Source organism: Hordeum vulgare, chromosome 4H (genome assembly GCF_904849725.1).
Source record: "Hordeum vulgare subsp. vulgare chromosome 4H, MorexV3_pseudomolecules_assembly, whole genome shotgun sequence".
Taxonomy (NCBI): domain Eukaryota; kingdom Viridiplantae; phylum Streptophyta; class Magnoliopsida; order Poales; family Poaceae; genus Hordeum; species Hordeum vulgare.
Window position 1 is genome coordinate 151,374,616 of NC_058521.1, and position 144,179 is coordinate 151,518,794.

General features: G+C 44.4%; 1 protein-coding gene, 1 long non-coding RNA gene and 1 other non-coding gene across 12 annotated transcripts; 2 read left to right on the forward strand and 1 right to left on the reverse strand.

Moving 5' to 3' along the window:
* Nucleotides 1–69,562: 69,562 nt before the first annotated feature.
* On the forward strand, nucleotides 69,563–99,531 carry LOC123448218 (regulation of nuclear pre-mRNA domain-containing protein 2-like). 3 transcript variants are annotated; one of them, XM_045125044.1, is made up of 8 exons: nucleotides 69,563–69,673; nucleotides 69,803–69,981; nucleotides 71,972–72,219; nucleotides 77,996–78,169; nucleotides 78,264–78,420; nucleotides 79,993–80,132; nucleotides 80,420–80,455; nucleotides 98,223–99,531. In XM_045125044.1, the coding sequence occupies exons 2-8, from the start codon at nucleotides 69,861–69,863 to the stop codon at nucleotides 99,102–99,104; spliced, it is 1,758 nt and encodes a 585-aa protein (XP_044980979.1). In that variant the 5' UTR covers nucleotides 69,563–69,673; nucleotides 69,803–69,860; the 3' UTR covers nucleotides 99,105–99,531. The 3 variants fall into 3 exon arrangements, with proteins under 3 accessions (XP_044980979.1, XP_044980980.1, XP_044980981.1); XM_045125045.1 differs by having other exon boundaries at nucleotides 69,579–69,673; nucleotides 69,777–69,981; XM_045125046.1 differs by having other exon boundaries at nucleotides 69,597–69,704.
* A 4,599-nt stretch (nucleotides 99,532–104,130) lies between these two features.
* On the reverse strand, nucleotides 104,131–107,781 carry LOC123446267. Of its 8 annotated transcripts, none has more exons than XR_006631291.1 (6): nucleotides 107,577–107,781; nucleotides 105,047–107,430; nucleotides 104,890–104,953; nucleotides 104,697–104,807; nucleotides 104,421–104,617; nucleotides 104,131–104,332 (listed from the first exon to the last, which is right to left on the reverse strand). It is a non-coding gene; the product is annotated as an uncharacterized LOC123446267 (long non-coding RNA). The 8 variants fall into 8 exon arrangements; XR_006631289.1 differs by having other exon boundaries at nucleotides 107,531–107,781; XR_006631287.1 differs by having other exon boundaries at nucleotides 105,047–107,159; nucleotides 107,282–107,781.
* A 4,267-nt stretch (nucleotides 107,782–112,048) lies between these two features.
* TRNAA-UGC lies at nucleotides 112,049–112,121 on the forward strand. The gene has a single exon. It is a non-coding gene; the product is annotated as a tRNA-Ala (tRNA).
* Nucleotides 112,122–144,179: the final 32,058 nt, after the last annotated feature.

The following is a 144,179-nucleotide window of genomic DNA, read 5'->3' on the forward strand; positions in this document are numbered from 1 at the left end:
ATGATTATTGTGAGGATACTTATGCTTTAAAGAATAGGGATGATAAAACTTGTCATACTCTCGAGAACCCTTTTGCTAAACCTTGCTTTTTCATTGTGGACACAATTTTTAGTGCTCAAGTCTTTTACGATACTCCCACTACTATTCTTGAAAATAGATTTCCTTATGTGGAGAGTAGTAAAATTCCTATGCTTGTAGATCATGAAAAGAAAGCCTTAGGTGCTGGTTATATTGTTGAATTCATTCATGATGCTACTGAAAATTACTATGAGAGAGGATCATATGCTTCTACTTATTGCAATAGTATCAAGCTTCCTCTCCATATGTTGAAATTTTTGAAGCTATGCTTGTTTTGCCTTCCTATGCTAGTTGATTCTTGCTCCAATAAACTGTTTGATCACAAAATCCCTATGCATAGGAAGTGGGTTAGACTTAAATGTGCTAGCCATTTGCTCCATGATGCTCTCGTTGTGTTTCAATCCTTACCTTTTATGTGAGCATCATTGAAATCAATGCCTAGCTAAGGGCGTTAAACGATAGCGCTTGTTGGGAGGCAACCCAATGAATAAATTTTTCTTTGCTTTTTGCTTCCTGTTTTTTTCTCCACACCATCATAATTTCGTTATGATTGTGTCTTTTTTGTTTCTTTTTGTGTTTGTGCCAAGCAAAACCGTTATGATTAGTCTTGGTGATGATTGTTTGATCATGCTGGAAAAAGACAGAAACTTTCTGCTCACAAAAAGAATTTTCATTTTTATTCTGTAAGAGATTTTGAGTTGATTCTTTTTGCTACTAATTTCTATGCAAATTCTTAAGACTGTCGTAATTGTTTAGATTTTTTAAGTACCAGAACTATACGAAATATACAGATTGCTACAGACTGGTCTGCTGTTAACAGATTCTATTTTTGTTGTGTTGGTTGCTTATTTTGATGAAACTATGGATAGTATCGGAGGGTATTAGCCATGGAAGATTGAAAATACAGTAACCAAACATCATAATAAGTAGAATTTAAGTTTGCTACAGTACCTAAGGAAGTGGTGATTTGCTTTCTCATACTAATGTTATCACGAGTTTCTGTTTAAATTTCGTGTTGTGAAGTTTTCAAGTTTTGGGTGAAGTTCTTATGGACAAAGAGATAAAGAGTGGAAAGAGCTCAAGCTTGGGGATTCCCAAGGCACCCCAAGAGATTCAAGGATGTCGTAAAAGCCTAAGCTTGGGGATGCCCCGGGAAGGCATCCCCTCTCTCGTCTTCAATCCATCGGTAACGTTACTTGGGGCTATATTTTTATTCACCACATGTTATGTGTTTTTGCTTGGAGCGTCTTGTATCGTAGGAGTCTTTTATTTTTGTTGTGTCACAATCATCCTTGCTGCACACCTATAGAGAGACATGCACTCACCATGATTTTGTCGAGCTTCACTTATATCCTTTGGTAGACAATTCAGCTCACATGTGCTTCACTTATATCTTTTGAGCTGGATACTTTTGCTCTATGTGCTTCACTTATATCTTTTAGAGCACAGCGGTGCGTGGCTTGGTAGTTGATCTATTATTTGAAAGTAGTCTCAAAAGGGGTAGTTATCCAAAGGGATCCGAAAACTTCCACCTTCATGTGCATTGAATAGTTAGAGAAGTTTGATTCCTCTCAATTAGTTTTGAGATATGGTTGTGATAATATTGAAGTTATGCTAGTAAGGTGTTGCGGATCTAGAAATACTTGTGTTGAAGTTAGTGATTCCCGTAGCATGCACGTATGGTGAACCGCTATGTGATGAAGTCTGAGCATGATTAGTCTTTTGATTGTCATCCTTTGTGTGGCGGTCGGGATCGTGCGATGGTTTATACCTACGAACCCTTCCCCTAGGAGTATGCGTTGAATGCTTTGTTGCGATTACTAATAAAACTTTTGCAACAAGTATATGAGTTCTTCATGACTAATGTTGAGTCCATGGTTTAGATGCACTTTCACCGCACTTTCACCTTCCACCATCACTATCTTCTTAGTGCCGTGCAACTTTCGCCGGTGCAAAACCCACCATTAGCCTCCCTCAAAACAGCCACCATACCTACCTACTATGGCTTTTTCAAAGTCATTCCGAGATATATTGCCATGCAACTACCACCATGACATGTTCCATCACGTCTACATTGCCATTGCATGATCATAAGATAGCTAGCATGATGTTTCCATTAATGGCTATGCCATGCTAGATCATTGTCATGGTACACTACCGAAGGCATTCCATATAGAGTCATCGTTGCTTTGAGTTTTGAGTTGAAAGTGTGATGATCATCATTGATGGAGCATTGTCCCATGTGAGGAAATAAAAGAGGCCAAAGAAGCCCACCAAAAAAAAGAGGCCAAAGAGCCCAACAAAAAAATACATAAAAAAATATAAAAAAATGAGAAAAAAGAGAGAAGGGACAATGTTACCACTTTTCCACACTTGTGCATATTAAGCACCATGATCTTCATGATTGAGAGTCTCTCGTTTTTTCACCACCATATAGCTAGTGGGAAATTTTCATTATATAACTTGGCTTGTATATTCCAATGATAGGCTTCCTGAAAATTGCCTTAGGTCTTCGTGAGCAAGCAAGTTGGATGCACACCCACTAGTTTTCTTTAAGAGCTTTCCCATACTCCTAGCTCTAGTGCATCTCTTGCATGGCAATCCCTACTCATTCACATTGATATCTATTGATAAGAATCTCCATAGCTCATTGATATGCCTAGTCAATGTGACCATCTTCTCCTTTTTTGTCTCACAACCTCCACCACTCCATTCCACCTATAGTGTTATAACCATGGCTCGCGCTCATGTATTGTGTGAGAGTTGAAAAAGTTTGAGAAAGTAAAGGTGTGAAAACAATTACTTGGCCAATATCGAGGTTGTGCATGATTTAAATTTGTTGTGCAAGGATGATAGATCATAGCCAGACTATATGATTTTGTAGGGATAACTTTCTTTTTGGCCTTGTTATTTTGAAAGTTCATGATTACCTTGCTAGTTTGCTGGAAGTATTATTGTCTCCACATCAATAGAAAACTATTGTTTTGAATCTAACGGATCTGAACATTCATGTCACGTGAGAGGAGTTACAAATGACATCTATCCTAGGTAGCATGCAACATCAAAAATTCATTCTTTATCACTTCCCCACTCGAGGACGAGCAGGAGTTAAGCTTGGGGATGCTTGATACGTCTCCAACGTATCTATAATTTTTGATGGTTCCATGCTATTATCTTGTCAACTTTGGATGTTTTATATGCATGAATATGCTATTTTATATCTTTTTTGGGACTAACCTATTAACTCGGTGCCAAGTGCAAGTTTCTGTTTTTTCGTGTTTTTGGCCCATTTTCAGACGGAGTCCAAATGGAATGAAACTTTACGATGATTTTTTTGGACCAAAAGAGACACCCGAAGCTTTGGGAGAAGGTCAGATGGGCCACGAGGGAGTCACAAGCCCTCACGCCGCCACCACCACCACCCCCCCCCCCGGTGGTGGCACGCAGGCTTGTGACCTCCTCGTAGGCCCAACTGACGCAATTCCACCGCCATAAATTCCTATAAATTCAAAAAACCCCAAAAAGAAACCTAGATAAGGAGTTCCGCCGCCGCAAGCCTCTGTAGCCACCGAAAACCAATCTAGAGCCCGTTCTGGCACCCTGCCGGAGGGGGAATCCATCTCCGGTGGCCATCTTCATCATCCCGGCGATCTCCATGACAAGGAGGGAGTAGTTCTCCCTCGGGGTTGAGGGTATGTACCAGTAGCTATGTGTTCGATCTCTCTCTCTCTCTCATGTTCTTGAGATGTCTTGATCTCGATGTACCATGGGCTTTGCTACTATAGTTGGATCTTATGATGTTCTTCCCCCTCTCCTTCTTGTAATGAATTGAGTTTCCCCTTTGGAGTTATCTTATCGGATTGAGTCTTTGAGAACACTTGATGTATGTCTTGCACGTGTCTATCTGCTGTGATCAACTTGTGGGTTTGTGACAATTGGGAACCTATGCATATGGGTTGGCACACGTGGATTCATGTGAGTACTTGATGTATGTTTTGGTGATCAACTTGCGGGTTCGTGACATTGGGAACCTATGCACAGGGGTTGGCACACGTTTTGACTCTCTGGTAGAAACTTTGGGGCACTCTTTGAAGTTCTATGTGTTGGTTGAATAGATGATTCTGACATTGTGTGATGCATATCGTATAATCACGCCCATGGATACTTGAGGTGACTATGGAGTATCTAGGTGACATTAGGGTCTTGGTTGATATGTATCTTAAGGTGTTATTCTAGTACGAACTCTATGATGGATCGAACGGAAAGAATAGCTTCGTGTTATTTTACTACGGACTCTTGAATAGATCGATCTGAAAGAATAACTTTGTGGTGGTTTCGTACCCGACAATAATCTCTTTGTTTGTTCTCCGCTATTAGTAACTTTGGAGTGACTCTTTGTTGCATGTTGAGGGCTAGTTATATGATCCAATTATGTTATCATTGTTGAGAGAACTTCACTAGTGAAAGTATGAACCTTAGGCCTTGTTTCCACGCATTACAATACCGTTTGTGCTCACTTTTGTTACTAGTTACCTTGCTGTTTTTGTAATTTCAGATTACAAAAAGCTATATTTACCATCCATATTGCACTTGTTTCACTATCTCTTCGCCAAACTAGTGCACCTATACAACTTACCATTGTATTAGGTGTGTTGGGGACACAAGAGACTCTTTGTTATTTGGTTGCAGGGTTGCTTGAGAGAGACCATCTTCATCCTACGCCTCCTGCGGATTGATAAAACTTAGGTCACCCACTTGAGGGAAAATTGCTACTGTCCTACAACCCTCTGTAGTTGGAGGCCCAACAACGTCTACAAGGAGAAGGTTGCGTAGTAGACATCAACAAGACATGGGAGAGGAGGACAGGGTGATGCGCGGGAAGATGGGTCATAATAATAAAATGCATGCGATGTTAATACAGTCAAATGACACTTACCAACATAACGTCGGTAAATATTTCATCAATCACTAACAATTGTTTGGCAGCAACCATCTGCCCACAACACACATAGCTTGTTGCGATGACCCGTGTGTGTTATTATTGGTCTTCCCACACAATTCTGGTGAATGAACTTGTGATATCCCTGGATTATGCTACAGTAATCCTTGTAAACAAGCTATACTAACATGAGGATTAAACTAATCCATTTTGCTAATCCAAGTATGATCACTCTTGGAATCAAACCCTAATACAATTTCTTTTGCAATTCAAATTCATTTGAAAAGTGGAAATAAAAGTTTTGCAAACCTGTAAATAAAAATCATGAATGGGTTACAAATATTCCCTTGGTATTTATAAAATTGTAACTAATATTTTATAAAGTATTTTTGTGCCTTAAAACATTTATAACGCGGGCCAAAACAATTAAATAATTTCCTTTTGAATTATAAAAATTCCAAACATTTTCTTTTGTCCCAAATATTTTTATGCAACTGTCATTTATTGCTTTCGTAATAATGGGAAAGTTCCCCAAATTTTTACGTAAAACAAAGTAGACTTAACATTGCAAAGCAGTAGCTTTTAAAAAAACAGGAAGTTTTACTAAAAACAAAATAAATAAAAGGAAATGCCCCCTCCCCCCTCTACCCCGGGCCTCGGCCCCGCTGGCCGGCCACGTCGGGCTAGCCAGCCCTCACCCGGCGGCACAACCATCCCCCCTCAATCCTAGGGCTATATTGTTGGAAATATGCCCTAGAGGCAATAATAAAATAGTTATTATTATATTTCCTGTTTCAAGATAATCATTTCTTATCCATGCTATAATTGTATTAAATGGAAACATAAATGCATGTGTGGATGTATAGACAAAACAATGTCTCTAGTGAGCCTCTAGTTGACTAGCTCGTTGATCAAGGATGGTTAAGGTTTCCTAGACATAGACAAGTGTTGTCACTTGATGACGGGATCACATCATTAGGAGAATGATGTTATGGACAAGACCCAAACTATAAACGTAACATATGATCGTGTCATTTTGTTGCTATTGTTTTCTGCATGTCAAGTATACATTCCTATGACCATGAGATCATGTAACTCACTGACACCGGAGGAATGCCTTGTGTGTATCAAACTTCGCAACGTTACTGGGTGACTATAAAGGTGCTCTACAGGTATCTCCGAAGGTGTCCGTTGAGTTACCATGGATCAAGACTGGGATTTGTCACTCTGTATGACGGAGAGGTATCTCGGGGCCCACTCGGTAATACAACATCACAAACAAGCCTTGCAAGCAATGTGACTAAAGAGTTATCCACGGCATCTTGTATTACGGAACAAGTAAAGAGACTTGCCGGTAACAAGATTGAAATAGGTATGTCGATACCGACGATCGAATATCGGGCAAGTAATATACCGAAGAACAAAGGGAATGGTATACGGGATTGTGTGAATCCTTGACATAGAAGTTCAACCAATAAGATCTTCGTAGAATATGTAGGATCCAATATGGACGTCCAGGTCCCTCTATTGGATATTGACCAAAGAGTGTCTTGGTCATGTCTGCATAGTTCTCGAACCTGCAGGGTCTGCACACTTAAGGTTCGATGACGTTTCGGTATAGTTGAGTTATAGGTGTTGGTGATCGAAGGTTGTTCGGATCCCGGGATGATATCCTGGACGTCATGAGGAGCTCCGAAATGTTCCATAGGTAAAGATTGATATATAGGAAGTCCTGTTTTGGTCACGGGGAAGGTTTCGGGCTCATCGGTAGTGTACTGGGAGTGCTGGGAGGGTCCCGGGGGACCACCGGGAGTGGTGTGACGACCCAAGAGCCTTGTGGGCTGTGAGAAGAGGTGGATCATTCCTTGGTGGGCTGGCCAAAGCCTCTCTCAAAAGCCCATGCGGCCAGGAGAATAGATAAAAGGGTAAAGGACTTCTAAAAAGAAGGGAAGGAGGAGTCCTCCCAAAGTAGTCCACCTTCCCACAAGGAAGGTGGACTCTTCCTTTGGTTCGACCGACCTCTATCCTTGGAGGAGGGTCCAAGGCTGCCTCCTCTCCTCTCCTCCTATATATACTAGAGGTTTTGAGGGTTTTTGAGACACAGCAATCAACCACGTGTTGCCCTCTCTCTAGATCCGTTTCTTCTCTAGTCTAGTTTTTAGCGGTGCTTAGGCGAAGCCCTGCTGGACTAGCTCCACCACCATTGCCGTCATGCCGTCGCGCTGCCGGAAAACTCATCTACCTCTCTATCCCCTCTTGCTGGATCAAGAAGGCGTAGATCATCATCGAGTTGTATGTGTGCTGAACGCGGAGGTTTCGTCTGTTTGGCCCTAGATCGGGACGGATCGTGGGACGGCGGCAATTTGGATCGCGAAGACGTCCCACTACATCAAATGTGTTTCTTCACGCTTCCCACTTAGCGATCTGCAAGGGTATGTGGATCCGATCTCCCTCTCGTATATGATCATCACCATGATAGGTCTTCGTGTGCGTAGGAAATTTTTGTTTCCCATGCAACGTTCCCCAATAGTGGTATCAAAGCTAGGTTCACGCGTAGATGATATCTTGAGTAGAACACAAAACAGTTTGTGGGCATTGATGTTCAATTTTCTGCCCTCCTTAGTATTTTCTTGATTCGGTGTCATTGTTGGATTGAAGCGGCCCGAACCAACTTTACTCGTACGCTTACGAGAGACCGGTTTCATCGACTCACATGCAACTTGTTGCATAAAGATGATTGGCAGGTTCTTGTTTCTTCAAATTTAGTTGAATCGAATTTGACCGAGGCGGTCCTTGGAGAATGTTAAATAGCAATTTTCATATCACTGTTGTGTCTTCAGATAAGTAAGATGCGATCATACTAGATACCCATAGCAGCCACGTACAACATGCAACAACAAATTAGAGGACGTCTAACTTGTTTTTGCAGGGTATGCTTGTGATGTGATATGGCCAATGACATAATATGATATATTGGATGTATGAGATGATCATGTTGTAATAGTTAAATATCAACTTGCACGTTGATGCTACTGTTGGGGAACGTCGCATGGGAAACAAAAAAATTCCTACGCACGCGCAATACCTATCATGGTGATGTCCATCTATGAGAAGCGATTTCCGATCTACGTACCCTTGTAGATCGCACAGCAGGAAGCGTTAAGAAACGTGGTTGATGTAGTGGAACGTCCTCACGTCCTTCGATCCGCCCCGCCAACCGTCCCACGAACCGTCCCGCGATCCATCCCACGATCCGCTCCGATCTAGTGCCGAACGGACGGCACCTCCACGTTCAGCACACGTACAGCTCGACGATGATCTCAGCCTTCTTGATCCAGCAAGAGAGACGGAGAGGTAGATGAGTTCTCCGGCAGCGTGACAGCGCTCCGGAGGTTGGTGGTGATCTATCTCAGTAGGGCTCTGCCCGAGCTCCGCAGAAATACGATCTAGAGGAAAAACCGTGGAGGTATGTGGTCGGGATGCCGTGGCAAGGTTGTCTCAAATCAGCCCTAATACCTCAATTTATATAGGAGGGAGGGGGAGGGACCTGCCTTGAGGCTCAAGGGAGCCTCAAGGATCCGGCCGAAGGGGGGGAGGAGGAGTCCTCCTCCAATCCTAGTCCAACTAGGATTGGAAGGTGGAGTCCTTCCCTTCCTTCCCACTTCCCCTTTTTTTCCTTTGATTTTTTCTTCTCCTGCGCATAGGGCCTCTTGGGCTGTCCCACCAGCACACTAAGGGCTGGTGTGGCACCCCTAAGGCCTAGGGGCTTCCCCCGGGTGGGCTGCCCCCCCCCCCCCACCCCCCCGGTGAACATCCGGAACCCATTCGTCACTCCCAGTACATTCCCGGTAATGCCTGAAAACTTTCCGGTAATCAAATGAGACAAACCTATATATCAATCTTCGTTTCCGGACCATTCTGGAAACCCTCGTGACGTCCCTGATCTCATCTGGGACTCCAAAAAACATTCAGTAACCAACCATATAACTCAAATACGCATAAAACATCGTCGAACCTTAAGTGTGCAGACCCTGCGGGTTCGAGAACTATGTAGACATGACCCGAGGGACTCCTCGGTCAATATCCAATAGCGGGACCTGGATGCCCATATTGGATCCTACATATTCTACGCAGATCTTATCGATTGAACCTCAGTGCCAAGGATTCATATAATACCGTATGTCATTCCCTTTGTCCTTCGGTATGTTACTTGCCCGGGATTCGATCGTCAGTATCCGCATACCTATTTCAATCTCGTTTACCGGCAAGTCTCTTTACTCATTCCGTAATACAAGGTCCCGTGACTTACACTTAGTCACATTGGTTGCAAGGCTTGTGTGTGATGTTGTATTACCGAGTGGGCCCCGAGATACCTCTCCGTCACACGGAGTGACAAATCCCAGTCTTGATCCATACTAACTCAACGGGCACCTTTGGAGATACCTGTAGAGCATCTTTATAGTCACCCAGTTACGTTGTGACGTTTGATACACACAAGTCATTCCTCCGGTGCCAGTGAGTTATATGATCTCATGGTCATAGGAATAATTACTTGACACGCAGAAAACAGTAGCAACAAAACGACACGATCAACATGCTATGTTCATTAGTTTGCGTCTAGTCCATCACATGATTCACCCAATGATATGATCCAGTTATCAAGCAACAACACCTTGTACATAGTCAGCAGACCATGACTATCCTTGATCAACTAGCTAGCCAACTAGAGGCTTGCTAGGGACAGTGTTTTGTCTATGTATCCACACATGTATCTAAGACTTCATTCAATACAATTGTAGCATGGATAATAAACGATTATCTTGATACAGGAATTATAATAATAACTTATTTATCATTGCCTCTAGGGCACAATTCCAACAGTCTCCCACTTGCACTAGAGTCAATAATCTAGTCCTCACATCGTCATGCGAATTACATTGTAATAAATCTAACACCCATACAGTTCTCGTGTTGATCATGCTTTGCCCGTGGAAGAGGTTTAGTCAGCGGGTCTGCCACATTCAGATCCATGTGCACTTTGCAGATATTCACGTCCTCCTCCTCGACCTAGTCATGGATGAGGTTGAAGTGTCGTTTGATGTGTCTAGTCTTCTTGTGAAACCGTGGTTCCTTTGCTAAGGCAATGGCACCCGTGTTGTCACAAAACAGGGTTATTGGATTCAGTGCGCTCGGCACCACTCCAAGATCCGCCATGAACTGCTTCATCCAGACACCCTCTTTAGCTGCCTCCCAGGCAGCCATGTACTCCGCTTCACATGTAGAATCACTATGACGCTTTGCTTGGAACTGCACCAGCTTACCGCACCCCCATTAAGAATAAATACGTATCCGGTCTGCGACTTAGAGTCATCCGGATCTGTGTCAAAGCTTGCATCGACATAACCTTTTACGGCGAGCTCTTCGTCACCTCCATATACGAGAAACATCTCCTTAGTCCTTTTCAGGTACTTCAGGATATTCTTGACCGTCGTCCAGTGATCCACTCCTGGATTACTGTGGAACCTACCTGCCATACTTATGGCCAGGCTAACGTCTGGTCTAGTGCATAGCATTGCATACATGATAGAACCTACGGCTGAAGCGTAGGGGACGGAACTCATTGTCTTTCTATCTTCCTCAGTTGCTGGGCACTGAGTCTTACTCAATTTTATACCTTGTAATACTGGCAAGAACCCTTTCTTGGACTGATCCATTTTGAACTTCTTCAAAACTTTATCAATGTATGTGCTTTGTGAAAGTCCTATCAGGCATTTCGATCTATCCCTATAGATCTTAATGCCTAGAATGTAAGCAGCTTCGCCTAGGTCCTTCGTAGAGAAACTTTTATTCAAGTAACCTTTTATGCTCTCCAAAAGCTCCACGTTGTTTCCAATCAACAATATGTCATCCACATATAATATTAGAAATGCCACAGAGCTCCCACTCACTTGTAAATACAGGATTCTACAACCACTTGTATAAACCCAAATGCTTTGATTACCTCATCAAAACGTTTATTCCAACTCCGAGATGCTTGCACCAGTCCATAAATGGATCGCTGGAGCTTGCACACTTTGTTAGCATTTTTAGGATCGACAAAACCTTCGGGTTGCATCATATACAATTCTTCCTTATGGAAACCGTTAAGGAACGCTGTTTTGACATCCATCTGCCAAATTTCATAATCGAAAAATGCAGCTATTGCTAACATGCTTCGGACGGACTTAAGCATCGCTACCGGTGAGAATGTCTCATCGTAGTCAATTCCTTGAACTTGTGAAAAACCCTTTGCCACAAGTCGAGCTTTATAAACGGTCACATTACCGTCAGAGTCCGTCTTCTTCTTAAAGATCCATTTGTTCTGAATAGCCTTGCGGCCTTCAGGTAGTACTTCCAAAGTCCACACTTTGTTTTCATACATAGATCCTATCTCGGACTTCATGGCCTCCAGCCATTTGTTGGAATCCGGGCCCACCATTGCTTCTTCATAATTCGCAGGCTCATTGTTGTCAACCAACATAATTGATAAGACGGGATTACCGTACCACTCTGGAGTAGTACGCGGTCTCATCGACTTGCGAGGTTCGACAGGAACTTGATCCGGAGTTTCATGATCATCATCATTAACTTCCTCCTCAACCAGCGTCGCAACGACAGGGGTTTCCCCTTGCCCTGCGCCACCATCCAGAGGGATGAGAGGTTCGACAACATCCTCAAGTTCTATCTTCCTCCCACTCAATTCTCTCGAGAGAAACTCCTTCTTGAGAAAAGCTCCGTTCTTAGCAACAAACACTTTGCCCTCGGATTTGAGATAGAAGGTATACCCAACTGTCTCTTTTGGGTAACCTATGAAGACGCACTTTTTCGCTTTGGGTTCCAGCTTTTCAGGCTGAAGCTTTTTGACATAAGCATCACATCCCCAAGCTTTAAGAAACGACAACTTTGGTATTTTGCCATACCACAGCTGATATGGTGTCGTCTCAACGGATTTCGATGGTGCCCTATTTAAAATGAATGCAGTTGTTTCTAATGCATAACCCCAAAACGATAACGGCAAATCGGTAAGAGACATCATAGATCGCACCATCTCTAATAAAGTACGATTACAACATTCGGACACACCATTACGTTGTGGTGTTCCAGGCGGTGTCAACTGTGAAACAATTCCACATTGTCTTAAGTGAGCACCAAACTCGAAACTCAGATATTCACCCCCACGATCAAACCGTAGGAACTTGATCTTCTTGTTACGATGATTTTCAACTTCACTCTGAAATTGCTTGAACTTTTCAAATGTTTCAGACTTGTGCTTCATCAAGTAGACATAACCATATCTACTCAAATCGTCAGTAAAGGTGAGAAAATAACAATATCCGCCGCGTGCCTCCACACTCATCGGACCTCACACATCGGTATGTATGATTTCCAACAAGTCACTTGCGCGCTCCATTGTTCCGGAGAACGGAGTTTTTGTCATCTTGCCCATGAGGCATGGTTCGCACGTGTCAAGTGAATCAAAGTCAAGTGACTCCAAAAGTCCATCGGTATGAAGTTTCTTCATGCGCTTTACACCAATATGAGCTAAGCGGCAGTGCCATAAAAACATGGCGCTATCATTTTTAACTCTAACTCTTTTGGTCTCAATGTTATGTATATGTGTATTATCACTATCAAGATTCAATATGAACAATCCTCTCACATTGGGTGCATGACCATAAAAGATATTACTCATAGAAATAGAACAACCATTATTCTCTGACTTAAACGAGTAACCGTCTCGCAATAAACAAGATCCAGATATAATGTTCATGCTTAATGCAGGCACTAAATAACATTTATTTAAGTTCATAGCTAATCCTGATGGTAACTGAAGTGAAATTGTGACGACGGCGATTGCATCAACCTTGGAACCATTTCCCACGCACATCGTCACTTCAACCTTCGCCAGCCTTCGCTTATTCTGCAGTTCCTGTTTTGAGTTGCAAATATGAGCAACAGAACCGGTATCGAATACCCACGCACTACTACGAGAGCTGGTTAAGTACACATCAATAACATGTATATCGAATATACCTGATTTTTCTTCGGCCGCCTTCTTATCAGCCACATACTTGGGGTAGTTGTGCTTCCAGTGACCCATACCCTTCCAATAATAGCACTCCATTTCAGGCTTAGGTCCAGCTTTGGGTTTCTTCGTCGGATTGGCAACAACCTTGCCGCTCTTCTTTGAATTACCCTTCTTTCCTTTGTCGTTTCTATTGAAACTAGTGGTCTTATTCACCATGAACACTTGATGCTCTTTACGGAGTTCTGACTCTGCGACTTTCAGCATCGCGAATAACTCGCCGGGTGACTTGTTCATCCCTTGCATGTTATAGTTCAACACAAAGCCCTTATAGCTTGGTGGCAGTGATTGAAGAATTATGTCAGTGATAGCCTCTTGCGGGAGTTCAATCCCCAGCTCAGCTAGACGGTTTGAGTACCCAAACATTTTGAGCACATGTTCACTGATAGACGAATTCTCCTCCGTCTTGCAAGCATAGAATTTATCGAAGGTCTCATACCTCTCGATCTGGGCGTTCTTTTGAAAGATAAACTTCAACTCCTGGAACATCTCATATGCTCCATGATGCTCAAAGCGACGTTGAATTCTCGTCTCTAAGCCATACAAGACTGCACATCGAACTACTGAGTAGTCCTCCTTGCGTGCTAACCAAGCGTTCTTAGCATCTTGGTCAGCCGCGGTGAGTGGTTCATCTCCTAGCGCAGCATTAAGGACATAATCCATCTTCCCAGCTTGTAGGAGCAACTTAAGATTACGAGCCCAGTCTACAAAGTTGCTTCCATCATCTTTCAACTTAGCTTTCTCAAGGAACGTATTAAAATTCAGGGTGACTGTCGCATGAGCCATTGATCTACAACACAAATATTTTCAAAGTGGACTTAGACTATGTTCAAGACAATTAGAGTTTAACTAATCAAATTACTTGCTAAACTCCCACTCAAAAAGTACATCTCTCTAGTCATTTGAGTGGTTCATGATCCAATTCCACTAGCTCAAGTCCGATCATCACGTGAGTTGAGGATAGTTTCAGTGGTAAGCATCCCTATGCTAATCATATCAACTATATGATTCATGATCGACCTTTCGGTCTCATGTGTTCTGAGGCCATGTCTGCACATGCTAGGCTCGTCAAGCTTAACCCGAGTGTTCCGCGTGTGCAACTATTTTGCACTCATTGTATGTGAACGTTGAGTCTATCACACACGATCATCACGTGGTGTCTCGAAACGACGAACTGTAGCAACGGTGCACAGTCGGGGAGAATACAATTTCATCTTGAAATTTTAGTGAGAGATCACCTCATAATGCTACCGTCGTTCTAAGCAAAATAAGGTGCATAAAAGGATTAACATCACATGCAATTCATAAGTGACATGATATGGCCATCATCATGTGCTTCTTGATATCCATCACCAAAGCACCGGCACGATCTTCTTGTCACCGGCGCCACACCATGATCTCCATCAACGTGTCGCCATCGGGGTTGTCGTGCTACTCATGCTATTACTACTAAAGCTACGTCCTAGCAATATAGTAAACGCATCTGCAAGCACAAACATTAGTTTAAAGACAACCCTATGGCTCCTGCCGGTTGCCGTACCATCGACGTGCAAGTCGATATTAACTATTACAACATGATCATCTCATACATCCAATATATCACATCACATCGTCGGCCATATCACATCACAAGCATACCCTGCAAAAACAAGTTAGACGTCCTCTAATTGTTGTTGCATGTTTTACGTGGTTGCCATGGGTATCTATTAGGATCGCATCTTACTTACGCAAACACCACAATGGGGATGTATGAATTGCTATTTAACCTCTCTCCAAGGACCTCCTCGGTCAAATCCAATTCAACTAAAGTTGGAGAAACCGACACTCGCCAGTCATCTTTGAGCAACGGGGTTGCTCGTAGCAATGAAACCAGTCTCCCGTAAGCGTACGAGTAATGTCGGTCCGAGCCGCTTCGATCCAACAATACCGAGGAATCAAGAAAAGACTAAGGAGGGCAGCAAATCGCACATCACCGCCCACAAAAACTTTTGTGTTCTACTCGAGATGACATGTACGCATGAACCTAGCTCATGATGCCACTGTTGGGGAACATCGCATGGGAAACAAAAAAAATCCTACGCACACGCAATACCTATCATGGTGATGTCCATCTACGAGAGGGGATTTCCGATCTACGTAACCTTGTAGATCGCACAGCAGGAAGCGTTAAGAAACGCAATTGATGTAGTGGAATGTCCTCACGTCCCTCGATCCGCTCCGCGAATCGTCCCATGAACCGTCCCGCGATCCGTATCACGATCCGCTCCGATCTAGTGCCGAACGGAAGGCACCTCCGCGTTCAGCACACATACAGCTCGACGATGATCTCGACCTTCTTGATCCAGCAAGAGAGATGGAGAGGTAGATGAGTTCTCCGGCAGTGTGACAGTGCTCCAAAGGTTGGTGGTGATCTATCTCAGCAGGGCTCCGCCCGAGCTCCGTAGAAATATGATCTAGAGAAAAAACCATGGAGGTATGTGGTCGGGCTGCCGTGGCAAAGTTGTCTCAAATCAGCCCTAATACCTCAGTATATATAGGAGGGAGGGGGAGGGGCCTGCCTTGAGGCTCAAGGGATCCTCAAGGGGTAGGCCGAAGGGGGGAGGAGGAGTCCTCCTCCAATCCTAGTCCAACTAGGATTGGAAGGTGGAGTCCTTCCCTTCCTTCCCACTTCCCCTTTTTTTCCTTTGATTTTTCTTCTCCTGCGCATAGGGCCTCTTGGGTTGTCGCACCAGCCCACTAAGGGCTGGTGTGGCACCCTTAAGGCCTATGGGCTTCACTCGGGTGGGCTGCCCCCCCCCCCCCCCCCGCCGGTGAACATCCGGAACCCATTCGTCACTCCCGGTACATTCCCGGTAATGCCCGAAAACTTTCCTGTAATCAAATTAGACAAACCTATATATCAATCTTCATTTCCGAACCATTCAAGAAACCCTCGTGATGTCCGTGATCTCATCCGGGACTCCGAACAACATTCGGTAACCAACCATATAACTCAAATACGCATAAAACATCGTCGAACCTTAAGTGTGCAGACCCTGCGAGTTCGAGAACTATGTAGACATGACCCGAGGGACTACTCGGTCAATATCCAATAGCGGGACCTGGATGCCCATATTGGATCCTACATATTCTACGAAGATCTTATCGATTGAACCTCATTGCCAAGGATTCATATAATCCGTATGGAATTCCCTTTGTCCTTCGGTATGTTACTTGCCCGAGATTCGATCGTCAGTATCCGCATACCTATTTCAATCTCTTTTACCAGCAAGTCTCTTTACTCGTTCCGTAATACAAGATCCCGTGACTTACACTAAGTCACATTGCTTGCAAGGCTTGTGTGTGATGTTGTATTACCGAGTGGCCCCCAAGATACCACTCCGTCACAGGGAGTGACAAATCCCAGTCTTGATCCATACTAACTCAACGGGCACCTTCGGAGATACCTGTAGAGCATCTTTATAGTCACCCAGTTACGTTGTGACGTTTGATACACACAAGGCATTCCTCCGGTGCCAGTGAGTTATACGATCTCATGGTCATAGGAATAAATACTTGACACGCAGAAAACTGTAGCAACAAAATGACACGATCAACATGCTACGTTCATTAGTTTGGGTCTAGTCCATCACATGATTCACCCAATGATGTGATCCAGTTATCAAGCAACAACACCTTGTACATAGTCAGAAGACCTTGACTATCCTTGATCAACTGGCTAGCCAACTCGAGGCTTGCTAGGGAGAGTGTTTTGTCTATGTATCCACACATGTATCTAAGACTTCATTCAATACAATTATAGCATGGATAATAAACGATTATCTTGATACAGGAATTATTATAATAACTTATTTATCATTGCCTCTAGGGCATAATTCCAACAGCTACGTCAACCGACAGGCAGGAGCCATAGGGTTGTCTTTAAATTTATTTTGCGCTTGCAGATGCTCTTGCTATGTCGCTAGGCAGTAGATTTAGTAGTAACAGCATAGATAGTGCGACAACCTCGATGGCAGCACAATGATGGAGATCATGATGATGACGATCATGGTGTGGCGCCGGTGACGATGCAGATCATGCCAGTGCTTTGGTGATGGAGATCAAGAAGCACAAGTTCATGGCCATATCATGGCACTTTTTGATTTGCATGTGATGTTAATCATTTTATGCACCTTATTTTGCTTAGGAAGACGATAGCATTATAAGGTGATCCCTCACTAAAATTTCAAGATAAAGTTGTGTTCTCCCCGACTGTGCACCATTGCGACAGTTCGTCGTTTCGAGACACCTCATGATGATGAGGTGTGATAGACTCAACGTTCACATACAATTGGTGCAAAACTGTTGCACACGCGGAACACTCGGGTTAAACTTGACGAGCCTAGCATGTACAGACATGGCCTCGGAACAGAAGAGACCGAAAGGTCAAGCATGAATCATATAGTTGATATGATCAACATGGAGATGTTCACCATTGAAACTAATCTCAACTCACGTGATGATCAGACTTGAGTTGGTGGATTTGGATCACGCGACACTCAAATGACTAGAGCGATGTCTATTTAGTGGGAGTTTATTAGTAATATGATTAGTTAAACTCAATTGTCTTGAACATAGTCTAAGTAATCTTTGCAAAAATTTATGTTGTAGATCAATGGCTCGCACAATAGCAACCCTGAATTTTAATACGTTCCTAGAGAAAGCTAAGCTGAAAGATGATGGAATCAACTTTGTTGACTGGGCTCATAATCTTAGGCTTATCCTGACGGCTGGCCAAAAGCAATGTGTCCTTGATGCTGCGCTAGGTGATGCACCACCCGCTACGGCGACCCAAGATGTTTCGAACGCTTGGTAGTCCCGTAAGGATGACTACTCGTTGGTTCAATGTGCAATTTTGTATGGCTTAGAGCCAGGACTTCAAAGTCGTTTTGAACGTCATAGAGCATATGAGATGTTCCAAGAGTTGAAGTTTATCTTTGAGAATAATGCCTGGATCGAGAGGTATGAGACCTCCGATAAGTTCTATGCTTGCAAAACGGAGGAGAACGGGTATGTCAGTGAACACATACTCAGAATGTGTGGGTACTCTCACCGTCTAGCTGAGCTGGGGATTGAACTCCCGCAAGAGGGTATCACTGACAGAGTTCTTCAATCACTGCCACCTAGCTATAAGAGCTTTGTGTTGAACTATAGCATGCAAGGGATGAATAAGTCACTCGCCAAGCTGTTTGCGATGCTGAAAGTCGCAGAGTCAGAAATCTAGAAAGAGCATCAAGTGTTGATGGTCAATAAGACCACCAGTTTCAAGAAAAACAGCAACGGAAAGAAGGGTAACTCCAGGAAGAGTGGAAGACGTGTTGCCCCTCTCACGAACAAACCCAAGGCTGGACCTAAGCCGGAAACTAAGTGTTATTATTGCAAGGGAACTGGTCCCTCGAAGTGAAACTGCCCCAAGTATCTGTCCAATAAGAAGGCGGCCAACGCCAAACAAGGTATATTTGATATACATGTTATTGATGTGTATCTCACCAGCTCTCGTAGTAGTGCATGGGTATTTGATACCGGTTATGTTGCTCACATTTGCAATTTTAAACAGGAACTACGGAATAAACAAAGGTTGGTGAACGATGAAGTGACGATGCGCGTGGGAAATGGTTCCAAGGTTGATGCGATCGTCGTCGGCATGCTCTCACTTCAGTTACCATCGGGATTAGTGATGAACTTAAATAATTGTTATTTAGTGCCTACGTTGAGCACGAACATTATATCTGGATCTTTTTTATTGCGAGACGGTTACTCATTTAAGTCAGAGAATAATGGTTGTTCTATTTATATGAGTAATATCGTTTATGGTCATGCACCCAATATGAGGGGTTTGTTCATATTGAATCTCAATTGTGATGACACTCATGTCCATAACATTGAGACCAAAAGATGTGGATGTAGAGTTAATAATGATAGTGCCACTTTCTTGTGGCACTGCCGCTTTGGTCATATTAGTGTAAAGCGCATGAAGAAACTCCATGCTGATGAACTTTTGGAGTCACTTGATTTTGAATCACTTGACACATGTGAACCATGCCTCATGGGAAAGATGACTAAGACTGTGTTCTCCGGAACAATGGAGCATGCAAGTGACTTGTTGGAGATCATATATACTGATGTGTGCATACCGATGAGCATAGAGGCGCGCGGCGGATATCGTTATTTTCTCACCTTCACTAAAGATTTGAGTAGGTATGGTTATATCTACTTGATGAATCACAAGTGTGAAACATTTGAAAAGTTCAAGCAATTTCAGAGTGAAGTTGAAAATCATCGTAACAAGAAGATCAAGTTCCTACGATCTGATCGAGGAGGTGAATATCTGAGTTACGAGTTTGGTGCTCACTTAAGACAGTGTGGAATTGTTTCATAGTTGACACCGCCTGGAACACCACAACGCAATGGTGTGTGTGAACATCATAATCGTACTTTATTAGATATGGTGCATTATATGATGTCACTTACCGATTTGCCTTTATCATTTTGGGGTTATGCATTGGAGACAGCTTCATTCACTTTAAATAGGGCACCATCAAAATTCGCTGAGACGACACAATATGAGTTGTGGTATGGCAAGAAGCCAAAGTTGTCTTTTCTTAAAGTTTGGGGATGTGATGCTTATGTCAAAAAGCTTCAGCGAGAAAAGCTGGAACCCAAAGCGAAAAAGTGTGTCTTCATAGGTTACCAAAAGAGACAGTTGGGTATACCTTCTATCTCAAATCTGAGGGCAAAGTGTTTGTCGCTAAGAACAAAGATTTTCTTGAGAAAGAGTTTCTCACAAAAAAATTGAGTGGGAGGAAGATAGAACTTGATGAGATTGTGGAACCTCTACTTAAACAAGATGGTGGCGCAAGGCAGAAATAAATTTCTATCGAGGCAACACCAGTTGAAGAGGAAGCTAATGGTGGTGATCATGAAGCTTCAGATCAAGTTGCTATTGGACCTCGCACGTCGACAAGAGCACGTACTTCTCCTGTGTGGTACGGGAATCCTGTCTCTTGTTGGACAACAATGAGCCTGCGAATTATGGAGAAGCAATGGTGGGCCCAGATTCCAACATATGGTTAGAAGCCATGAAACTTGAGATAGGATCTATGTATGAAACAAAGTATGGACTTTGGAAGTATTACCTGAAGGTCGAAAGGCTATTTAGAACAAATGGATCTTTAAGAAGAAGATGGACGCGGACGGTAATGTGACCGTTTATAAAGCTCGACTTGTGGCAAAGGTTTTTCACAAGTACAACGAGTTGAGTACGATGAGACATTCTCACCCGTAGCGATGCTTAAGTCTGTCCGAATCATGTTAGCAATAGCTGCATTTTTCGATTATGAAATCTGGCAGATGGATGTCAAAACGGCGTTCCTTAACGGGTTTCTTAAGGAAGAGTTGTATATGATGCAAACCGAAGGTTTTGTCGATCCTGAGAATGCTGACAAAGTATGCAAGCTCGAGCGATCCATTTATGGACTGGTGCAGGCATCTCGGAGTTGGAATCAACGCTTTGATGAGGTGATCAAGGCGTTTGGGTTTATACAAGTTCTTGGAGAAGCTTGTATTTACAAGAAAGTGAGTGGGAGCTCTGTAGCATTTACAATATTATATGTGTATGGCATATTGCTGAGTGCAAACAATGTAGAGTTTTTGGAAAGCGTAAAGGATTACTTGAATAAAAAAATCAATGAAGGACCTGGGAGAAGCTACTTACATATTGGGCATAAAGATCTACAGAGATAGGTCAAGGCGCGTGATAGCACTTTCACAAAGCACATACCTTGACAAAGTTTTGAAGAAATTCAAAATGGAACAATCCAAGAAGGGGTTCTTGCCTGTGTTACAAGGTATAAAGTTGAGTAAGACTCAATGCCCAGTAACTGCAGCAGATAGAGAAAAGATGAGTGTCTTCCCCTATGCTTCAGCCATAGGGTCTATCATGTATGCAATGTTGTGCACAAAAACGGATGTCAGCCTTGCCATAAGTATGGTAGGCAGATTTCAAAGTGATCCAGGAGTGGAGCACTGGGCGGCGGTCTAGAATATTCTGAAGTACTTGGAAAGGACTAAGGAAATGTTTCTCGTTTATGGAGGCGACAAATAGCTCGTCGTAAAGGGTTACATTGATGCAAGCTTCGACACTGATCCGGATGACACTAAGTCACAAACCGGTTACATATTTATTCTTAACGGGGGTGCGGTAAGCTAGTGTAGTTCCAAGCAAAGCGCCATAGCTGATTCTACATGTGAAGTGGGGTACATAGTTGCCTCAGAGGCGTCTAAGGAGGGTGTATGGATGAAGTAGTTCATGTCAGATCTTGGAGTAGTGCCGAGTGCACTGGACCCAATCAATCTATTATGTGACAACACTGGTGCCATTGCTCTAGCCAAGGAACCAAGGTTTCACAAGAGGACCAGACACATAAAAAACGCTTCAATGCCATCCGCGATTACATCAAGGAGGAGTACATAAATATTTGCAAAGTGCAAACGGATCTGAATGTTGTAGATCCGCTGACTAAGCCTCTTCCACGAGGAAAGCATGATCAACACCAGAACTGTATGGGTGTTAGATTCATTACATTGTAAATCACATAGAGATGTGAAGCTAGATAATTGACTCTAGTGCAAGAGGGTGACTGTTGGAAATATGCCCTAGAGGCAATAATAAAATAGTTATTATTATATTCCTGTTTCAAGATAATTGTTTATTATCCATGCTATAATTGTATTGAATGGAAACATAAATGCATGTGTGGATGTATAGACAAAACAATGTCCTTAGTGAGCCTCTAGTTGACTAGCTCATTGATCAAGGATGGTTAAGGTTTCCTAGCCATAGACAAGTGTTGTCACTTGATGACGGGATCACATCATTAGGAGAATGATGTGATGGACAAGACCCAAACTATAAACGTAGCATATGATCGTGTCATTTTGTTGTTATTGTTTTCTGCATGTCAAGTATAAATTCCTATCACCATGAGATCATGTAACTCACTGACACCGGAGGAATGCCTTATGTGTATAAAACGTCGCAACGTTACTGGGTGACTATAAAGGTGCTCTACATGTATCTCTGAAGGTGTTCGTTGACTTAGCATGGATCAAGACTGGGATTTGTCACTCCGTGTGACGGAGAGGTATCTTGGGGCCCATCGGTAATACAACATCACAAACAAGCCTTGCAAGCAATGTGCCTAAAGAGTTAGCCACATGATCTTCTATTATGGAAAAAGTAAAGAGACTTGCTGGTAACGAGATTGAAATAGGTATGTCGATACCGACGATCGAATCTCGGGCAAGTAACATACCGAACGACAAAGGGAATGGTATACTGTATTGTGTGAATCCTTGACACACAGGTTCAACTGATAAAATCTTCCTAGAATATGTAGGATCCAATACGGATGTCCAGGTCCCGCTATTGGATATTGACCGGAGAGTGTCTCGGTCATGTCTGCATAGTTCTCGAACCCGCAGGGTCAACACACTTAAGGTTCGATGACGTTTCGGTATAGTTGAGTTATAGGTGTTGGTGAACGAAGGTTGTTCGGAGTCTCTGGTGTGATCCTGGACATGAGGAGGAGATCCGGAATGGTCCGGAGGTAAAGATTGATATATAGGAAGTCCTGTTTTGGTCACCGAAAAGGTTTCAGGCTCATCGGTAGTGTACCGGGAGTGCCGGCGGGTGTCGGGGGACCACCGGGAGGGGTGTGACGACCCACAAGCCTTGTGGGCTGTGAGAAGAGGTGGCTAGCTCCTGGTGGGCTGGCCAAAGCCTCTCTCAAGGGCCCATGCGGCCAGTTGAAGAGATAAAAGGGTAAAGGACTTTTAAAAGGAAGGGAAGGAGGAGTCCTCCCAAAGTAGTCCACCTTCCCACAAGGAAGGTGGACTCTTCCTTTGGTTCGGCCGACCCCTTTCCTTAGAGGAGGGGCCGAGGCTGCCTCCGCTCCTTTCCTCCTGTATATACTAGAGGTTCTGAGGGTTTTGAGACACAACAATCAGCCACTCGTTGCCCTCTCTCTAGATCCGTTTCTCCTCTAGTCTAGTTTTCAGCGGTGCTTAGGCGAAGCCCTGTTGGACTAGCTCCACCACCATCGCCGTCACGCCGTCGCACTGCCGGAGAACTCATCTACCTCTCCGCCCCCTCTTGTTGGATCAAGAAGGCGGAGATCATCGTCGAGCTGTACGTGTGCTGAACACGGAGGTGACGTCCGTTCGATGCTAGATCGGACGGATCGTGCGACGGCGGTGATTTGGATCGTGAAGACGTTCCACTACATCAACCATGTGTCTTAACACTTCCCGCTTAGCGATCTACAAGGGTATGTGGATCTGATCTCCCTCTGATAGATGATCATCACCATGATAGGTCTTCATGTGTGTAGGAAATTTTTGCTTCCCATGCAACGTTCCCCAACATATATAAGCCATGCCTCATAACCATACCCCTATTCCCCCCTCTCCCCTCCTCATCGAGACCCGGTGGTGTCCTCGACCCAAGCCCACAGCCGTGCCACCCCGACGGCCACCTCGTCGGCATCGATGGGTCGCCCCCGTCGGCCGCCTCCCGATCCTCCCTGTTCCTCTCCCCCGCTCGCCTCCACAAGCCACACCACCCAGTCCTCCTCATTCCTCTCCCCTTGTAAACCTCCCCCCGCGCTCCCCCTCCCAGCACTGCTGCGCTCACCATGGTGCCCGCACCGGCCAACGCATCACCGATGCCGCCCCGTGCGCCACCCTGCTGGTCACCGGCGGATGGCCCCCACCGCTGCCGCTCCCTCGTGTCGCGTGCTCTCCATGGCCGTGTCCGAGCCCGCCGATGCTCGTCATGCGTTAGCCCCGAACCGACCAGCCCCCTCTCCACCATCGTTCTCTCTCTCTCGTCATCCTTAGTCATAGGTGTAGTGACCGAGCTCGCGTGTTCCGTCCGCCGTCGAGCATGGTCATTGCCAACAATTTGGACGGCCCCCAACCCCCCCTCGTTAGCTCCGGTAGACGAGCCGCTCCACACTCGTCCGATTCCTGCCATCCGTCACTCGATTTGGTCACTAGAGGGCAACTACGGTGAGCCTCCGTCGCGTCTAGCTCAGCGCCGATGTGCCCCCAGCATGCGCGAGTGGTTTAAAACCAGTGGGTCACCCACTCACCACTCAGGCCTGCCCCAATTAAAACCTAATTAGTGCTAACTAATTTCCCTAAACAGCCAGTGACATAAGGGGGCCACCCACTAATTAAATGCTTTGATTAATACACAGTGAATGACACATGGGGCCCTGCTATTTGATAAATAATCAGAATTGTTTTAAAACCCTCGATAACACTGAATCAATGACAAATGGGGCCTCGTGGTCAGGTTTGACCAATCAGCCCTACTGTTGAGTGGTGACGTTGGAGTGATGTCATGCTAACGTCATAATGCACTTTTCGAATTAAATTAAATCTGTTTGATTTTGGAATAATAATAAAACTTTAAAAAATAATATAATGTAATCCGACAAACCTGGATACGCTGTCCATTCGTCTATCACGTGCCCCTAGAAGAGCGAACATGGAACATTTCCATCAATTCCATGTGTCCGGCAGTAGCCACAAACCCGAGAAATATGGTCAGATATTTTCTCGATCCGTCCATGACGTGTAGTACTATGTTAGCTCATGCCTACTGCATATTGCCATGGAATGCATTGTGATGCACTTGCTTGCTGTTATTTATTGTTTCTTCCCCCTCTTCTCTCTGGTAAATGTCGACGCTCACGCTGTTGTCGGGTATGACTACAACACTGACGACCAACCTTTTGCAGCTGAGAAACAAGGCAAACAATCCCCCTTGATCATTCCTATATCACCCATTCTTTCTCCCCCATGCTTACATTAGATTTTTCTAGTGTTGTAGATAGCTCCTATTCTAATGCATAGCCTGTTTTTGATAAACTGATGTTATACGCAACTGTACATTAAATGCATGGTATATGTGCATCAGTGATACCCATTTTGCCCCCGCTTTATCATCGAAGACTCGACTGATCAATGAGCCAAGACCCGTCACATCACTCACCCCCTTGTTGTACGACGTTGCGGAGCTATTATCGAGTACCGAGGGTGACACCATGATACATACTCGTCATGTTAGCTCTATAGTGTAGTTAACCAGTGGTGGTTTACGGAGGGTGATTCCGCCTTCACCACCTCTGATAATGGCTCTGTCGTACAACTCCTCAAGCGTGGACCATCGAGGGTGATTCCTCCCTAGTCACCTTGACGGTTACATCATTCGGAATCCATCGAGGGTGATACCTCGAATCCCTCTGATGTTACAGCCACATAGTTACTTGACCTTACTACTGGGAACATGATGAGGTGTGTTGCGGGTGGATTCCCGTGTGGATGTGACGAGACGTGATCGGGAATTCTTGGCCCTTCCTACACATGCTCGAGATGGGGCGACGGGACTACATATCGTGGATTACTAATCGTCGCCACAATGTTAATTAAAATGCTAACGAGATTTGTGTATTTCATTTGAGTTGGTCGTTCACCTTTTCGCACTAACCTTCACGTGGGAGAAGTTATGGGTACTCGGCGTCGTAGAATCAGTCGAAGCTCTTCAAACGTGAGGAATGGAGCGGCGCGCGCCCGAGTGGTCTGCGTAAGCATTGTTCTTGAATAAGAGGTGTCAGGACTGACCTCGGCCGTCCTCGCATCATGCAGGAGTGCAAAGGGTGATGGGACCATAACTCCTGCACACTTAGGATTTAGACTAGCAGGTTGGCCTCTTTGTTGACCCTAGGTAGGACTACGACATGTTGATGTTCCGAGGCCGGGCATGACCCAGGAAAGTGTGTCTGGCCAGAGTTTATCAAGTGTGTTGTGTAATTTGGTGCACCCGTGCAGGGATGAAAATTAACTATTCGAATAGTCGTGTCCACGGTTGTAGGACGGCTTGGAATTGTATCCCGATCTAATACAACTAGAACTGTTACTTAACTAGAATGTTTGGCTCCGAGATTTCTTTCTCGCACGGAGTCGAGGAAGAATCTCTGGGCATGACTTAACTAAATTTGCTGCAACAACATGACTATATAATTGTGTTATTATTCTACTCTCTCCTAATGTTGCAAGACACTGAAGATGCTAGTCTTCGATAGGACTAGTCCCTTCTCTCAATTCTCGCATTGTTGAAGTCAATCCAGATATAACTCCATTTCCTTCGATATTGGTGCATACTTAGCATAGTTCTGATGTAAATCTTGTGTGTACTTTGGATGATTACTCGCCATTGCTCTGCCCCCCCCCCTTTCCCCTTGATATGATTGTCACGACGAGATGATGGAGCCCGGGAGATGGTGTACCCCGCCGACGATGTCTACTCCCCCGACGGTGCCTACTACTACGTGGAGGTCGCCGACGACCAGGAGTAGTTCAGAAGGTTCCCAGAAAGGAGGCGCCACCTTGTTCGATCTATGTATCTTTTGTGCTAGCCTTCTATAAGGCATTACTTGTTTTATGTGTGTACTCAGATATTGTTGCTTCCGCTGACTCATGTGTTTCTGAGCTTTTGTATTCGAGGCCACTGGCTTGTAATATGAAGCTTGTTTGTCTTCTATTTTTGTGCCCGGAGTTGTGTTGTGATATCTTCCCATGAGTCCCTAATCTTGTTCATAGGCGTTGCATGTATGTTTACCATACGATCAACATCAGGGGCATCACAAGTTGGTACCAGATCCAACTCCTGTAGGTAACCCCTTTTCCAACTCATTGGCCAAAGTTGAGTCTAGTCTTTGAAAGACCTTTACTAACATTGTTGTGTGGCTTAGAGACCACATCTCAATCGGGTGGTAGTAGTATCTTTTACTCCTCATCTATACTTTGGGTTCTGGTCTCTCTTCTATTTCGGGTTAAAGATTTTGCTAACTCTAACTCTAGGTTCTCGTAAATACTTCCTCCTGAAGAGCCCCTCGTTCCAGACGATGGCTTGATTCGTCAGAAGACTCCGAAGATACTCTCTGATGTTCTCTCGAGAACTTGTGCTCATCGCTTTTGCGATTTCCCTTCCTCCGTCAACTACTATGGATGACTACATACAAATGTCGTTCATACTTTCTTTTCCAAGTGCTCTTGTTTTACAAGGTACAACGAATTATCTTACCGGGGATTCATTCGTCCTCACTTGACATGGCTTTCGCAAGTCCTTCATATTGCTATTCGATCTTTGGAAATCCTCAATAGCCTATTGCTCTTCACCTTTCTCACCTCCTTGCATTATGGTTAATTCCATATGTATAGCAACCATCATTTGAATCCCTTGTGGTTGTTCTTTGATCTTATTGATTCAACTTGTGCGTGAATGCACGCAATCATCAGTTGATCCTCATAAATTATGTGTCCCGCTCAGACGTCTTGCCAAACAGGAGTTGGTTCTCGACAAATCAACCTTGATTGATTGCCCAATCTAGGTCCATTCAACTTAATTGTATTTGATCGGAGCATCTGATTCTGATACACCAATTTATAAATCATAAATTCCTTTGGTATTTAAGTATCGTTCTTATTTAGATGTTCTATAATCCGATGCCTTGCATTCTAACTTCCTCTCACTGAGTACCGATACTCAGCTCAGGTCCTTTGTGGACTGCCAGAACCATTGTTGGTTTATTATCCTACGACATCCTTTACTTTCAAAAATTCTTGTGATCTTCTTCCCCTGATACATGATGCCATTGGTAAATTGTGTTCTCTCCCTCTAATAAGTTGTATCCTATGCTTTTGTCACACATGCTCTGTTGTCAAGCATGTGTTAATTACTCTTGAATTTTGTGGTATATGTTCCTAAGATGCCCCGATGGGTTGAACCTATGCCTTCCTAAATCCTTGTGATCCCAAGAGTCTTCATGAGTCTTAATCTTCTGCTATTTTGCCAGATAATCTTTCCAAGATACAACTTCATCAAAGGCGAGGAGTAAATGACAGGTTATGCCTACAAGAAATGGGAGTCGACCTTGAACTTTGTCTTCATGACCATGGAAACGATGTTGATATTATCATGGAAGCTTCTCGTAACAATAAAATTCCCTTGGTATAATTCGATCTGGTATCTATGATCTTGTCCTTTGCAATCGTGGTTCTGACCATGTTAATTCTGCTTTGTTTTCATACTCATACAAGTTAGAGTGCTTGTCTTCCACGGATCAACACATTAGTCTAACCTCAATTCCAATCTACCTCCGAGTATTATCCGTGTTATCTCGAGAATATCACGGAGCTATATAACTTCTTATGAGCTCCTCATCAACTATTATATTTTTTTGATTCCAGTTTCCTTGTGTTTTGAGTTGTTGGACACTCAAGGGCACCAATAACTGAAATCGAGTATGCATTGTGATTCAACAACTCTTAGTAATCTCCTTTTCTAATGAGTTTGTACTGGATCATGCCATTCCCACGTGAATGGCTACATCGTCATCGTCACGCTAAAGCTTGACCATGCTATTTATGTCCTTCATCCATGGAACACAATTCCAACAGTGCACTAAGTTTATATCGAGCTTTCAAAATCATGTTGGTTGTATTGAAAAGCAATTTCGATTCTAAGCTAGTTATCTTATCTATGGTTCCGACAACCTTTCGCTTCACCATTCCTTTGCTTGATGTCGTTGCTGGTCGATTACATCTTCATGTATCTTCTTGACAAATGTGTCATCTTTCTAAGCTCTTCCAGGATATCGATCGAATTCATGATGAGAAATGTCGTCCTTTCCCCTCAATGATTTGTGTTATCATCGACAACCTTATTGCCTTCCCTCCAACACAAACTTGACCGTGTTTTGTGTTGTCCCTTGAGTTGCTTGTTATCGTGCTTATGTTATGTTCTACCTTGGAGTATTACTATCTTTTATGTCAAGAATGTTGTGAGGATTGCATACATCTTAAGAATTCTTGATATAATGATACTTCTCACCATCACTGTTCATTTCTTGGTCCCCGTGTTGTTCCTAACCGGAATACCAACAAGTAAACTCTGGTGTGTGATTCCAATACTTCTAGGAACCCTATTGCTTTTAGTTACGAACGTATTGTTCCATTCTTAGTGTGTTGGTTGTTGACACACCATTTTAACATTGTCGTGATACTCGGTCCTTATTTCCGAGTGCATCCTTCAATCATTGTTTAATTGTCGATGTTTCCTAGAGCATACGTCATTATATCATTTGATCTGACAAATGTTCTCTTCTTGTTCTTTTCATTTTTTAAACGCATCCCTATCGAAATCTTAAGGAATTGTTGCTGAGCCCATCGGCCACACCCTCAACTTCTCCATGTTTCATGTTGAAGCTTTTAAAGCATTATCTTTGTGCCTAGCTCATGAAGGATATGTTGATAGGAGAAGTGCTTTCCCAAAGTTCACGTGCATTCTTGTCGCCGTGAATGTGAGAAAGTTTTATTTTGCTTTCTCTGGGGTCATCCCAAATAATTCACACATGTGTGAGGTGTTACATGTTTTGAAGATTTGTTATCTTCACTTCATATAACTTCTCTTAGCACCCCAAGCCGCCGATTGATTTGATCAAGGAAAATATGTTCCTTCATAAGAGCTAATCCAGGCTTACACAAGGACCTTGGTGTCCTCGATGATGGTTCCCAAATCAGAACTCCGTTGCATTTCTTTGTAAGATTTCCAGATAGGCACGGATGTATTCAACATTGTGTTCATGTGTCTTACAATCCAACTCATGATTCAGGACTTGCTTCCGTATTTCATATCCCGAGGATCTTGCAGCATCATCTCGTCAATTTTTGTTGCCCCTCTTTATTCTCAGGCCTCCTAAGTCTCGGATGTCCTTACACAAATCAGATCTGAATCTCGGGCAGGTATGATGGTTGGAACATATTCCAGTAATTATAACTTTGGTATTTCTGTAACCCGGTACGGTGATGTCTTGTCTATCACACCTGGCGGGAGGACCTATTGTTATAGTATCTTGTTCAGCAAGATCCGCCATTCTTCCATGAGGAAAGTGTATGACTTATTTTTTAAGTTGTTTCTAATGGATCCTTTGTGTACCCAAAGTCCAACCTTTATATGGTGACCATGTCGATGCTACCTCGAAGCACGAATGTGGTACTTCAAATGTCAATGGGAACATTGCAAGTGTAATGCTAAAATGTTCTTGATAAATTATGCAAACAGTATTGTATGGGTAATCATCATGATTCTCCTTCCCCCTTTATCTAAATGATTATGTACTTGGTGGCCTATCATGTATACCATGCTCTGTTTTCCTTGAGAAAGGTATACTCTGATACTTGTGTGTAAACACATTTTCCTTTCCATTGGTCTGCTTGATATGAAAATCACATTTTCTTTCCCATTGGTCTGTTTAACCTTTCTTGTATTCTAATTTATCCGGGCAGTGGTAATTCCCTGCTTAAGTAAAAAAACATCGGTCTACAACTCTCTCAGTAGACCATATTACTATTTTGGATAACATTCTGGTAGCCGCCGATGGACAAGAACTTGCCTATTGGTCTGCCTTGTTTCAGCGAGCAGGAAACTGGCTATTCATCCCCCGCCCTTGGTACCTACATTGTTGCCAACATAAGTGACACGCTATACTCTGACATGTCTGGCTACCAAAACCGTGCAAGATGCCACCGCTCTGCCTACGCTTGGCCCGCATGGTGGGCCCATAACCCAAAGTTGCACATGATTGAAACCTGACTCTCCTATGCACCTTTGACTCCAAAGTATCCTTTGCACTTGGATTCGGGTGAAATTACCAAGCCACCGTACAATGTGATGATCTATTCTTGTATCAGATGCAATAGTTATTTCCATTGCTCTAAACCCCCTTTCATCTCTATTTAGGCATCAAATGATTGCCTAACCTTTTGAAACCTTGGTCCTATCACACGTTACTCTCAATGAATTCCGTGAGTTACAACTTGAGGAATAATTCATGTTCTCTTCCATGTGTTCGTCGTCAGATGCCCAACTTTGTATACCTACGTTCTTCCAAAGTTTTCCCTATTATTGCATTCGTAGGACGATGAAGAAAGGAAGGATGACTACTCCATAAGGTTAACCTTAATTAGAGTAACTAATACCTAATCAATAAGGACCTACCTCTTTAATGAGAGCAACAAAGACAAGGAGACTCATTACAATTTCATAACCAAACGTTTCCCCTTACCCCTACCTCTTAATTCTCTGGACGAGAATTTCTTTTAGTGGTGGAGAGTTGTGACATCTCCGGATTATGCTACACTAATCCTTGTAATCAAGCTATAGTTACATGAGGATTAAGCTAATCCATTTTGCTAATCCAAGTGTGACCACTCTTGGAATCAAACCCTAATTCAATTTCTTTTGCAATTCAAATTCATTTGAAAAGTGGAATTAAAAGTTTTGCAAACCTCTAAATAAAAATCAAGAATGGGTTACAAATATTCCCCTCGTATTTATAAAATTGTAACTAACATTTTATAAAGTATTTTGGTGCCTCTAAAACATTTATAACAAAGGATAAAACAATTAAATAATTTCCTTTTGAATTATAAAAATTCCAAATAGTACCTTTTGCCCGTAAATATTTTTATGGAACTGTCTATTATTGCTTTTGTAATAATGGGCAAGTTCCCCAAATTTTTACATATAACAAAGTAGACTTAACATTGCAAAGTAGTGCTTTTAATAAAAACATAAAGTTTTATTAAAAAACAAAATAACTAAAAGGAAACGCCCCCCTCTTCCCCGGGCCTCGGCCTCGTTGGCCGGCCAGGCCGGCCCAACCACCCCCCCTTACTCCGAGGGCTATATAAGACACCCCTCCTAACCCTACCCCTCTCCCCTCCTCACCAAGACCCGGTGGACCCGAACCCGCAGTCGTGCCACCCTGACGGCCACCTCGCCGGCACCGACCGACCACCCCCGTCGGCCGTCGTCGGATCCTCCCCGTTCCTCTTCCACGTCGACCTCCACAAGCCACGCCGCCCCCTCTACTCAAAAATGGCGGTGAGGCCACCTCCTCCTCGGTCGACCTTGCTCCGACCAACCTCCCCCCACGCCCCCCTCTCGATGCTGCTCCATTCCCCCCGGCGGCCGCACTAGCCACCGCGTCGCCGGCACCGCCTCGCTCGTCGCGAGGCTGTCCACCAGTTGTTATCCCCCGCCGCTATCGCTCCCCCGTGCCGCCCGCTTGCCACGGCCATCGACAACCGCGCCTGAGCCCGCTGCTGCTCGTCTTGTGTTGGCCTCGCATCGACTAGCCTCCGCTCCGCCACCGTTCTCTCTCTCTCTCTCTCTCTCATCATCCTTGGCCATAGGTGTAATGGCCGAGCTCGCGTGCTCTAGCCGCCGTCCGGTGTGGTTGTTGCCGACAATTTGGACGACCCCTGAACCCCCCTCGTTACCTCTGGTAGACGCGACACTATGTGCTGGCCCGATTCCTGCCATTCGCCGCTCGATTTGTTCATGGGAGGGCAACTCCGGTGAGCCTCCACCGCGTCTAGCTCGGCACCGGCGTGCCCCGAGCATGTGCGAGTGGTTTAAAACCACTCGATCACCCATTCACCACTCGGGACCGCCCCAAATAAAACCTAATTAGCGCTAACGAATTTCCCAAAATAGCCACTAACATAAGGGTGCCACCCACTAATTAAATGTTCTGATTAGTACATAGTGAATGACACGTGGCCCCTGCTATTTAATAAATAATCAGAATTATTTTAAAAAACCTCGATAACCCTGAGTCAATGGCACATGGGGCCCACTGGTCAGGTTTGACCAGTCAACCCCACTCTTGAATGTCGACATCACACTAATGTCATGATGACGTCATAAATGCATTTTTTGGATTATATTAAATATGTTTCATTCCAGAATAATAATAAAACTTTAAAATTAATGTAAAATAATCAGTAACTTACACGAAAATAATTTGTAGATGAAAGTTGATCAGAAAAACGAGATGAACCCGGATACGATGTCCGTTCATCTATCACATGCCCCTAGCATGGCGAACATGGAACTTTTCCATCAATTTCATTTGTCCGGTAGTAGCCACAGACCCCACAAATATCGTTAGCTAATTTCCCGATCCGCCATGGCGTGTAGTACTACGTTAGCTCATGCCTAGCATTGCATATTGCCATGTGATACGTCCCAAACATATCTATAATTTCTGCTTGCTCCATGCAAGTTTTGGGTGATATTGCTATGTGTTTCGTACACTTTCATACCTTTTCCAACATATTTGGACTAACCTACTAACTCGGTGCACCCAGTGCTAGTTTCTGTCTACTGATGTCTGTGAATTGCAGGTTTATACCCATATTTACAGTGCCTGAAAAATTCCACAAAAAATATATAAAAAATCAGCGTTCCAGAAGACTCCAGGCGGCCGAAGGAGGGCCAGAGGGGGACACCAGGCCTCCAAGCGACCTGGTGGCGCAGCCTGCCCCCTGGACGTGCAGGGAGGCCGCCTGGGTTGGGCCCACCCCCTCCGGTGCCCTACCTTGGCTCCTATTTTTACCCCAGTGGAGGAAACCCTGATTCAGGAACCCTTTTCTCCAGAAGCAATTCCGGTCTCCGCCGCCATCGCCAACAAGTTTCGGGGGACCAGAATTCCTGTGTCGGCACCCTGCCGGGACGGGGAAGTGCCCCCGGATATTTCTCCATATGTGGTTTTGGTAATTGATGACAATTCCTGTGGACTAATGGTTGCCTTAAGTTATATTTATAGGATTTGTCCATAGGCACTTCTTGAAGTCCATCTGTTGGGTTCAAGGAGTTTATATGATGACCAAGGAGGTATTCAAGGTATTATCCAAATAATGGTCATAGAGACTCAAGGTTTATCAAGATCTCAGACAAAGAGTAAATCAAGATGATCAACACACAAAGCGTACAAGATGTACCGAGAGGGATCAAGTGATCCCATGGTATGGTAAGCATTGTCCATTATGTGTTTGTGTACTAACCCATGGTCTTTGTGAGAGTTCTATGTGGGTTTAGGTGTGTTTCCATGGGCTTGCGTCTAGAGGAAGATCTCATACAACCCATGGAGGATGATGTCAAGTGGTGGAGGATGGTGGCAATGGACTTGTGAAGATATGTTGAAGAGCAGCTCACCCATAGTGTGTATGGGGGAGCAATCAACTAGTCTTCATCAAGCCAACGCAATAAAGAAGGTGGTCCATCTTGAGCAATCCAAGATCATCGTCATCTAGCTCAAGAGGAAGAGGTGCAAGTTATAGGTTTGCCCTTGATAGGTTTTCTGTTTTAGGATAGATTGTCGTACTGTCAAGGGGGGGCTCTCAAGTGAGCAGCTCGATCGTATCGTTCATTGAGAGCTCAAACCATTTGCATCCTTGCATCATACTTCTTTGTTCTTGTTTGGTGTTTCTCTTTGTGAGTTTTAGAGCTTATGGTCATCTTCATGACTAGCTCGAGTTCATCGAAAACGGAGTCCATATGCACCTTCTATGATGTTTTCGATGCTCGGAGTTTTTACCGGTCTTATTCGAAGAAGGGTTCTCACCATTTTCTTATGAGACTTTTCTCACTTGCTTATTATTGATATTTCTATCAAGATTTTTAGCCCATGTCGTTAGCTTTTCAACAAACTTGGTTTCGTTGAATTCGGAGTCCGTATGCGAAAGTTACAACAGTTTCAATATCCAGCGGTAGTACCGCTCCTGGTGCGAGCGGTAGTACCGCTCCTGCAGCGGTAGTACCGCCCCCGGAGAGGTAGTACCGCCCCGGGAGTGGTAGTAATTATTTACTACCGCTCCCTAGCGGTATTCAATGGGGAAGAAGACCCCATTTTATAGGTGGGGAAAAATCCAACCGTTAAGCCTCACAGCCCGCACAGAGCGGTACTACCGCTCGGTAGGTTCACCAACCATGCTGAGGCCAAAAAGGATGCAAAAAACAGTCCGACGGAGCGGTTTTTTGCATCCTTTTTGGCCTCAGCATGGTTGGTGAACCTACCGAGCGGTAGTACCGCTCTGTGCGGGCTGTGAGGCTTAACGGTTGGATTTTTCCCCACCTATAAAATGGGGTCTTCTTCCCCATTGAACCTTATCTCTTTAGCTCGTGTTCTTCCCCCATTGTTGACCTTCTTCGAGCTTGCTAACTCTTAATCCCTCCAATGATTCTTGCTTGTTCTTGAGGGAAAAGAGAGAGGAGATCTAGATCCACATCTCCACTAATTACTTTCTCCTCTATGTGAGGGGAACCACTTGGATCTTGATCTTGGAGTTCTTTCTGAGCTCCTTGTTTTTCCTCTCATATTTCTCCATAGCTTTTGTTGTTATGGAGGGATTTGAGTGTGAGGGACTTGTCCACTTCGTGTGTTCTTGCCATTGCATTAGTTGCATCGGTTTGAGTTCTCCATGGTGATTCGTGGAAGTGAAGTTTGAGAAGCTTATTACCTTTGGTACTTAGTACCCTAGATATTGTTCTTCGTGGATGCTTTGGCGTCCTAGAAGCTTGGTGGTGTCTCGGAGCTCAATCATTGTGGTGTAAAGCTCCGGGCAAGCGTCGGGGTCTCCAATTAGGTTGTGGAGATTGCCCCGAGCAATTTGTACGGGTACCGGTGACCGCCCCCAAGGTTTGCCATTTGTACGGGTTCGGTGACTGCCCTCAAGGGTTCCTTAGTGGAATCACGGCATCTTGCATTGTGTGAGGGCGTGAGGAGATTACGGTGGCCTTAGTGGCATCTTGCGGAGCATTGTGCTTCCACACCGCTCCAACAGAGATTAGCATCCGCAAGGGTGTGAACTTCGGGATACATCATTGTCTCCACGTGCCTCGGTTATCTCTTACCCGAACCCTTTACTTATGCACTTTACTTTGTGATAGCCATATTGTTTATTGTCATATATCTTGCTATCACTTAGTTGTTTATCTTGCTTAGCATAAGTTGTTGGTGCACATAGGTGAGCCTAGTTGTTTTAGGTTTTGTGCTTGACAAATTAAGCGTTAGTTTTATTCCGTATTTGTTCAAGCCTAAATCGTAATTATTTTAAAGCGGCTATTCACCCCCCCCCCCTCTAGGCGACATCCACATCCTTTCAATTGGTATCAGATCTAGGTCTCTCTTTATTAGGTTTAACCACCTAGAGAGTAAGGATGTCGACTAGGGGTTTAGGATTCACTGACACTCTTAGTTTCGATGGCACAAATTTTGATGTTTGGGTAATTCGCATGCTTAATCACTTTCGGGTCTTGGACCCAAATTTAGAGCGAATTGTAGATATGGGTTTTTCTTCTCCAAAGGATTCTCAAAATATATCTTTAGAGGATGAGAAAAACTCTTATCTCAATGCTCAAGCTTCTAATGTGCTTTTTGATGCTTTGAGCAATGTAGTTATATTTCAACTCATGCCATTCCGGGATGCTCATGAGTTGTGGACAAAGCTTCAAGATAAATATGGTATGTCCAAGATTTGTGGGAATGATTGTTCTCCCTCCACCTCCGGTCGTGTGGTCTTCTCAACTTCATCTACTTCACCTACATGTGGATTGCCACAAGGTAATGATATGGTGAGTAGTGGAGATCATTGCAATGATGATAGTGGGCTTATTGTTGATGATCCTTCATCACTATATTATTGCAATGCTTCATCTTTGGGCATTAACACTTCGAGCACCCTAAATGTTTTACATGCTTGTGTTGATAGTCCTTGCATTCATGTAAAAACTGCTTGACTAAATCTCATGATGATATGCTTCCTATATCTTCTTGCCATGATAAAAATGTATATATTTCCTCGAGTTGTTGTGATAACAATGTAGAGGAAATTCATCACTCCATGGAACAAGATGTGGCCTTGAATGATGCTTCAAGGGATCCTACATCATCATCTATTGTTACTCACTTTTGCCTTATGGCTAAGGCTTCAAAGGTATCTCCTACTTTGAATCCCAATGTATCTCATGATGATGATGTTGATGATAATGAGGATGAGAATAATGATGAAGAGAGTGATATTATTGCATCCTTAAAAATTAAGGGTGAAATGATTTTTAAATCTCTTTATAAAAATAAGCTTGCTTGTTCCAACTTCTTGGAAATCATGTCTATTGCCACTGAGGGCAAGAAATACATTGAGGAGTTGGAAGCTCATCTTGAGGAGCATGAGGCCACCATTGAGACAATGGAAGGTCATGAGCATGATTACGCTAACGAGATCGCGGAGCTATCTCAAGCTCTTGAAAATGAACAAACCACCAAGGAATCTCTTGAGGAAACCTTTGCTATAGAATTATCTAGATTAAAGGAATCCCATGATAGAGCTCTCAAGGTGGCTATTGATTTTAGAACTAAAAACGATAAGCTTGAAGTTGCACGTGCTAAACTCGTTGGGGACTATGAGCACCTTGAAAATGGCTCAAGGTCTATTAAGAGTTTGCTCATAGAACTCACCGAGTCTCATGCTCAACTTGAAGCTTCATATGCTAAAGAGCTTTCCAAGTTGCCTTCTCCTCTTAGTGTTAATAATGATGCTTGTGCTACTAACTCTACTTCTTGCAAAGCATCCATTTTAAAGAAGAATGTTGAGCTAAGGGCTCAACTTGAGTTGTTATCTAGCAATTATGGGAAATTGGAAGAAAGTCATGTAATGCTCACAAGCTCTGATGATGATCTTCTAGTATCCCATAATGTGCTAAAATTAGCTCATGAGGCTATTCCTACCAAGGTAACATCGAGTGAGCCTCATGTGGACATTAGCACTACTTCTAGTCAAAAAGCTATATTGCCATGTGCTAGTCCTCATAATTCATCTACTCATAATGTTGCTACATCTTGTGATGAATTACTTTCCATGTCTTGTTGCTCTAACAATGAAGCTTATACTTCCTCTAGTACTTGCGTTGATGCTAACCATGTAGAGGAAATCAAAGAGCTCAAGGCCCAAGTCACTTCCTTGAAGAAAGACTTGGAAAAGAGTTATGAAGGAATGTCCACACTAAACAATGTCTTGTGTGGGAAAAAAACCCCAAATGACAAATATGGACTTGGATTCAACTCCAACAAGAAGAATAAGTCCAAAAGCTTCAAGAAGAAGGGCCAAGAACAAGTCAAGAATTCGGCCAAGATTATTTGCTTCAAGTGAAAAATTGAAGGGCGCCATGTTAGATCTTGCCCACTAAAGAAGAAGCCCCAAAGTCACAAGCAACAAGGGAAACGGCCACAAGTTCAATCACATACTCAACTACAAGTTAAAGAAAGGCCCCTTCCTAAGAAGACCCAAGCCAACACTCCTCATGTTGAGAAATCACTAGGGAAGAAATTAAAGGGTAGATGTTGCTACTTATGTCGTGAGAAGGGTCACTTCGCTTCTTCTTGCACGAGAGATAATTTGTCCAACCCAATCATTATTGATGATATCTATTCTCTTGGGAAGGATAAGGTTGGCAATGTGTTTGCCAAGTTTTTTGGTACTCAAAGTGGTGCCAAGAAAAGTACCATTTGGGTTGCCAAGCATATTGTGACTAACCTCTTAGGACCCAACGTGGTTGGGGACCAACAAGCTCATACTTGATCAGTAGGTGAATGTGGAGGACATTAGAGACTTGGATACATAATGAAGAATTAAGGGGTCTTCATCATTCATATTATCTCAAGCCAAGTCATTTGGATTATCGAGTTTCTATCTTATATCCAATGTGCCTCCTTATGGTAACTTGTACTTAAATTGTTTACATTGTTAGTTACTTGCCCCTTTGCATGTTGTGGTTTTGTACATTGCATGTGTTTGTATATGTTGTGCTTCCAACTTCCTTATCTTGAGTAATCGAGTATGTGTATGTTGGTTTGCACATCATGTACATGTGAGTCTTGTAGTGAGCCTTTTTGCATCTTGTTTGTATCTTTGTTGGCTCTTGTGAGATATTGATGGATTATCCCATTGTGGGGGAGTGATGTGCTTTGCACACCTCACAATCCTATAAATATGTATACATTGGTAATACCACTTAGTATTGATATTTCAAGATTATCTAGTTTCTATGTGGTATGTCTTACTCGTGAGAAATTCAAATTCTATATGGTCCATTAATTATCTCTTGTTGGTTTTAATTTTCCACTTGTTAATATTGTTCGGTTATCACATTATGGGGGAGTAATATGCTGTGTGCATATTACAAGCCTAGAAAATGTGTACATTTGAGGTATTGCCACTTAGTGTTGATATTGTAAATTATCTTGTTCCTAGGTGGCATGTTAGCTCTACAAGTGTCATTTGCTTGCGTTTTAGGGCTAAAGATGATGTTGGATATATTTGCGATCTACCAATGAGTATTATTTCCAAAATACTTCTTGTCCTTGACAATTGGTATTCCCATCATGTGGTAGAAATTGCTAATCGTCTTTACATTGGATTTTGTGTTTCATTTGTCTTCCTTGCCTCTTGTGGATCTATTTTAACATCTCTAGTGTTTTTATAGATATAGAGAAACAGATGATCCCATCTTGTGCATTTTGCATTTAAATGAAAATTCTATATAAGGCACATCCCTTAGGGGAGCTATCCTATTTTCTTTAGAACACTCTCTTTATTCGCCCATCAAAAAATCTTTTGATCCCCATCGAGTGTGTGTTGATGGGAGGAAAGTCTTGCTCTTTATGATGCTTTGTGCCATCATGAAAATTTGTCGAGGGCTTGGTTTGTTGGAACCTAGCTCTCTTTTGGAAACTAGATACCTCGTGTTTGTTTTCCTTCAATTGGTATCTTGTTTCCTTTTATTTGGCATGTTCCAATGGATATATATCTCATTCCTTGAGGTATCTTTTAATTGATATCCCTCAAGTGATAGTTTTTCGCTTGGTATCTTATTATCACTTGATACCTTGTCTTTTGGTGTCTTATCAACTTTGTGTTGAGTTGATTCTTGAAAGCCTTGAGCATGCATATTTACTATATATAGATTCTTTTGCTTGCTTTCTTTCTTTGACCCAATATATAGGGGAAACTCCACCTTGTCATAAATTGGCTAAAGTGTGCATGAAATTAAAATTCATATATATGTGCACATATGTATGTGGAGTTTGTCCTATGTATTGTTGCTTATCTAATTCTTTGGTCCCAATGAGTTTGGGCACCATTTTGTTTGTTTTGTTGTTCCACGAACAATTGGAGATGCGTCGGATGCTCGGCTCACCTATAAGGAAGGTGTTGAGACCGTGTGATTATTGGAGCCAAGTTAGGATGATCAACGAACAACTATCTACTACATCAATCCAATTTTGTCTCAGCAACAAGTATCTACTTCATGCATTCATTTCTTGCAAAGGCCCAAACCTGTCTTTTCTTTTCCAGGTTGCATCATGGCATGAATCTCTTGATTCGTTCTTGTAGTACTTGTTTCCTTTATCAAAGCATCCGAACGATGATGTCTTATTGCTAGTTGGGATGTCTTTGATGTTCGTATGTTGGAAGTTCATATTGTACAATAAGAAAATATTAGGCCATGTGCTATGCTTCCAAGCAAAGATCTTACTGATATATTTATGACTTCCTTTAGAATATCTTGTTTGTTCCTTCTTGTAACCATTTCGTGTGTACATCCTTCTTTGTGGATATATAGCATCATGATTGTCTTCTACTTAGAATCTTTTACACATGAGATAAGTTACATCTCTAATTGATATCATCTTTTCTTTCACGTCCACCGTTGCATTTCCTTTTTCAGTTTTGGTGGCTTCGTGAAAGGATTTGTCTTGAGTGCGTATCTTACTTTCCTACATCTTGATGCACTCTTTGGCCGTGAAGATTATTTTTCTTCATGCTTGTCTTGATGAGGGTTTTGCCATTTCGATTGGTATCCCTCCTCTTGACAAGGTTCTTATTTCCTATATTCACCATGGGTTGTCACAAGCATTGGTTCTTATTTCGTTTATTAGTAAGCCTGTGAACCCATTTTCTAGTGTGTGTGGGGGGGGGTGATATGTCTTGCACTTTGTTTCTCATTTCATCAAGACTATGTTGATGAGTAATTCTCATCCTTATCTTAGTCTTCTCAAGTGCTTTGCCATGACTCACACAGATTATTTTGGTTGAGCCTATTCTTAAGTTGCTTCTTTTACATGTTCCTCAACCATTTGTTTTGTGCAAAGTGATATGCTTATTGTCTCATCTATCTTCTTGCAATCGTTGTGTGTTTTTATTAATTTTGGGGGAGCAACGACCCTATTTTGTGCACTTGTATCAAATACAAAAATCTCTTATTAGTGCACAAATCATGGGGAGCTTATCTAGCTTTGATAAAACACTTTGTTGCCTTTATCGTAATATCTTTTATTCATGTGGTTCGAAGGACCATATGATTGTTTGTTCCATCTGGTATCTTTTGATTGCTTGTCTCTATTTTTGTATGTCTTTGTGGCATACGATCATTTTATTTGCAATCTTTAGGTCCTTGATATAGTTCGTATTCCTCCAACTTTTTATCATTGTATATGTGTATTTCTCTGCACTCATTTGTGGAGAAGTACACACTTTTTGGAGAACCACCTACTATATTGGCTTTCTAAACTTTTTGTCCATTTTGGCAATCGATGCCAATGGGGGAGAAGTTTAGAGAGTTTAGTTTGGTTATGCTTAGAGGGTTTTGCTTTTATTGCATAAGCATTTACATCTTGTACGCATGCATTATTGCTTTGCATGTGTGTGCTTGGTTATGTTTATTTCCTTATATGAACTCTCTTTAAGTGGTTGTCATCAATTACCAAAATGGGGGAGATTGTTAGAGCATATTTCTCCATATGTGGCTTTGGTAATTGATGACAATTCCTATGGACTAATGGTTGCCTTAAGTTATATTTATAGGATTTGTCCATAGGCACTTCTTGAAGTCCATCTGTTGGGTTCAAGGAGTTTATATGATGACCAAGGAGGTATTCAAGGTATTATCCAAAGAATGGTCATAGAGACTCAAGGTTGATCAAGATCTCAGACAAAGAGTAAATCAAGATGATCAACACACAAAGCGTACAAGATGTACCGAGAGGGATCAAGTGATCCCATGGTATGGTAAGCATTGTACATTATGTGTTTGTGTACTAACCCATGGTCTTCGTGAGAGTTCTATGTGGGGTTAGGTGTGTTTCCATGGGCTTGCGTCTATAGGAAGATCTCATACAACCCATGGAGGATGATGTCAAGTGGTGGAGGATGGTGGCAATGGACTTGTGAAGATATATTGAAGAGCGGCTCATCCATAGTGTGTATGGGGGAGCAATCAACTAGTCTTCATCAAGCCAACGCGATAAAGAAGGTGGTCCATATTGAGCAAGCCAAGATCATCATCATCTAGCTCAAGAGGACGAGGTGCAAGGTATAGGTTTGCCCTTGATAGGTTTTCTGTTTTAGGATAGATTGTCGTACTGTCAAGGGGGGCTCTCAAGTGAGTAGCTCGATCGTATTGTTCATTGAGAGCTCAAACCATTTGCATCCTTGCATCATACTTCTTGGTTTTTGTTTGGTGTTTCTCTTTGTGAGTTTTAGAGCTTATGGTCATCTTCATGACAAGCTCGAGTTCATCGAAAACGGAGTCCATATGCACCTTCTATGATGTTTTCGATGCTCGGAGTTTTTACCGGTCTTATTCGAAGAAGGGTTCTCACCATTTTCTTATGAGACTTTTCTCACTTGCTTCTTATTGATATTTCTATCAATATTGTTTTAGCCCATGTTGTTATCACTTCAACAAACTTGGTTTCGTTGAATTCGGAGTCCGTATGCGAAAGTTACAGCAGTTTCAGTATCCAGCGGTAGTACCGCTCTTGGTGCGAGTGGTAGTACCGCTCCTGTAGCGGTAGTACCGCCCCCGGAGAGGTAGTACCGCTCCGTTGGACAGTCTTTTTCATCCTTTTTGGCCTCGTCTTGGTTGGTGAACCTACCGAGCGATAGTACCGCTCCACGAGCGGTAGTACCGCTCTGTGCGGGCTGTGAGGCTTAACGGTTGGATTTTTTCCCACCTATAAAATGGGGTCTTCTTCCCCATTGAACCTTATCTCTTTAGCTCGTGTTCTTCCCCCACTGTTGACCTTCTTCGAGCTGGCTAACTCTCAATCCCTCCAATGATTCTTACTTGTTCTTGAGGGAAAAGAGAGAGGAGATCTAGATCCACATCTCCACCAATCACTTTCTCCTCTATGTGAGGGGAACCACTTGGATCTTGATATTGGAGTTCTTTCTGAGCTCCTTGTTCTTCCTCTCATATTTCTCCATAGCTTTTTTTGTTATGGAGGGATTTTAGTGTGAGGGACTTGTCCACTTCGTTGTTCTTGCCATTGCATCGGTTTGAGTTCTCCACGGTGATTCGTGGAAGTGAAGTTTGAGAAGCTTAGTACCTTTGGTACTTAGTACCCTAGATATTGTTCTTCGTGGATGCTTTGGCGTCCTAGAAGCTTGGTGGTGTCTCGAAGCTCAATCATTGTGGTGTAAAGCTCCGGGCAAGCATCGGGGGTCTCCAATTAGGTTGTGGAGATTGCCCCGAGCAATCTGTACGGGTATCGGTGACCGCCCCCAAGGTTTGCCATTTGTACGGGTTCAGTGACCGCCCTCAAGGGTCTCTTAGTGGAATCACGGCATCTTGCATTGTGCAAGGGCGTGAGGAGATTACGGTGGCCTTAGTGGCATCTTGGGGAGCATTGTGCCTCCACACCGCTCCAACTGAGATTAGCATCCGCAAGGGTGTGAACTTCGGGATACATCATTGTCTCCACGTGCCTCGGTTATCTCTTACCCGAACCCTTTACTTATGCACTTTACTTTGTGATAGCCATATTGTTTATTGTCATATATCTTTCTATCACTTAGTTGTTTATCTTGCTTAGCATAAGTTGTTGGTGCACATAGGTGAGCCTAGTTGTTTTAGGTTTTGTGCTTGACAAATTAAACGTTAGTTTTATTCCGCATTTGTTCAAGCCTAAACCGTAATTATTTTAAAGCGCCTATTCACCCCCCCCCCTCTAGGCGACATCCACGTCCTTTCAGTACGTCTGCATTGCATGTTTTAGTGGAAATATCATGTGATCAGACTATGTTAATGTTGTTGGGAGTTGCCACTAGTGAAAGTGTGGAGCCTAGGCCTTGTTTCTCACCATTGTTACACCGTTTATGCTCACTTTTGTCACTTTCTACCTTGTTGCCATTTTTACTTCAGATTTACAATACCTTGTTTTACCATCCATATCACTTGCCTTTTAACATCTCTTCGCCGAACTAGTGCACCTATACAACTGACAATTGTATTAGGTGTGTTGGGGACACAAGAGACTTCTTGTATCTTAATTGCAGGGTTGCTTGAGAGAGACCATCTTCAAACTCTACTTCCCTGAGTTCGATAAACCTTAGGTCATCCACTTGAGGGAAACTGTTGTCGTCCTACAAACCTCTGCGCTTGGAGGCCCAACATAGTCTACAAGAATAGAAGCGTGCGTAGACATCAAGCTATTTCTGGCGCCGTTGCCGGGGAAGTGAGTGCTTGAAGGTATATCTTTAGATCTTGCAATTAAAAAAATTCGTTTCTTGTTTTTATTTTCACTAGTTAGGCTTATGGAAAACTGCACTCTTAGTTTGCTGCTTGGGGAAGGCCGCTTTACCACACCCGTGGTAGAGAAGTCTCCTCCACCTATTGGATGTATCCCATTCAAAATACCACTTGGGATAATTGAAATAATTAGGAAAGATTGTTATGTAGGAGTGATACGTCTCCAACGTATCTATAATTTTTTATGGTTCCATGCTATTATCTTGTCAACTTTGGATGTATTATATGCAAGAATATGCTATTTTATATATTTTTTTTGGACTAACCTATTAACTCAGTGCCAAGTGCCAATTTCTGTCTTTTCCGTATTTTTGACCCTTTTTCAGACAGAGTCCAAATGGAATGAAACTTTACGATGATTTTTTGGACCAAAAGAGACCCCCGAAGCTTTGGAAGAAGGCCAGAAGAGCCACGAGGGAGTCACAAGCCCATGGGGCGCGGCCTACCCCCCAGGTCGCATCGTGCAGGCTTGTGACCCCCTCGTGGACCCAACTGACGCAATTCCACCGCCATAAATTCCTATAAATTCAGAAACCCCCAGAAAGAAACCTAGATCGGGAGTTCCGCCGCCGCAAGCCTCTGTAGCCACCAAAAACCAATCTGGAGCCCGTTCCGGCACCCTGCCGGAGGGGGAATCCATCTCCGGTGGCCATCTTCATCATCCCGGTGATCTCCATGACGAGGACGGAGTAGTTCACCCTCGGGGCTGAGGGTATGTACTAGTAGCTATGTGTTTGATCTCTCTCTCTCTCGTGTTCTTGAGATGTCTTCATCTCGATGTACCATGGGCTTTGCTACTATAGTTGGATCTTATGATGTTCTTCCCCCTCTCGCTTCTTGTAATGAATTGAGTTTCCCCTTTGAAGTTATCTTATCGGATTGAGTCTTCGAGAACACTTGATGTATGTCTTGCACGTGTCTATCTGTTGTGATCAACTTGCGGGTTTGTGACAATTGGGAACCTATGCATATGGGTTGGCACACATGGATTCATGTTAGTACTCGATGTATGTTTTGGTGATCAACTTACGGGTTCGTGACATTGGGAACCTATGCATAGGGGTTGGCACACGTTTTGACTCTCCGGTAGAAACTTTGGGGCACTCTTTGAAGGTCTATGTGTTGGTTGAATAGATGATTCTGAGATTGTGCGATGCATATCGTATAATCATGCCCACGGATACTTGAGGTGACAATGGAGTATCTAGGTGACATTAGGGTCTTGGTTGATATGTATCTTAAGGTGTTATTCTAGTACGAACTCTTGAATAGATCGATTAGAAAGAATAACTTTGTGGTGGTTTCGTACCCGACAATAATCTCTTTGTTTGTTCCCCGCTATTAGTGACTTTGGAGTGACTCTTTGTTGCATGTTGAGGGCTATTTATATGATCCAATTATGTTATCTTTGTTGAGAGAACTTCACTAGTGAAAGTATGAACCCTAGGCCTTGTTTCCACGCATTGCAATACCGTTCGTGCTCACTTTTGTTACTAGTTACCTTGCTGTTTTTGTAATTTCAGATTACAGAAACCTATATCTACCATCCATATTGCACTTGTTTCACCATCTCTTCGCCGAACTAGTGCACCTATACAACTTACCATTTTATTGGGTGTGTTGGGGACACAAGAGACTCTTTGTTATTTGGTTGGAGGGTTGCTTGAGAGAGACCATCTTCATCCTACGCCTCCCGTGGATTGATAAACCTTAGGTCACCCACTTGAGGGAAAATTGCTACTGTCCTACAACCCTCTGCACTTGGAGGCCCAACAACGTCTACAAGGAGAAGGTTGCGTAGTAGACATCAAGCATTTTCCTGGAGCCGTTGTCAGGGAGGCTAGGTAAGCGGCGCTAACATCCCGTCAACGAAGCATTTTTCTGGCGTTGTTGCCGGGGAGGTTAGCGCTTGAAGGTATATCTTTAGATCTTGCAATCGAATCTTTTTATTTCTTGTTTTTTCGCTGGAAAACTACAAAAAATGGAATTGAGGATGCCTCATATGCTCCATCTTTTCAATGTCTTTCGTGAGCATGATGGGAAGGAACATTGTGCTCAAGTTCTGAAAGAGGAATTACATAGAATGCTTGGCATAGAATATGTGAATGATGAGCATGATTGCAATGTTCTTAGCATGAATTCTTTGAATACCCATGATGCTAATGATATGCAAAGCCACAAGCTTGGGGATGTTATATTTGATGAAGATGATCTTTTTAGTTCTTCCACTTTGAATGATCAAAATCATTTTGATGAAAGCATGCCCCCTATCTATGATGATTATTGTGAGGATACTTATGCTTTGAAGAAGAGGGATGATAAAACTTGTCATACTTTCGAAAACCCCTTTGCTAAACCTTGCTTTTTCATTGTGGACACAATTTGTAGTGCTCAAGTCTTTTATGATACTCCCACTACTATTCTTGAGAATATATTTCCTTATGTGGAGAGTAGTAAAATTTCTATGCTTGTAGATCATGAAAAGAATGCTTTAGGTGCTGGTTATATTGTTGAATTCATTCATGATGCTACTGCAAACTACTATGAGAGAGGATCATATGCTTCTACTTATTGCAATAGTATCAAGCTTCCTCTCCATGTGTTGAAATTTTTGAAACTATGCTTGTTTTGCCTTCCTATGCTAGTTGATACTTGCTCCAACAAGTTGTTTGTTCACAAAATCCCTATGCATAGGAAGTGGGTTAGACTTAAAAGTGCTAGCCATATGCTCCATGATGCTCTCGTTGTGTTTCAATCCTTACCTTTTATGAGAGCATCATTGAAATCAATGCCTAGCTAAGGGCGTTAAATGATAGCGCTTGTTGGGAGGCAACCTAATGATTTTTTTTTGCTTTTTGCTTTCTGTTTTGCTTTTTCCACACCATCAAAATTCTGTTATGATTGTGCTTTTTGTGTTTATTTTAGCGTTTGTGCCAAGTAAAGCCTTTATGATAACTTGGGTGATAGTTGTTTGATCATGCTGGAAAAAGACAGAAACTTTCTGCTCATGAGATGATTTTTCATTTTTATTTAGAAAGATATTTTGAGTTGATTCTTTTTGCTTCTGATTTATATGCTTTTTTCCCAGGCCGTCATAATTTTTCAGATTTTTTGGAGGTGCATAAGTATGGTGGTCATTCAGATCATTACAGACTGTTCTGTTTTTGATAGATTCTGTTTTCAATGCATAGTTTGCTTGTTTTGGTGTTTCCATAGATTATTTTGAGTAATATAAATTTTGTAAATATTAATATACAGTAGGCATGGTGTGAAAATAATTATGAGTCTTGTTTTGACAGTACCCAAGTGATTGATTTTCTCGTTATCATACTAACCCATCTCACGAAGTTCCGTTAAGTTTTGTGTTGTGAAGTTTTCAAGTTTTGGGTAGAGGTCCGATGGACTATGGAACAAGGAGTGGCAAGAGCCTAAGATTGGGGATGCACAAGGCATCCCAAGCCATATTCAAGGATACCAAAAAGCCTAAGCTTGGGGATGCCCCAGGAAGGCATACCCTCTTTCGTCTTCAATCCATCGGTAACATTACTTGGAGCTATATTTTTATTCACCAAATGATATGTGTTTTGCTTGGAGCGTCTTGTATCATAGGAGTCTTTTCTTTTTGTTGTGTCACAATAACCCTTGCTGCACACCTTTTTGATAGAGAGAGACATGCACTCATCGTGATTTTGCTAGAATGCTCATAGTGCTTCACTTATATCTTTTGAGCTAGATACTTTTGCTCTTATGCTTCACTTATATCTTTTGAGCTAGATACTTTTGCTCTTGCGCTTCACTTATATCTTTAGAGCACAGCGGTGCGTGATTTGGTATTTGTATTATGCTATGAAAATAGTCCCAAATGTGATAGGTACCCAAAGAGGATACAAAAACCTCCATCTTCATGTACATTGAATAGAAAGAGAAGTTTTGATTCCTCTCAATTAGTTTTGAGACATGGATTCGGTAATATTAAGAGTTATGTTAGTAGGGTGTTGTGAATCTAGAAATACTTGTGTTGAAGTTAGTGATTCGCGTAGCATGCACGTATGGTGAACCGCTATGTTAGGAAGTCGTAGCATAATTGATCTATTGATTGTCATCCTTTGTGTTGAGGTCGGGATCGCGCGATGGTTAACACCTACCAACCCTTCCCCTCGGAGTATGCGTTTAGCACTTTGTTTAGATTACTAATAAAAACTTTCGCTACAAGTATGTGAGTTCTTTATGACTAATGTTGAGTCCATGGATTGTACGCACTTTCACCCTTCCACCATTGCTAGCCTCTCTAGTGCCGCGCAATTCTCGCTGGTGCACAAACCCACCAAATTCCTTCGTCGAAACAACCACCATACCTACCTACTATGGCATTTTCATAGCCATTCCGAGATATATTGCCATGCAACTCCTACCGTTCCATCCCATGACTTGTGCCTTCACTCTCATATTGCCATTGCATGATCGTAAGATAGCTAGCGAGATGTTTCAACGTCATACGCCATGCTAGATCGTTGCACATCCCGGTACACTACCGGAGGCATTTCCTATAGAGTCATCATCATTTTTGAGTTGTGAGTAAATAAAAGTGTGATGATCATCATTATTAGAGCATTGTCCCATGTGAGGAAAAAAGAGAAAAAAAAGAGAGGCCTAAGAGCCCAAATGAAAAAAAAGAGAGAAAAAGAGAGAAGGGACAATGCTACCATCTTTTTCCACACTTGTGCTCCATGATAGCACCATGTTCTTCATGATTGAGAGCTTCTTGCTTTGTCACTACCATATGCTAGTGGGAATCTTCATTATATAACTTGGCTTGTATATTCCAATGATGGGCTTCCTCAAAATTTCCCTAGGTCTTCGTGAGCAAGCAAGTTGAATGCACACCCACTAGTTCTCCTTTAGAGATTTACAAATACTTATAGCTCTAGTGCATCTCTTGTATGGCAATCCCTACTCATTCACATTGATATGTATTAATGGCCATCTCCATAGCCTATTGATACGCCGAGTCGGTGTGACCATCTCCTCCTTTTTGTCTCACAACCACCACCACACTCTATTCCACCTATAGTGCTATATCCATGGCTCACACTCATGTATTGCGTGAGAGTTGAAAAAGGTTTGAGAAAGTAAGAGTGCGAAAACAATTACTTGGCCAATTCCGGGGTTGTGCATGATTTACATTAGTTGTGTGAGGATGATGGAGCATAGCCAGACCATATGATTTTGTAGGGATAACTTTCATTGGCCTTGTTATTTTGAAAGTTTATGATTACCTTGCTAGTTTGCTTGAAGTATTATTGTTTTCATATCAATAGCAAACTATTGTTTCGAATCTTACGGATCTGAACATTCATGTCACATGAAAGAAGTTGCAAAGGACAACTATGCTAGGTAGCATTCCACATCAAAAATTCGGTCTTTATCACTTCCCTACTCGAGGACGAGCAGGAGTTAAGCTTGGGGATGCTTGATACGTCTCCAACGTATCTATAATTTTTTATGGTTCCATGCTATTATCTTGTCAACTTTGGATGTTTTATATGCAAGAATATGCTATTTTATATCTTTTTGGGGACTAACCTATTAACTCAGTGCCAAGTGCCAGTTTATGTCTTTTCCGTGTTTTTGACCCTTTTTCAAACGGAGTCCAAATGGAATGAAACTTTACAATGATTTTTTTTGAACCAAATGAGACCCCCGAAGCTTTGGAAGAAGTCCAGAAGAGCCACGAGGGAGTCACAAGCCCATGGGGCGCGGCCTACCCCCGAGGTCGCACCGTGCAGGCTTGTGACCCCCTCGTGGACCCAACTGACGCAATTCCACCGCCATAAATTCCTATAAATTTAGAAACCCCGAGAAAGAAACCTAGATTGGGAGTTCCGCTGCCGCAAGCCTCTGTAGCCACCAAAAACCAATCTGGAGTCCATTCCGGCACCCTGCCGGAGGGGGAATCCATCTCCGATGGCCATCTTCATCATCCTCGCGATCTCCATGACGAGGAGGGAGTAGTTCACCCTCGGGGCTGAGGGTATGTACCAGTAGCTATGTGTTTGATCTCTCTCTCTCTCATGTTCTTGAGATGTCTTGATCTCGATGTACCATGGGCTTTGCTACTATAGTTGGATCTTATGATGTTCTTCCCCCTCTCCCTCCTTGTAATGAATTGAGTTTCCCCTTTGAAGTTATTTTATCGGATTGAGTCTTTGAGAACACTTGATGTATGTCTTGCACGTGTCTATCTGTTGTGATCAACTTGCGGGTTTGTGACAATTGGAAACCTATGCATATGGGTTGGCACACGTGGATTCATGTGAGTACTCTATGTATGTTTTGGTGATCAACTTGCGGGTTCGTGACATTGGGAACCTATGCATAGGGGTTGGCACACGTTTTGACTCTCCAGTAGAAACTTTGGGGCACTCTTTGAAGTTCTATGTGTTGGTTGAATAGATGATTCTGAGATTGTGTGATGCATATCGTATAATCATGCCCACGGATACTTGAGGTGACAATGGAGTATCTAGGTGACATTAGGGTCTTGGTTGATATGTATCTTAAGGTGTTATTCTAGTACGAACTCTTGAATAGATCGATTAGAGTATCTAGGTGACATTGTGATCAACTTTGTGGTGGTTTCGTACCCGACAATAATCTCTTCGTTTGTTCCCCGCTATTAGTGACTTTGGAGTGACTCTTTGTTGCATGTTGAGGGCTAGTTATATGATCCAATTATGTTATCTTTGTTGAGAGAACTTCACTAGTGAAAGTATGAACCCTAGGCCTTGTTTCCACGCATTGCAATACCGTTCGTGCTCACTTTTGTTACTAGTTACCTTGCTGTTTTTGTAATTTCAGATTACAAAAACCTATATCTACCATCCATATTGCACTTGTTTCACCATCTCTCCGCCGAACTAGTGCACCTATAAAACTTACCATTGTATTGGGTGTGTTGGGGACACAAGAGACTCTTTGTTATTTGGTTGCATGGTTGCTTGAGAGAGACCATCTTCATCCTACGCCTCCCGCGGATTGATAAACCTTAGGTCACCCACTTGAGGGAAAATTGCTACTATCCTACAATCCTCTGTACTTGGAGGCCCAACAACGTCTACAAGGAGAAGGTTGCGTAGTAGACATCAAGGAGATGGAATAGTCAATCCTAGTTTTCATTTGTTGAAACTTACAGAACTTTGTGAGTTGTTTAAGATTTCAGGTTTGACAAGAGATGGAGTCATGAGGAAATTATTTGCCTTATCACTGAAAGGAAAAGCATTGGAATGGTATAGGCTACTAGATGATTCTAACCTACGGGATTGGGAAGAGATTCAGTCTGTCTTTTACTCCAAGTTTTATCCTCTTCATGAAGTCCATGAGAATAGGAATTATGTTTATAATTTCTATCCTCATGACGGAGAGAGCATAGCTCAAGCTTGGGGGAGACTGAAAACTTTAATGCTAAGATTTCCTAACCATGGGTTCCCCAAAGATATGATTATTACTAATTTCTATGCGAGGCTCTCTTGACAAAATAAAGAATTGCTCGATGCTTCCTCCATGGGTTCTTTCACAAATGAAAGGATTGATGCTAAATGGGAACTCCTTGAAAGAATTGAACACAATAATGAAGATTGGGAGATCAACAAAGGTAAAGAGTCAGGTATAAATTATGAGCATGATTGCATTAAGGCCTTTGTTTAAGCTGCAAGTTTTAATAAGTTTAGTGCTAAGATTGGGCTTGATTCTCAACTCCTTGTTGATTTCCTCAAATCTTTCGCTTCACATCTTAATATGCCTAAGGAGAATTGGATCAAGCATCATGAACCTTTTAAAGAGATTTACAAACAAAATGAAATTGTTAATGATAATTGCAACATGCATGATCCAATTCCTAAAAAGGAAGTTTTATATAAGCATGTTAATTTTTGTGGAGTGGATAGACCTTGTGAAAGGCCTATGATTGAAGAAGAGAAGTATTGTAAGCAACATAAGCATGAAAGAACAATCACTTGGGCTAGAGATTTAAATGAAATTGCTAGAGAATTGTGTGACCTTTATCCTTTTACTTGTGAAATTTGTAGTATAGAGGGGCACTTTAATTTTCAATGCATGTACTTTCAAAATATAACTGTTAACCAATTGTGTGATAACATGATCACTTTTGATATTTATGATGAACTTATGTTATTTTTTATGTGTGAAGATTATCAGAAAAAACTTCTCGGCTAGATGATAATGCCTTAGGAATAAACAACACTTTGCAAAAATGCCATCTCTATTGTGTTGTTAATTTCCATGAAAATGCTTACATAAGTAAGATTAGAAAGGAGGGAACTTTACCAAAGCATAAAAATGTCTCTTATGTTTCCACTAATAAAAAGGAGAGTTTCTCCCAAGTTTACCCTATTGTTTCTAATGATAAACCAGAATATTTGAAGAAGCTTCCTCTCCAACCACTCCCTACTAAGGTGAGGAAGAAGAAAAATAAGAGGAGGAAGAGGAACAAGAAGGAAGAAGAATGGGTATCAACCTGGCCTGAGCATATTCCTCGGATCAACTTTTATCCTAACAGACATAAATTTATGGAGGATGGTGAGCTTGATTGCATTCATAATTATCCTGATGATAAGTCCGTAGGTACTATTGAAGATGATTTTTATTATGATATGCATGTTATTTATTGTGTTTGGGAAGATGATGATAATGCTACTTATGATCTTGAAAATATTTTTGGTACCAACTTTGAAAATGATGATATGGAAAGCTCTAAGCTCGGGGATGATAGGATTGCAAGTCCTTTACCGATTAGTGATGTGATAATTGATAATTCTTTTGCTAGTAATAATAAAGACAACATGTTTACAAATATAGTTGCTACCAATAATAATGCTCTTCTCTACCATGATGATGTTATAACTCCTATCTATAGTGATTGTAAAGATACCTATGACATAAGGAGAAATAATCCATATGAAACTGGTCATAATCATGGAGGGAATTACTCCCTTGCTGAACACCATATCCCCAATACATAATTAATCTATGGTGTTCAGGTTGTTTATGATAGTCCTACTCCCACTATTACCAATGAGAAAGAGTATGCTTATGTGGAGAGTAAGAGTACCTTTTTGCATGTGGATCATTATAACAATGCTTTATGTGATACTTATATTGTTGAGTTTATACATGATCCCATTGAAAATTATTATGAGAAGGGAACATATGCTTATAGATATTTCAATAATATCAAGTTCCCTCTCTTTATGTTGAATGTTTTGAAGCTGCACTTGTTCTGCCTTCCTATGCTTATTGCTTTGTGCTTCAATGAATTATTCTATTGCAACATTCCTATGCATAGGAAGCATGTTATACTTAAATGTGTTTGGTATTTGCTTCTTTATGCTCTCTTTTGTTCTACAACTCTTATTCCTACGAGAGCATCATTAAAATCTTAAGCCTATCTTTATGGCTATAAAGAAAGAGCTCTCGGGAGACAACCCTTGTTATCTTTACTTTAAGTTTTTTACTTTCAGTTTTTAGTGGTCTTGATGTGTGTTACTACTGTAGCAACATCATTGTATCTTTATTTTTAAGCTTTGTGCCAATTTTTGCCTCCGATTGCAAGAAAGTTCAAAAGTTGTGACATGCTGTCCAGAAACAGGTTTTGTCTGCTTGACGGAAAAATTCACCAAAAATCACCAAATCATCTTTTTGATCTTAATTTTTTTGAAAGTATGCTCTATACAATTGGCTTTCTGACGTCTGTTCTGAATTTTTTATTTGAGTTGCGGAAGTGCCCTGAAACAATTATTTTCTACTTGCTGGTCTGTTTTTCACAGATTCTGCCACGTTTTGCGTTTTCATCGTTATGCAAATCTTAAGCTCGCTTTTTATTTGCAAAACCTTTTTGGCAATCTTGATAAACAGTAGCTATTCATGAAAATATTTATTTCTATTGGAGAAAAAATATTTTATTATGGGTACTGACCACTCTAATCAGCTTATGATGAGTTTCGTATGAAGGGAGTTTTCAAGTATGCAATGGAAGATGATGAAAGAAGATCTAGGAGTGTCAAACGCTCAAGATTGGGGATGCCCCCATGCACCCCCAAGAAATTTCCAAGGAGACTCAAGTGTATAAGCTTGGGGATGCCCCCGTGCATCCCCTTCTCCATCAACAATCATCAGTTCGTCCTTCTCCATGCTATCTTTTTATCACTTCATATGTTATGTGCTATGCTTGGAGCGTCCCGCTCTTTACTTTTTAGTTTGTTTTAGTTTTGCTTCTGTTCATAACAAGTTGGACCCTAGCCTTCTTTGTTTGGGGGAGAAACACGCTCCACTCCACCATAGAACACAACATCGGTTTTCATGCTTATCTTTTTGTGTGTTCTTTATCTTTTCATAGCTGCTATCACGTTTAGCTCTTAGTTTTCATGCTTTATATTTTTAAGATCTTTTATTTAGGATGCTTTTGGAACTCTCTTGAGTTATCATGTTTATCTTGTTTAGAGAGTTGGCTTATTGCACTGAGTTGTGTGTCTTGCATGAGTAGGTAATTGAGGTTGCTATTTAAGTATAATAGTAACTTGCAATAGTTTTGAGGTATTGATTTGAGTAATGTTTGGACTATTGGTGTCAAGATCTTGAGCCTATTAGTGATAGGTGTCGTATTTTTGGAAATCCATGTGTATTTTCAAAAACCAAAAAATTAGTTGAGAACTCTAGCTACTAGATGGATCGCTAACCTGTGGATGGGTTGGAATATATAGAGTACCCTCACGTTATCATGGGTCGAGGATGCGCAAGGATAACCAAACCCCCAAATACTCCTCCTCAGGGTACTTGCCTCTTTGTGAATCTCCTGGCTAGATAGAGAGTAACTGATAATAAGTGCATGAGTTCTTCGGACTAATGCGAGTATTCAGTTGTTGGCACTTCCACTATCCATACTTTGCTAGCCTCTTCGGTACCGTGCATTGCCCTTTCTAATCTTGAGAGTTGGTGCATACTTCGACGGTGCATCCAAACCCTTGGCATGATACGCTCTGTCATCATAAGCCTCATTATATCCTTCCTCAAAACAGCCACCATTCCTACCTATCAAGGCATTTCCATAGCCTTTCCGAGATACATTGCCATGCAAACATCCACCATATCATGACTTGATCTTCATGTCATACATGCTTTTGCTTGATCGAGGAGTCGCATGCTAGTTGGGCTTTGCCCTTATTATTGCTACATGACGCGCTAGTTTCATTGCATATCCTGCTACACTGGCAGAGGCTTACGTTTGCATACATCATGATAGTTTTCATGTATCTTTATGTTTATTACTTCTTATAAAGTGTGAAGATCTTCTTTTTATTCTTGTAGAATATAGAGTCTTGCCCTTAAGTGAGGAAAAGATCCCAAAGAGGACAAATTAAAAGATCCCAAAAAAGGACACATGAAAAGATCCCAAAGAGGACAAATGAGAGATAAATAGAAAGAGACAAAGAGGCCACAAAAAATAAAAAAAAGAAAGAAATAAAGAAATAAAAAGAGAGAAGGGGGCAACACTACTATTCATTTTGAAAGATCCACACTCGTACTCCATTGTTATATTTGTACTCCATAGAGATTATCATTCATGCATAACTATGTGGGGACCTTTACACTATAGAAATTGGCTTGTATATTCCAATAATGAGCCTCCTCAAATGAGCTCTAGGTCTTCATGAGAAAGCAAGTTGGATGCACCCCACTAGTTCCGTTGCATGACAATCCCTACTCCTCACATCCTATCTATCATTCGGCTTTCCCTCGCATATGGTTGTCCTCATTGATGTGAGACTTCCACACCCTCTTTGTATTCCTTCCCCATCATTATTCTCTTTGCCATCCTAAGTGCCAACATATCTTGCTTGCGCTCATCCATTGCATGAGTGCTCAAAGTCGAAAGGGAGAGGATCATTTTGACTTGTGCCTGACTAGTGGTTTGGAGATGAGTCAAAATAAGATTCTGAAGGAGACCAAGTGTGAAGTTTTAGTAGATTGAGTTCTCATTTAAAATATATAATATTTTTTTATGCTCTAAACCCATCTCCCACTTCTTGCACGCAAACACCGTTTGGAGACATTCGAGTCACGGACAGTGAGAGCTCTTGCACCTTTATGTTCTTACTTTGCTAATTTCAATACTAGATATAGACTCTTGCTTGTTATTGTCTTGAGTTGAATTGCATATCTTACTTGCTTTACTTTGAAGTTCTTATATGTGTGTTAGCATGTCACCACAGAAATTATTTGGGTTATCATTTACCTACTCAAGGACGAGCAGGAATTAAGCTTGGGGGTGTTGATACGTCCCAAATGTATCTATAATTTTTGCTTGCTCCATGCAAGTTTTGGGTGATATTGCTATGTGTTTTGTACACTTTCATACCTTTTTCAAAATATTTGGACTAACCTACTAACTCAGTGCACCCAGTGCTGGTATCTGTCTGCTGATGTGTGTGAATTGCAGGTACCCATATTTACAGTGCCCGAAAAATTCCACAAAAAATATATAAAAATCAGCGTTCCAAAAGACTCCAGACGACCGAAGGAGGGCCAGAGGGGGGCCACTAGGCCTCCAGGCGACCTGGTGGCGCGGCCTGCCCCCTGGCCGCGCAGGGAGGCCGTCTGGGTGGGGGCACCCCATCCGGTGCCCTACCTTGGCTCCTATTTTTACCCCCGTGGAGGAAACCCTGATTCTCGAACCCTTTTCTCCATAAGCAATTCTGGTCTCCTCCGCCATCGCCAACAAGTTTCGGGGGACCAGAATTCCTGTGCCAGCACCCTACCGGGACGGGGAAGTGGCCCAGATTCATCTCCATCGACGTTGCTTCCTCCCTCCATGAAGCGGGAGTAGTTCCTCCTCGGGGCCGAGGTCTTCTACAGTAGTTATGTGGTTAATTCTCTCTCCCATGATGTGATCTTGATTGTGATCATAGGCTATGTTCACCTAGGGTGATCCCATGATGTTTCCCCTTCTTCTATGTATTGGGTTGATGTACTCGCTTGATCTTATCTAGTATAATCCCCAAGACCATGGTGATAATGGTCTATTGGACATGGATTATAAGAATATTTTCATGAGTGATTTCCTCTTTTGTGGATTGATTGAAGATTGAGAGTCTCTTGGTGCTTGTCTTTGACTATCCTTGAGATGTGTTGTGGTGATTGTGGTACTCTCTTTGGATGGTCGCGGTGACATTGGGAAATCCATAGATGAGAACTACGAACTCTGAGGTGTGCTTTTGTAGCCCTACATAATTCTTGTCCTCTCTTGATCACAAAGGAATGACCTCCGAGTACGTCTCCATTGCATATTTTAGTGGACATATCATGTGATTAGACTTTGTTACTGTTGTTGGGAGTTGCCACTACTTAAAGTATGAAGCCTAGGCCTTGTTTCTCACCATTGTTACACCATTTATGCTCACTTTTGTCACTTGCTACCTTGCTGCCATTTTTATTTTAGATTTACAATACCTTGTTTTACCATCCATATCACTTGCCTTTTAACATCTCTTCGCCGAACTAGTGCACCTATACAACTAACAATTGCATTAGGTGTGTTGGCGACACAAGAGACTTCTTGTATCTTAATTGCAGGGCTGCTTGAGAGAGACCATCTTCAAACTCTACTTCTCTGAGTTCGATAAACCTTAGGTCATCCACTTGAGGGAAATTGTTGCTATCCTACAAACCTCTGCGCTTTGAGGCCCAACATAGTTTACAATAATAGAAGCGTGCATAGACATCACCATGTCATGCATCATGATGCACGTGCTTGTTGTTATTTACTGTTTATTCCCCCTCTTCTCTATGATAGATGCCGGCGCTAACGTTGGTGCCAGGTACGACCACACCACTGATGACTAACTTTTTGCAGCATAGCAACAAGGGAAGTAACCCCCTTGATCATTCCTATATCACCCATTCTTTATCCCTGATGCTTGCATTAGATTTTGCTACTTTTGTAGATAGCTCCTATTCTGATGTATAGCCTGTTTTTGATAAACTGTTGTTATATTCAACTGTACATTAAATGCTTAGTATAGTTGGGGGAGTGATCCTCATTGACCCCTCAGTCCTAGTTGCCCCTGCTTTATCGTCGAAGGCTCGACCAACTGATCGACGAGCCAAGACCCATCACATCATTCACACCCCCTCGTTGTACGACGATGCAGAGTTATTATCGAGTATCGAGGATGACACCTCGATACGTACTCCTAATGTTAGTTATGTAGTGTAGTTAACGAGTGGTGGTTTACGGAGGGTGATTCCATCTTCACCACCTCTAATAACGGCTCTGTCGTACAACTCCTCAAGTGTGGACCATCGAGGGTGATTCCTCCCTGGTCACCTTAAAGGTTACATCATTGGGAATCCATCAAGGGTGATACCTCAGATCCCTCTGATGTTACAGCCACACAATTACTTGACCTTACTACATGGAACATGATGACGTGTGTTGCGGGTGGATTCCCATGTGGATGTAACGAGGTGTGGTTGGGCATTCTTGGCCCTTGCCACACATCCTTGAGACGGGGTGACGGGACCACATATCGTGGATTGCTAATCGTCACCGTAGTGTTAATTAAAGTGCTAATGGGATTTGGGGACTAACCTATTAACTTAGTGACAAGTGCCACTTCCTGTTTTTTGCCATGTTTTGTTTCACACGAAATCAATATCAGATAAGATCAAATCGTCCCAAAACTTTTTGAGATTTTTTTTATTGAAGATAAGGATCACGTGGAACTGGAGGCCAAGGAAGATCTTGCCGGAGGGCCCCACACAACACCAGGGCGCGCCTTCATGATCCATTTGCCCTACCTCCTCCACTATTTAATTCAGCAATATTCCAAAACCCTCAAGGGAGTCCATGAAATACTTTTTCTACCGCCGCAAGGCTCTCTTCTTGTCAGGTTCCATCTGGAGGCCTTTTCCGGTACTCCACCAAAGGGGAACTCATCACGGAGGGGCTCTACATCAACCTTGTCGCCTCTTCGATGATGCGTGAGTAGTTCACCACAGGCCTATGGGTCCGTAGGTAGTAGCTAGATCTCTCTCTCTCTCTCTCTCTCTCTCTTTGTATCTCAATACTACGGTCTCCATGATCTTCATGGAGATCCATTCGATGCAATGACTTTGTGCGGTGTGTTTGTTTGGATCCGATGAATTGTGAGTTTATGATCACATCTATCCTTGTTTTATTTGAGTTCTTTGCTGATCTCTTTTATGCATGATTTAGTATAGCCTTGTATTTCTTCTCTGAAGTTTTGGTTTGGTTTGGCCAACTAGATTAGATCTTCTGGCGATGGGAACAGGTGCTCGGTAATGGGTTCAATCTTGCGGTGTTCAGTCCTAGTGACAGAAGGGGAGTTGATACGCATGTGTTGTTGCCATTAAGGATAACAAGTTGGGATGAATTCTTATATGATTTTGTCTTGACTACATCATGTCATCGTTCTTAATGCATTACTTCGTTTTATGAACTTAATACACTAGATGCATGCTGGATAGCGATCGATGTGTGAAGTAATATTAGTAGATGCAGGCAAGAGTCGGTCTACTTGATTTGGATGTGATGCCTATATCATGATCATTGCCTTGCATAGCATCATAATTATTTGCTTTTCTATAAATTTTCCAACATTAATTTGTTTACCCATTGCATGCTATTTTCTTGAGAGAGATGCCACTAGTGAATCCTACGGCCCTCGAGTCTACTTTTATTATAATATCAATCTCGTTTACTTATACAAAAATACCAAAAATACTTGCTGCACTTTTTTATCTTTTATTTATTTATCAATCTATCAATCTGTCATATATCATTTAGTCTCACTTCTTGATTGCCGAGAGATTGGCAACCTCTCGTCCGCGTTGGGTGCGAAGGTTTGCGTTGTGTGTGCAGGTGCCGGTGTTGCTTAGTTCTCCTACTAAATTGATAACCTTGGTTTCTTAACTGAGGGAAATACTTACTCTACCGTGCTGCATCATCCTCTCCTCTCCAGGGATAAAAAATCCAACACAGTTTACAAGTAGCAGGAAGATTTCTAGCGCCGTTGTTGGGGCAGATCAAGCCAACATCATCAACTTGCCAATATCTGGCGCCGTTACCAAGTACCTACACTATCAACTCTTATCTTTGCATTTACTTTATTTTCCATTTGCCTCTCATTTTCATCTCCCCCACTTTACAAAAAATTGTCGTTTTATTCGACCTCTTTCCGGTTTGCCTTTTTTGCTTGTGTTTTATCTTTGCTTGTGTTGCCTTGTGCCTTCTATTTGCTTGCATCTTCGCTTGCTAAAAATCTAATGATATGGATCCTCATCCACTTGTTACTATTTTCAAAAGACAAAATTATGATGAACCAATTGCTAGTGAGTTGAGTTCACTTGATTATCTCTATGAAGTTTTGTTTGAAAATCATGAATCTGGAAATTTGGATGAAGTGTTGAAAGAAGAAATTTATAAACTGATTCATGATAGCTCCTTGATTGAAAAGCATGATTGCAATGATGTTACTGTAAATTATATTAATGTCAATTATGTTAATGATATGCAAAACTACAAGCTTGTGGATGATAATTTTGTCATGTCCACTACTCATTGTAATGATCATGATTGGGGTGATGCTTCTTATGATCTTGAAAATTTATTTAATCCTCATCATGAATATGTTATTGATAATAAGGTTTGCAATAGTATCGAAAGTTGATTTGGAAGAGTGTCAACTTTAGGTAAAAAGAACCCCACATATTTGGAGAGTGCTCAATCTTATGATTTTTTTGATAGAAGTGGGTTTGGAGAGGTCATGACTTTAGTTAATGTTAATCCCACTACCTTGGAAGATTGTAAGACCTTTATGCAGGTGGATCATGGAAATAATGCTTTATGTGATAGTTATACTATTGAATTTATTCATGATGCTACTGAAAATTACTATGAGAGAGGAACATATGCTTTTACATATTGCAATGATATCAAGTTTCTTCTCTATGTGTTGGAAATATTGAAGTTATACTTGTTTTGCCTTCCTATGCTAATTAATTCTTGTTCCATAATTTGTTTGCTCACAAAATCTCTATCCATAGGAAGTGGGTTAGACTTAAATATGATTTCCATGTGATTCATGATGCTCTCTTTATGTTTCTATTATTTACCTTTATGCGAGCACCATCTAAATCATCATGCCTAGCTAGGGGCGTAAACCGATAGCGCTTGTTGGGACGCAACCCAACGAAAAAAATAATTTTTCCTATTTTCCTTTATTTGCTTCTGTTTTGAGTTGGTTTTATATATGTTTACTAGTGTTTGTGCCAAGTAAGACCTTTGGGATGATATGGATGCTTGTGAATGCAATTCCGTGACAAACAGAAACTTTGACGCCCAGTCGAGGAATTTTATAAATTCATCATAGCATTGAATGTGTCTGATTTTTTACATGTGATTTATATACAAATTTTCCACGTTGTACTAATTTTTCAAAATGTTTGGAGTTTCAGCACTATGGCTTTTCGACACATTGCTACAAATTGTTCGGTTTTTTATAGATTCTGTTTTCATTGCATTGTTTGCTTATTTTGATGAAACTATGGATTGTATATGGGGCTGAAAGCCATGGAAAAGTTAGAATACAATACCTATAATGTAATTATAAAATTTTAATGGGTTTGCAACAATACTTATAGTAGTAGTTTGTTTGTTTATACTAACGGATCTCACAAAGGTTTTGTTGATTTTTTGTGATTGAAGTTTTCAAGTTTTGGGTGTGACATCGCTGTATGAAGGAATGAAGAGATGCAAAAGCCAAAGCTTGGGGATGCCCAAGGCACCCCAAGGTAATATCTAAGGAGACTCAAGCGTCTAAGCTTGGGGATGCCCCGGAAGGCATCCCTCTTTCTTCTAACGACTATCGGTAACACACTTGAGGCTATATTTTTATTCGTCACATGATATGTGTTTTGCTTGGAGCATCTTGTATGATATGAGTCTTTGATTATTAGTTTTTCACAATAATCACCTCTCAACACATTTTCTTGAGATGGCCTCACGTCATCATAATTTGTTAGAATTGCTTTTTGTGCTTCACTTAAATGTGTTAAGCTAGGTGGTTGCTCTAGTGCTTCACTGATATCTTTTTGAGCACGGTGGTGTGAATGTTTTGAAGAAACTTATTCTCATGCTTCACTTATATATTTTTGAGAATGCTATATGTTTTGAATAAACTTTTTCTCTTGCTTCACTTATATCTTTTTGAGAATGTTAGAAAATTTTGAAGAAATTCACTCTTTTGCTTCACTTATATCTTTTTGAGAGTGTGAAAATAGTCTTGGTAGTTGGTACAAGATATGATGCTTGGTCCCTTTATGATGAATATTCAAGTAGAATAATGAAAACTAGCATAGAATTTTTTTATGGGACATGAAAAACTTGATTATTTGTGATAGTTTTGAGATATGTAGATGATGATTTGTGAGTTATGTTAGTGAGTCAATTATGCTCTAGTATGAATATTGATGTCAAGGTTTATGATTCCCTATGCAAGCATGAAAAGTCAATAGTTATGCAATGAAGTTATTCCTACTTGTGGTGTATTGTTTGATGTTAGTTATGTTTTATGTATGCATGTGCATCATTATGATTTTCTAGTTGGGCGCTTCTCAATCTTTTTGCTAGCCTTCATTTGTACTAAGCGGGAATACTGCTTGTGCATCCATTATCTTTAAACCTTGTTTTGCCACTTGTGTCCACCATACCTACCTATATGCGGTATTTCATTGCCGTTCCAAGTAAATTTGCATGTGCCATCTCTAAAAAAATCTCAAAAATATTTTCTCTTTTGTATGCCCGTATCGCTCATGAAGCGGTGAGGGGTGGCCAATATTTTTTGTGTTGGATATGTCATTCTCATGATGAGTGTTTATTCACTTGTCATTACATGAGAGTGTGGCGGTAAAAGGGATGCCCAGTCCCAAAAATAAATGGAATGTGATGGTATGGAAGGCACCCGTGAATTTGGTTAGCCATGGATTGTGAAAAGTAATGGTGGAAAAAAATTCTCTTGGATGTGACAGTAGAAAGACCAAAGTCTTGATGACACTGAAACGATGATGAGGGAATAGAGATACAAAAAATATTTACTTTTTTGTTTGGGAACCGCCTATGATGTATCCGATGTAAGAAGTGTTGGGAACCTTTAGTCGTTTCTGTTGACGAGAAAAGCATGCCACCCAAATTAAATTTTTCATCTCTTTTAAAACTTGAGCTCTGGCACCTCTGTAAATCAATGCTTCCCTCTGCGAAGGGCCTTTCTATTTAATTTTTATGTTGAGTCTCATCCTTCTCTTTAAAAGCACCAACTAGTGGGTCATGTGGTCATGTGTGTGCATGGAGTATGATTGATATTTGAGTGTGCATTATGACTGGATCAATGATTGGGCATAATGGGCTAGGGATAACTTACTTTAGCATTGTTATTTTGAAAGGCATGATTGCTTGTTAGCATCACTTGAGTATCTATATCTTCATGTCAAATATAGACTATTGCTTTGAATCATCTAAGTCCTCATGTCTATGCTATGAAAATAACTTGAAGTATGTTGGGTAGCATTCCACAATCAAAAATATGTTTTATCACTTTCCTACTCGAGGACGAGCACAAGTTAAGCTTGGGGATACTTGATACGTCTCCAATGTATCTATTATTTTTGCTTGTTCTATGCAATGATATTATTATTATTGGATGTTTTATTACCATTTTATACCTTTTTATATCATTTTTGGGGACTAACCTATTGACTTAGTGCCAAGTGCCAGTTTGTGTTTTCTGCCCCGTTTTTGTTTCACGGGAAATCAATACTAGATAAGATCAAATCGTCCCGAAACTTTTTGAGGTTTTTATTGAAGATAAGGATCACCTGGAACTTGGAGGCCAAGGAAGATCTTGTCGGAGGGCCCCACACAACACCAGGGCGCGCCCGAGGGGGGCGCCCTCATGTTGTGTGGGCCTCTCCATGCTCCATTTGCCCTACCTCCTCCACTATAAATTCAACAATATTCCCAAACCCTCAAGGGAGTCCACAAAATACTTTTTCTGCCGCCGCAAGCCTCTTTACTCGCCATATCCCATCTGGAGGCCTTTTCTTGTACTCCGCCAGAGGGGGAACTCATCACGGAGGGGTTCTACATCAACCTTGCCGCCTCTGCGATGATGCGTGAGTAGTTCAGCACAGACCTACGAGCCCGTAGGTAGTACTTAGATCTCTCTCTCTCTCCCTCTCTCTCTCTCTCTGTGTGTATCTCAATACAACGGTCTCCATGATCTTCATGGAGATCCATTCGATGTAATGACTTTGTGCGGTGTGTTTGTTGGGATCCGATGAATTGTGAGTTTATGATCAGATCTATCCTTGTTTTATTTGAGTTCTTTGTTGATATATTTTATGCATGATTTAGTATAGCCTTGTATTTCTTCTCCGAAGTTTTGGTTTGGTTTGGCCAACTAGATTAGATCTTCTTGCAATGGGAAGAGGTGCTCGGTAATGGGTTCGATCTTGCGGTGTTTAGTCCTAGTGATAGAAGGGGAGTTGATACACATGTGTTGTTGCCATTAAGGATAACAAGTTGGGATGAATTCTTATATGCTTTTGTCTTGACTACATCATGTCATCGTTCTTAATGCATTACTTCGTTCTTATGAACTTAATACACTAGATGCATGTTGGATAGCGGTCGATGTGTAAAGTAATAGTAGTAGATGCACACAGGAGTCGATCTACTTGATTTGTATGTGATGCCTATATCATGATCATTGGCTTGGATAGCACCATAATTATTTGCTTTTCTATCAATTGCTCAACATTAATTTGTTTACCCATTGCATGATATTTTCTTGAGAGAGATGCCACTAGTGAATCCTACGGCCCCGGGTCTACTTTTATTATAAGATCAATCTCGTTTACTTATACAAAAATACCAAAAAATACTTGTTGCACTTTTTTATCTTTTATTTATTTATCAATCTATCAATCTATCATATATCATTTAATCTGCTTCTTGACCGCCGAGAGATTGACAACCTCTCGTTTGCGTTAGCTGCGAAGGTTTGCGTTGTGTGTGCACGTGCCGGTGTTGCTTGGTTCTCATACTGGATTGATAACCTTGGTTTCTTAACTGAGGGAAATACTTACTCTACTGTGCCGCATCATCCTCTCCTCTTCGGGGATAAAAAATCCAACGTAGTTTACAAGTAGCACAAGGGTGCAAAGGGTGATGGGCCCATGACCCCTGCGCTTTGGATTTATACCGGTGGGCTGGCCTCGCCATTGACCCTAGGTAGGGATGCGACGTGTTGATGTTCCGAGGTCGGGTATGACCCAGGAAAGTGGGTCCGGACAGAGTTTATCAAGCGTGTTGGGTAATTTGGTGCACCCTTGCATGTATGAAAATTAACTATCCAAATAGTCGTGTCCACGGTTACAGGACGACTTGGAATTGTATCCCGATCTAATACAACTAGAACTTTTACTTAACTGGAATGTTTGGCTCCGAGATTTCTTTCTCGAGGGAGTCGAGGAAGAATCTTTGGGCGTGACTTAATTAAATTTGCTACAACAATATGACTATATAATTGTGTTATTGTTCTACTCTCTCCTGATGCTGCAAGACACTAAAGATGCGAGTCTTCAATATGACCAGTCCCTTCTCTCTATTCTCGCATTGCTGAAGTCAGTCCAGATATAACCCCATTTCATTTGATACTGGTGCATACTTAGCATAGTTCTGATGTCAATCTTGCGAGTCCTTTGGATGAGTACTCACCATTGCTTTGCTCCCCTTTTCCCCTTGATACGATTGTCGCGACCAGATGATGGAGCCCAGGAGATGGCGTATCCCGCCGATGACATCTAGTCCCCCGATGGTGCCTACTACTACATGGAGTCCGTTAACGACCCGGAGTAGTTGAGGAGGTTCCCAGGAAGGAGGCCTCGCCTCATTCAATCTATGTATCTTTTGTGCTAGCCTTCTCCAAGGCATTACTTGTTTTATGTCTGTACACATATATTGTTGCTTCTGCTGACTCGTGTGTTTCCGAGCTTTTGTATTTGAGCCCTCGAGGCCCCTGACTTGTAATATGAATCTTGTTTGACTTTTATTTTTGTGTCTAGAGTTGTGTTGTGATATCTTCCCATGAGTCCCTATTCTTGGTCGTACGCATTGCATGTATGTTTAGCATACGATCAAAATCGGGGCATCACAGAACTGTTTGCCGGACATCACACACACCTTCTTATACTAACTCATTTGTGTTCTGTTGGATCAGCGCAAATAGTTTATCTGAGTGAACTGTATGCCATGGTTCACACACATGTGTATTTTCTTAACCGTCTCTGTTATCTTGGCTAATCACATACAGGTCCTAAGAACTAACTGTATGCCACGCATAGCACATATAACTCTTTTCTGAATCGTATTTGATGGATCTGCCATCGCACGCAGTTCGTGTAATTGGTGATGGAGCTTGAACTATAGCTTTTGTGATTGGTGGATCGCACACATTCGTTGAAGGGTCTCTGATTGTAGTGCCACATTAGCAGTATCCTGTAGTAGTGTTATGTTTGCAAGTTAGATAAAGCTCTATATGGTTTGGAAACAGACCCAAGAGCGTGGTATTCAAGGTTGAGCACTCAGTTACAACAACTTGGGGTCACACCATCAAAAGTTGATACCTCATTATTTTTACTATAAAGGCAATGTTACCATATTTGTTTTAGTATATGTTGATGACATAATTGTTGCCAGTTCAAGTCTAGATGCCACTACTTGTCTTCTTAAGGATCTAATGATGGATTTTACTCTTGAGGATTTGGGAGATCTTCATTACTTCCTTGTCATAGAAGTCGAGAAGGTAAAGGATGGTATAGTTCTTTCACAAAAAAAATATGCCAATGGCATCCTAAGGAGAGTAGGATTGGAAAATTTGTAAGTACACCAATCTCAACTTCAGAAAAACTTACAATTGATAGTGGAGAAGCACTTGGACCCGAGCATGCAACAAAGTACAAAAGTATTATAGGACCACTTCAATACTTGACCCTTACTCGTCCTGATATTTCTTATTCTACGAACAAAGTATGTTAGTGCTTACATGCACGTACCTGTACCCACTTGACATCAGCCAAAAGAATTGTGAGGTATCTCAAATTTCTAGAAGTACTTGGACTAAGAATTGTCAAGTCTCCTTCTATGCTTGTGTGTGCCTATTCAGCTATTCTGATGCGGACTGGACATGATGTGCTGATGACAGAAGGTCCACATGTGGATTTGTTGTATTCCTGGGAACACATCTTATATCATGGAGTGCAAGAAAACATGTCACTACCTCGAGATCAAGCACTAAGGATGAGTATAAAGCTCTAACAAATGCTACACCTGAAGTCATGTGGGTTCCGACTTTGCTTTATGAGCAAGGAATTAACACTCCACAAGCTGCAAGGTTATGGTGTGATAATATTGGTGCAACCTATCTTTCAGCTAATCCTGTTTTCCATGCACGTACAAAGCACATTGAGGTTGATTTTCATTTTGCCAGAGAAAGAGCAGCTCAAAAGCTAGTTTAATGCTTCCCAAATATCTTACAAAATGTCCAAGAAAAGGTTTTAACACTTCCCAAATATCTTACAAAATATTCCCCTCAAAAAGATCGTTTCCGATCCTCAAAAAACAAAAATCATTTTCCTAAAAAAAAGATCATGTGAAATGTTCATCTGCGTCAAATTTCACGTTCACACCCAAAAATATGGTACTCCCTTAGTTCTACATAATGCATATTAGTTTTTGAAAAACTCAAAGACGTCCATATTTAATCAAAATTCTAGAGTAAACTATCTTAAATACCAAATAAATAGAATACAAAAGTAATTCATGCTGAATCTGATTATACTAAATTTGTATTGCAGATGTTGATATACTTTTCTTTAAACTTGGTTTTCATAGACATGTTCGACTTTAAAAAACAAAACATGCATACTACATTTAAAAGGGAAAGAGTATTTTAAATATGATATGAAAAAACTAGTGCCTCTCCGTTTGACAAGAGCTCATGGTCTTCCAGGAGAGGAGCTGATCTCGTGGGCTGTTTTTATAATGTGATTCTTCGTGCAGTTTTTTTTCCCATCTGAATACCTTAAGCCAAAGTATATGGCAACATCGTTAGAATACAAAGTGACTCCTCACCCAGATTTATTTAGATGATTGAGATATCTGTTTTGGAAAATGAAAACCATGAAACATTTATTTTTTACAAAAAATTTATCGTAACCAAATGGCTAAGAAGAGTCGAAAAGTAAAGCCAATCTTGTTCCATCGCCTCTTACACTGACCGAATGTTTGTATCTATAAAATATTTATTTATTTATATTTATACTTAAGTGTTAAGTGTTGTGTGATCATCAGGAGTAGACATATAAAATATACTGTGTAGTTTTGCTTGTCGTAATACATGTTAGTTTTTGTTTTGAAATTCACATCGTTAGAATTTGTTTGGTTCAAAGGACAACTTTGAATAATCAACTTCTCTCAAGCAAAACGATAGTAGCGTGTTATTCAAAAAAAAGTTATATATTGTCATACGTCACGAGGCATTACATATGACTTTATATTTCTGCACAATTTTGAATTACTGAAAAAACCATAATACTCCGAACATTTTCACATCAAGGCCTGATTTCCGTAAGCAGCTTAAGCAGAAAAATAAAAACAACAACGAAAAAACTACCCCCAAAACCAGAGGAAACCCTCTCGTGTTCCCCCTACCCCCTTCCCCGCTTCCCCTCTCCTCGCCGGCGGCAAATTCAAGCTCAGGAGGTCGTAACTCGGGTATTCGCCTCTCCCCCGAAATCTCCTAGCTGTAACCTCTCACCCACAATACTCCAAATTCCTGATTACTTCCGAGATCCTTTTCCGATTGCTCTGCGCCCAGATTGTTTGAAGCGTAAATTTCTCTAGGGTTTCGGCGGGTCAGCGAAGGACCGGACCTGACACGGGGTCAGGCGGAATCTTCGTGATGGCGGGCACGAAGGCGGATGCGAAGGCGGATACCAGTGGCGGCGGTGGCGGCTCTTTCAGCGAGAAGGGGCTTGCCGAGAAGCTAACTAAACTCAACAGCTCCGCGGCGAGCATCCAGAGTATCCTTGTTTCCATTGGTTAATTTCGGGCGCACCTTCATATGATAGCCTAGCGTGTTCTTGTTACTTGGATTGATGTGGTATTGGGCAACTGAAGCCCTGGATTACAATGTGGATGAGTAGGACTGTCCCATGAGATCCCATTTGGAAACTTTTGGCTTATCCACCTTGTTTCTGCCTCACAGGAAGCTTATTGCCAGTAGTTTGCTGGCGACCTGGTTTACACTAGTAGAGTAGTAGTCTGCTTCTTGTGGTTCAGCTAGTGACACATACTCCCTCCGTCCCAAAATAAGTGTCTTAAGCTTAATACAATTTTGTACTAGAGCTCGTACAAAGTTGAGACAGTTATTTTGGGATGGAGGGAGTAGAATATAATTGGATTCTGGTATAGTTTTCTGGAGCTTGTGGATTGTTCTCTTGGTTGATATCTTTCTTGCACTTCTATCAGGAAAATTAGTGCTGTTTTTGCTGCATTGTAGATGTATAATATGAGTCCGTGGCAAAGTATTGATTTGTTTTGTGCCATATTGTCTTTGCATCACAATTTAGGTTTGTAATGTATTTGCATTTCGGACTGTCGATGCTTGGTTTCCTTGCTTTTCTCAGAGTCACAGCACAAAGTTGTTTCCATTATCTTTTGATTCGAGGGCATTACCCTCAGGAATGACAGATGATATGATGGCAAGAACTGTTAGGATTATATATGAGCACAATAGTATTTTATCGTTTGTCTGGGCTTCTGGTAGTTGGGATATAATTTTTCTCCTGCTCAATTCAGCGAATTTAGTGAGCATTTTGTTTGGAGGAAGAGCGAGCAGAACAAATTATCACATCCTTTTTTACACAAACGAAGACATGTGTTTTTACCTTTTAACTATGAATTATTTTCTTCTTATTGTTGCTGTTGGGGTATTTGTATGGCTACACTCATACATTTCTGTGACTTTGTTTAGTTTGAATGATCTTCGTGGGGTCTCTATTCTGATGGTATTTCTTTTATCTGTCACCAATGTTGTCGCAAATCAACTTAACTTCTGGACATCGTGACACTATCCTCATATTGAGCATCTAACCAGTTAGCTAGACTATATCATGCACTATCATCCCTTGAACTAACCACAAGTGACAGCTACTGCTACAAGGGGAACTTACTGAATTTTGTGAAAGACATAGACATTCATCATGTGGATGCCTTCCTATGTTTGCCATGAAAAAGGTAGCTTACATGTCTTTCTCGGCGTCTTTGTGCTTTCATCTTATGGGAGGAAGTCTAGCCCTGAAATATTGTATGATACACTACACCACTTGTAACCAAATCTTCCGGAACTAATAAACAACAAAGTTTGCTAAGTTATTGCAGATCCCTACTTTTCTGTGTAATGTTGATTTTTTTTTTGGATCTCTGCTGTGTGTGTGTGTGTGCGGGGGGGGGGGGGGGGGGAGGGGATCCCTTATTCTGCTTCTAGGTATGTAATGTCAAGAACATTAATTATCAAAGTAGAATGAGATGACTGGAAGGGTTAGGCCATTTTCTAATGGGAATCTACATTGGTTGGTATGTTATCCAGACTAGAATGGGGCCTATGTAGTTTGTGACCAGCTAATTCCTACCTGTTCTGGTTTGCTATTTTTTTTATATGTGTACTTCTCCAAAGTATTGTGTTCCAGTGCTGTTCTGTGCACATCATATAACGGTTACATTTAATTAATTGAAAGTACACCTTTTCCTGAAGTGATATTTTTGTACTGGTAACTGTCATTATTTTCTGGGTGTGGATAATTCTCATTTTATAACACTGTAATCAGTTTTGTGGCTTATTTAACTTGTGTACTTTTGATCAATCCAGTTTTTCTAAAGTATCAAATATTCAGATGATAGCTATAGATTTGAATTTGCTTTTGACTATATATAAAATTTCTGCAGCATACTTTTCCCCCTTTCAGTCCATATTGCAGCAGCTGTCTTTTGTATTCCTGAACTCTTAAGTAGCACTTTCACATTGGTGTGTTTTTCACCGGAAGAGAGCCAGAAGAATCGTCGACACATGGGAGAAACAGTTTAATAATGCAACAAAGGATAAGAAAGTGTCATTCCTGTATCTATCAAATGACATCCTGCAAAATAGCAAACGCAAGGGTGGAGAATTTGTGAATGAGTTCTGGAAGGTTCTTCCTGGATCACTTAAAGATGTTCATGATAGCGGGGGAGAACATGGAAAGAAAGTGGTCGCAAGATTAGTAAGTTTTGTTTGTTTTATCATCACTCGCTTCGTTCCAAGCTATAAGGCGTATTTTGAGTTAGCACGAGAATCAATGAGGTTATGAAACTAAGAAAAAGAGTAGATAAAACCATCGTACTATCCAAGTATCCATACATAAATACACCTGAAATCATGGAAGTACTAGTAGGTGAGAGTACTTCTAATAAATGCAAGTGAGCTAAGATGTCATAACTATGGAGAAACAAGACAATAACATCACTAAATTAGCATGCACAACTTATATCATGGCATTGAGATTGAACCTTTTATATGCCTTATAAAAAGAAACAATGGAGTACACGTTTGATGTAATGCTTAACAACCCACAAACTCCTTTTATACTTTAGTGCTCTGTGCCTTTTCCCAAAACATTGTAGGGATTGAAATCTGTTAGTTCTGTCACAATACTAAGGCACCATATGTTTTATGATCTATCATTCTTAGTTGATTTAGCAAACTATTGGGCGCATATTCTTTCGCTATATCAACAACAAAGCCTTTAAGTCCCAAACAAGTTGAGGTAGGCTATAGTTGAAACCATAAAGATCTCGAAACCTAGTCATGGTTTTGGAACGTGGATAACTAACTTCCACGCACCCATGTCATGGCTAGTCCTCTGGTGATATTCTAGTCCTCCAGGTCTCTCTTCACGGACTCCTTCCATGCCAAGTTTGGTCTACCCGACCTCTCTTGCCATTATCAGCATGCTTTAATCTCCCGCTATGCATCCCCGCTTCTGGGGGCCCGCGTTTTATGTGTCCAAACCATCTTCGACAATGTTCGACAAGCTTCTCCTCAATTGGTGCTACCCTAACTCTATCACGCATATCATCACTTCGGACCCCATCCTATCCATGTCACCATGAGCATCTTTGCTACACCTAACTGTTGGACATGGCGCCTTTTAGTTGGCCAACATTCTGCGCCATACAACATTGCAGGTCGAATCCCCGTTTGATAGAACTTGCCTTTTAGCTTTCGTGGCACTCATCACAGAGGACACCAGAAGCTTGGCCCGCTTCATCCATCCTGTTTTGATTCGATGGTTCACATCTTCACCAATATCACTATCCTTCTGCAGCATCAACCCCAAATTCGAAAGGTGTCCTTTTGAGGTACCACCTCCCATCAAGGCTAACCTCCTCCTGCCTAGTAGCTCTGAAGCCGCACCTCATGTACTTAGTTTTAGTTCTACTAAGCCTAGTAGTAGCTAACTTTCAATTAACCCCCATTTGACCATCACCAACTAGCACCACATCATCTGCAAGGAGCATACACCATGGGATGTCACCTTGCTTATCCCTTGTGGCCTCATCCATCACCAAAGTAAAAAGATAAGGGCTCAATGCTGACCCTTGGCGCGATCTAATTTTAATTGGATAGTCATCAAGTGTCTCCATCACTTGTTTGAACACTTGTCACGACATTACCATACATGTCCTTGATGAGGGTAATGTACTCTGTGACTTTGTGTTTCTCCAAGACCCACCTAATGACATTCCACGGTATCTTATCGTATGTCTTCTCCAAGTCAATGAACATCATATGCATGCCCTTCTTTTGCTCCCTGTATCTCTCCGTAAGTTGTCATACCAAGAAAATAGCTTCCATGGTTGACCTCGTAGGCATGAAACCAAATTGATTAGCTGTCATTCTTCTTAAGCGGTGCTCAATGACTCCCTCCCATAGCTTCATTGTGTTGCTCATCAGCTTGATTCCATGCTAATTAGTATAATTTTGAATATCCCTGTTATTCTTGAAGATCGGTACTGGTATACTCCGCCTCCATTTTTCGGGCATCTTGTTTGACCAAGAAATGAGGTTCAAACGCTTAGTTAGCCATACAATCGCTATGTCTCCAAGGCATCTCCACACCTTACTCGGGAGACAATCAGGGTCCATCTCCATCTGCTTGTGTCTAGATCTGCAAATCAGACATCTGAGTCGTGGCTCCTCTTTGGGGTCTGCTGGGATATCAGCGGGCTATCGTTGTTATTGGCTTTCTTGTCGTTTGCCTGGCTCCTGTCCGGATTGCCGGATTCGTCGTCGACCTCATCCTCGCCCTCCTCGCCGACCTGGCTCTCCTCTGGATCGACGGTGGAATCTACCAAGCTCCTTGGCCTCTTGTTCAAGCAAGTACCGCATCTACATTGACAACACATCTTCATTAAGCGGTGACATGGACACAAACATGTTAAAGCCCTACGAGGAGATAAGAATTGAGGATGGCATCGACGACACAAGGAGAAAATACAAGAAACGAAGTCGAATTCAATTATTTACATTGGTAGGCAGATGCGTGCAGGAGTACGGCTTGACTCGGATGACGGTTGAAATGTCTTTCACCTTCGCCTTCACCATGAAGGCGACCATCTTCTTTTTGTGTAAGCGTGTCGTAGGGCTCCGCCATCGACTTGGTTGTGTTGTGTGGGCCCTCATACTTACATGGGGTGCACCTATGCCTGAAGGGGTTGGATGCACCTTTCCACCAAGTCACCGGGATTCGCTCCTGGTGAGCCCGTTGCATTTTAGGCGCATCACCTCCTGATGAAGCGCCTCCACTTCACTGAACCTGGCCCCAAGATCGATGCAGAATAGGGCCCTTGTCCAAGTACGGAGGCAACCCCATCTGTCCGTCGTGAACCGGCATGTTGGGGCAGTGAAACCACCCCTACGCCACTTTCTTCACGTAGTGGGGAAGCTTGAGCTTCAAGTAGGATCTATGCCTTGGTTGAATGCTGGCTACGCTGTAGTCTACATCATCGTCGTTCTTCTGCACCATGACCCAGAAATACTTCCGCCACAAACCGAAATGGGGTCGAGTCCCTAGGAAACACTCACACATCGTAATAAGGAGGCGATGTGGAGGATCATGTTAGGCATGATGTGATGAAGCTGGATGCCGTTGAAGAAAAGAAACCCTAGAAGGAATCGTGAAGTGCCAGGGATAAACCTCGTAGGATGAACGGCGTAAGAAGCACACACTCATTCTGCTGCGGCGCTAGCTTGACTCTTCCTCTGGCGCTGCACGCCATTCTCTAGTTGGTCCCGTGTCGCCGACAAGGGGATCCATTTCCCCTTGGCGGCGTTGGCTATGGGAGGGTCTTGTCAATGGCGCCGCCTCAAGCGTCACCTCGTTCGATTCGCCTCTTCGCGCGCCATCAGGCATAACCGGTTTCGGTTTGTCCGAGAGTTAGAGGGGGAAGAAGATCTGCGCATGGAGCTCTGTCTGCGATGGTGAGGCTAGCGCGCGGGGAAGACGAAGATGGGTGAGCGCATGCGAAGTGTCTGCTTGTCGTTTTACCCCTGCATTATGTAGCCCCAAGGGAAACCCAAAGCATGCATGACACGTTGCCAGTGAAACCGCTCGTCACGCCCACGACCAGAGTGAATGCGAGACGTGATGATGGCGGTACAGGAATCGCCGTGCAATCTCATCTCATTCAATGCGGACGATGATGAGACGTGACCTTGCCGGGGCTCGCACTGCACGCTTGACCAGACCTGACCTATTCAAGTAGATTTGGTCGGTCTTCACTCGGGGACAGAGCCGTTCTAGGCCTGACCCTGGTCAGACATGACGTTGCCGTGACCTATACCTGGCCATACCTCAGACCGGGCCGGGCCTGACAAAGCGCGTAGCAAAAAACCCAGGCCCGGGCCTAGCCCGACCATCGGGTCTAGAAATCAGGCCCAGCTCGGCCCATCAACATAAAAGCTGTTGGGCCTCGGGCCAGGCCTCTTTGTTAAATCACGAATATGGGGCCTGGGCCCGACCTGGCCTTCGGGCTTAAAACCTAGGCCCAGGCTCGGCCCGCGGGCACCATCGGGCTGGGTCGGGTTGGGTTTTTTGGGCCCGGCCGGTCGGGCCGGGTATCCCATGGCCAGGTCTATCGTGACCTCACCCAAGATTCGCGACGCTTCGCAACCCTGCCAGAGTAGGGCCTTCCGATGTCAGCCCCTGGCGGCATCAAGACAAGTCAAGGGATTCTTGTTCGGGTGTCCGCACCCGGCAGGGCTCGCTGCTCTAGCCCATTAGTTAGGTGTTGTCGAATCTGTTTTCTGTTCCAGGAATTCTTGGGATTACCTCAAGACCTCTCCAAACAGTACAAGATGCTGCGCTTAGTTCAATTTCAACTCGGACGGAGCCGAACTCATGATGCACTGGAGGGCTACTCCTGATGCCATGTACCGGGGCTACACCAATAAACTGAAAGTTGGCCCATCATGCCATGGGGGGGTTGGACCCACTACTTGGCCGGTGGCCTCATTAGGACACACCTATTTACTTGGCGTAGAAGGAAGACATACCAGGGATCTCGGAGGATCTCCACCCGATCATAACCGACCCGGAGCCTAGTAAACCCTTGACCTTGTCCCCCATATAAGCGAGGCCTGGGGCTAGATCATAGATAATATAATCTCATTACACCTACTGATCCTTATAAATCTCTCCGTTGTACACTACACCATAGCTCTCATACGAGGCTACCACCATCAATAAAATCAAGTAGGTTTGGGTTTTATCTGCACCGTGAGGGTCTGAACCTGGGTAACTTCTTTGTGTGACTCCCTTCTCCGGCTACGGGTGACATCCCATCGAGATTGCTGCCGGTATTATGATCCAACAATTCATGCTGCCATAACCAAAGCTGCCAAGCACCCCTTCAAAACCTGTGTTAGATGTACCAACGTGGCCATTGAGGTCTCCTATGACGAGCTTCTCGCCAATAGGTACACTCCTAACCATGTCCTCTAGGTCTCCCAAAACTCCCTCTTGGTGCTGCTCTAATCATGGCCTACTTGAGGGGCATACGCGCTGATGACATTGAGAACTAAGTCCCCATTGACCAGCTTGACGAAGATAAATCTGGCCTCCCCAAACTCCGAAAACTCCCTCTTGGTGCTGCTCTCATTGTGGCCTACTTGAGGGGCATACACGCTGATAACATTGAGAACTAAGTCCCCGTTGACCAGCTTGACCAAGATAAATCTGGCCTCCTTGCCTCTTGATGTCTACCACTCCGTACTTGACTCTTGTTGATCAAGGCGCCTACTCCATTTTTGTTTGTACTCTCCCTGTGTACCACAGCTTAATGCCGGTATCCTCCACCTCCTTCGCCTTCTGCCCCTTCCATTTGGTTTCTTGGACACATAGGATATCAACACCTCTCCTCAGCTCTGTATCAACTAACTCCTGTAACTTAACCGTAAGGGACTCTATGTTCGAGCTACCTAAGTGGATCCTACTTGGCTCCGCTAGCTTCCTTACCCTTCACACTCGCCGAGTCAAATGTGATGACCGTTGGTCATTTTTCACTACACTTGGTTGATGATGTAGTGCACCACCACTTGTCACCATATCCAGATCAAGATACTGTGCGCCACCAAGGGGGTGACTGCCCGGCCCTTGCCCATTTAACACCACATTAACATTCTTTTTAAGGTGTCCTGCCTTAGGTGCTTAGGTGTCAGGGTGGTGGGTGCTCTTAATAGGTCGCCTTACCACCTTAACGATGCCCTGTAGCGCCTTAAGAACAATGTCCTGTAGTAAATAGTAAATAGTAAATACTGGCGGTATGGATCTGCTGGATTATAGTCATCATCTGCACTGATAGGAACCACATTGTATTATGAGTTTTTGCCAATTGATGCAGGAGTACACATGGTGAATCTAATGAGTTACTTTCCTGTTTGATCGCAAAGGCCAAAATCCAAAAAATAAAGTGTAATCTTGTTTCTGTAAACTACAGATAGGGATTTGGGATGAGCGGAAGGTTTTTGGAACCCGTATTGAGAGCCTAAAAGTTGACATCCTTGGTGAGAACCCTCCTACATTGGATAACAATGATAATGGTTCAAATCCTAGCCCTAATCCCTCTTCAAATCCCAAAGCTGTTCGGAAGGATTCCAGTACATATATAAAAGTATGTTTCCACTTCTTGTCTGTGTCATTCTCCCTATTGGTTTCATAAATTGGAATGAATTTTGGAAAGCTTTGTTGTTTGCCTTTTGCTGTAGGAACTGACTGTTTGCGGGATGCCTGAAAAGATTGTGACTGCATATCAGTCTGTAGTTGATCAGTATTTTGACGAGGACGCAGCTTTAAACAAATGTAAGACTACTGTTAATGTGTTGGAGAAGATGGACAAAGATGTAGATAATGCTTGTACCCATGGTAAGGATTTTGCTTGCTTCACCACTTTTATAATGTTATATAGACATCTGCAACTGCCTTTGTAGAATGCTTCGCACTATTCTCCTTTCTTGGCCTGTGTTGTGTGTGTCATGGTTGTTCCAAAACTATTTTACATCCAGTTCCGTCATGTACTATTAGATATTTGGGTGGCAGTGTCAAGGAAACTAGATGATACCCCGCACGTTGTTGCGGGAATGATTTGCAATATATTTTAATGAGATTTGGTAGTATAGAACTTGAATATTTGGAGTAGTAACATGAGAACTAAAACTGAAATTATATACTTGATTTATTGTGTTCGATTATTATATAGTTGTAGAATACTTATTAAATATAAAAAACATAATAGAATGGAAATTCTCATGCATGTTTGCATGTTGAGGTGGACCTTTTCCCATGCATGTTACATGGTGAGGTGGCATGCTTGCATGTTGAGAGAAATAGGTTAGTGAGAGCTAGCTATTTAGATGTAGAAGATGACAATGAAGAATCCTTCTGTTTCTGAATGTGAACACTATCACGTTGATATACATAGTAGTATTATTGTTTCTAGAACATAACTTTCGGTAAGCTAAACAAGATTATCTGATTTGTCTTTTGAAATGGAGAAAATTATAATGATCGAATTCCCTCCGAGCTCATGTAATGGTACAAGATTAAACCAATATCTGAGACACAACAGTAGTTCAACTTGCAAATGGTTTCTCTGTTCACTAACTACGATGATTTGTTAGGCAGACGCTATGGGATTTACTGCATATCTTCATCTGATTCATACATGCTATATGAGTTGTGGTGTTGTACTTGTGTGTGTGTGTGTGTTGGCGCGCGCTTTTTGTTTTTGTTTCTTGTGGATTGTTGTAACTTCCAAAATATTAATAGCATGCTTCAATGTGCATGTCATGTTCGCTCTGATGTTTGCATAACATTCCAGACTCAGTGGTTACCAAATGCATTAAGCACTCCATGGTGACAGAAAATCGATTGATAGAGAATAATTTGATTATGCCCTGTAATTGTTTATAAACGTGATTGTATCATGGTTTGGGCACAATGCATGGAAGAAAACAGTTCTCTTCATGTATATATCTGTTCTTTTTAAGTGGCAGTTCATGTGGCTCTATTCTTTTTGGTATAGCACATCTGGCTGGTTAGTACAACTGTGACACAATTATAGTTCTGGAGGCCGATATCAAATTAGATTCCCCCCCATGAGTTTTAGAGTGAAAGATACCCCCTCCCTCCCAAAATAAATGTCTTAAGCTTAGTACAACTTTGTACTAGCTCTAGTACAAAGTTAAGACAGTTATTTTGGGACGGAGGGAGTACTATAGTACAATGGAAGATTTCCTATTAAATGCTCCTGGCTGTGGAGTTTTTGGTCTTGCTCATATGTTATAATCTGAGACCTGTAGTTACACTAAATTCTGTTTGTGAAGTAAAGTAATTGATCTGAAAATATATAATGCTCTGACATTGTAAGACTTACATTTATTCTATCATAATTGATAAGAATGTGTAGTAATAATAATTGATTCATTCTTTCCCTAGGTATTCCTCAAGCATCATCATTGGTTTCTGACCTTCAAGAACAGGAAGCAGTCCTCAAGAACTGCATCGAGCAACTTGAAAGTGTCGATACAGCTAGGACAAATCTGATTAATCAACTAAAAGTAGCTCTCAGTGAACAGGTATTCAGCACCTTTTTCTACTATCTTCCAAATGTTTTAGCCTGATGGCATCATATTGTGTTGCTTACAATTGGAAAAACTCTTATGCAAAGTAGGTGCTTCTACTATCTCAGCTACTGAGTGTGCACATTCTCTCACCTCTGTTACAATAAAGTATGGTGGGGGAATGTGCACAAATCTCAGGGCATATCAATGGTTGCATTAGTGGAAGAACCCATTCATACAAGCACGGAATCCTTCTTTGGCTTTCAATTTACAGAGTTTTTGTTGTTGTTGTTATATAACAGGAAGCAAAGTCGGAGCTTCTTCGCACTCAGTTGCAAGTAAGGTTTTTCTCTTATATCATCTTACCTGCTATCGTCTTATTCATTACTACGTTGATATTCCTGCAAAATCATGTAGAAACCGTATCTGCTGATTTTTGTTACTGACTAAAAGTGATTTGTTCGGTTAAACTCCAAGACTGTGTTGCACGTTTTCTTGGATCAGTTAGCTTCCTTGTTATGAACCTGTGATATATGTTTGCCTTGTGCTAGCTGTTCTGTCCATGTTGCATAGATCTGGGCACCATTCTTAAAGCTTTTGATGATATTTTTTTTGACGAAATGATGGCCCTATGGCCATATTTCATTGATTAATCAGAGGGAGAAATACAAATTGCAGTAGTAGAGCTACAGTTAGTGTGATCAGCAGGTTTTAGGGGCTGGTTTCCAGCTGGCACGACCAGTATACAACAACAACGACAACAAGAAGGTGCTCTTCAGCACTCAAGGTGGCTCAAAGAGTCTGTCTAACAGATTTATACCAGCCGCCGACCAGCTTCTTGCCTCATCGATGATGCGTCCCATGAGCTGTGAAACAGTGCACCCGGCGGCGTTGAAGACGCGGTTGTTGTTTCTTTCTAGAGCATCCAGGAAACCAAGCAGATTGCCGATTTCCAGGTCTTCTTTTCATCACCTTGGAGTAAGCGCAGCTGCACGCTCCGATTGTCTTTCAGGGTTTGACTTGGCAGTGGTGCAGCCACCATTGGCGTGAGCTGCAGGAAGGAGCCTCCAAGATTGTCAATGACATCCATCAGCAGCCGCTTGGTGTAGGTGCAGTCTGCCAGCAGGTGTTTGGCCGTCTCCGGTGCAGCTAAGCAGAGTAGGCAGACTGGGCTGTGCGGAATGCCTCGAACAACCAGGTTATCTGTTGTGAGGCATCGTCCACGGGCGGCGAGTCAGAGGAACGTCTTCGCCCGTGGCGCCGCCTTGGCAGACCAGATTAGCGTCTTGTCGTCCGACCGCAGAGCTCCTTCGAATTGGCATCGATATGCTGATTTGGCGGTGTAAGTACCATCCGCCGTCCAACGCCTGATGACATGGTCTGCGGCATTGTCATTGAAGTTGATTCCGCTGGCCAACTCCGTCAGGCTGCACAACTGTCTGAGCACGAAAGAGGAAGGACTCGGCTTCAGCAGCCGCATCCACCGATTGCCAGTGACAGCCTCCCGAAGAGAGAGGCGGCGCTTGGTGCAGTGGCGCATCAGCTCCGGCCATCGATCCGCGGGACGCAGCCCGCTTGCCCAGTGGGAGTCCCAGAAAGATGTAAGCCTGCCGTCCCCGACAACGATGGTCGTTGATGCGCGAAAGCGCTCGTCGGCAGAAGGGTCCGTGGGCAAGGGCAGAGCATGCCATGGCCTAGTGGGGTCCGTTCAGTAATACCATTGGTAGCGGCAGCGCAGAGCTCTCCCTTTCTTCTGAATGTCTGGGATGCCAAGACCACCGAACTCGCGCGGGCGGGAGACAACAGGCCATTTCACCAGGCATTTACTAGCTGTGACCTCCTCGTCCTGAGCCCAAAGGAAGCCACGGAGCAGCTTGTTTACCTTTTTAAGCAGCCACATTGGGGGATCCAGTACCATAAGCTGAAAGATGATCATGGCCGATAGGGTGGCACGCACGAGCTCGACACGACCGGGCAACGCTATATTCCTGGCCTTCCACCCTTCCATGCGTTTGGCTAGCTTATCAATGGCTGGTTGCTGATTGACACGACGCAGCCTGGAGTCTGATAGCGGCATCCCGAGGTAAGTTATGGGGAAAGCGGCCACCGGGCAGCCGGAGTCCTGCACCAGGTTTGTGATGGTGTGGGTATCTGCACCTCCTATTGGGATAGCCGCACTCTTGCTCCAGTTGGCATGCAGCCCCGTTGCCTCACCGAACAGTCGGAGAAGTTCCATGATGGCCCAGAATTCAGTTTCTCGGGCATTTAGGAAGAAGATGACGTCGTCAGCATACAACGAAGCCCTCAGTGTGGAGCAGCCCTTGCCAAGTGGGCTGAGGACGCCGGTCTGCGTTGCATAGTTCACCATTGATGCCAGGGTGTCCATAGCAATGACGAACAGGAGTGGCGATACGGGGTCTCCTTGGCGTAGCCCTTTCGTGTTTTGTATGACCTCGGTTAGCTCTTCATTGATCAATACTTTGGTAGAGGATGTCCTCAACAGCCCTGCAATCCACCCAGTCCACCGGCTACTGAACCCTCTTTGTTGTAGAAGTTGCAGCAGGAATTCCCAAGAAATACTGTCAAAGGCCTTTGCAATATCCACTTTGACTAGTACTGATGGTGTTTTAGACATTTTCAGGCACTTTATTTGACCACGAACAAACACAAAATTGTCGAGGATTGATGTCTGCTTGATGAAGGCACTTTGGCATGGAGCGACCAGCTTATCCATCTTGGGTTGCAGCCGCCGTGCAAGCAATTTGGTGATTTTTTTTGCAATGGCGTGCACCAAACTAATTGTCCTGAAGTCAGTCATCTTCTTGGCACCTTCAATTTTGGGCAGTAGGATCATGCAAGCCGAGTTTAGATGCTGGAAATTGTTGAACTTGAGATTCTGCAGCTTGTTGATGGCAGCGATCACATCTCCTTTAATGATAGACCAACACGCTCTGAAGAACAGCATGGTGTATCCATCGGGTCCAAGTGCCTTGTCCATGGCCATATCATTAATGGTTGCCAACACCTCTTTGGTAATAAGGGCGTCAAGGTCGGCCAAGTGCTGCAGCATAGGTGTGTACCCGAGCGCTTGGAGGTTGATGGCTGCTGTCCGCTCTTTGGGAGTTCCAATCAGGGTGTTGAAGAACTCCCACACGATCTTCAGTTTGTCCTCCTGCCCTGTGATCATGCAGTCATTGTGTTCAATCACCTGAATATAATTCTTTCTTCTTCTAGCTGACGCCTTGATGTGGAAGAACTTTGTACTAGTGTCACCAAGCCTGATCCAATTCACCCTAGAACGTTGCCTCCACATTGCTCTTTCCAATGCTGCAATCCCAGGCACCGGACCTTCAGGAAGTTTCGGAAACGGTGTTCCTGTGGTGTTAACTGTCTGACATCCCTTGCGGCATCAAGTCTGAATATCAATTTATTGACAATATCAAGTGTCTTCGTCAGATGAGAGCAATGCTGAGAGTGCCATCTTTTTAGTGCTTTGCCAGTATGCTGCAGCCGTTGTTGCAGGATGAGAAAGGGGTCGCGTGAGCTCACCGGAGAGGCCCAACCCCAACCACCTCCATTTTGCACCAGTGATTTTCGAATTGGAATCTTCTGCAGGGTTTGAACTCAACATCACAACTCAACAACATGGGGCAGTGGTTGCTCATCGCTGTGGTGATGCCTTGTAGTAGGCAGGCCAGGAAAGAGTCATGCCATGCCTCGTTATACAGGACCCGGTCGAGCTTGACTAGTGTGGCAGTTTGTTGCTCGTTGGACCAAGTATAGGTCCTTCCGTGCAGGTACATATCTTTGAGTGCCTGTCACTGATGAAACGGCGAAAGGCATTCAGCATGCGGCGATTAATTTTGTTATTAGACTTATCAGATGCTGCACTGATCATGTTAAAATCGCCGGCACAAATAGTGGGCATAGTAGTGCCGGCCATGGCTGCTTCGAGGTCAGCCAGAAGGGCAATCTTCCCATCATCTCTTTGGGGGCCATATACACCAAACATCCTCCAACATTTTCCAGTCCGGCGGCGTAAGCAACGCAACTCAATCCAACTAGTGGTGCAGTGGATATAGGTCATCTGAATCTCGGCTCCTTTCCAAGCAAAGATAATGCCTCCCTTGGTTCCCGCAGCCGGTTGGTAGACAAAGGAATCGAACGCAGCTCCACAACATTGCTTGATCAGATCCTGGTCCACAACACTGAACTTTGATTCTTGAAAGCATACAACTGATGTATTGAATTGGCTGACTAATCTCCTAGCCACTCCTCTCCGCGCCGGGTGTTAAGGCCTCGGATATTCCAGAACAAGATGGGACAACTATCCATAAGACACACTAATCGTCAGACTACAACAATACACAGTTAGGCCGCCTCCTGCGCTGTAGCCCCGCTTCCTTGACCCCTCTTGGTGGCGCTCTTCTTTCTCCCTTCGTCTCGGCCAGTGCAGTGAGGGCATTGATCTGCTGCTCGGAAAGGGGCTCATCAAAGGTGCTGGTGTATCTGGTCATCGCATCATCATTGTCCGTCTCAATTCCAAGCTTTTGCGCCCTAGCCACTGCCCCCATCGCGGCCGCGGTGAAGGAAGCAAGGTGGCGGCTCCTGCGTGGGTTGGACATCGGTGAATGGCGTCCCCGGCGAGGCGCTCTGGGGCGTGCAGCCGTCGGCCTGGGCAGCAGTGCAGGCGTGATTGGCTCCTCCAAAGTGGCAAGCATGTTGCTGATGGCACCCACCAGCCCATTGATTGGGAGTCCATCAACAGGCTCCATGTTGGCATTGCCCATGCCCACGTCAGCCTGTGTCGGTCCCATGGGCGCAGGTGCCACCTCCTCCACCGTGAGGCCAGCCTGCAACAGTGTTGGAGCAGTGTTGGTGACGTTGGGCGTTGACCCAGGTGAAGGGTCGACCGCGTCACTAGCTCATCGTCCACGACCCCTAAGGAGGCGCCTCCACCATCCGTCACCTGCTCCTGTGTTGTCTCTTGCGCTTGGTCCGCTTCCTAAGCCCGGTAGACGTGGGCTGCGACAGCTGCGTTGTCTGCAGTGGAAAGCTTTAGACTGCATGGCTCCGATCGACGTAGGGGGGCTTGCCCCAACCGTCTGGAACAACCCCCCCTCACCAGCGTTGTTAGCTCTTGGCTGCACGTGGCCAGCCACCGGTAGGGTGAACACGCCTTAGGGCAGAAGCGCCTCGTCAGATGTGGGGTCCAGCGCCCTGTCGTTGATGACGGCGCCATCGTCATCCACCAGGAAGATGCAGCCGCGACCCTCCACTCCCGTGCGGGCACCGAGCCTAGAGAAGATGGATGGCCTTCCCGACGACGCCAGAGCGGAGCGGGCAGCGCGGAGCGAGTCGCCTCTGTCGTCCCGATCCGCCGATGTGCCCGAATCACCGCCACCTAAGGCGTACCCCTCCATTTAGTCGATGTGCAGCATCACCCGCTTGTCATGGACACGCGGGCTGTCGGGCAGCGGTGAGTTCGCCTCGATGATCCGCGTGAAGCCCACCGGTAGTTGCAGGCGCCCGATGGGGTCAGCCGTGGCGTGACGACACGACTTGTTGGTCCCCAGCTGGGCGAAGCGTGGCAGCAGGTCCGGCGAGAGCACCCAGGCATAGAGGATGTAGTAGGATACATCTGTCTTGTTATAGGTCTCCACCTCGACGGCGTGCATCTTGAGCATGGGGAGGATGCGCCTCACCGTCTTGAGGTTCCATGCCTGCACCGGCAAGTCCTCAAGGAAGAGACGAACCTTGTAACGCATGGTCCGGAGCTCCGAAAAGGAACGGTGAGACCATTCCTTGGGTAGATAGAGGGTGCCCTGCCTGTCGTGGAAAACGCCGCCGTCCGCCACCACGTTTCTCCACTGCGCGTCCAAGAAGCGCAACAGAAAAACATCATGGTAGAGGGAGACAGACACGACCCCAGGCCGAAGCGCGGGGTACTCCTCCATGATGGCACGCAGCTGTCCTGGGGTACATGTCCTCGGACGCCACATCCATGATCAGCGCCGTGGCACGCAGCTGCAGCTCCTCGTCCGCCATCTCCTGGGTGAACACAAGGGAACAACAGGAGGACATGGGCCTGCGAACAACGTCACCAGGAAGGCTAGCAGCTTCGGAGTTCATAGCTGGCTCAGGATGGTGGTTGATGCGCGAATGGATGCTACTGGTCGGGAAAACAAGGCGCTGCTGGGGCGATGGTTTTCGACTAGCCGTCGGCTGTTGCTGAGGGGGTGCGACAACGGTGGTGGAGGTGGAGGAGGTGGTGCAAGGTTGTCGCTTCGGACGACGGGTTTGAGCGCGGAGCGGGGGAGTGGGTTGGTGGAAGGTGTTTGAAGGGGCAGTCCCTAGCAGTGTGCCCCGTCCGGACACAACGCAGACAACGAACCTCCTCGCGACCAGTGCGGATCTTGTGATTGGTGAGGAGACAATGGGAGCAGCGGCCATGGAGGTCTTCTTTATAGGACGCGGCGCGAGGGGGCGGCGGGTGGGCGGGAGCCACCTGGCCTCTCTTCTTGGTGACCAGCTGCCATGGATGTGCGGAGTAACTCACCTGCTCCGGGCCATGAATGGGCGTAGCGGCATTGATGGCGGCTGGGGAAGCAGCAGCATGGGCCGCCGCATGAACAGTGTTCCGCTTTGGCGCGGCAGGCGGCGAGGCTCCGGGCATGCCAAAGACCACTGCCTGGGAGTAAGAGCAGCGTGGGCTGGTTGACCGGTTCGACGCGGTCGAACCACCCGACATGCAGAGCCGCTCCTCCGAGGCGGACGAGCTCAAGTCCAGCGGTCCTGAGGGCGGTTTTGGGCTTAGGTGGCGGCTGCGCTCGAGTGGTGCACCCGGGGTGGTCGTGGGGGCGGGCGATGGCGTGGCCGAGGTGGCCATCGGTGGTGGGCGGGAGCCGCGGCTGCGAGGGAGAGCTCAAAGCCCTGGAGTTTTTGGGTCAATCTTACTTGATAGGCTCATCAGATCCTTTTGATGATATCTGTGATGCCCCATGGCAGGCAAGGCATAACTAGTGTTTTTCTTGGTCATTGACATCTCTTGGTGAAGTTGTGTTCGCATGTTCAAGACGAATGTTGTATGAAAAAAGAAAAGGCCATGTGAAAATGCACAACTACGCATCACACAAACGCATTGCTCAAGCTCTATAATAGGTTAGTAAATAACTGAAGTACTTGTGGTACAATTCAGTTTGGATGAAAGGTAGTAGGCCAATCATGGTCTGCGTGGCTAGTCGGCACACAGGTCCAGCAACCAGTTTAGCATCCCACCTCAAGCACTCTTCTGTCTCTTATTAACTCCTGTTACGATCCCTTGGGCCCACTTTACCCCCTGAATTTGTCCTAGTGTTCATAATACAACCCTGATTTGGTTCAAAATACTCAAACTCTCCAAACTTTCTAAGAGACACCCCTCCCACCATTTTGACTGGTTCAAACCTGGTTTTGTATGTTGTGTGTCCGTGGCAAAAAATCCCAGCGCAGCAAGTTTGCACTACCGCACGCTTTGCTCCACCGTTTCAGATTCTTGGAGCCTGACTGTTCGTGTGCCCCGGTTGCAGAGTTGGGTTACTATGATGTATCTTGTTATATCTGTTATAAGAGATATCAATTGTACAATACTTGGGTGGTCTGATCTATATTTAAGGTTGTGTCCGTCTGCGGTGTCAGCTATACAGGTTTTAGATCTTTACCCTCCCCTAGTAGAATATCGCCGTGTACATTTCCTTCTTCCCCATTCATTCAATCCCAGTTGCACCTACCTCCCCATGGTTTAGGTGGGCCAACACGATGATTGTGATAGGGATGGCATCGTTGTCTGGTCTGCTTCTTCCTCCGCCGAGGTCGTCATTGTGGTCGCGCCGTCCGCGTCGGACGCAGCAGCCGCGGCGTCGATGGTCCTCATTGCCATTGACGCAACCAGGACGGTGGTGCGTGCCATGGGGCCGGAGAAAAAACCTCGTGACGATGTTCTTCATCGATGCTTCAGGCGGAGGGAATGCTGATGAAGATCGATGCAGCGCATCGTAATCTCGGGTTTGTGCGAACAAATCGCCCCCTACCTGGCGCGCCAAATATGTCGGTGCAGGTGTGCACACGATCACCTATGGGACCTTGGGCCCCTTTGTGGTTCGGCGGGGAGGTCGTATGGCACAAAGAGCAAAGACTACGAGGCAACACGATGATGAGACTCGGGGATTTTACCCAGGTTCGGGCCGTTGTGAAGCGTAACACCCTACTCCTGCTTTGGTGGATTGATTGGGGAAGACGAAGTTTGTACGGAGCTATACCCCGACAATGGTTGCCGGGGAGAGCTATCACGTACGTACACTTACACCTGGCTCTAATCCTCTGGGGACCTACTCTACCAAGCGTCGAATCTCCAAGTGTGCGAATATCCAAAGATCCGAAACCTTTGCTAGGTTGCCTCGGGCCTCCTTTTATAGCTCAAGGGGTGTCCACAGTGGCGATTGACATGGTCAGATAGGTAACAGTGCTATCATACCTAACTCTGGCACTTAAGACAGAGCGCCATAAATGTGGCCTTAGGTGGCGAGCAGGGGTGCGTTCCCGGCAGGCTTCTGCTACCTATGAGCTGTCCATGACTTGGGGTCTTGACACGCCTCTGGACGGGTGTCAACAGGTTGTAACCTGTCTTCCGGCACGTCGCCATGTAGCCAGCGAGAGCCACCTAGCCACCTGGGAGTTCGACAACTCATCAACATGTGACTGGTGTAGCGATGAGGTGGAGCCGTGGCAGGTTGGCCCGCACTTGCTGGGGAGGCGCCTTGCCTGGTCTTGGTGAGGATGCTTGCGCCTTCGCCCCCAGCAGGTGCCAGGGGTTCTTGGCACGTCTTGGGCTGTTGGTGTAGGTCTTGCCGGCATCGTTGGCCATTGGGGGGCGCGTCTGCTGGAGTCTTGGTCTTCTTGATGCGCTCCTTGACCTCTCGTAGAGCGGCTCCTCTGGCCCTGGCCAGGTCTCGAAGGAGTGGGAGCATTCTCTGACAGCCTTAGGTTGCCGGGTCGGTGACTCGTCGTCCGTGCACAAGTCAGGAGAAAATAAACACCCCTGTTTTTGTATCCCGACAGAAGCCCCCGAGCCTGAGCCATACATGTCGCTGGGCATGTTGGCTTAGGCTCCCTTAATGCACGGACACACGTCGAGGAACCACTACTACTCCCACGACCCACGTCCAATCCGTGTATTTAACGCAGGTTGTGGGGGTCGCTGAACAGTAGCCGTTAGGGAGTAAAAAAGGGGAACCGCCGGTAAGTAAACGGTAGTTCCTTGTAGCGATTGCGAAGAGCCAGCCAGCCCCCAACGCGTGGTCCCCATACATAAGGAAGGGTTCCTGCGAAGGGGGCGCTACTCATTCACATCTGCCTCTCCGCCCACCATCCCCTCCTACCTCCTCCAGCCAAGAAGCCGCCTCCGCCGCCGCCGTTCCCTCCACGCGCATTGCCGAATCTCCCGCTGCTCAAGGGAGATGGGGAAGAAGACGACCGGCGTGAAGGGAAAGCAGGCAGCTGAGGCGAAGATGCAGGCTGTTGATGAGAAGAAGAGGAGAACAGAGGAAGCGGAGAAGCGACGGCGGGGAGACGTGGTTTTCTCTTCGTCGAATCTGGACGCCAATACCTTGATTGCAAGGTACGCCTATATGTGGGGGACAGAGACAAAGGGGCAAGGGGCGCCCGAAGTTCTACCAGACAACCCAAGGAGAAGACGCCATCAGATTCGTACCGCTTCTTCTGCGCGTACTTCTACTGTGGTCTCTCTCCCTCCTTTTCTGATTTCTTCTGCGCCATGATGGTGACATATGGATTTCACCTCTTGAATTTCACACCCAATGCAATGGCATGCATGGCGATCTTCGCCCACCTGTGCGAGAACTTCGTCGGAGTCGCCCCCAACGTGGATTTGTTCAGACACTTCTTCACCCCCCGGATAGAGGACAAGAATCACCGGTCGGGGAACGTTAGCTAGATTCCCCGGGCCAAGATGAAGGACTGGGGTACCTCCCTGGCCAATACCGTGGGAAGTGGGAAGAGTGGAGGGGCGACTGGTGTTGGATCAAGGATGCCAAAGCCCACGAGTTCTGTTCCGCACGGACTGCTTGTGTCTCGCGCGGCAACGACTGGAGTAACTTGGGTCTTTCCAATGACAAGCTTCGCCCGACGCTGAACAGGTTCACCCGCCTCAAAGCTGCCGGGCTTACCATCCAGCACGTAGGTGTTGATTTCCTTCGGCACCGCATTGCCCCACTGCAGAAGAGGGACAAGTTCGCATGGGAGTTCAACGGCCTTGCCGACTGGATGCGACTGTACCCAGGCACCGTCAACAACCTGACGGTCTACGGCCATGGCTGGTTGTGCGACCAGTTGTTTAGTGACATGGGGCTGTTCCATCTGTCGGCAGGGATCGTCCCCTTGAATATCAACTCTGCCAGGAACCAGATTCTGCAGTGGATGCCGGATTGCAACGCTTCCGGGGTCAAGCCAGATTGGGCCTTGCCTTCCCTGGAAGACGAGATGGCGTGGCTCTCTAGCTTGGGGGAAAGGGCCTCCAAGCAAGACGAAAACCTGACTGCGCCCACCAGGGATGCAAAGAGGGCTTATATTGCTGCCCGAGTCGCGGAGGACAGACAGGTCAGAGCCGCCAAGGGAACGGCCTCCGAAGGAAAGGAGGAGTCCGGAGAAAGCGACTCTTTTGGAGAGGAAGACGAGAATCTTTCCCCGAAAGAAGCTATCGGGTTGGAGCTGTTAGGAAGTATTAGTATTAGTCTAGGAGTCCTTATTAGTCTACTAGTATTAGTCTAGGAGTCCTTATTAGTCTATGTTTACTTTCCTTGCACCTCAAGTCATGTGTAATATATATATGCCCCTTGGGCCTTCAATACAGATAAGTTGCTTTCCTAACATGGTATCAGAGCTAAGGTCTTGAGTTCAAGTCCTGGCTTTCGCAATTTATTTGAAAAATTGCTGGTATCCCCCCTTTGTGCCCACGTAGAGGCCTTTGAGTCATAGCCGTCGCTCTCTTCCGGTTGCACATGTTGACTTGTCTTCCCCGTCACACGTGAGAGGGGGTGTTACAGTATATGTGGATTGCACTAGCCCTTCCCATCAGTTCGAACTTTTGGTTGCGTTGGCTAGGTTTAGGTCTCCGGACGCCGCAACTCGTCCTCACGATCCAATATTTTTCCCGTTCTTGCTCCAGCCGCCGTTCCCGTCGTTGGATCCCGATCTCCCGCCGGATCCCGATCTTCAGCCGGTCCCGCCGGCCCCCGCGGGTCTTTGTCCGCGGCTGCTGCAGATCAGGCCGGATCCCACCGGCCCCTGCCGGATCTCGCGATGCCGTCCGCTGGCCCTAGCTGGATCCCGCTACCAGCTAGTCCGCCGCCCGGATCCACCACCTGCTGTCGGATCGACGCCAGCTTCAAGCCGCCGCCCCGCCGGATCCACCACCGCCTCCAGCCGTGGATGAAGGCCGTGGCCCGGCGGAGGTCGTCCTGCTACGGCGCGTAGAGGTAATCCGTGGTTGGCAGCACCAGGTTCTCCAGCTCGTGCTGCTTGTACAACGACCTAGGCACGAGCCGCTCGTAGGGCTCAGTGAGGATCCAGCCGCCAGATCCCCTCTTGCGTGCTGCTGCTGGTTCCCTGCTGTTTCGATCCTGTGGTCAACTGCTGCTGCTGAGGGCTGATTCCTAAAAAAAAAACTGCTGCTACGTGGTGCTGCTCATGATGCTACATGATGCTATTGGCCACCGCTGCCTCTGCTACACACGTGCTGCTTGCTGCTGCATGCTATCTTGTCGTGGCGTGTACTGCCTAGCTCCCGATTGCATGTTCTGCTCTCGCACGTCTAGCTCGTGTGCTACTGCTATTCCCTTCGCCATGATATTATTTTTTCTCTTCCGCTGCCATCATCCCTAATTTAGTGTGTGTTTTCTAGTTTTCTATATTTTCCGCTGCGTCCACCAAATCCGTTGATATTTTGTGTTTTCTCATGCCATGCGAGTCCACCATACCTTAGTTCGTCAGCCTTTCTCCGGTCCTGATCCTCTCTATGCAACTTTTGTGGCCTACTTGCCCTTGTTTTCTATAGGATTTTCTGGACTTCTTTTGCATTGTCGATCTATGTCCATCGTGCCTTATCCGTCGAGCTTCTTTCGCCGACGGTTGTCGTGGACTATGATTTTCTGCACAATGCTTTATTCTCTTGATGTGCCATCTTCTTTTGACAAACCATCTTCTCTTGATACTTATGTTGTATCTTCAAGTGATGCGGTGTCTTCCTCTGATGTGCCATCTCTTCGGTGTCTTCCTCTGATGTGCCATCTTCTTTTGACAACCCATCTTCTCTTGATACTTATCTTGTATCTTCAAGTGATGCGGTGTCTACCTCTGATGTGCCATCTCTTCGTTATCCCCTTCGGCGACTCGACAAGTTTTGAAGACACTTCATGCTACGACGACACTCTCAAGACACGGATTTCGATTATCATTTTTTTTAGTATTACACTTCTTCAAATGCAATGCTATTGCATACGCTTTGCATTTGAGGGGGGTGTTAGGAAGTATTAGTATTAGTCTAGTAGTCCTTATTAGTCTACTAGTATTAGTCTAGGAGTCCTTATTAGTCTATGTTTACTTTCCTTGCACCTCAAGTCATGTGTAATATATGTATGCCCCTTGGGCCTTCAATACAGATAAGTTGCTTTCCTAACAGGAGCCTGCCGGGGCTGAAGCTCTCCTGATCAAGGGCAAGGCGGAGAAGGCGACGAAACTGTCAGCGGAAGAAGAGGGGCTCGAAAAGGGCCCTCTAGCTCCCGAATCGGGGTGGTGCTCTCGCCAGCGCGTTGGTTGGGAAGCGGCAGCCCCCGCACCTCCGCAGGCTCCCTCGAGGACGAAGAAGACGACCTCCAAGCAGAGAGGGCGCGCGGCTGCAAGTCGCCAGCCCCCCCCCCTCGCCTTTCTCAAGGCAAGGTTTCTCCTGTCAAGCGACGGAGGGTTATAGGAGCGGACCCTAGCCCCCCATCAAGCCCAACTTCTCCGCCGGGCTCGCCCCTGGCTGAAGCCCCAACTCTGCCGCCGAATCCCGCTCCTCCGACTCTAAAGAGGGGCAGATCAACTCCGCCGTCTGCATCATACGAGCTAGGATCCATGCTCATGACTTCAGAGTAAGTTCTTTGACCACCAGTGTCGTCAAAGTTCTTTTTTTTGATGCCTTGACTGATTTGGCGTGATCATCTCTCACCGTCTATTCTTTCCTCGCTCCAGTTCTTTACAGCTTCAGGCCTATTCGGATGCTACGTGGGCTAGTGATCCTTCCGATCGCCGTTCACTTTCTGCTTACTGTGTTTTTCTTGGTGGTTCTCTCATTGCCTGGAAGACGAAGAAACAGATTGCAGTTTCCCGTTCGAGTGCAGGGGCTGAGTTGCGAGCGATGGCTCTTTGACGGCAGAGTTGACTTGGTTACGGTGGTTACTTCAGGATTTTGGTGTTTCTGTCACTACACCGACTCTGCTCTTATCTGATAGTACAGGTGCTATTAGCATTGCGCGTGATCCTGTGAAGCATGAGCTCACCAAGCATATTGGTGTTGATGCTTTCTATGTGCGCGCTGCTGTGCAGGATCAGGTCATTGCTCTTCAGTATGTGTTTTCCGAGTTACAGTTGGCGGATTTCCTGACGAAGGCCCAGACTAGAGCACAACATGGCTTTTATCTCTCCAAACTCAGTGTTGTTCATCCACCATGAGTTTGAGGGGGGGTGTTAGAGTTATAATACAACTCATGTACCCTTTTGTATTTATCCCAATATATAAGGGGTTTTCCTGCATATAGTCCATAACCTGTACATGTATATATATTGGCCTATGGCCTCATGGGAATACTAAGTTGCTTATTCCTAACAGCCCCATTGCGCAGCAGGTTCACCATAGAAACAAACCTTGGCCGCGAAGGGGAATATGCGAAATGTAAGTTTTTTAACAAAAAACCGGCGGGCGCGTCGACTTATCTTTCGTTAAGGCTTCCTTTTTATGTTGGCGCTCGTCTTCCCACATTCGCCGTTCCCTCCTCTCTCCATCGGTGTTTCTTCCCTTCGTGCTCCCTAATGTTTGCATGGCGTAAACCATGGCTGTTCTGAGAGGAAGAGAAGGTAAAATAGAGAGGAAATGGAGGTACTTGGGGAAATGTTAGTTATAAGCATGGTCTGCGGCAAGAGATTGCCGGGCCAATGCAAGCGTTCACAACTTAGCTGGAAGGGAAGGAATAGCGAATATGTTCGGTCGAACCTTCCTCCTCCTTCCCCAACGGTCCCGTAACTACCTCAACGTTGGAAACGCTGGGTAATGGGACCTCGCTGTGGCCCGTTCGTCGGGGTCGTCGACCAACGGATCCGCTCGAGCGTTTGGCCTAGGATTTACCAACATGGGGCAAATGCAGAACCTAGCCGCACGAGAGCTCGTCGACGTCGATGGCTCCGCCTTGACGCAAAACCGACCATTCAATCGCAGCCGCACCTCCCCATGGTTTAGGTGGGCCGGTGCGACGATTGTGATAGGGATGACACCGTTGTCTGGTATGCTTCTTCCTCCGCCGAGGTCGTCATCGTGGCCGCGCCGTCCGCGTCGGACGGAGCAGCCGCGGCGTCGATGGTCCTCGTTGCCATTGACGCAACCACGACGGTGGTGCGTGGCATGGGGCCGAAGAAAAAAGCTCGTGACGATGTTCTTCTTCCTTGATGCTTCAGGCGGAGGGAATGCTGATGAAGATCGATGCAGCGCATCGCAATCTCGGGTTTGTGCGAACGAATCGCCCCCTACCTGGCGCGCCAAAGATGTCGGTGCAGGTGTGCACACGATCACCTATGGGACCTTGGGCCCTTTGTGGTTCGACGGGGAGGTCGTATGGCACAAAGAGTAGACTACGAGGCAACACGATGATGAGACTCGGGGATTTTAGCCAGGTTCGGACCGTTGTGAAGTGTAAAACCCTACTCCTACTTTGGTGGATTGATTGGGGAAGACGAAGTTTGTATGGAGCTATACCTCGGCAAGGGTTGCCGGGGAGAGCTATCATGTACGTACACTTACACCTGGCTCTAATCCTCTGGGGACCTAATCTACCAAGTGTCAAATCTCCTAGTGTCCGAATATCCAAAGATCCGAATCTTTTGCTAGGTTGCCTCTGGCCTCCTTTTATAGCTCAAGGGGCGTCCATAGTGGCAACTGACATGATCAGATAGCTAACAATGCTATCATATCTAAGTCTGGCACTTAGAGATAGAGCGCCATAAATGCGGCCTCAGGTGGCGAGCAGGGGTGCGTTCCCGGCAGGCTTCGGCCACCTATGAGCTGGCCATGGCTTGGGGTCTTGACACGCCTTTAGACGAGTGTCAATAGGTTGTAACCTGTCTTCCGGTGCGCCGCCACGTAGCCAGCGAGAGCCACCTAGCCACCTGGGAGCTCGACACCTCATCGACAAGTGACTGGTGTAGCAATGAGGTGGAGTTGTGGTAGGTTGGCCCGCACTTGCCGGGGAGGCGCCTTGCCGGGTCTTGGTGAGGATGCTTGTGCCTTCACCCCAGGCAGGTGCCAGAGGTTCTTGGCACGTCTTGGGCTGTTGGTGTAGGTCTTGCCGGCATCGTCGGACATTGGGGGCCTCGTCTGTCGGAGTCTTTGTCTTCTTGATGCGCTCCTTGACCTCTCGTAGAGCGGCTCCTCTGGCCCTGGCGAGGTCTTGAAGGAGTGGCAGCATTCTCCGGCAGCCTTGGGTTACCGGGTCGGTGACTCAGGGGGAAATAAATACCCATGTTTGTGTACCCCGACACTATGCGATTGTATTTGCTGATTGAATGATGTGCCCATGCATATATGTTAACAATTGCAGCTTCATATGAAGCTAATCTGATCGTATCAGAAGGTTCAGAGGTGGAGGACCTGGACCAATACTAATAATACTCCTTAGCCCCCCCCCCCTCTCAAACGCAAAGACTATGCAATAGTATTGCATTTGAAGAAGTATATAACACTAATACAAATAGTGAAAACCCAATAATCTGTGTCTTGAGAGTGCTCATAGCATGGAGAGTCTTCAAAAACCCGTTGAGTCAAGCCAAAGGGGGAGAATCGAGAAGATGGTGCATCAAAGGAAGACAACACATCTGTTTGTGCGAGGTTGAGCCAGCTTCGGTCTGATCTGCCCCCCCCCCCCTTCCCCCAAAAAAGTATATATTCAATGTCATCATTGGGCACAGTTTCCCTCTCGCGCTATCCGGCGGTTCTTGATGGTGGTGCACCTTTCATCTGTTAACTAACGCAACCAAAAGTCCGAACTTATGGAAAGGGCCAAGGCAATCCACAGATACACTTGAACACCCCCTCTCACGTGTGACGCGGAAAGTCAACACATGAATAGACTCAGAGGCCTATACGTGGACATAGAAGGAGCAACAACAATTTTTGGACATAAATTGCGAAAGCCAGGACTTGAACTCAAGACCTTAGACTCTGCTACCATGTTAAGCTTCATGCACTAGCCAACGCAACCAAAAGTTTGAACTGATGGAAAGGGCTAGGCAATCCACATATACACTTCAACACCCCCTCTCATGTGTGACGCGGAAAGTAACACATGGATAGACTCGGAGGTATGGCTAAAGATGCCTATATGTAGACAAAGGGGGCAGCAACGATTTTGTAGATAAACTGCGAAAGCCAGAACATGAACCCAAGACCTTGGACTCTCATACCATGTTAAGCTTCATGCACGCAACGCAACCAAAAATCCGAACTGATGGAAAGGACTAAGGCAATTCACAGATACACTTCAACACCATCCATGCTGTGTGCTCGCCCACTAGTTGCTCTTTTCTGCTACTCCTCGTCGGCATCTCACCTGCACGGCCTCCTCCGCAGCCCCTCTTGCAGACATGACGGCTCATGCATCAATGTCTCATGTGTGCTTCCTAGCTTCTAGCTTTCTATTTCCCACTGCGTCCAGCAAGTCCGTTGCTCTTTCGTGTTTCTCATGCCATGCTGGTCCACCAAACCATTATATGCCAGCTTTCTTCTCTGGTCCTGGCCCTGGTCCTTACTATACAATTTTTGTGGCCTTTCTGGTCCTTGTTGTCTTCTATAGGGATTTCATGGCCTCCTTTTGCATTGTCATTGATCTATGTCCATTTTCTTGCTGCCGAGCTTCTTTCGCCGCCGATTTCTCGGGCTACGATTTCTTGCACAATGATTTATTCTCTTGATGTGCCATCTTCTTTTGATAACCTAGTATTAATATTGGTCTAGGGCCTTATGTATTCGTATTAGTCTAGATGTTCTTACTTGTACACCAAGTCCCAGGTGTGCAATACATCCAAGTCTAGGGCCTCTGTTAAGGAGTATTATTAGTATTAGTATTGGTCTAGGGCCTTATGTATTGCATATCTGGGACTTGGTGTACAAGTAAGAACATCTAGACTAATACGGATACATAAGGCCCTAGACCAATACTAATACTAATAATACTCCTTAACAGAGGTCAGAGATAGGTTTAGGTAGATGTATATATAGGGCAATGGCTCACGTAGAGTAAACATGTTATTTGCAAATTTAAGCTGAAAGTTTCAAACATATACTCCCTCCATCCACATATATAGGGCGTAATACATTTTTTCGAGGTTACCTTTGACCACAGGTTAGCACAATAACATATGACATGCATGTTACACAAAGCATACTATCGAATTCGTATGTGAAAGGAATTTCTAATGATATAATTTTATCATTGGTCAAAGGTACCTCAAAAAACGTATTAGGCCCTATATATGTAGATGGAGGGAGTAGTATAGTTATATGTAGCATCTTTTCCTGTTAATGTACTGCTTGATTTAACACTGCTAGCTATCTTTATCACCGGTCTTTTCTGCCTATGTAGTACTCCCTCTGTCCCAAAATAAGTGTTGCTGCTTTAGTACTATATTTGTACTGATTTAGTACTAAATTTGTGACACTTATTTTGGGACGGAAGGAGTAGCATTTTAGCAGTTATTTGTGGAATTACTAGTGATTTATGGCTTATCCTTTAATTTATTGACGAACAGGTTGCTCGAGCAGAGGCTGAACATGCCATGCAACTCAGACAACGACTTGGTGGTGCTCCTGTTACAAATGGTGCAGGCTCTAGTTCTAGTCCATCCATGGTTACATTTACATCAGAGCAAACAGCTGCTGCGGTGCAGAATTCAGAAGCAAGGCCAATATCTCCTCAGTTTCAGCCAGTGCATCAAGCGACCTCACCTCCCACCATGACCAGTGCTATGGTTGATGAGCCCAAGATAACCGCAGCAGCTATGGCAGATAAGCTTGCATCTTTATCATCTGGCCAGCAAGTGCTGTCCTCCATTTTCTCATCTCTTGCCGCTGAACAAGCTGCTTCCATAAATGGGGGTTCGCCTTCTGGAGAACTCTCTTCAGGGCCTCCCGGCTTTGACAGACCAAAGAGGCCTAGACTAGAGCAGCAGGCTGGTGATACGGGGGCTCCCCCTTTCTTTGCCCAAGTACCACAAGTGCAACAACAGATAGGAGCGGCACCTACTTCTCATGGAAGCACACAGTCACTAGCACAGGTTAACCAAGTACCAGGTTCATTTGCACCACCTCCATTGCAGCCTATGGTGCCGCAACTTATGCAGCAATTTAGTCAAAATACTGGAGGTCCTGGAGGAATGTTCGGAATGATACCCTTTGGGATGATGGCTGGCTCTTTGCCACCTCCACTTCCATTGTTGCCTGCAGGTTTTGCAATGCCAAATGGACCGCCGCCTCCACCTCCTCTGCCACCCATGCAGAACCACCACCAGCAGCAGCAGTCTCCACAGGCACCACAGCAATCTCCAACATCAACTGGATTCTTCCCAACTTCAAGCACTGGGTTCTTCCCTCCAGTTCAGGTGCAGCAATCTCCATCCGTCCAGCGGCAATGATGTTATCTTATGAATGTCGGGGTATAAAGGCAGCAGCTTGTGCTATCTTTGTACATTAACAATAATCCCCGAGTATTATGCGGTTAGGTTACAGGTCCTGTAGGCGAAACAGGATCACTGCCTACGAAAATAGGCGTACGGCTTGTGTGATGTATAACTGTTCCTTTTGGTCTGAAAAGCTTGGTCGATACTTCCTGACCATATGAAGTAGTTAGACTTTTCTTTGCATAGCTTGCTTAATTAGCTCAGAGACAAACAAATGGGTGATACTGTTAGCTTAAATTGTTGTTGCCCAATGATGTTAACATTTTAGGGCTACTCGGTTGTAGAACTTACGAATAGATGGGATCTGAACTGTAACTATTTTCATGTACTCATATTGTTGTTCACGTTTATTTATTATTATTTTATAATGTTTGCCCTGCAACTCTCTAGCGCCCCCCTCTTCGTTCAAGTGATTACTTTTGACTCATTGGTGTTGCTGCTAGTTTGGAGCATGAATGATGTTTGATTTAATAGTGGTGAAGATTACACGCAACTCACTGTGTCAAGGAAGTGGGCTTGCTGGAAATCTAGTACGTAGGACACAAGGAGTTCGGATTTGAGGTAGTACAGGTCAGGTAATGGTTGTGGTAAAACTTGCAAAAGATAGTCATTGACATGGACAGACGATCTATACATGATACATCCGGGGTCACGTCAGCACTGGAGCAAACTCTGTCTCTCAAAAATTGATAAACACTAATTATTTCCTGGCACTAGATTACACATGTCCTAAGGTAGGTTAGTCTTCAATCTCTACAAGTGTGAGTGCTATCTGCAAAAGATATTACATGCTACAGCTACAGCTACAGCTGATCAAAGAGAGAAGGAAAGGAAGGAAGGAGATTCAGTTCCCCCGACTAATTATGATTTTTGTTTGAGCCGCTCTTGGGAAATTTCCTCATGCTGGCGTCGAACCCCACCTCCACGGGCTTGCCGTTGGCGGCTGACGGAAGAGGACCGCCCTCGACGTGGAACTCGTTGGTCTCCGTGCCCATGGCCGTGCTGGGTCTAGGCTGGACCGCCAGCAGCAACCTCCTTGCCGCAGCACCGCGGCGACCCTGCTGCCACTGCCACTGCCACGGCGATGCTGTCGCTTCAAGAGGCACGGCGGATGCTGTCGCGCCGAGAGACACGGCGGCTGTTGTCGTCGACGGGGTGAGCAAGAGGAGATGGAGCAGGAGCATGGAGGCGAGGAGGCAAGAGATGACGACGGCGACGACGACATTCCGGCGGCTGCCTGCAGCCTGGTGCTGCTTAGTCTCCATGGCACTTGATCGGACCGTAAGGTTGGAGACTTTGCAGTGTGGTGGGAGTTGAAGAGTTGGAGCTGTAGTGTTTGTCTCCTACGGCGTGCGTATATAATGCGTGGAGACTAGCAGCATGCGTTGCTCAAGTGCACGCAGCTTCCACTGGTGGATCGGAGGGAGTACGTGGGAACATGTGACGCCATGTCTTATACTAGTCGGGGATGGAGCAAAAGGGAGTCACGGAGCATATGGGGCGAGCTGTGGGAACATGTCACCCCGAGATCTGGATCCATTTCTTCCATTCCAGACAGCTGATTCATCCACACTATTACCAATTCCTTAGAAACTACTCGTACTAGCGTTACATAGAATATGTGCGCAGCGCCCCGGTTTTTCAGTGCGTTGCCACTTTACATGCGTCGAGTTTACCCTGACGAAAATTACGGGAGCGCGCTGTTCGTTCATTCCGACTTTTTTTTGAGGGGCCATGTGAGGCCATCTTTGACTAATATCCACCGCCGTCCGGCCGAAATACCTACAATCTTCCTCTTCTTCGGAGTTGATCTTTTTGACTGATTTCATGTGATCAGATGGAACATTCATCATCCATTTTCTATGGCACGCAGAGCATAATATCAAATGAGTATGACAATGCGTCCTACAGATTCAGATCGGCTGGGGTAGCTAGCAAAGTGCTTATATAAGTCTAGGTGTGGTAGATCGTGGAGAGGTACGGCCAACCGGTTAGTTACAAACGTATCATACGCAGATGCACTGTTCCTTGCATCTGTAACCGCAGCATCTGTATGGTCCGGACTCATCAAACTATCATCTCAAGAAACAATGGAAAAAAACATAGTAGTATATGGATCAAGTTTGGAAAGTTAACTCGTACCAGTACTTATCAAACATATATGTGATGGTACAATAATCTACTTCTATATATGTTAATTGAAGTACCAGTTAACTAAAAATGTGATGATCCTAATGAGTAGAGTACACAATGCAATGCCTATAAAATGGCAGTGATCTGATCTCCACATGGAATAAGGTTGGCCATGGACCATCTGCCTCCTTCTCAGTCCGCACATTTGACCAGCTAATTAAGCTGAGTTAATCAACCAGCATTTTCCTTGCATTGCTTCTCTCCAATCATTGCCACCTTGTTGGCCTCTTCTCTTGGAGTTGGAGACTTAACTGGATGATCCATACATCACATGCAACTGGTCAAGGACTCAAGGGGCTAGATAGTCCCTACAGATTTGACTAGCCATTGGCAAAGTTAAACTACCTCTGGTGCTCCCTTTCCATGTCCAAGTTGCATCCAGACATTGTCTTGGCGTTTCTCTCTTGGACCACTGTGAAACATGGCATATGGAACATGGGGCATTGGGTTTAACATAATGATACTTAGCATTGTTAGGAGCGGCCGGAGAGCTAGGTGCTTATTGTCTGCATTTCTTAAGTCCTTTTAGGTGGCCGCAGATCACAGGGGGCTTCTCAAGTGAAGACAAGTATATGTCCTCTCTTTTGAATTTCATTTTCTTTGGGAGAGTTATGAATTCGTATTAAACTTCTCTATGACATTGATGCTCGACTGACCTACTAAAAAAACAACGGACGTTGTCAGCTCAAGGATATGCATGTAAGACAGGAGGAGTTCCCGACTTTACTGAATATTTATTTGATAAGATCATGTACAAGTAGGAACATATCAACTACAGGGGGTGTAGCTTTGCATGCGAGAGGCACGGGGTTCGATCCCCCGCATCTCCATTTTATTCCCGCCGTTTTTGCAATTATCCCTCATGGGAAACCATCGCCGTTTTGCAATTCTTTTCACAGCTTAGGCCCCGCTTGGATGCGAATATGGGATGTATTCTAATACGGATGTATTTATTCTAGTCTTACCGACCATGAAAAGATTTCCAATCGAAAATAATACGATGAGTGGAGATCTGCATTTTTTTACAAGGGTATTCAAGACAGAAACTGTAAATCCTAACTAGGGATTTGCAATTTTTTTCACAGCTTAGGCTGCGTTTGGATGCGATGTATTCTAATACGGATGCGATGTATTCCTGCTGTTTTGGCAATTATCCCTCATGGGAAACCATCCCCGTTTTGCAATTCTTTTCACAGCTTAGGCCCCGCTTGGATGCGAATATGGGATGTATTCTAATACGGATGTATTTATTCTAGTCTTACCGACCATGAAAAGATTTCCAATCGAAAATAATACGATGAGTGGAGATCTGCATTTTTTTACAAGGGTATTCAAGACAGAAACTGTAAATCCTAACTAGGGATTTGCAATTTTTTTCACAGCTTAGGCTGCGTTTGGATGCGATGTATTCTAATACGGATGCGATGTATTCCTGCTGTTTTGGCAATTATCCCTCATGGGAAACCATCCCGGTTTTGCAATTCTTTTCACAGCTTAGGCCCCGCTTGGATGTGAATATGCGATGTATTCTAATACGGATGTATTTATTCTAGTCTTACCGACCATGAAAAGATTTCCAATCGAAAATAATACGACGAGTGGAGATCTGTATTTTTTACAAGGGTATTCAAGACAGAAACTGTAAATCCTAACTAGGGATTTGCAATTTTTTTCACAGCTTAGGCTGCGCTTGGATGCGATGTATTCTAATACGGATGCGATGTATTCCCGCCGTTTTGTAATTATCCCTCATGGGAATTCTTTTCACAGCTTAGGCCCCGCTTGGATGCGATGTATTCTAATACGGATGTATTTATTCTACACGTTTGTCTTACCGACCATGAAAAGATTTCCAGTCGAAAATAATACGACGAGTGGAGATCTGTATTTTTTACAAGGGTATTCAAGACAAAAACTGTAAACCCTAACTAGGGATTTGCAATTTTTTTCACAGCTTAGGCTGCGCTTGGATGCGATGTATTCTAATACGGACTAGCAGGAAGATGGCGCGGCGGCACGCCGCGCCCGTTGATCACGTGAGGGATGAGCTACAATAAAGGTAGGACGCCATTACAACTATGACGATGGTGGCTTAGAACTTTACTGGTACATGAGGGATCAGCTACAAAAGAAACCGATAAACAGACACATACGGATGAGAAGTTCAGTCTCAAAGATGTACGCATATATTTACATTACTAAGAGCGGTATTTCTCCAAGCATCTTCCATTGCCCAAAGCGTACTTCGTTTGGTTCTAGGATCTGTTATGTCCTGATGAACGACATTACTTTGGTTGCGCATCCGCAGGTTTCCCTTGATCAGTTCCAGGGTGAACAATTGCTAGGCCACATGCACGTGCATGGTTAACCAGTGTTACATGAGCATTTAGTAGAAATGGTTGTTTGATGATCACACAATCAGTAACTACTTAGAGGGTAAAAGATTATCTTTGTTCCATGATCTCTTGCTGCTTTCTGAAGGAGATGTGTCATCTAGTGACCGGAAACAAATTAATAGATTAAATGAGCTAAAATGGCTATAGGTAAACCTAAAACAAGGAGTTTCTTCTTTTACCAAATGTACATTTCCATCCGTTATATCTCAACAAAGAAGTTCCTCCACATCGTGTTCGAAGGATGTGTCTTTGTCTACTGGTTCAGACAGTGGGATTGCAGTTGTGTTCAGCATGGGTAGTGCTGCAAGTGGCTCCTCATTTTCCAGGTGTTCTACTACCTTAACTTGAAACATGTAGAAATCAAAATTGAGCGCAACTTCTTGCGGTACAACTGTTAAAATGAATCTTTTGCTAGGGAGTTGTTCCAGTTCGGGTGGAAGGTAGTTAGTCTTTCCTATTTTGTGGGCTTCTACACAATATGCGGTGATGCCGGCTATTTTTTCAACAAGTGCATCAAAGAATAAAAATTCAGCAAATGTTGTGTTTGCTTCATCGTTGCTTCCGTCGTCCATTGCATGTACTCTTATCTTATATCTGTTTTCATAATAAACACATTGGTTTAAGCATTCACATACGAAACAATGATTTTTTCTACTTGGTTAACAAATAGTTTAGTGTATACCTTGGCCAGGGTTCTCCTCCATCAGGACAGATAGGGCACCTTGGCCAGGGTTCTCCTCCATCAGGACTGATAGGGCACTTCCGTAGACTGTCGTATGTCATTTATAGTCCTTTCCAGCAAATTTTACAATCCATATACATCCAGTCCGTAATAGATACCATTTGAGTTATTTTGACTCTGAATTTGAACCAAGTTCTCTGTAAATTCAATTAAAAACATGCTTAGGTCTAAGTATTAAATACTGGTAGCAATGATAGTTAGATAGATGTAAAGTACCAGAGTGTTAGCAGGGTCTATTCCTTCTAGGGAACTGATGGTTGTCTCCACTTTCTCCCACGGAGTTTGTCCGGGATTGAGTACTTCAATTCGTATGGTTGGTTTCTGACTCTAAATGATAAGAATGCGCATTATGCCGTAAATACATTGAAATGTAAAATAATCAGGGTAAATTTTGCACTATGGTACGCACCTGTCCAACATTGCTTTCATCCTGGGAATATCAACATTTACGTGTCATCTTGTAGATGGTGTTCCTACATAATATATGTATTTTTTTTGTTTGAGCAACCCGTTTGAGCTTTTTGAAGGGAAAAAAGATTAAAGAAAGTCTGACAATTCTCCTATACCTGCATACTGATCGAGCATCATGAGAACAAACATTATGATAACTGGTTCTCTCTTTGATAAAGTGCATAAACTCTCTGCATCAAATTTTTGTGCAGATTCACCCAAAAGCGTGACAGTCGCATTTTTTCTACAGAAATTAAAGTTTGTAATGAAGTAATTGTTTGTCCTACAATATGATAATGTGTATAAAGATGGTGAGCACACAAAGCCAGAGGATGAGAGACATATTTTCCATCAATGATAGTTATCTGGCACCTTGGTTCCTTGGCAGCACCAGTAGAAGGCAATAGTCGATAACGGTAACCATCGGACCAATAATATTTAGCAATTTGGACACATATAATATTAGTTGAAATCAGAATCGCATATATACTTAAAGCTTATGCAGAAGGCTAGCTAAAGAGTAACTTGACATCAGCTCCTTCGATCCAATATGTTTTTCGAGCTCTGAAAATGGTAATGCATTATGAGTAAGTAAGGGGAAACCTACTGACAGGGTAACAATAGGAGTAACATTTGTTGTTTTTATGAAGGAGAGCCTATGTGGATGATCTGTTGCTCTGTAAGTATTTTTGGGCCTTTCTATGAGGTAGTTTTGAATCTTGTACACCGATCCCTCACTGATGCTTTTCTTAAACTGCTCCACTCTATCTTTTGGGACAACTCCTTCATTTACTCCTCCCTACATGATCGACTTGACAAAAGAGCTTAAGATGTCTTCACATCTAAAAGAGGAGCATATTTTAAAGAAAGCAAACTAAAACACTTGTAACTAAATCAGGTCGATCAGTATGAAATCGTCCACTTTCATATGAAAGCATATCGCAAATTTCTTCCCATTTATGAACATGTAAATATAATAAAAAGATCTGGAGCTCCATACCCTCAACAAATAGCCATTCCATCATGATAGTTTTGCACCATATAACTATTGCCACCGGTAAAGCAGGAATGCAACATACTCTGTACATCCAGATTTTTTCCAGTAGTACTTCCTTAAACCATGGCATCTATGATACCTTGATATGTTTCAAAATACTGCTCATCTTGTTTCAAAAAATGATAAGATAGGCGACTTGCTTCCGCACAGGAATAAAATTAGCTGCAACTTGTTGACAGAGTCGTCCACAGCAAGTATACCGATTGGTCTCATTTCTTCGGTAATGAAGATAATAAGCATAATCTGTAGCATGGTAACATGTTTACGGGCTGATGAAAAAGAAGAAGCTTGCCTAGAATTTTGACGATGCCTTCGGCTAGCTGCCCGGCGCCGCAGTGCTGATATTCAATACTAACCTGAAAACTTGGATCACGATATGGAAACAAAAATGGATACTGAAGAGGCATAAGTGATGGATTCAAATAGGAGATATGCTCTAGTTCTCCGGAAGTAGCCTCTGCTATAACATCAAATTTATGACACCGAGGTCTCAATTCGCCAGCAATGAGATTTGGCCAGAACATCTATCCCCATGAGCAGCACCCTCATGTCCAAAAACTGAATTGTAAGATTTGGTGCATCAGCATACTTTAACCTCTGGCGAGCCGTTTTGTACAACTTTTAGTCTTGCCTGATCGATGCATTCAGAGAAACTTTCTCTTTTTCCTATTGAAGGCAGCTTGCACAGGATCAACATACGACATGGGAAGCACTAAAGAAGAAGGTGCACATTAACCAAAAAGAAGGCAAAAGACCTATGAAAACATGACTAAATCATGAAAAACAAAATGAGACAGGACATACCCAAAAAGAGTGGGATGGGCACATGATAGGCCGAAAACCAGAGATAAACGATGGTCCAGCTGTGCAAGAAGAATCCATATGCTATAGCAAGGAAATAGGCCTAAATGATGGAGGCAATGGTGTAGAACAGCCGACTTGAACAACGCTAGAAGAAGATGCCAACAATGCAGAAAGTGTAAAAAAACAAAGAAGAATCAACATGAGGCAGTAATGCAAAATTTAAATATCACAAAGAAACAAAGAGAAGAAGAAGTCAATCTGAAGAAGCTAAGGGAGCACTTTTCCTAGCTGGGTTCTCTACGCTTCCCCTCACGAATATCTCGACGCCAGCGCCGCGCTTCAGCGGGATCCCGGATGGACGGCCCCATCTGCAAAAACAAAATCTTAGACATATGAAAAGAAAACTAAAATAGATGTAGATGTAGACATACAGAAAGCAAACAGCTGTAGCAGCAGCTATACGAACAGAAGGAGCAGCCGCAGTGCGCACATGGAGACCAGGAGATGAAGAATGGGACATAGAGGAAGAATCGCTGCCCACACTCATAGTGTCCGCCAAAGAACAAAGCAGAGAGTTTGTGTACAACTGGGAGCAGCAGATGGATTAATGGGCGGCGAATGACGACTGACCGACGCCTCCTACAGCACCTCCACCAACATGAGAAGGCACATCAGCCAATCGGTCAGGCGAAGAAAATGAAGAAGTCCCACCCGGAGAAAATCAATCGACGGATCAAACCAGCAAAATAGGAGACTGAGAGGAAGCAAGAAACGGGGGATCAGACCCGTCGACCCCAACATGTGCACGGCAGCACGGCCGCGCGCTCCCAGCGGCAAAAGAGCAGTCAATCGCCCACGCCCACCTCGAACAGGTCAATCAGCGGCCGCGACCATGGAGCAACCGAACATAGAGGAAACTACACCACCCCTCGAGTGCTACGCCGAATCCTCTGGGGCTTGGTATAGTAGGATGGAAAGCCCAAAAAGAAAAGGGGAACCCAGCCAAAACGTGGCAACATGCAAAGAAGGGTGTACGGTCCACCGCATGAGGGGAAAACCAGCCGGCCTAGCACAGTAAAAAAACCCTGAGGAAAACCGTGTAAAAAATCAGGAATACGTGTCAGCACCTGGCAATCCATCGATAGCATGGTGGGTGAACCTGGAGGGAGCTTGCTTAGTAGCTATAATATATTGTATTATGTATTTATTCTACACGTTTGTCTTACCGAGCATGAAAAGATTTTCAGTCGAAAATAATACGACGAGTGGAGATCTGTATTTTTGACAAGGATATTCAAGACAGAAACTGTAAATCCAAACTAGGGATTAGTGGGGGAGGTGCATAGCCAACAAGATCTGAATTCATACACATTCCACTTTCTTTAAAACTTGTGTTGTTGTAATGGGAAAAAAGGTGTATGTCTTGGCCTTTTTCTCTTGGACCACTGTGAAACATGGCATATGGGACATGGGGCATTGGGTTTAACATAATGTTACTTAGCATTGTTCGGAGGGGACGGAGAGCTAGGTGCTTATTTTCTGCATTTCTTAAGTATTTTTGATGGCCGCAGACTAGAGGGAGACCTCTTAACTGAAGACAAGTATATGTGCTCTCTTTTGAACTTCGTTTTCCTTTGTGAGAGTTATGGATTTGTATTAAACTCCTCTATGAGATTGTTAGCCGACTGTCGACTGACCTACTAAAAAAATAACGTGCGTTGTAATCCCAAGGATATGCAAGACAGGAAAAGTTCCTGCTTCCCGCCTTGCGTGTTTTTTGCGTGGGTGCGCACAAGTTTAAAACTATATAAAACTCTTAAGGTTCGTTTGGTTACCAGGTAAACCACGTTGTTTGCCCGGGATCTCGGCCCAATCCACGTGGGTCGTTTCAGCCCGGGAACTATTCCACACGGGTTTTATTTTGTTGTTTGGTTTGGGCCACGGTGGAAAAAATCTCAGCCCAAACCACGTCGGTCCGCTACATTCCACAGGGTCCAGAAGAATCGCCTCAAAGGCGTGGAACGAAACCACGAGACGAGCGCAGGAAACCTAGGGTTTGACGAGGCGAAAGTGGCGGCGGCGACGCGTTGTCTCCGGCAACGACAAGGAACGGTGACGCAGTGCCTCCAGCGACCACAACGGCTTCCTTCTCTCCGGTAAGTCCTCTCCTTTTTCTTGCCCAATTTGCTGCATCTTAACTCCGCCGCCGGTGACGGACAAAGTCGCCGTGGGGCTCGTCGACTGGGCGCGCCCCTTCCTGCGCCGCGCCGACGACCGGCTGCACCGCGTCATGGACCCTGGCATGGAGTCGCAGTACTCGACGCGGGCGGCCCGGGGCGCACTGCTGCCTGCAGATGTTTGGGCGGCGCCGGTCATTCTAGAGTACTCAGCCTGCACCTTATTTCTTGCCTTATCCTGATGTTGTTGGGGATCAGGTTCTAGTCCCCGGCGGTGGCTCGTGGCGGCAGACAGGCCGAGGTCATAGTCCCCGGCGTCCCGGTCAGCCTCCACAAGCCCTTAGAATTAGCAACTATCTTAGAATTAGCAGCGGTGGCTCGTGGCGGCAGACAGGCCGAGGTCAAAGTGTGCTCATCTGTGGGGCTGTCAGAATTAGCAACTATGTTTTCTTGTTGGTAGCAACATACAGTAGAAGCCTATATTTATTCAGAGAACAAAAACAACCTATTTAAAGCACAGTTGCATAATGCACAACATCTATACGCTTTTTTTTGTGGGAGGTTGTGTCAAGTGCATACTCTTATTTATCCGTTCCAGAAGGATCACTCGTTTGATAAAGCTATAAGAGAGTGTTGTTAGCACGTGGTAGTTTATTTATTACCTATGGTTGAAAGTGTGCGGGGAGAGTAGTCCAGAAGGATCTTTTGCTGCCCAAGCTATAAGAGAGTGTTGTTAGCCCAGTTATTCAGACTATTTTTGTGCAATTAATGACATTGTACATGATGATTCAGACTGTTTGTAGTAGATTGTGTAGTACTTGAGTATCTTTGTAGCAAAATCTGATAAACTGTTATCTTTTATTCTCTTTTTTGTTTTGTAGATCAGTTTCTTTACAGGTCGAGTGGGAGAGGACGAATTACCTCCGTTGTGGGATCCAGTTAAGACACCAGTTCATCATCTAGATAAGCGACATAAGCAACAACGTCAAAAAAATCAAGTCAAAAATTCAGGTTTGATGCATCCAACCTTTACCCTTGTCATTGATTTATGTGTGTTGCCATATATGATATGCATTACAATGATGAATTTATAGTCCTTGATTTAAACATATTTCTCTGCATAATGCCATATATGACATGCATTACATTGCTGAAAAATTGACATCCTGTTGATTACATTTTTTTATTTGATGGTTATTTAGTGGTAATATGAATTCGACAAGTGTGGATGGAAAAAGGATGAGGGAGGAGGAAGATGATGATATTATGCTTTTCTTGTTGCCTGCATTGCACCTCTTGGGTCCTAGTGTACCCAAAAAGCGTCAGCATACATCGATACTGTCCGGCAAGGAGCGCCTACGAGAAATACTTGAAGGTCACGTGATGGATTGCCAAGTAGCATTTCGTATGGAACCTGAGATCTTCAAGTCATTGGCTAACTATCTTAGATGAGATAATCTGATGCGTGATACAAGAGTGAAGGTAGAGGAAAAACTTGGGTTCTTCTTGTACATGCTTTCACACAATGCATCATTTGAAGATCTACAACTCCAGTTCAAGTACAGCGGCGAGACATTACATCGCCATATCAAGGCATTTTTCAACATAGTCCCTGCTCTCACCTATAGATTTCTAAAACTTCCCAATGTTCAACACACCAATCAGACGATTAGTACAAATCCACGCTTCTTCCCCTACTTCAAGGTACCTTATTAGGTATTAGCTGTGAAGTAGTTATTTTTCTCACAAGATCACAAAATCATTCTTCATCCTTTTCCTTGCAGAATTGCATTGGAGCAATCGATGGTCCCATATCCCTATTACTATAAGAGGAGACAAAGCTGCTCCATATAGGAATAGAAAGGGCACACTAAGTCACAATGTGATGTTGGCTTGCGACTTTGATTTAAATTTCACTTTCATCTCATGTGGCTGGGAGGGATCTGCAACGGATGCGAAAGTCCTTAGATCGGCTTTCAGGTCTAAGGACACACACAGAGACAACCTCCAATCCTGTTTAAAATATCCATTTCAGGTCTGGATGTGTGTACTCCTCCATTGGCAAAGTAGCTTAGCTGCGCATATCAGTTGATGAATTATACCATCCATGGATTTTAGTCACTTGATGCATATTCAGTTTAACTAGTCTTGTAACATGGATGGTTTCCGGTCTGCCAACTGTAGAGCTCCATCGCCATCAGTGAGATGGACATTAAACATTTGGCTTGCATTAGTATTAGAGCTGTAGTTCGTTGAACATTCTGCTTGCATGATACGGAGTACATGGTATTGTGGTGGATGTTTCCTCTGTAGTTTAAACTGAATCGTGGAACAAAGTTACATGCATATCTTGTTGGAAATGAATTGCCAATATATGGATCATGTAGTTTTGCTGTCTGATTCAGTATCCTGTACATAGATTTTTTGCTTTATTTCTGTTAATCAGACACACATTTGCTGTCTGATTCAGTATCATGTAGTTTTGCAAATATATGGGTCTTGTAGTATCATGTAGTTTTGCTTAATTAGGTCTTTATTTAATGATGAGTTCATGGTTCATGACCCTTATTATGCCTTGCTTGAACCAGAAATGCCAGCTGAAGAACATGGATATGAGTAGGCCCATCGGCGAGAAGTGCACAATCGAGGAACAAGTGTTGTTTATTTATTTTTCGAATGAATCGCAACAGTTTGGAGTAGTTTGTACTAAATTATCAAGGATGATATGTAATCTGTGCTGAATTATCACAAAAGTTCTTGCTTATATATGCTACTGTTGCATTCAAATGCTATGTTGCACACCATTTTTTGTATGATTATCAAGGATTTTTGTTTATCTTGTTATACGGTGCACATCAATTTTGTATGGTTATCTAGGATGTTTGTTTTTCTTGTTGAACCAAACCCCCCTTTTAGTTTGAGAGAACCAAATGAGTTTGAAGAGAAGGGGTTTGACATGGATGAGCTATGGAGTGGATTGGTGACTGGCAGGATCAATTCGATCCACTAGGGGATTAGTTCCACTAGGGGATTAGTTCCCCTGGAACCAAATAAGGCCTAAGAGGAATTAAGGCGTGAAAGGGGATGTAGCTCAAATGGTAGAGCGCCCGCTTTGCATGCGGGAGGCACGGGGTTCGATCCCCCGCATTTCCATTATTTTTTCTGTATTCTCGCATGAAAAACCACGACCCATTTGGCAGGGTCTTTTTTTACAATTTTTTGGAGTGATGTGTCAATCTAGAATCATAAAAACTTCGGAACATAATTTTAAACGACGTCCATCCACAAAACAAACAACCGTCCGTTTTGTAGTTTTTCTTACCATTCCTTAGGGTGGTACATAACCAATTTTTCAATGTAGAATCATAAGAACTTCGGAACATAACTTTAAGCGACACCTACCCACAAAACACACTGTTCGAGAGGAGACAACCAAGCCCCCTTTTGTAGTTTTTTTTACAATTTCCTAGGGTGGTTCATAGACAATGTAGAATCATAAGAACTTCGAAACATAACTTTAAGCGGCATCCATCCATACAACAAACCACGCCTATTTTTCAGATTTTTTTACAATTTCTTGGGATGTTGCATAGTCGATGTAGAATCATAAGAACTTCGGAACATAACTTTACGCGACCCCCATCCACAAAAAACACTGCTCGAGAGGAGACTGCCAAGCCCATTTTGCAGTTTTTTTACAATATTTTGGGGTGATGCATAGCCAATGTAGAATCATAAGAACTTTCGAACATTACTTTAAACGACACCCACCCACAAAACAAACCACTCCCTGTTTTGCAGTTTTTTTAACAATTTCTTGGGGTGGTGCATAGCCAATGTAGGATCATAAGAACTTGAGAACATAACTTTAAGCGGCACCCACCCACAAAGCAAACCATCATCCGTTTTGCAGGTTTTTTACAATTTCTTGGGGTGGTGCATAGCCAACGTACAATCATAAGAACTTCAGAACTTCTTGGGGTGGTGCATAGCCAATGTACAATCATAAGAACTTCAGAACATAACTTTAAGCAACACCCACCCACAAAACACACTGCTCGAGAGGAGACAACCAAGCCCATTTTGCAGGTTTTTCTTTTACAATTTCTTCGGGTGGTGCATAGCCAATGTAGAATCATAAGAACTTCGGAACATAACTTTAAGAGACACGCACCCACAAAACAAACCAGTGCCTGTTTTGCAGTTTTTTTTACAATTTCTTGGGGATGATGCATAGCCAATGTAGAATCATAAGAACTTAGGAACATAACTTTAAGAGACACCCACCCACAGAACACACTGCTCGAGAGGAGACAACCAGGCCAAGGGCTCATAATCTTAAAACCGTGAAACATCAAGGTGTCAATCCTACTATCTTTGACATCAGTTGTTCCTCCACTATGCACAAAGAGTTTCCCCCTAACGTAAACTGGTTCGCCGCTCTCCCGCTCAGAAATTTGAACCGGTCGGTGACCGTTCTCGTTCCTCGACCCCTTTGTCTGTTGGTCTGGGAACAGGAGGGGGAGAGACTGTGCTGAGTATTCGGTGAACAGAGGTTTCCCTGAGCTATTCACGGATGCATCATATTGGTGGCTGGATTGGCGCCACCGCTACGTCAAAATAATTGGACCCTACTTCATCCTCATCCTGGGAAGCAAATGGTCTCTTCGTCCTATCAGGCTTGAGATATGAGGAAGTTAGGCTTCAAATTTTAAGGATGTCCACGATTTGTATTGTTTGTACCCAATCTGTTTAATGAACAAGTGGAAACTTCTCTCACAAAAAAGGTGCCTCGACATGATGGCGAGAGGTTCAATATGATAATTTGGTCAATGAAGATTACCCCCAAAGCAAAGTTGGAATATGAGACGGGCCTAGGGCCCATATGACTTAGAAAAAATCTCTAAGGGTCCATGTAGGTGGCATGACAAGGAGTGGTGGGAAGTTTAGTCCCACCTTGCTGGTGGAGAAGGAGTTGGACCTCCTTATAAGGGTTTCTCTTCCACCTGCTTTTGGAGCTTGAGAAGAGAATAAGCCCTCACACACTCCTCCTCCGCCGCCCACACCTCGTCACGACAGGTCGCGAGTTGCCGGATTGAGCTGAGCTGAGATCATACCTACGTGGTTATTTTTGCCGGTCAGGAACAGAGGGTCCGTAAGAGACGCGCCACAATCTAAGACGTCGGATCGTGGGATGTTATCGACTCGGATGTTGGTCCAGTCCATGTCTCTCAACTCGGACACGCATATATAGATGCGAGGTCTAGTGATAACCCATAAGTATAGCGGACCCTGAAAGTATTTACCGGTAGCATTTCACCCTAATTTATTAATTCGACACAAAGGGAGCCAAAGAATATTTATCGGCCTTTACAATTGAGTTGTCAATTTAACCGCACCTAGGATATCTCTCTGCATCAAAGGTGTAGTAGCACGTCAAATAATAGTAGTAGTAGTAGTAACAGTGATAGTAGCAACTTTGTGACAGTAGTGATAGTGACATCAACAATAGTAACAATAGTGATAGTGACAACGACAATAATAACTTAGCAAGATTCAGTATATGTGAAGTGTAGGCCATGGTGCAATGATGGAAATATATGTATGACATCAATCATGTAACAATTACTATTGTAAAAGGGGTCGAGAGTCTGTCTGTTGCCAATATGGTACATTTGAGGAACTTCAATCCTCACAAGCCCAAGGGAAAGAATTATGTCGAACAGAATATCGACTTTAAGAGTCCCTCGCGTACTCCTCCTCCGCCGCTTGCCTCGCCAAGCCACGCCTCATCATGACGCACCGTGCCGCGGGTTGCAGGATTGAGCCGAGCCAAGCTCATACCTACGTGCTTATTTTTGTCGGTCAAGAATAGAGAGTCTGTAACTGATGCACCACGATCTAAGACGTCGGAACATGAGCTGTTACCGACTCGGACGTGGGTCTAGCCGATGTCTCTCCACCCGGACATGCATATATATATATATATATGAGAGGTCTAGTGATAACCCAAAAGTATAGGGGATCAAGACAGTCTTCACAGGTTGTATTTCACCCTAATTTATTGATTCGACAGAAAGGGAGCCAAATAATATTTATCGGCCTTGACGATTGAGTTGTAAATTCAACCGCACCTGGGATATCCTGTCTACAGCAAAGGTTTAGTAGCAGGACAAATAATAGTAGTAGCAGTAACAGTGATAACAAAAAGTTTGTGAAAGCAGTGATAGTGAAAGCAACAATAGTAACAGTAGTGATAGTGACACCAGCCATAATAACTTAACAAGATTCAATACATGTAAATCGTAGGCTGATGACCCACAAGTATAGGGTATCTATCGTAGTCCTTTCGATAAGTAAGAGTGTTGACAAGCGGTTTTTAGTAAGGTATTCTCTGCAAGCACAAAAATTATCGGTAACAGATAGTTTTGTGATAAGATAATTCGTAACGGGTAGCAAGTAACAAATGTAACAAAGGTGCAACAAGGTGCCCAATCCTTTTTGTAGCAAAGGACAAGCCTAGACAAACTCTTATATAAGGAAAAGCGCTCCCGAGGACACATGGGAATTTCTGTCAAGCTAGTTTTCATCATGCTCATATGATTCACGTTCGTTACTTTGATAATTTGGTATGTGGGTGGACCGGTGCTTGGGTGCTGCCCTTACTTCGACAAACCTCCCACTTATGATTAACCGCTCTCGCAAGCATCTGCAACTATGAAAGAAGAATTAAGATAAATCTAACCATATCATGAAACATATGGATCCAGATCAGCCCCTTACGAAGCAACACATAAACAAGGGTTTAAGCTTCTATCACTCTAGCAACCCATCATCTACTTATTACTTCCCAATGCCTTCCCCTAGGCCCAAATAATGGTGAAGTGTCATGTAGTCGACGTTCACATGACACCACTAGAGGAGAGACAACATACATCTTATCGAAATATCGAACGAATACCAAATTCACATGATTACTTATAACAAGGCTTATCCCATGTCCTGAGGAACAAACGTAACTACTCACAAAGCATATTCATGTTCATAATCAGAGTATTAATAATCATTAAGGATCTGAACATATAATCTTCCACCAAATAAACCAACTAGCATCAACTACAAGGAGTAATAAACACTACTAGCAACCCACAGGTACCAATCTAAGGTTTTGAGACAAAGATCAGATACAAGAGATGAACTAGGGTTTGGAGAGGAGATGGTGCTGATGAAGATGTTGATGGAGATTGACACCCTCTCGATGAGAGGATTGTTGGTGATGACGATGGCTTTGATTTCCCCCTCCGGGTGGGAAGTTTCCCCGGCGGAATAGCTTTGTCGGAGCTCTAGATTGGTTCTGTCGAAGTTCCGCCTCGAGACGGCGACGCCTCGTCCCGAAAGGTCTGATATGATTTTTTCCAGGTCAAAACCCTTCATATAGAAGAAGATGGGCATCGGAGGCCTGTCAGGGGGCCCACAAGCCTGCAGGGCACGACCAGGGGGATAGGTCGCGCCCCCTGGCTTGTGACCTCCTGGTGGGTCCCCTCCGGTATTTCTTTCGCTCATTATTTTTTATAAATTCCAAAAATTCTCTCCATAACTTTTCAGGACTTTTCGAGCGGCGCAGAATAGGTCTCTCAGATTTGCTCTTTTCCAGTCCAAAATTCCAGCTGTCGTCATTCTCCCTCTTCATGTAAATCTTGTAAAAGAAGAGAGAAAGACATAAGTATTATACCATAATGTGTATTAACAGCCCATAATGCAATAAATAATGATATAAAAGCATGATGCAAAATGGATGTATCAACTCCCCCAAGCTTAGACCTCGCTTGTCCTCAAGCGAAAGCCGTGATCGATAAATATGCCCATATGTTAAGAGACCCCCCGCTCGCCCCTCGGCATCTCCCTCTCCCGCAACCACCACCCCACGTGACCCCCTCCCGCCTACCGCGACGACCCCTCCCTCTCCCGCACTCACCAACCCCACGACCCCCTGCCTCTCGGTCTCTCTCCCAGACCGACGCAACACCCACCTACCACCGAGAACCCTCCCTCCCCACCGACAAACCCCACCGCACCGAGAGCCCCCCCTCTCTTGGCTCTCTCCCTCCCAGATCGGCCCCAACCCCCCACCGATCCCCCTCTCCCCTTCGGCCTCCCTCCCCACCGAGGCCCCCCACCAGAACCAACCTCGCCTCCCCCGCACACCCATCACCAGGCCCTCCCGTCGGCCTCCCTCCCTAGAGCCCACCGAGCACCGCCCCACCGCGCGCCCTAGGAGCCCCAACACCAACCGGCGACCCCTCCCTCCCGCTCGATCCAGGAGGGATCAAGCAAGGAGGTCTCCCTCTCCCCGCCGGCCCCTTCCTCCGGCATCGTCCCCGTCACCCGGCTTCACCAACCGGCGGCCTTGCCTCAACCCCGCCGGCCGTGACCCTCCGGCGACCCCCACCGGCACCATCTTCACCGCGTGACCGTGACCACCACAACCGCATCTTCCTCCACGCCGCCTCCTTCGCCTCCCGAGAACTCCGGCTTCACCGGGCCCTCCCGTCAACGTCGGTGAGCCCCTTTTCGGGCTCCTCCCACCGTCTCCTTCCTCGCGCCATCCCGGTTCCATTCCGGCAAACGACGCTCCGTTCCGACGCCGTTAGGATCGAATAGGTGATGTTGGACATGTCCCTCTCTCTCTGTGTGTGGTTGAGAGTTTGAGAGTTCTCTGTTGTTTAAGAGAGAGGTTGGAGAGAGAGAGAGAGAGAGTTTTAGGTAGAAATAAAAATAAAATGATGTATTCGTGTATGTATTTTGTATGTATGAGATGCACGTATGTATGTATTTATTGTTGGAAATATGCCCTAGAGGCAATAATAAATTAGTTATTATTATATTTCTTTGTTCATGATAATCGTTTATTATCCATGCTATAATTGTATTGATTGGAAACATAGTGCATGTGTGGATACATAGACAAAAACACTGTCCCTAGTAAGCCTCTAGTTGACTAGCTCGTTGATCAAAGATGGTCAAGGTTTCCTGACCCTAGGCAAGTGTTGTCACTTGATAACGGGATCACATCATTAGGAGAATCATGTGATGGACTAGACCCAAACTAATAGACGTAGCATGTTGATCGTGTCATTTTGTTGCTACTGTTTTCTACGTGTCAAGTATTTGTTCCTATGACCATGATATCATATAACTCACTGACACCAGAGGAATGCTTTGTGTGTATCAAACGTCGCAACGTAACTGGGTGACTATAAAGATGCTCTACAGGTATCTCCGAAGGTGTTCGTTGAGTTAGTATGGATCGAGACTGGGATTTGTCACTCCGTGTGACGGAGAGGTATCTCGGGGCCCACTCGGTAATACAACATCACACACAAGCCTTGCAAGCAATGTGACTTAGTGTAAGTTGCGGGATCTTGTATTACGGAACGAGTAAAGAGACTTGCCGGTAAACGAGATTGAAATAGGTATGCGGATACTGACGATCGAATCTCGGGCAAGTAACATACCGAAGGACAAAGGGAATGACATATGGGATTATATGAATCCTTGACACTGAGGTTCAACCGATAAGATCTTCGGAGAATATGTAGGATCCAATATGGGCATCCAGGTCCCGCTATTGGATATTGACCGAGGAGTCACTCGGGTCATGTCTACATAGTTCTCGAACCCGCAGGGTCTGCACACTTAAGGTTCGACGTGCTTTTATGCGTATTTGAGTTATATGGTTGGTTACCGAATGTTGTTCGGAGTCCAGGATAAGATCCAGGATGTCAGGAGGAGCTCTTGAATGGCCCGGAGGTAAAGATTGATATATAGGAAGTCCTGTTTCGGTCACCGGAAAAGTTTCGGGCTCATCGGTAGTGTACCGGGAGTGCCGGGAGGGGTGCCGGGGACCATCGGGAGGGATGTCACGCCCCAAGGGGTCTCATGGGCCATGGCAAGAGATAAACCAGCCCCTAGTGGGCTGGAATAAGTTCCCACTAAGGCCCATAAGGTTTGAGAAGGAAAAAACACAAGGTGGAAAGAGTTTCCAAGTGGGAAGGTGGAATCCTACTCCAAGTAGGATTGGAGTAGGACTCCTCCACCTCCAATTTCGGCCAAACCTTGAGGGTTTGAGGCTGCCTCTTCCCTCCCCCTCCCTCCTATATATACTGAGGTATTAGGGCTGATTTGAGACAACTTTTGCCACGGCAGCCCGACCACATACCTCCACGGTTTTTCCTCTAGATCGCGTTTCTGCGGAGCTCGGGCGGAGCCCTGCTAAGATTAGATCACCACCAACCTCCGGAGCGCCGTCACGCTGCCGGAGAACTCATCTACCTCTCCGTCTCTCTTGCTGGATCAAAAAGGCCGAGATCATCGTCGAGCTATACGTGTGCTGAACGCGGAGGTGCCGTCCGTTCGGCACTAGATCGGAGCGGATCGTGGGACGGATCGCGGGACGGTTCGTGGGCGGTTCGCGGGGTGGATCGAGGGACATGAGGACGTTCCACTACATCAACCGTGTTCAATAACGCTTCTGCTGTGCGATCTACGAGGGTACGTAGATCGGAAATCCCCTCTCGTAGATGGACATCACCATGATAGGTCTTTGTGCGCGTAGGAAATTTTTTGTTTCCCATGCGACGTTCCCCAACAGTGGCATCATGAGCTAGGTTCATGCGTAGATGTCTTCTCGAGTAGAACACAAAAGTTTTTGTGGGCGGTGATGTGCGTTTTGCTGCCCTCCTTAGTCTTTTCTTGATTCCGCGGTATTGTTGGATCGAAGCGGCTCGGACCGACATTACTCGTACGCTTACGGGAGACTGGTTTCATCGCTACGAGTAACTCCGTTGCTCAAAGATGACCGGCGAGTGTCGGTTTCTCCAACTTTAGTTGAATTGGATTTGACCGAGGTGGTCCTTGGATGAGGTTAAATAGCAATTCATATATCTCCTTTGTGGTGTTTGCGTAAGTAAGATGCGATCCTACTAGATACCCATGGTCACCACGTAAAACATGCAACAACAATTAGAGGACGTATAACTTGTTTTTGCAGGGTATGCTTGTGATGTGATATATCGGATGTATGAGATGATCATGTTGTAATAGTTAATATCGACTTGCACGTCGATGATACGGCAACCGGCAGGAGCCATAGGGTTGTCTTTAAACTAATGTTTGTGCTTGCAGATGCGTTTACTATATTGCTAGGACGTAGCTTTAGTAGTAATAGCATGAGTAGCACGACAACCCCAATGGCGACACGTTGATGGAGATCATGGTGTGACGCCGGTGACAAGAAGATCGTGCCGGTGCTTTGTGATGGAGATCAAGAAGCACATGATGAGGGCCATATCATGTCACTTATGAATTGCATGTGATGTTAATCCTTTATGCACCTTATCTTGCTTAGAACGATTATGAGGTGATCTCTCACTAAAATTTCAAGACGAAATTGTGTTCTCCCCGACTGTGCACCATTGCGACAGTTGTTCATTTTGAGACACTACGTGATGATCGGGTGTGATAGACTCAACGTTCACATACAACGGGTGCAAAACAGTTGCACACACACGGAACACTCGGGTTAAGCTTGACGAGCCTAGCATGTGCAGACATGGCCTCGGAACACATGAGACCGAAAGGTCGAGCATGAATCGTATAATTGATATGATTAGCATAGAGATGCTTACCACAGAAACTATTCTTGACTCACGTGATGATCGGACTGGAGATAGTGGATTTGGATCATGTACCACTCAAATGACTAGAGAGATGTACTTTTTGAGTGGGAGTTCTTAAGTAATATGACCAATTGAACTAATTGTCATGAACATAGTCTAATGGTCTTTGCGAATTACGATGTAGCTTGCGCTATAGATCTACTGTTTTTATATGTTCCTAGAGAAAATTTAGTTAAAAGTTGATAGTAGCAAACTTTGCAGACTGAGTCTGTAAAACCAAGGATTGTCCTCGTTGCTGCGCAGAAGGCTTATGTCCTTAATGCACCACTCGGTGTGCCGCACCTCGAGCGTCGTCTGTAGATGTTGTGAACATCCGACATATACGTTTCTGATGACTACACGATAGTTCAGTACAAAATACTTAATGGCTTAGAAGCAAGGCGCCAAAGACGTTTTGAAACGTCACGGAACATAAGAGATGTTCTAAAGAGATGAAATTGTGATTTCATGCTTGTGCCCTTGTTAAGAGGTATGAGACCTCTGACAAGATTCTTTGTCCACGAAGTAAAGGAGAAAAGCTCAATCGTTGAGCGTGTGCTCAGATTATCTGAGTACGACAATCGCTTGAATCAAGTGGGAGTTGATCTTCCAGATAAGATAGTGATGGTTCTCCAAAGTCACTGCCACCAAGCTGTGAGAGCTTCGTGATGAACTATAACATATCAAGGATAGATACAATGATCCTTGAGTGATTCGCGATGTTTGACACTGCGAAAGTAGAAATCAAGAAGGAGCATCAATAGTTGATGGTTAGTAAAACCACTAAGTTTAAAGAAAGGCAAGGGCTAGAAGGGATACTTCGTGAAACGGAAAAGCAGTTGCTGCACTAATGAAGAGACCTCAGATTAAACCCAAGCCCGGGACTAAGTGCTTCTGTTATGAGGGGAACGGTCACTGAGGCAGAGCAACTCTAGATACTTGGTAGATAAGAAGGCTGGCAAAAGTCGAAAGAAGTATATTTGATATACATGATGTTGATGTGTACTTTACTAGTACTCCTAGTAGCATGAGGGTATTGGATACCGGTTCGGTTGCTAAGTGATTAGTAACACGAAATGAAAGCTACGGCATAAACGGGGACTAGCTAAAGGCGAGGTGACGATACGTGTTGGAAGTGTTTCCAAGGTTGATATGATCAAACATCGCACACTCCCTCTACCATCGGGATTGGTGTTAAACCTAAATAATTGTTATTTGGTGCTTGCGTTAAGCATGAACATGATTGGATCGTGTTTATTGCAATACGATTATTCATTTAAAGAGAATAATGGTTACTCTATTTCCTTGAATAATCACCTTCAATGGTTTATTGAATCTCGATCGTAGTGTTACACATGTTCATGATATTGGTGCCAAAAGATACGAGGTAATGATGATAGTACCACTTACTTGTGGCACTGCCGCTTGAGTCATGTTGGTATAAATTGCATGAAGAGGCTCCATGCTGATGGATCTTTATACTCACTTGATTTTGAATCACTAGTGACATGCAAATCATACCACATGAGCAAGGCCTTGTTTTCATTGAGATGAAACAAGATAGTAACTTGTTGGAAGTGATACATTTTGATGTATGCAGTCCAATGGGTGCTGAGGCACGGAGTGGATATCATTATGTTCTTACTTCAATGACAATTTGAGTAGATACAAGAGTATTTACTTAATGAATCACAAGTCTGAAATATTGAAAAGTTCAATTCTGTTTCACGAGTGAAGTTCGTCGTAACAAGAGGATAAACTGTCTACGATATGATCATAGAAATGAATATCTGAGTTACGAGTTTTGGTACGCAGTTAAGACAATGTGGAAATTGTTTTGCAGTTCATGCCACCTGGAACATCATAGTGTGATGATGTGTCTGAACGTCATAGCCACGCACTATTTAGTATGGTGCATGCTATGATGTCTCTTATCGAATTACCACTATCGTTTATGGGTTATGCGTTAGAGACAACCGCATTCACTTTAAATAGGGCATCGCGTATTTCCGTTGAGATGACACAGTATAGACCGAGGTTTAGAGAAATCTAAACTGTCGTTTCTTGAAAGTTTGGGGCTTCGACACTTGTGTGAAAAAGTTTCAGTCGAATAAGCTCAAACCCAAAGCGGATAAATGCATCTTCATAGGATATCCAAAACAGTTGGGTACATCTCCTATCTCAGATCCGAAAGCAAAGTGTTTGTTTCTAGAAACGGATCCTTTCTCGAGGAAAGGTTTCTCTCGAAAGAATTGAGTGGGAGGGTGGTAGAACTTGATGAGGTTATTGAACCATCACTTGAACCACTGTGTAGCAGGGCGCATGAAGTTGTTCCCATGGCGCCTACACCATTTGAAGTGAAAGCTGATGATGGTGATCATCGAGCATCGGATCAAGTTACTACAAACCTCGTAGGTTGACAAGGTCGCGTACTACTGCAGAGTGGTACGGTAACCCTGTCTTGGAGGTCATGTTGTTGAGCAACAGTGAACCTACGAGTTATGGAGAAAGCAATGGTGGGCCCGGATTCCGACAAATGGCTGGAAGCCATGAAATCCGAGAGAGGATCCATGTATGAAAACAAAGTGTAGACTTTGGAAGAACTACTTGATGGTCATAGGACTATTGAGTAAAGATGGATCTTTAAAAGGAAGACAGACGATGATGGTGATAAGTCACTATTAAGAAAAGCTCGACTTGTCGCAAAGATGTTTCCGACAAGATCAAACAGTTGACTATGATGAGACTTTCTCACTCGTAGCGATGCTGAAAGTCTGTTAGAATTATGTTAGTAGTTGCTGCATTATTTATGAAATATTGCACATAGGATGTCAAAACATCGTTTCCTCGACGGTTTCCTTGAGCAAACATTGTATGTGATACAACCAGGAGGTTTTGTCGATCCTAAAGATACTAGCAAGTATGCAAGCTCCAGCGATCCTTCAATGGACTGGTGCAAGCATCTCGGAGTTGGAATATAAACTTTGATGAGATGATCAAAGATTTTGTGTTTGTACAAGGTTTATGAGAAACTTGTATTTCCAAAGAAGTGAGTGGGAGCACTATAGAATTTCTGATAAGTATATGTGGTTGACATATTGTGGATCAGAAGTAATGTAGAATTTCTGTAAAGCATACAAGGTTGTTTGAAAGGAGTTTTCAAAGGAGTACGTGGATTGCGCTACTTGAACGTTGAGCATCAAAGATCTATGGAGATAGATCGAAAGCGCTTAATGGAAGTTTCAACAAGATGCATGCCTTGACAAGTTTTTGAAGGAGTTCAAAATAGATCAGCAAAGAAGGAGTTCTTGGTTGCGTTGTGAGGTGTGAATTTGAGTAAGACTCAAAACCCGACACCGGCAGAATAAAGAGAATAGACGAAGGTCGTCTTCTATGCCTTGGCCATAGAATCTGAAGTATGCCATGCTGGGTACCGCACCTGATGTGTGCCTTGACTCAAAGTCTGTTGAGAGGTACAGAGAGTGATCCATGATTGAATCACTAGCAGCGGTCAAAATTTATCCTTAGTAACTGATGGACTAAGGATTTTTTCTCGATTATGGAGGTGGTTAAAGAGTTCGTCGTAAAGGGTTACGTCGATGCAAGCTTTGACACTAATCCGAATAACTATGAGTTGTGAAACGGATTCGTATAGTAGAGTAGATATTTGGAGTATTTCCGAATAGCACATAGTAGCAGCATCTATAAGATGACATAAAGATTTGTAAAGAACACACGGATCTGAAAGTTTCAGAACCGTTGACTAAAACCTCTCTCACGAGCAAGACGTGATCAGACCCCATAACTATATGGGTGTTGGATTCGTTGGAATCACATGGTGATGTGAACTAGATTATTGACTCTAGTGCATATTATATTTCTTTGTTCATGATAATCGTTTATTATCCATGCTATAATTGTATTGATTGGAAACACAGTGCATGTGTGGATACATAGACAAAACACTGTCCCTAGTAAGCCTCTAGTTGACTAGCTCGTTGATCAAAGATGGTCAAGGTTTCCTGACCATAGGAAAGTGTTGTCACTTGATAACGGGATCACATCATTAGGAGAATCATGTGATGGACTAGACCCAAACTAATAGACGTAGCATGTTGATCGTGTCATTTTGTTGCTACTGTTTTCTACGTGTCAAGTATTTGTTCCTATAACCATGAGATCATATAACTCGCTGACACCGGAGGAATGCTTTGTGTGTATCAAACGTCGCAACGTAACTGGGTGACTATAAAGATGCTCTACAGGTATCTTCGAAGGTGTTCGTTGAGTTAGTATGGATCGAGACTGGGATTTGTCACTCCATGTGACGGAGAGGTATCTCGGGGCCACTCGGTAATACAACATCACACACAAGCCTTGCAAGCAATGTGACTTAGTGTAAGTTGCGGGATCTTGTATTACGGAACGAGTAAAGAGACTTGCCGATAAACAAGATTGAAATAGGTATGCGGATACTGACGATCGAATCTCGGGCAAGTAACATACCGAAGGACAAAGGGAATGACATACGGGATTATATGAATCCTTGACACTGAGGTTCAACCGATAAGATCTTCGGAGAATATGTAGGATCCAATATGGGCATCCAGGTCCCGCTATTGGATATTGACCGAGGAGTCACTCGGGTCATGTCTACATAGTTCTCGAACCCGCAGGGTCTGCACACTTAAGGTTCGACGTGCTTTTATGCGTATTTGAGTTATATGGTTGGTTACCGAATGTTGTTAGGAGTCCCGGATGAGATCCAGGACGTCACGAGGAGCTCCGGAATGGTCCGGAGGTAAAGATTGATATATAGGAAGTCCTGTTTTGGTCACCGGAAAAGTTTTGGGCTCATCGGTAGTGTACCGGGAGTGCCGGGAGGGGTGCTGGGGACCATCGGGAGGGGTGTCACGCCCCAAGGGGTCTCATGGGCTATGGGAAGAGATAAACCAGCCCCTAGTGGGCTGGAATAAGTTCCCACTAAGGCCCATAAGGTTTGAGAAGGAAAAAACACAAGGTGGAAAGAGTTTCCAAGTGGGAAGGTGGAATCCTACTCCAAGTAGGATTGGAGTAGGACTCCTCCACCTCCAATTTCGGCCAAACCTTGAGGGTTTGAGGCTGCCTCTTCCCTCCCCCTCCCACCTATATATACTGAGGTATTAGGGCTGATTTGAGACAACTTTTGCCACGGCAGCCCGACCACATACCTCCACAGTTTTTCCTCTAGATCGCGTTTCTGCGGAGCTCGGGCGGAGCCCTGCTGAGATTAGATCACCACCAACCTCCGGAGCGCCGTCACGCTGCCGGAGAACTCATCTACCTCTCCGTCTCTCTTGCTGGATCAAGAAGGCCGAGATCATCGTCGAGCTGTACGTGTGCTGAACGCGGAGGTGTCGTCCGTTCGACACTAGATCGGAGCGAATCGTGGGACGGATCGCGGGACGGTTCGTGGGACGGTTCGCGGGGCGGATCGAGGGACGTGAGGACGTTCCATTACATCAACCGCGTTCACTAACGCTTCTGCTGTGCGATCTACGAGGGTACGTAGATCGGAAATCCCCTCTCGTAGATGGACATCACCATGATAGGTCTTTGTGCGCGTAGGAAATGATGGACATCACCATGATAGGTCTTTGTGCGCGTAGGAAATTTTTTGTTTCCCATGCGACGTTCCCCAACATTTATGTATGTAGGTATATGGAGAAATACGTTGATTGTGTTTTGTGTGTATGTGGCCTAAGCCACTTACCGGTGGGCGAACCCACCCCGCTGTCTATGACAAGGAGGCCCCACACCCTCTTTTAAGAAAAGTGAAAATTAAAATACAAAAATAAAAATATGTTTTTATTAAATAAATAAATAGATGTATTATTTAATTAATTAGTTCATTAATTAATTGGGTAATTAGAATAATTAGAGTATGACACATGGGTCCCCCACTAAATTAATCTGATTAATTACTATTTAATCTTAATTAAAAACTTGTGTCTATGACGCACGGGACCCACTGGTCAGTTGACCAGTCAACTGTTGATGTCAGCATGACATCATGCTGATGTCATAATAACATTTAATTAAATTAATTAAATCTGTTTTTAATTCCTAAATGGTTAATAAAACTTTAAAAATTAATATAAAATAATCCGTAAGTCAGATTAAAATATTTTCAACATGAAAGTTGATCAGCAGAACGAGACGAACCTGAATACACGATCCATTCGTCTGTCATGCGTCCCTAACATAGAAAATATGGAACATTTTCCATCGTTTCCAGTCTGACCGGTAGTAGCCCGAGACCCGAAAAATATCGTCAGATATTCTTCCGACCCGTCTATGACGGATGTTGCTGCGTTAGCTCATGTCTAGCCTGCATCTTGCCATGTCATGCATCGTGTCGCATCTGTTGCTATTATTTATTGCTTCTTCCCCCTATTCTTACCGGTAGACCCCGAGACTGATGCTGCTGCCGGGTACATCTACAACCCTGCCGATCAGTCCTTTGCCGCAGAGCAGCAAGGCAAGCAAACCCCCCTTGATCATTCCTATATCTCCTATGTCTTTCTTCGTACTGCTTGCATTAGTATTTTGCTACTGTTGTAAATAGCTCCTATATCTGATGCATAGCATATTTTTGATGAACTGCTACTTTCAGTCCTGTACTTTAATCTTCTTAGTATAGGTGGAGCAGTCATCCCCTCTAACCCCGTAGTCGAGTTGCTCCGCTTGTTTTCAAATCTCGATCCCTGATCGACGAGCCACACCCGACACAACACATACACCCCCTTAGTTGTACGACGCTACAGAGATACTATCGGGTACCGAGGGTGACACCTCGCTAAGTACTCCTGATGATATCTCTGAAGTATAGCTAGTCGGTCGTGGTTATCGAGGGTGATTCCTCTTTCACCATTCCTGACGATGCCTCTGTCGTGCAACCCCTCAAGTGTGGGACCCCCGAGGGTGATTCCTCTAAGCCCACCTTGACGGATACATCGTTCGCAATCCAACGAGGGTGATACCTCGGATTCCCCCCGATGTTACAACCACACAGTTATTCAACCATGCTACTGGGATCATTGGTGATTAGATGTTAGACGGGTGGATTCCCGTGAAATTGTGTCATTGACCTAATTAAAATGATAATGGATTTGGGTATTTGATCTGGGTTGGTTGGATACCTTTTCGCACTAACCAGCTACGCGGGAAGAATTATGGGTACTCGGCGTCGCGGTATCAGCCGAAGCTTTTCAGATGTCAGCAACATAGCGGCGCGCGCCCGAGTGGTCCCGAGATGCATCGCTCTTGTGATTAAGGGATGCTAGGACTGACGTCAACCCCCACGCATCGTGCAGGAGCGTGAAGGGGAACTGGGCCCACAAACCCTTTGTGCTTAGGATTTAGACCGGTGGGCTGGCCTCTCTGATGAGTCTTAGGTGGGGCTGCGACGTGTCGATATTCCAAGACCGGGCAGGACCCAGAAAACTGTGTCCGGCCAGAGTGTTATCGAGTGTGACGGGACATGTGGTGCACCCGTGCAGGGATGAAAGTTAACTATTCGGATAGCCGTGTCCACGCTACAGGACGACTCCGAGTTGTACCCTGATCTTATACAACTACAATTGTTACTTAACTGGAATTAGTTGCCTCAGGATTGCTTCCTCGGAGGGAGTCGAGGGAGGATCTCTGGGCGTGACCTCACTTTAATATTGCTGCAACAATATGACTATTAATTGTGTTACCTTGTTCTACTCTCGTCTATTGCTGCAAGACCCTGAAGATGCTAGTCTTCGATAGGACTAGGCCTTCTCTCTCTATTCTCGCATTTCTGTAGTCAGTCCACTTATAACCACCCCCCTTCTTTGATACTGATGCATACTTAGAATAGTTCTGATGTAAGACTTGCGAGTACTTTGGATGAGTACTCACCGCTGCTTTGCTCCCCCTTTGCCCCGTTGATCCATTGCTGCGACCAGATGTTGGAGCCCAGGAGATGGAGGTCCCCGCCGACGACGACTGCTACCCTGACGGTGCCTACTACTACGTGGAGGCCGCTGATGACCAGGAGTAGTTAGGAGGTTCCCAGGCAGGAGGCCTCGCCTCGTCCGATCGTTGTATCTTTTGTGCTAGCCTTCTCTAAGGCACCCCATGTTTTATGTTTGTACTCAGATATTGTTGCTTCCGCTGACTCGTGTGTTTATCGAGCTTCCGTATTCTAGCCCTCGAGGCCCCTGGCTTGTAATATGAAGCTTGTATTATTTTAATTGTGTCTAGAGTTGTGTTGTGATATCTTCCCGTGAGTCCTTGGGTTTGATCGTACGTATTTGCGTGTATGATTTGCGTATGATTAAAACGAGGGCGTCACAAGTTAGTATCAGAGCCGACTGCCTGTAGGTAGCCCCTTTCCAACTCCTTGGCCGAAGTTGAGTCTAGTGTTTGAAAAACTTTACTCACACTGATGTTGTGGCTTACGGGCCCACATCTCAATTGGGTGGTATTAGTTTCTTTTACTCCTTTCCTATACTCTGGGCTCTACTCTCTCTTCACTTTCGGGTCAAATAATTTACTAACTCTAACATTAGGTTCTCGTAATCACATCGACCCGGAGCGCTGGACTATCTACTCTTTTCTCCTGAATATATATTACACACACTGTCATTTGACATCCATCAATCTTATTTTCAGATGCGTCCCGCAAGATAGCATGTGCGCCTGACCCAGGCCACTGAGACGACTGGGTTCCTGGCCATTTTGGTTGACCTCCTTACCAGGCTGGGATATCGTTGGTACCCCGAGTACACTGCGTAAGAGGACTTCCGCGAGTACAACCAGTACCAGTACCAGGCTGAGGTTCGCATCTTCGACCAGATGGGTGGCGAGACCCTCGAGCGCCACGTCTTCTGTGGTATTGGAGTGTCGGTCGAGATGGCCGTCCATGATGCGGCTTACATCGCTATCATCCATCTTCGTGGAGCGTACCCTCACCTCGAGGAGAGCCCTTTCAGATACATCCCGCATGCTCCTGCTGGGGATGACACTGGGTCTGATCTCACTGCCTACACTGCTGACGTTCGGGAGCACAACGACCGATCCTACGTCGTTGTCTGCGCCCCCTACGTGACGCATCGCTACGACGCGCGGGTTCTAGTGCAGTACACTGAGGCACTGGATCATGCTTTTCGAGCTCTGAATGTGGAGCTATATGCTATGCGCGCTCGTCTTTACGATGCGTTGACAGAGCTGCAGCCATCACACTGCCCGAGGGTTCCCCCTATGCACATCCGCGAGCCGAGCAGGACAGAGCTACCATGAGGTGTCGAGTGGATTGATGTTGGGGGTAGAACCCCTGCACTTGGACCTCAACTCCTTGAGTGGATGCGGTACCCTCACCAGAGTCACAATGGGACACAGGGTCCTGTTCCTACCTTCTATCACCGCCAGTTAACAGGATTCGTTCGTCCTCCCCGACGTTAATGTAGCCTCATCGCTATATCTCGTTGTGGTACTCTTCCACCGTCTTCCTGCGTGCTGCCTAGTGAGTCCAGGGTATCGTCTAATGCGTCCAGGCTATCGCCAAATTTCGAATTTGTAATCGTTAGTCTGTAATCGAACTTATGTATGGGTCTGTATGTCGAACTCAACTACCATGAAGTATCAACCGCATTTCCCTTTCATCATGCTTGATTACTTCATAATGTGTGCGATTCCTTTGCAATTACTTTAAGCTAAACTACCCCTGTTATATATTTAACAGGATGGTTAGACCAGCTGGCCGCCCGCGTGGCCCTGCCAATGATGCACCACCCCCGCCTCCTGAGTATATGGCAGGGATGATCCAACAGTTTGAACTGAACCGCCAGTTTATGCAAGGGCTCATGGATCAGTTCCAAAGGCCAAACATGAACCAACAGCAAGGCGTGACACTACAAGACTTCTGCTGCCTCAACCCTGCGATCTACCACAGCTCAACTCAACCTCTTGATGCTGATGACTGGCTCCGTGACATGGCTTACGAGCTGGAGTCTGCCAATGTGCCCCTGGCGAGCTATGTCAACTTTGCCGCCTACTTCCTGAAGGGTTCCGCTGCTCAATGGTGGGACAGCCACAGGCGCTCTCAGCCGGATGGAACTGTCATCACTTGGACAGAGTTCAAGGCTGCTTTCCGTAGTGGCTACATTCCTCAAGGAATCATGGACGGGAAGAAGTGTGAGTTCCGCAACCTGGTCCAGGGCAACAAGACTGTGGATGCTTATCATCGGGAATTTTTGGACTTATCTCGCTATGCTGAAGAAGACATTGCAAAAGATGCACACAGACAGGAGAAGTTCCGTGAAGGCCTTCACCCTGGACTCACTAGGCAGCACGCAGGACTATGCTGATTTCACCATCCTGGTGAACAAGGCTATTCAGGTTGAGACTGGTCTGCATGAATACAAGGATAGTAGCAAGCGCAACCGTGACATGGGCTCATCTTCGGGCTCATCTGCACAGAAGCGGAAGATCTGGATTCCCAACAACATGTACCATGCACCTGCTCCTGCTCCGAGGCCGTCCTATGCTGCACCTCGCCTGCCTCCTCCACCACCTAGGCAGCCGAGGCTCCCAGCTCCACCGCCTCGAGTTCCTCCTTCCCGTCTTGAGGACGGGCTGTTCTTCAAGTGTGGCCATCCAGGTCACCGTGCTAGAGACTGCAGGCAGAATCTGAATGAGTTGACACTTCCCTCAACTGGCAGTGGCAACAACCAGAATCACAACTTCAACGCTAAGCCTGCTTATGTTCGTGGTCAGGCCAACAACATTGATATGGGTCAAGCTCAAGACCAACCTGCTACCATGATGGGTACACTTCTCGTTAACTTAGTACCTGCTTCTGTATTGTTTGATACAGGAGCATCGCATTCCTTTATGTCGGAAAATTTTGCATACATGCATGACATTAGGAGCGAAGAGATGAACATCCCGATAGTGGTAAACACCCCTGGGGGCGAGTGCCGCACCTTTGTGGTTCGCTCCCATGTTCCAGTTGAAATTGAAGGATTAGAATTCCTTGCCAACCCCATCCTGCTAAAGTCATCCAACATTGATCTCATATTGGGGATGGACTGGTTGAAAGCTCATACGGCGTCGATCGTTTGTGCCACCAAGACCGTCCACCTCCTACACCCTTCAGATGAATTAATAAGCTACCATGCTCATCTCATTCAAAATGCTGAGGCACGGCTATATGCCTTGAATGCATTAAATGCGTCGCCTCTTGAAGGGATTGAAAACATTCCAGTGGTCCGAGAATTTCAAGATGTCTTTCCAGAAGAACTTCCGGGGATTCCCCCTGCTCGAGTTGTCGAGTTTGTCATTGACTTGGTACCCGGTACCACTCCTATTGCTAAGCTACGGCATAAACGGGGACTAGCTAAAGGCGAGGTGACGATACGTGTTGGAAGTGTTTCCAAGGTTGATATGATCAAACATCGCACACTCCCTCTACCATCGGGATTGGTGTTAAACCTAAATAATTGTTATTTGGTGCTTGCGTTAAGCATGAACATGATTGGATCGTGTTTATTGCAATACGATTATTCATTTAAAGAGAATAATGGTTACTCTATTTCCTTGAATAATCACCTTCAATGGTTTATTGAATCTCGATCGTAGTGTTACACATGTTCATGATATTGGTGCCAAAAGATACGAGGTAATGATGATAGTACCACTTACTTGTGGCACTGCCGCTTGAGTCATGTTGGTATAAATTGCATGAAGAGGCTCCATGCTGATGGACCTTTATACTCACTTGATTTTGAATCACTAGTGACATGCAAATCATACCACATGAGCAAGGCCTTGTTTTCATTGAGATGAAACAAGATAGTAACTTGTTGGAAGTGATACATTTTGATGTATGCAGTCCAATGGGTGCTGAGGCACGGAGTGGATATCATTATGTTCTTACTTCAATGACAATTTGAGTAGATACAAGAGTATTTACTTAATGAATCACAAGTCTGAAATATTGAAAAGTTCAATTCTGTTTCAGGAGTGAAGTTCTTCGTAACAAGAGGATAAACTGTCTACGATATGATCATAGAAATGAATATCTGAGTTACGAGTTTTGGTACGCAGTTAAGACAATGTGGAAATTGTTTTGCAGTTCATGCCACCTGGAACATCATAGTGTGATGATGTGTCTGAACGTCATAGCCACGCACTATTTAGTATGGTGCATGCTATGATGTCTCTTATCGAATTACCACTATCGTTTATGGGTTATGCGTTAGAGACAACCGCATTCACTTTAAATAGGGCACCGCGTATTTCCGTTGAGATGACACAGTATAGACCGAGGTTTAGAGAAATCTAAACTGTCGTTTCTTGAAAGTTTGGGGCTTCGACACTTGTGTGAAAAAGTTTCAGTCGAATAAGCTCAAACCCAAAGCGGATAAATGCATCTTCATAGGATATCCAAAACAGTTGGGTACATCTCCTATCTCAGATCCGAAAGCAAAGTGTTTGTTTCTAGAAACGGATCCTTTCTCGAGGAAAGGTTTCTCTCGAAAGAATTGAGTGGGAGGGTGGTAGAACTTGATGAGGTTATTGAACCATCACTTGAACCACTGTGTAGCAGGGCGCATGAAGTTGTTCCCATGGCGCCTACACCAATTGAAGTGAAAGCTGATGATGGTGATCATCGAGCATCGGATCAAGTTACTACAAACCTCGTAGGTTGACAAGGTCGCGTACTACTGCAGAGTGGTACGGTAACCCTGTCTTGGAGGTCATGTTGTTGAGCAACAGTGAACCTACGAGTTATGGAGAAAGCAATGGTGGTCCCGGATTCCGACAAATGGCTGGAAGCCATGAAATCCGAGAGAGGATCCATGTATGAAAACAAAGTGTAGACTTTGGAAGAACTACTTGATGGTCATAGGACTATTGAGTAAAGATGGATCTTTAAAAGGAAGACAGACGATGATGGTGATAAGTCACTATTAAGAAAAGCTCGACTTGTCGCAAAGATGTTTCCGACAAGATCAAACAGTTGACTATGATGAGACTTTCTCACTCGTAGCGATGCTGAAAGTCTGTTAGAATTATGTTAGTAGTTGCTGCATTATTTATGAAATATTGCACATAGGATGTCAAAACATCGTTTCCTCGACGGTTTCCTTGAGCAAACATTGTATGTGATACAACCAGGAGGTTTTGTCGATCCTAAAGATACTAGCAAGTATGCAAGCTCCAGCGATCCTTCAATGGACTGGTGCAAGCATCTCGGAGTTGGAATATAAACTTTGATGAGATGATCAAAGATTTTGTGTTTGTACAAGGTTTATGAGAAACTTGTATTTCCAAAGAAGTGAGTGGGAGCACTATAGAATTTCTGATAAGTATATGTGGTTGACATATTGTGGATCAGAAGTAATGTAGAATTTCTGTAAAGCATACAAGGTTGTTTGAAAGGAGTTTTCAAAGGAGTACGTGGATTGCGCTACTTGAACGTTGATCATCAAAGATCTATGGAGATAGATCGAAAGCGCTTAATGGAAGTTTCAACAAGATGCATGCCTTGACAAGTTTTTGAAGGAGTTCAAAATAGATCAGCAAAGAAGGAGTTCTTGGTTGCGTTGTGAGGTGTGAATTTGAGTAAGACTCAAAACCCGACACCGGCAGAATAAAGAGAATAGACGAAGGTCGTCTTCTATGCCTTGGCCATAGAATCTGAAGTATGCCATGCTGGGTACCGCACCTGATGTGTGCCTTGACTCAAAGTCTGTTGAGAGGTACAGAGAGTGATCCATGATTGAATCACTAGCAGCGGTCAAAATTTATCCTTAGTAACTGATGGACTAAGGATTTTTTCTCGATTATGGAGGTGGTTAAAGAGTTCGTCGTAAAGGGTTACGTCGATGCAAGCTTTGACACTAATCCGAATAACTATGAGTTGTGAAACGGATTCGTATAGTAGAGTAGATATTTGGAGTATTTCCGAATAGCACATAGTAGCAGCATCTATAAGATGACATAAAGATTTGTAAAGAACACACGGATCTGAAAGTTTCAGAACCGTTGACTAAAACCTCTCTCACGAGCAAGACGTGATCAGACCCCATAACTATATGGGTGTTGGATTCGTTGGAATCACATGGTGATGTGAACTAGATTATTGACTCTAGTGCATATTATATTTCTTTGTTCATGATAATCGTTTATTATCCATGCTATAATTGTATTGATTGGAAACACAGTGCATGTGTGGATACATAGACAAAACACTGTCCCTAGTAAGCCTCTAGTTGACTAGCTCGTTGATCAAAGATGGTCAAGGTTTCCTGACCATAGGAAAGTGTTGTCACTTGATAACGGGATCACATCATTAGGAGAATCATGTGATGGACTAGACCCAAACTAATAGACGTAGCATGTTGATCGTGTCATTTTGTTGCTACTGTTTTCTACGTGTCAAGTATTTGTTCCTATAACCATGAGATCATATAACTCACTGACACCGGAGGAATGCTTTGTGTGTATCAAACGTCGCAACGTAACTGGGTGACTATAAAGATGCTCTACAGGTATCTTCGAAGGTGTTCGTTGAGTTAGTATGGATCGAGACTGGGATTTGTCACTCCATGTGACGGAGAGGTATCTCGGGGCCACTCGGTAATACAACATCACACACAAGCCTTGCAAGCAATGTGACTTAGTGTAAGTTGCGGGATCTTGTATTACGGAACGAGTAAAGAGACTTGCCGATAAACAAGATTGAAATAGGTATGCGGATACTGACGATCGAATCTCGGGCAAGTAACATACCGAAGGACAAAGGGAATGACATACGGGATTATATGAATCCTTGACACTGAGGTTCAACCGATAAGATCTTCGGAGAATATGTAGGATCCAATATGGGCATCCAGGTCCCGCTATTGGATATTGACCGAGGAGTCACTCGGGTCATGTCTACATAGTTCTCGAACCCGCAGGGTCTGCACACTTAAGGTTCGACGTGCTTTTATGCGTATTTGAGTTATATGGTTGGTTACCGAATGTTGTTAGGAGTCCCGGATGAGATCCAGGACGTCACGAGGAGCTTCGGAATGGTCCGGAGGTAAAGATTGATATATAGGAAGTCCTGTTTTGGTCACCGGAAAAGTTTTGGGCTCATCGGTAGTGTACCGGGAGTGCCGGGAGGGGTGCCGGGGACCATCGGGAGGGGTGTCACGCCCCAAGGGGTCTCATGGGCTATGGGAAGAGATAAACCAGCCCCTAGTGGGCTGGAATAAGTTCCCACTAAGGCCCATAAGGTTTGAGAAGGAAAAAACACAAGGTGGAAAGAGTTTCCAAGTGGGAAGGTGGAATCCTACTCCAAGTAGGATTGGAGTAGGACTCCTCCACCTCCAATTTCGGCCAAACCTTGAGGGTTTGAGGCTGCCTCTTCCCTCCCCCTCCCACCTATATATACTGAGGTATTAGGGCTGATTTGAGACAACTTTTGCCACGGCAGCCCGACCACATACCTCCACAGTTTTTCCTCTAGATCGCGTTTCTGCGGAGCTCGGGCGGAGCCCTGCTGAGATTAGATCACCACCAACCTCCGGAGCGCCGTCACGCTGCCGGAGAACTCATCTACCTCTTCGTCTCTCTTGCTGGATCAAGAAGGCCGAGATCATCGTCGAGCTGTACGTGTGCTGAACGCGGAGGTGTCGTCCGTTCGACACTAGATCGGAGCGAATCGTGGGACGGATCGCGGGACGGTTTGTGGGACGGTTCGCGGGGCGGATCGAGGGACGTGAGGACGTTCCATTACATCAACCGCGTTCACTAACGCTTCTGCTGTGCGATCTACGAGGGTACGTAGATCGGAAATCCCCTCTCGTAGATGGACATCACCATGATAGGTCTTTGTGCGCGTAGGAAATGATGGACATCACCATGATAGGTCTTTGTGCGCGTAGGAAATTTTTTGTTTCCCATGCGACGTTCCCCAACATTTATGTATGTAGGTATATGGAGAAATACGTTGATTGTGTTTTGTGTGTATGTGGCCTAAGCCACTTACCGGTGGGCGAACCCACCCCGCTGTCTATGACAAGGAGGCCCCACACCCTCTTTTAAGAAAAGTGAAAATTAAAATACAAAAATAAAAATATGTTTTTATTAAATAAATAAATAGATGTATTATTTAATTAATTAGTTCATTAATTAATTGGGTAATTAGAATAATTAGAGTATGACACATGGGTCCCCCACTAAATTAATCTGATTAATTACTATTTAATCTTAATTAAAAACTTGTGTCTATGACGCACGGGACCCACTGGTCAGTTGACCAGTCAACTGTTGATGTCAGCATGACATCATGCTGATGTCATAATAGCATTTAATTAAATTAAGTAAATCTGTTTTTAATTCCTAAATGGTTAATAAAACTTTAAAAATTAATATAAAATAATCCGTAAGTCAGATTAAAATATTTTCAACATGAAAGTTGATCAGCAGAACGAGACGAACCTGAGTACACGATCCATTCGTCTGTCATGCGTCCCTAACATAGCAAATATGGAACATTTGCCATCGTTTCCAGTCTGACCGGTAGTAGCCCGAGACCCGAAAAATATCGTCAGATATTCTTCCGACCCGTCTATGACGGATGTTGCTGCGTTAGCTCATGTCTAGCCTGCATCTTGCCATGTCATGCATCGTGTCGCATCTGTTGCTATTATTTATTGCTTCTTCCCCCTATTCTTACCGGTAGACCCCGAGACTGATGCTGCTGCCGGGTACATCTACGACCCTGCCGATCAGTCCTTTGCCGCAGAGTAGCAAGGCAAGCAAACCCCCCTTGATCATTCCTATATCGCCTATGTCTTTCTTCGTACTGCTTGCATTAGTATTTTGCTACTGTTGTAAATAGCTCCTATATCTGATGCATAGCATATTTTTGATGAACTGCTACTTTCAGTCCTGTACTTTAATCTTCTTAGTATAGGTGGAGCAGTCATCCCCTCTAACCCCGTAGTCGAGTTGCTCCGCTTGTTTTCAAATCTCGATCCCTGATCGACGAGCCACACCCGACACAACACATACACCCCCTTAGTTGTACGACGCTACAGAGATACTATCGGGTACCGAGGGTGACACCTCGCTAAGTACTCCTGATGATATCTCTGAAGTATAGCTAGTCGGTCGTGGTTATCGAGGGTGATTCCTCTTTCACCATTCCTGACGATGCCTCTGTCGTGCAACCCCTCAAGTGTGGGACCCCCGAGGGTGATTCCTCTAAGCCCACCTTGACGGATACATCGTTCGCAATCCAACGAGGGTGATACCTCGGATTCCCCCCGATGTTACAACCACACAGTTATTCGACCATGCTACTGGGATCATTGGTGATTAGATGTTAGACGGGTGGATTCCCGTGAAATTGTGTCATTGACCTAATTAAAATGATAATGGATTTGGGTATTTGATCTGGGTTGGTTGGATACCTTTTCGCACTAACCAGCTACGCGGGAAGAATTATGGGTACTCGGCGTCGCGGTATCAGCCGAAGCTTTTCAGATGTCAGCAACATAGCGGCGCGCGCCCGAGTGGTCCCGAGATGCATCGCTCTTGTGATTAAGGGATGCTAGGACTGACGTCAACCCCCACGCATCGTGCAGGAGCGTGAAGGGGAACTGGGCCCACAAACCCTTTGTGCTTAGGATTTAGACCGGTGGGCTGGCCTCTCTGATGAGTCTTAGGTGGGGCTGCGACGTGTCGATATTCCAAGACCGGGCAGGACCCAGAAAACTGTGTCCGGCCAGAGTGTTATCGAGTGTGACGGGACATGTGGTGCACCCGTGCAGGGATGAAAGTTAACTATTCGGATAGCCGTGTCCACGCTACAGGACGACTCCGAGTTGTACCCTGATCTTATACAACTACAATTGTTACTTAACTGGAATTAGTTGCCTCAGGATTGCTTCCTCGGAGGGAGTCGAGGGAGGATCTCTGGGCGTGACCTCACTTTAATATTGCTGCAACAATATGACTATTAATTGTGTTACCTTGTTCTACTCTCGTCTATTGCTGCAAGACCCTGAAGATGCTAGTCTTCGATAGGACTAGGCCTTCTCTCTCTATTCTCGCATTTCTGTAGTCAGTCCACTTATAACCACCCCCCTTCTTTGATACTGATGCATACTTAGAATAGTTCTGATGTAAGACTTGCGAGTACTTTGGATGAGTACTCACCGCTGCTTTGCTCCCCCTTTGCCCCGTTGATCCATTGCTGCGACCAGATGTTGGAGCCCAGGAGATGGAGGTCCCCGCCGACGACGACTGCTACCCTGACGGTGCCTACTACTACGTGGAGGCCGCTGATGACCAGGAGTAGTTAGGAGGTTCCCAGGCAGGAGGCCTCGCCTCGTCCGATCGTTGTATCTTTTGTGCTAGCCTTCTCTAAGGCACCCCATGTTTTATGTTTGTACTCAGATATTGTTGCTTCCGCTGACTCGTGTGTTTATCGAGCTTCCGTATTCTAGCCCTCGAGGCCCCTGGCTTGTAATATGAAGCTTGTATTATTTTAATTGTGTCTAGAGTTGTGTTGTGATATCTTCCCGTGAGTCCTTGGGTTTGATCGTACGTATTTGCGTGTATGATTTGCGTATGATTAAAACGAGGGCGTCACAAGTTAGTATCAGAGCCGACTGCCTGTAGGTAGCCCCTTTCCAACTCCTTGGCCGAAGTTGAGTCTAGTGTTTGAAAAACATTACTCACACTGATGTTGTGGCTTACGGGCCCACATCTCAATTGGGTGGTATTAGTTTCTTTTACTCCTTTCCTATACTCTGGGCTCTACTCTCTCTTCACTTTCGGGTCAAATAATTTACTAACTCTAACATTAGGTTCTCGTAATCACATCGACCCGGAGCGCTGGACTATCTACTCTTTTCTCCTGAATATATATTACACACACTGTCATTTGACATCCATCAATCTTATTTTCAGATGCGTCCCGCAAGATAGCATGTGCGCCTGACCCAGGCCACTGAGACGACTGGGTTCCTGGCCATTTTGGTTGACCTCCTTACCAGGCTGGGATATCGTTGGTACCCCGAGTACACTGCGTAAGAGGACTTCCGCGAGTACAACCAGTACCAGTACCAGGCTGAGGTTCGCATCTTCGACCAGATGGGTGGCGAGACCCTCGAGCGCCACGTCTTCTGTGGTATTGGAGTGTCGGTCGAGATGGCCGTCCATGATGCGGCTTACATCGCTATCATCCATCTCCGTGGAGCGTACCCTCACCTCGAGGAGAGCCCTTTCAGATACATCCCGCATGCTCCTGCTGGGGATGAGACTGGGTCTGATCTCACTGCCTACACTGCTGACGTTCGGGAGCACAACGACCGATCCTACGTCGTTGTCTGCGCCCCCTACGTGACGCATCGCTACGACGCGCGGGTTCTAGTGCAGTACACTGAGGCACTGGATCATGCTTTTCGAGCTCTGAATGTGGAGCTATATGCTATGCGCGCTCGTCTTTACGATGCGTTGACAGAGCTGCAGCCATCACACTGCCCGAGGGTTCCCCCTATGCACATCCGCGAGCCGAGCAGGACAGAGCTACCATGAGGTGTCGAGTGGATTGATGTTGGGGGTAGAACCCCTGCACTTGGACCTCAACTCCTTGAGTGGATGCGGTACCCTCACCAGAGTCACAATGGGACACAGGGTCCTGTTCCTACCTTCTATCACCGCCAGTTAACAGGATTCGTTCGTCCTCCCCGACGTTGATGTAGCCTCATCGCTATATCTCGTTGTGGTACTCTTCCACCGTCTTCCTGCGTGCTGCCTAGTGAGTCCAGGGTATCGTCTAATGCGTCCAGGCTATCGCCAAATTTCGAATTTGTAATCGTTAGTCTGTAATCGAACTTATGTATGGGTCTGTATGTCGAACTCAACTACCATGAAGTATCAACCGCATTTCCCTTTCATCATGCTTGATTACTTCATAATGTGTGCGATTCCTTTGCAATTACTTTAAGCTAAACTACCCCTGTTATATATTTAACAGGATGGTTAGACCAGCTGGCCGCCCGCGTGGCCCTGCCAATGATGCACCACCCCCGCCTCCTGAGTATATGGCAGGGATGATCCAACAGTTTGAACTGAACCGCCAGTTTATGCAAGGGCTCATGGATCAGTTCCAAAGGCCAAACATGAACCAACAGCAAGGCGTGACACTACAAGACTTCTGCTGCCTCAACCCTGCGATCTACCACAGCTCAACTCAACCTCTTGATGCTGATGACTGGCTCCGTGACATGGCTTACGAGCTGGAGTCTGCCAATGTGCCCCTGGCGAGCTATGTCAACTTTGCCGCCTACTTCCTGAAGGGTTCCGCTGCTCAATGGTGGGACAGCCACATGCGCTCTCAGCCGGATGGAACTGTCATCACTTGGACAGAGTTCAAGGCTGCTTTCCGTAGTGGCTACATTCCTCAAGGAATCATGGACGGGAAGAAGTGTGAGTTCCGCAACCTGGTCCAGGGCAACAAGACTGTGGATGCTTATCATCGGGAATTTTTGGACTTATCTCGCTATGCTGAAGAAGACATTGCAACTGATGCACGCAGACAGGAGAAGTTCCGTGAAGGCCTTCACCCTGATATCAAGCTGACACTCCTCGTTCAGGACTATGCTGATTTCACCACCCTGGTGAACAAGGCTATTCAGGTTGAGACTGGTCTGCATGAATACAAGGCTAGTAGCAAGCGCAACCGTGACATGGGCTCATCTTCGGGCTCATCTGCACAGAAGCGGAAGATCTGGATTCCCAACAACATGTACCATGCACCTGCTCCTGCTCCGAGGCCGTCCTATGCTGCACCTCGCCTGCCTCCTCCACCACCTAGGCAGCCGAGGCTCCCAGCTCCACCGCCTCGAGTTCCTCCTTCCCGTCTTGAGGACGGGCTGTTCTTCAAGTGTGGCCATCCAGGTCACCGTGCTAGAGACTGCAGGCAGAATCTGAATCAGTTGACACTTCCCTCAACTGGCAGTGGCAACAACCAGAACCACAACTTCAACGCTAAGCCTGCTTATGTTCGTGGTCAGGCCAACAATATTGATATGGGTCAAGCTCAAGACCAACCTGCTACCATGATGGGTACACTTCTTGTTAACTTAGTACCTGCTTCTGTATTGTTTGATACAGGAGCATCGCATTCCTTTATGTCGGAAAATTTTGCATACATGCATGACATTAGGAGCGAAGAGATGAACATCCCGATAGTGGTAAACACCCCTGGGGGCGAGTGCCGCACCTTTGTGGTTTGCTCCCATGATCCAGTTGAAATTGAAGGATTAGAATTCCTTGCCAACCCCATCCTGCTAAAGTCATCCAACATTGATCTCATATTGGGGATGGACTGGTTGAAAGCTCATACGACGTCGATCGTTTGTGCCACCAAGACCGTCCACCTCCTACACCCTTCAGATGAATTAATAAGCTACCATGCTCATCTCATTCAAAATGCTGAGGCACGGCTATATGCCTTGAATGCATTAAATGCGTCGCCTCTTGAAGGGATTGAAAACATTCCAGTGGTCCGAGAATTTCAAGATGTCTTTCCAGAAGAACTTCCAGGGATTCCCCCTGCTCGAGTTGTCGAGTTTGTCATTGACTTGGTACCCGGTACCACTCCTATTGCTAAGCGTCCTTATAAAATGCCACCACATGAACTCCTTGAACTTAAGCAAGAAATTGAAAACTCGCTTCATCTGGGTTTCATTCGTCCGAGTTCCTCTGCCTGGGGAGCACCTTCTCTCTTTGTTAAGAAGAAGGATGGGACAAATCGATTGGTTCAAGACTATCGTCCTATCAACCAGGCCACTATTCAAAACAAATATCCTCTCCCTCGGATAAATGATTTGTATGATCAACTTGTTGGTTCCACCGTCTTCTCTAAGCTGGACTTGAGGTTGGGATACCACCAGATCCGTGTTCGCAAAGAGGATATTCCAAAGACCGCCTTTGTTACTCGTTATGGATCATACGAGTACACCGTCATGTCCTTCGGCTTAACCAATGCACCGGCAACCTTCTCTCGGTTGATGAATTATATACTCATGGACTACCTCGACAAGTTTGTCGTGGTATATCTAGATGATATTCTGGTATTTTCGAAGAATAAAGAGGAACATGCCGAACATCTTTGTCTTGTATTGGATAAGCTTTGGGAGCATAAACTCTATGCGAAGTATTCCAAATGTGAATTTTGGCTAGACGAAGTGACTTACCTTGGTCATGTGATTTCCAAGGATGGTATTGCAGTCAATCCCAAACGAATTCAAGCTATTCTTGACTGGACTCCCCCGAAGAATCTCAAGGAAGTCAGAAGTTTTCTCGGACTCGCCAGCTATTGTCGTTGATTCGTTGAGAACTTCTCCAAGATTGTGAAGCCCTTAACCAACCTGCTTCACAAAGGTGTTAAGTATGAGTGGACTGATAAATGCCAGGAAAGTTTCCAGGCGCTCAAGGACAAACTGATATCCGCTCCAGTACTTTCTCCTCCGGATACAAAAAGGGATTTCGTCATATACTGTGACGCTTCTCGTCAAGGAATAGGTTGTGTCCTGATGCAGGATCGCAAGGTGATTGCTTATGCTTCACATCAACTGCGTGCTCATGAAGAGAACTACCCAGTTCATGATCTCGAGCTTGCCGTAGTCATTCATGCACTGAAAGAATGGCGACAATACCTTGTCGGTAATCGCTGTGAAATCTACACCAACCATCAATGTTTGAAGTACTTGTTCACTCAGCCAGTGCTGAATCTACGTCAACAAAGATGGATGGAGCGTATAGTAGATTTTGACTGTAGTATATCATATACCCGTGGCAAGGCTAACATAATGGTTGATGCCTTGAGTCACAAGTCATACTGCAACCACCTCCAGGTTCATAAAGTTCACGATCGTGTGCAAGAGGAATTCCTTAGGCTGAACCTCAATATTGTTCCTCAGGGTTACCTTGTTCCGCCTCCTGAAGAGTGTCAAAAGATGAACCTTCGTGTTTTTAATCAGGGTTCCCTCAGTAACCTAGTTGTTGAACCAGATCTTGTGAGCTCCACAAAGAATCTGCAAGGCTTTGATGATGATGTCGACAGGATTAAGAGCTATATTGCGAAGGGTAAACCCTGCTTTTTCATTGTTGCTGAAGATGCCGCCTTGTACTTCAAGAGTCGCCTATTCGTCCCAAATAAGAAGGAAAATCTCAGGATGACCGGAGAGGTGATGGAAGAAGCTCACGACACACCATTGTCTATTCACCCGGGTAGTACCAAGATGTACCAAGACATCTGACAAAGATTCTGGTGGCCCAATATGAAACAAGACATTGCACGCTATGTGGCAGAATGTGATATATGCCGGCGTATCAAAGCAGAACATCAAAAGCCTGCAACCTATCTCTATTCCTGAGTGGAAATGGGACCATGTTGAAATGGACT

Coding starts and splice junctions, on each gene's coding strand:
- LOC123448218 (XM_045125044.1), top strand. CDS start 69,861: ATGGCGGGCACGAAGGCGGATGCGAAGGCGGATACCAGTGGCGGCGGT. Junction 72,220..77,995: donor AGAAAGTGGTCGCAAGATTA/GTAAGTTTTGTT, acceptor TGTAAACTACAG/ATAGGGATTTGGGATGAGCG. Junction 80,133..80,419: donor AAGTAGCTCTCAGTGAACAG/GTATTCAGCACC, acceptor GTTATATAACAG/GAAGCAAAGTCGGAGCTTCT.